The sequence below is a fragment of the Rousettus aegyptiacus genome, unplaced genomic scaffold (genome assembly GCF_014176215.1).
Source record: "Rousettus aegyptiacus isolate mRouAeg1 unplaced genomic scaffold, mRouAeg1.p scaffold_m13_p_3, whole genome shotgun sequence".
NCBI classification, from domain to species: Eukaryota; Metazoa; Chordata; class Mammalia; order Chiroptera; family Pteropodidae; genus Rousettus; species Rousettus aegyptiacus.
The window spans coordinates 41,755,733-41,899,911 of NW_023416306.1; the positions used below are offsets into that span (position 1 = coordinate 41,755,733).

General features: G+C 33.0%; 1 pseudogene; it reads right to left on the reverse strand.

Annotated features, from left to right (window-relative positions):
* Positions 1-690: 690 nt before the first annotated feature.
* LOC118600782 lies at positions 691-810 on the reverse strand (annotated as a pseudogene).
* Positions 811-144,179: the final 143,369 nt, after the last annotated feature.

A 144,179-nucleotide genomic window follows, 5' to 3' on the forward strand; every position in this document is an offset into this window, starting at 1 on the left:
CCTCTGTCTATCACCAAATTGTCCACTATATTTTTGAGCCTGTTTTTGATTAGTTTGCTCTTTTTGTCCCTGAGATTCAGCATGTAAGTGAAATCATATGGTATTTGTCTTTCTCTGCTTGGCTTATTTCACTCAGCATAATAGCCTCTAGGTCCATCCATGTCGTTGTAAATGATAGAATTTCAATGAGTAATATTCTATTGTATATATGAACCATAACTTCTTTATCCAGTCATCTGTTGATGGGCATTTAGGTTGATTCCATATCTTGGTTGTTGTAAATTGTGCTGCCATGAACACAGGGGTGCATGAATCTTTATGAATTATTGTTTTGATTTCCTTTGGATAAATACCCAGAAGTGCAATTGCTGAGTCAAAAGGAAGATCCATTTTTAATTTTTCGAGAAACTTCCAGACTGTTTTCCATAACAGCTGTACCAATTTGCAATTTTACCAACAGTGTATAAGGGTTCCCTTTTCTCAGCGTCCTACGCAACATTTGTTGTTCTTTGATTAATTGATGATAACCATTCTGACAGGTTTGAGGTGATATCTCACAGTGTTTTTTATTTTTTTAATTTTTAAAATCCATTTATTTATTTATTTATTTTTAGGCAAGGCAACTCTTGGTCGACTTCACAGATTGCAAGGACCTTGTCAGTTTACAATCCCTTATTTATTTATTTTTTATTGCTATAGCACCTGGTCTTCCTAGGTGGTCTCCCATCCAAGTACTAACCAGGCCCGACCCTGCTTAGCTTCTAGAGATCAGATGGGATCTGGCTTGTTCAGGGTGGCATGGCCATAGACTTCATTGGGGTTTTAACTTGCATTTCTCTGATGATTAGTGACCTTGAGCATTTTTTCATATGTCTATTAGCCATCTGTGTTTCCTCTTTGGAGAAGTATCTCTTCAGGTCTTCTGTCCATTTTTTAATTGGATTGCTTGTTTTTTGTTTGAGTTGTATGAGTTCTTTATAATTTTGGATATTAATCTCTTATCAGATGTACCATTAGCGAATATCTTCTTCTAAGCAGTCGGTTTTTTTGTTATTGCTGCTGTTGTTGATGGTTTCCTTTGCTGTACAGAGCCTTTTTATTTTGATGTAGTCCCATTTGTTTATTTTTATTTTTGTTTCCCTTGCCTGGGAAGATATATCTAAAAAGAAATTCCTCTTAGTAATATCAGAGAGTTTATTGCCTATATTTTCTTCTAGAAGTTTTATGGTTTCAGGGTCTTACATTTAAGTCTTTAGTCCATTTAAATCTATTCTTGTATATGGTTTAAGAAAGTGGTCCAATTTTTTCTCTTTTCTTTTTTTATTTGCACGTAGCTATCCAATTTTCCTAACACATTTATTGAAGAGACAGTCTTTACCCCATCATATATTCTTACCTTCTTTGTCATATATTAAGTGAGCGTATAAGCATGGATTTATTTCTGGGCTCTCCGTTCTGTTCCATTGAGCAATGTATCTGTTTTTATGTCAGTACCATGTAGTTTTGATTACTGTAGCCTTATGATATAGTTCGATATCACGTAGTGTGATAGCTCCAACTTTGTTCTTTCTCAAGATTGCTGTGGCTATTTGGGGTCTTTTATGGTTCCATATAATTTTAGGAATATTTGTTCTAGCTCTCTGAAAAATTCCATTGGTATTTTGATAGGGTTTGCATTGAATTTTTGATTGCTTTGGGTAGTATAGCCATTTTAATGATGTTAATTCTTCCTACCCATGAATACAGTATACGCTTCCATTTATTTGTATCTTCTTCAATTTATTTTTTTCAATGACTTATAATTTTCTGATTACAGATCTTTTATCTCCTTGGTTAATTTGATTCTTAGGTATTTTATAGTTTTTGATGCAATTGTAAATAGAATTGTTTTCTTAATTTTTCTTTCTGAAAGTTCATCATTGGTGTATAAAAATGCCACAGACTTCTGAGCATTTATTTTGTAATCTGCTACTTTACTGAATTCATTGATCAGTTCTAACATTTTTTTGGTGGAATCTTTAGGGTTCTCTCTATGTAATATCATGTCATTAGCAAATAACGAGAGTTTTGCTTCTTTGTTTTCAATTTGGATACCTTTTATTTCTCTTTCTTGTCTTATTGCTGTGGCTAATACTTCCAATACAATGTTGAACAGGAGTGGTCAAAGTGGGCATCCTTATCTTGTTCCTGATCTTAAGGAAAATGCTTTTAGCTTTTCCCATTGAGTATGATGTTAGCTGTAGGTTTTTTTATATATGACATTTATAATATTGAGGTATGTTCCCTCTAATCCCACTTTGTTGAGAGTTTTTATCATACATGGATGCTGGATTTTTTTGATCATTTTTTTTGCATCTATTGATATGATCATATGGTTTTTATTTTTGATTTGTTAATATGGTATATCACATTAATTGATTTGTGGATATTGTACCAACCTTACATCCCAGGAAAAATCCAAATTGGTCATGGTGTATGATATTTTTAATGTATTGCTGAATTTGGTTTGCTAATATTTTGTTGAAGATTTTTTCTTAAGTGTTCATAAGAGATATTGGCCTATAGTTTTCTTTTTTTGTAGTGTCTTCGTCTGGTTTTGGAATCAAAGTAATAGTGGCTTCATAAAAGGAGTTAGGGAGCCTTCCCTCTTCTTAAATTTTTTGCAATAGTTTGAGAAGAATAGGTGTTAATTCTTCTTTGAATGTTTGTTAAAATTTGCTTATGAAGCCATCTGGTCCAGGGCTTTTGTTATTTGGGAGGTTTTGATTACTGATTCTATTTCATTGGCGGTAGTTGGTTGGTTCAGATTTTCTGTTTCTTCTTGACTCAGTCTTGAGAAGTTGTATGTTTTGAGGAATGTACCCATTTCTTCCAGATTGCCCAATTTGTTGGCATATAATTGCTCATAGTATATTCTTATGATCCATTGTATTTCTATGGAGTTTTATGCCAGTACTTGCTGTTTTGATTACTGTAGCCCTGTAGTATAGAAATTATTTGAAGAAATATTGACAGAAAACTTCCCTAACCCAGCAAAGGAATTAAACATATGTTTATTTCTCTTCTTTCATTTTTGTGGTTATTTCTCTTCTTTCATTTCTAGTTTTATTTATTTGAGTCCTCTCTCTTTTTTTCTTGATGATTCTGGCTAAGAGTCTGTCAATTTTGTTTATCCTTTCAAAGAACCAGCTTTTGGTTTCATTAATCTTTTGTACTGTTTTTCTAGACTCTATTTAATTTATTTCTGTTTTAATCTAGTGTATCTTTTAGAAACATTGTTTCCTTGTTAATTCTTTGCCTGGATGATGTGTCCATTGGTTTCAGTGGGGATGTTAAAGTCTCCTACTGTGAGTGTATTACTGTTCTTTTCTTTTATATCTGTCAATAATTGCTTTATGTATGTGGGTGCTCCTATGTTTGGTGCATATATTTTCACTAGGTTTATGTCTTCTTGATTTTTTGATCCCTTTATCGTTATGTAATGTCCCCTTTTGTCTCTTATTAGAGCCTTTGTTTTAAAGTCTATCTATCTGATATAAGTATTACTACCCGGGCTTTTTTTTTTTTTTTATGCCCATTTGTGTGAAATATCTTTTTCCATCCCTTTACTTTCAGTCTGTGAGTGTGATTTGATCTGAAGTGGGTCTCTTGTAGACAGCATATACACGGGTCTTGTTTTCTTATCCATTCGGTTACCCGGTGTCTTTCGTTTGGAGCATTTAATCTGTTTACATTTACAGTGATTATAGATTGATAGATTCATAGTTACTGCTATTTTATTATTTGTATTCATTACTTTTATTTTCTTTTTTTACCCCTTCTCTTTTTACAGAAGTCCCTTTAACATTTCTTGTAATGCTGAGTTGTTGGTGATGAATTCCTTAAGCTTTTTCCTGTCTGGGAAGCTCTTTATCTCGCCTTCCATTTTAATTGAAAGCCTTGCTGGGTAGCATATTCATGGTTGTAAATTCTTGTTTTTCATAGCTCTGAATATTTCTTTCCAGTTCCTTTTGGCATGCAAAGTTTCCATTGGAAAATCAGCAGACATTTTTATGGGGGTACCCTTTAAGTAACTAGCTGCCTTTCTCTTGCTGTTTTTAATATTCTCTCTTTGTCTTTGACCTTTGGCATTTTAATTATGATGTGCCTTGGTGTAGGTCTGTTTAAATTCTTCTTGTTTGGGACTCTTTGTGCATCCTGAACTTATATGTTTAATTCCTTTGCCAGGTTAGGGAAGTTTTCTGTCATTATTTCTTCAAATAATTTCTCAATCTCTTTTCTCTCTCTTCCTCTTCAGTTACTCCTGTGATCAGGATATTTTTACTTTTAATGTTTTGCCAGAGGTCTCTTAAACTATCCTCATTTTTTAAAATTTTATTTTTGTTGTTGTTATTCCATTTGGGTGTATTCTGCTGCCTTGTCTTCCAATTAGCTGATTCGATTTTCTGCTTTTCCCATCTATTGTTGAATCCTTCTAGTGTATTCTTTATGTCAGTTAGTGTATTCTTCATTTCTGTCTGTTTTTTTTTTATGGTTTCTATGCTCTTTTTTATGTTTACTGTCTCTCTGTTGAGGTTGTCATTGTGTTCATCCATTCTCCCCCTAAGTTCATTGAGCATTCTTATAACAATTATTTTGAACTCCTTCTCCGGTAGGTTGCTTGCCTCCATTTCATTTAGCTTATTTTCTGGAGTTTTCTCCCATTGTTTCATTTGTGGCACATTTCTTCATTTTCTCATTTTATTCACCTCTCTATGTTCATTTCTATTTGTCAGCAATATTTGTTTTGTCTCTCAGCCTTGGCCAGATGGCCTAATGTGGAAGGTGTCCTGTGTGGCCCAGTGACACACTCTCCCTGATCCCCTATGCTGGGGCTCTGGATGTGACCTTTGTGTGGGTTGTGTGTGATCTTATGTTGTCAATAAGATTTTATTGTTGTTAGTAGATCAGTGGATGGGATTAACACTCAGGCTGAATAATTGTGGGAACTGGCTGCAGGGTAAGAGTTGCTGTGTGGGTATTGACCCCACTGAGTGGGATTCGCCCTAACAGGCTTGTGTACTTGTTGCAACCACTCTTTGTGTGTACCACTAATGAAACTAGTCAGAATTTGCTCTGTTATAGTCTGGTGCCAGCCTCCGAATATGTTGGTTTTGTGGCCCCTTGTGAGGGGCTCCCCTGTAGGCCAAGGCGAGCCATTGCTTTTGATTACTCTGAGCTACCTAGTGGGAACTACAAAGTGATCTGCAGATGGTTGTTGCTTATGCTGGATCTATAGATAAGTGGAAGAGACAATGCTGTAGGCAGCAGTCGGTCGTCCCCCATCCCTGACCTAGGACAGTTTAGAAGATGGACCAGTGATCCTCAAGGCCTGACACTGTCTCCGAAACTGGAAGAGCCTCTGGATGATATGCATGTTGTGTGGTGCAGGGACCCCGGGAATCTCCTGTATCTACTGAGTAAATTTCCTCCTGCCACTGCAGTGTCAGTTTACATGCCAACCTTTATCTGTATTACTGTATAATTTGCAATGTCAGCTGCTACCCACCTTAGGCCTGAATTTGCTAACCTAGGGCAGGGGCAGCTGCCTGTCAATGTACAGCGGGCCCTTTGTGTATTGGATGGGGCAGGAGCTCATGGAGTCAAGGGCCCTCAGATCAATACAGACCCCTGCAATTCCTTCAAGAGATATAGCAGCTTGTATAGGCAGCAGCGGTCTGCCCACAACTGTTTCGTGACTTTGCCCCTCCTACCAACTTCAGTGTGTCACCTTTATATTATCAGACGTAGGTGTTACAATCAGCTGGACTTCAGGTGATTCTCCACATTGATTATTTTATAATTTGGTTGTAATTTCAATGCAGACCTGAGATGAGATGAACTCTGCTTTTTCCTAGTCTGCTATCTTCCTTCCTCTTCTCAGATTTTAATTTTTTTTAATGGCCGAGTAATATTTCATTGTATATATGAACCATAACTTCTTTATCCAATCATCTGCTGATGGGCATTTAGATTGCTTCCATTTCTTGGCTATTGGAAATTGTGCTTCCATGAACATAGGGGTGCATGAATCTTTATGAATTATTGTTTTGGTTTTCTTTGGATAAATATTCAGAAGTGCAACTGCGGAGTATATCCATTTTTAATTTTTTGAGAAACCTCCAGACTGTTTTCCATAGTGGCTGTACTAATTTGCAATCCCACCAACAGAGCTCCCCTTCTTAAAGTTAAGTTACAGTAACATGAGCAGAAAAATAAGCAAAGTAAGTTGGTAAAAGGGCATCTGGGTGGTCTAATATTAAGCGTATTGTAAACTCAGGCAGGATTGTGGCAAGATCTGGAGTGGAGATGGGCAAGAGTTCCAGTCCAATATTTGGAGAACTATTCTAAGAACTTTCTAGCAGCTTTCTTACTTGACAGTCAAGCAGACCATTGGAAAGCAATCCTTAAAACCATACTTTCTTATCCCTAAACTCCTTAGAGGTTTTTGTTCATTTTCCCAAAATAGCTTCATTGTATTTCCTCTACTTAGTCTAGGTCTGGATGTTCTCTCTTTTAGCCTAGTTCATGTTCAACCTTTTTCTGATTAGGAGTCTTTCGTTCATTTTTTCATTCCTTTAAGAGTTAGCTCTTAGTGTATTTTTAGATACACACCAGAAACAGAGAAAAGCCTCACTCGCAAGGGGTTTAAATCTGGCAAGTGAAGAGAGACCAAACAGTGATAGAGGTGATAGAGACTAGGCAGAGGATTAAAATAAGGTGACATGATAGAGAATGTCCTGTTGTCTCTTGCCAGTTGGGAAGTCAGGGAAGGTAGCTCTAAACAGAATGAGTGAATTGAGATCTGAGTAACTAGAAGCAGCAGCTCTAGGAGCATTTAAATGGAAAACACTAATAAAGGCAGAAGCGGTGGCAAAGGGGCCCTAAGGCAAATATTAGCTTGGCAAGAGAAGAAAGACCAGTGTGGGTAAGGTAACACACAGTGGGCAAGCTGGCAATATGATGTAAGAATTAGATCAAATACCACTTTGCAAGCCAGGATAAGGAGTATGTGTTGTACTAGAAGTGTGCTGAGGAATTTAAAAGAAGATTTTCAGTAGGAGAATGATAAGATTTATGTCTTCTAGAGATCACTTGGATACTGTGCTAGAATGGAAGATATTCCATAGCTTCGAGGAGAGCCGATGTAGACTTGAGGTAAGTGGTAGTAATAGAGAAGGAAAGATATGGGCAAAAATGGGATGCAGTGAAGGTGTTAGAAATTGGAGGGCTTTCTTTCTCTGCTTTATTTCTGAGTAGGCTCTAGATGCTTACCTTATTTTATATGTGGCAGGTGAAACTGGAGAGAACAGAGAGAGGTTCAGATCAAGCGTTGTGCTTAGTTCCATATGTCAGAAAAATAAGATGTATCTAGAAATCTTTCAGCTCTAATTGAATTATAAAATGTCAGAGCCTCACAATAAGTGTGTAAAGACACAGAAGCGTTTTTTCCCTCCATGGATAAACATCAAAAGCTTTATTCTTTTGCACTCTCTCAATAAAAATCCTGCTTTATAAGGGGTGAGGGTTGTTATGGTGAAAAGCAGATAAGCTCAATTAAAAGATGTGAAATCAATAGATGTTCCAATAAAACATTTGTAAAAAGTTTTCTTCCCTGGCTTGGGTGTTAAATATCAATTGCCTGCCCCTACATGGCTAGTTAACATATTCCAACTTAATGATCCTATGAGCTTTTTTGGTTATTGTCTTAAGTTCAGTATTCTGGGGCTTTAGGGAGAATCCATCTATTAAAGATGGGAATAAAGGGCTTATAATAATGGTGACATACTTAATGTTAGTTCTAATTTGTGTATCTGTAAAATGGGAATGGCACATATTAATTATTTTAAGGAGAAAAGAAAATATAAAGCATCATGTAATATATGGCTTGTAGCATATACTTGATGAATGTTGGTAATTATTAGTCACTAATAGACTTTGGAACATTTCTTCAGATATGGGACCTCCGAACAATAAGAAAGAGAGATAGGGAAAAATCCAACCCAGGCACAGAGAGTGGACAGAAACTATGAAGGGTACTCAGAATTTAGTGAGAAGAAAATAGGGATGGAGAGCTAAACAATTAACACACATAGGAAGAAATAAGTGGGTATAAATAATTTTGAACTGGAAACTTTTCCCAGATGATATGTCTTTGGTATGTAGTGTCTGACTCTGATTAGCAGAGAGATTGACTGTGAAGCATAGCTGGTATTCCATGTGCAAAATTTACTGCTGAGACACCAGACCCTGCATCTGGAAAACATGATTTAGTTTTTAAAAAGCCTCTCATTCTTTCTTTTTGTCGAATAATGAAGCTTGAGGATGCTTGCTGTTCAATTGCTTAGGAACTGGGCAGGATTATACCTGCATGAGGTGGGGCATCAGAATCCCTAACTAAGAGGAAGATAGAGGCAGAAATAACCACGTTAGGCAGAGGATGCTGACTCTGAGACATGATCATGTATCTCTGTCTTGAATATTTCATTTTCTCAGTCTGAGAATTCTCTCTGAAGGGAAGGAAGTAGAGAAGAAATCTCTGCCCCATTAAGGTCCACTTGTTCTATATTTTTCCCCCATATCTACAGGAAAGGAGACTGCAGTTTAAGGTTTTAGAGAATCGCCTCAGCTTTTCTGCTGTGAGTTCAAGTTTACCATTTTATTTCAGAGCTTTGAAGGAAGAACTGGAGATTCCTGTAACAACTTGTTCTTTATATCCCTTCTCATACCTGCATAGATCTTATGGGAAAAAGGAATCTGCCTTCATTTACAGTTCAAGTTCAGGAATGAGAATCCTAGTAGGGTTAGAGTTCTTCAAGGAAACAACCATGACTATTGTGTCACCTTTCTCAAATTAGTTTTAGCATGGCTGTAATAGCTGCATTTCCCTTCATCTTCACTACCTTTTTCAGCTTAACAAAAAGACCAGATGTTACTAAATCATGATCTTCTATATAGTACAATGCTGCTGTCTCCAGGGTTTTAGGTTCATACGCACAGCATCTTCACAGTCACATGCCCAGGGAATGTAGCTGTGTTTGGGGTTAGTAACTCCAAAGACATTAATTTTATTTAGCATTTCCTCAGCAATAACTCTGCATTCACTAATGGCACCTTAGGTCTCTTGGGATAGTCACATATTAAACCAGAAATACACAAATTGTCACGACTGCAAAAGAGAGAGATTTTAACTCCCTAATAACCATCACATTTTCATGGGAAGGAATTATCTGGTGCACAATTTAAAACTATAACTATGAATTGGGGCGAAAGTTAATTTTATTTCTTTCAGAAATAGATGAGTACCCTTTACAAAGTGTTTAAGTATATCCTTTTTTATTAAGAGATTTTTAAAATCAAAATAATTAGATAAATTTTCAGTCTCTTGGCATCGTACTTGTAATTAGTCCCCAACTAAATGTCAGAAGTTATTGTTCATAATCCCATCATTTACCTTAGTGTACACTGAAATTATATCAAATAGAGAAAATTGATTCTTTAGAGTTGGAAAATATATTCGATGACATCTAATTTTTATATTATACAGAAAACTGAGTCCTGGAGAAGGCAAACAGCCAGGGAGATCATACAGTTAGGAATGGTGTATGTAGGAAGAATTAGCGGATACTGGAGTTAGAAGGTAACAGTTTGAATCTCTTTCTGCTTCATATTAGCTGTTTCATTTTAGGGATATTTGTGAGTTTCTTTGAGCTTTGGCGTGAAATGGGAATATTAACATATAATATGAATCGTTTGGAGGTAAAACGAAGTAAGTTTTGTACAATTATTTTGTAACTACAGAAAACTGTAAAGCATGCTTACTACTATTAAAGAAAGGACATGATAATATTGACAGTATTGTAATATATTCCAGGAGCTTTTTTCTAAGAGCCCTGCATAGTTGCACCATATTTTACAAAGATGCCATTATTTTCTTAGTTTTACAGTTGAGAAAACTAAGCTTAGAATGGTAAATGCCTGTCCCAAGGTCACACTTAGTGAATGATAGAATGCAACTTCAGGTCGGTTCTAGCTCTTGTCCCCTTTCACATTACACTTTCCCAGATGGTTTTCCTAAAGTAAACTCTTTATTTTGATCAATTTCACAGACATTTTAATAAAGCTGATGAAAATGAGAAATTTAGTGTTTAACTTGTGTTATCACTTAGAAAAAAAATATTCCTTTTTACAAGCAATATCACTGTGATAGAGAATGTGCCAAAGAAGACGATTCTCCCACATCGGACAGAGGCAGATCAAAGAATTAAGTGGTCCCATCTGTAGCACAGTGCAAAATGTGTCTGAAAGGGCCCACTTAAATATTTTTAATTTCAAACAGATATTCTTCTTTGGTGGGTCTTTGTTTACCATGTGTTTTTTTTTTAAATAAATTTATTTAAATTAGTTTCAAGTATACAGTACATTGGTTAGACATCAATATTGTTCATAAAATGATTCCCTCAGTTGCTCCCTCCCTACCCTAGCCTTCATCTTAGGACATCTTAATATAATGTCATATATTAATGCTAACTGCATTCCCTGTGCTGTGCTCCCTATCCTTGTGCCCAACTATCAACTACCAATTTGTACTTCTTTAATCCTTTACCTCATTCTCCCACATTCTCCCAGCCCTCCCCCCCACCAACCTTCCTACCCTCTATCTGGCACCAAATTGTCCACTATTTTTGTGAGTCTGTTTTAGATTAGTTTGTTCTTTTTGTTCCTTAGATTTCACATATAAGTGAAATCATATGGTATTTATCTTTCTCTGTCTGACTTATTTCACTCAGCATAATAACCTCTAGGTCCATCCATGTCGTTGCAAATGGTAGGATTTCATTTTTTTTTAATGACTGAGTAATATTCCATTATATATATATATGAACCATATTGACATCTATACACATTAATGTTTTATGGCCTTCTTTCTGAAATTCTTTCTCTGTGTGTGTGTGTGTGTATACACACACACACATATATATTACATGTATATTATATATTATTATATATGTTATTGTATTGTAATATGTATATATAAATAAAATATTCTCAAACAGCAGCACAATACTGTTCCTACCCTGTCAGAGGATATTAATTGAAATTTTGGTTGTTATAACCCAGAACATGGGTCTGCTACTGGCATCTAGTGGGTAGAGGCCAGTGATGCTGTTAAATATCTTGTAGTGCATGGGACAGCTCCCACGACAAAGAATAATTTGGCCAGAAATGTCAATAAAAAATAATAATTTTTATTAGAATAATGTAGCATCATTTCCAAAACAATTTCACATGCATTATCTTATTGATACCCACAAAGTAATTGTTAGGCAGAAATGTTCCTCTCATTATAGATGAGGAAATTGAGGTTTGATGGGGACAAAAGACTTTTTACCAAGGCCATGTTATGAAAATGAAGGTGTTAGAGCATGAAAATTCATCTACAGCTTCCTCAGATCCTACTTTTTCATATATTTTTAAAAATTTTAATGGCAAAGATGGACTCTACAGTCTCTTCCTCCTCAAGACCAGCATGATATCTCTATCTACTAGAACTTCAAAAATATGTCTTGATAGACTAATTTTACAAGACCTCAAGGATAATCACCGATATTATTCTATCTTAAATATTAAAAGGAATGTCAACTCAGACCCTTGGGCAATGTTTATGTGTGAATTTCACATGCATTTTCTGTTTTCTATAAATAAACATTGTTTTATTTCTGTTTTTATGATTTCACTCCCTTTCAAATCTTAGACCATGTCAAAGTGTAAAAGCCTGAAACTTACAATTATTAACAGCATGTAGCCACTTGGTATCTGCCTCTTTAGCTGAAATATTCATGTATGCTCAGGCAGAGAAGCCCAGGAGGAGGAACCAGCTTTTTGAGTGACAGCACATTTCAATGACAGGTAAAAGACAAACTGGATACTGAACTGGGGGCAATATACCCAACAACAACAACAATTATAACAAAAACAGTAACAGGTGTGGCTCTCTGCCAGGATTTCCACTCCAAAACTAATTTATTAAGGTGGTATGTTAACACTGCACAACAATAGTAAGGCTGGCTTAGTTTTATATTTAGCTCAAGAAGCAATTAAAGACAGAAAGAAAAAGAACACCCAAGCTGCACATGATGGACAAATTGCAAGATGTTCAACACATTTCTTTAGCAGACAGTAGAAACAATCCACCTGCAGGTTTGAAACTTTCTTCATTCTTGGGTTGAAATTTTATAAAGCTAAAGCAGTTAATTTGGTCAGTTCAGTAAGAAAAAAAAAACATACTCGTAGTTATTTGGCAATATGTCAAAATATATTCTGAGGGAGAAAAAAACACATACTCTCAAACTGATGATTTGGCTGAAATTTTCACTTTTTAATTGGTGCTTCTGTTCTAAGGCAGGCTTTTTTTTTTCTTCTTCCTTCTAAACTTTCTTTACCTTTTTCTATGTTTCATAGCTTCATTTTACTCTCACATTTTATCTCAAAAAATATTCTAGTTACTGGTATCAACCAGCACCTTTACTCATTTGCTTCCTTATTTTTAAGTGTTCATTAAAAAAAAAAGTTTTTGAGGACAAAATTAACTGTATATTTGCTTTGAGGGTTTGACATTTAACACTGAAATATTGAATAGAAGTTGAGAAGCAGATTGGAGTCAACATTGGAGATCAAGAATCCAGGTTTTGTTTAATCTGAAATTTAGTTTTGTATTTTTTAAATATTTACAAATATAAAGGAGAAACTAGGATTTTTTTGGAAAACTTTCTTCATTAAAACATCGTCTTATATAATTAAAAAAAATGTTAATGCTACTCTGGCATAAAGGGAATGAAAATATTTCTTTTCCCTGTTAGTCTTACCTTTTATAATCTAATTATTTTAAGAATCTCACCTTTGATTTAAGTAAATCAGTGACATTTGGTAAAAAATATTGGACATGGTCAAGTAATGCTGTCAGAAAGTAAATAAGCCATACTTTCTTCACCATTACTTTAAAGCTGATGACGTACTTGTCCATATGGAACATCTTAAGTCAAAACCAGTTTTTCTCTCAGTAATCTTTCCCCTTCTTCCTCTTCTTTCCTGTAGCGTACTCCAAGTAGAACTCCTAGAAAATAAGAAGCTTAACTCTCTTCAGGGATGGACCCTAATTTTTAACTCACATGTGGACTCACACAACCTTATTTCATAAAGGATCTCTTTCCATAAGGCTAATAAAAATCTAAGATCATACTGTACTTTCATTTTCCACACTCTACTACACTTTAAAGTATATTAAATAAAAAGACATGAGAATAATTTCAGAGAACAGAAGTGGGGGAAACATTTTTCAATTACTTGATCTCAAAGGATGGGACTGTTATTCTCTTCCCACCACGTTGAGAGTTACAGCAGTGTTGACACAATGCTGTCTTAATACCCAGTAAGAAGATAAGACCATTCGATTGTGTCTTGTAGCATCTTTTTCACACCCCATTTCACTCCTGCCTGCCTTCCAGCAGTTGAATGTATCATCGTCTCTTTTCCACACGGGTCAGGCCAGCTGATGTGCGCTGCTTAAGTGGCTGAGGAGCAGGGTAGCACATCTCCTGAGTAGTGACCTTGTCATGTGACATGCAGCACAGCTATATGATGTTAGGAAATAGCAGCAGCAGACCAACCAGCTTGCAGCCATCTAGGATGGCCTGATTCATTTTAATCAAGGAATCAAGATGACTTGTGGACTAAGAGAAAAAGCTCTAACCTGAAGGACAGTCTTTCTGTAACCATACTATAAAGTGACATATTCTATATTTCTTTATTTCCATGCATGTGGAAAAAAAGATAGTTGTCTTCTCACTGTCATTCTCAAATACAAAAGAAGGCAATACATGAATATCTGTACATAACAATGCCTTTTATTTTCCCTGAAGCATTTAAAGGATTTTGTAATTTATGGACTATTTATTCTTCTAAATTTTATGTATGTATAGTGTGGGAGATAGAACTATCAGCTCCTTTAGGGTGCTAGGAAAAATTAGGACTTTTTCCTGGATTAAAAAATAGATAAATCTTATGCTTCAAGTTACAACCATAATTCTAATTACGAGTCTTCAAGAAATAATTAGAGGGAAAAACTAAAGGAAAATAACTTCTTGTTAATGAAAGGATACACATAAACTTGAGAAAGTAAAAATCCTATAGAAGACACAATTTTACACTTTTGATTTATTTCCTGTCCCTTTTTTTTTTTTTGGTAATGGTATATATATATTTAGGTTTTATAGAATTTAACTGTTTCCCTTTAAGATATTTGAGTAAAGATCTTCCCTTTTTTTTCCTTTCCATCTATTTTGTCTTTCCTTCCTTCCTTCCTTCCTTCCTTCCTTCCTTCCTTCCTTCCTTCCTTCCTTCCTTCCTTCCTTCAATTTTGATGATCTTCTAAATTTATCTTAAACTGGAAATAAGGCAGCTCAATTTGCATATGTTCTTTCTGAGATAGTGAAGAGAACACAGAGGACATCACTAGTTTGTATGTCTTGAGTGTAAAGACTTCAATTTAACTTAAATGATACAACTGCAAATTCAAAGTATAATAATCATTTTTTTGGTGTTAAAAAATTAAGATTTTTTATATAGTGAATTACATATAATTTAGTTATATAGTGAATTAATTTATTATGTGAATTCTAACCCATCAGGTTAGATGCTCTATTTTTCAACCATTTTTACCAAGCGATAATTACCTACCTGTCTCATTTTTGCCATCTTTAGTATGTGGAACACATTCTCCTAAAACAACTCCAGCTTTCTTCCTATCTTCCAGGCACCACCATTTAAGAAAAAAAGTGTTATCCAAGTTGATAACATCTGTATTAGTCTTGAGATTCTTCCAGGTTTTATTTAAAATGCTTACTTTTAGGTGTTTTTGATATTTAATGTTTCATGGATCCACAGAAGTTAACTGAAAAGACGAATGCGGGTAGAGTGTATAGTGCTGTGGGTGAAAGGCTATGGCTTAATTTGGCAAAGTGACTTTAAATTAGGCCTCAGTCTCGGTTGGTTCCCCATTATTTTGTTCCATTAACGTGGTTTTAGAGAAAAGTTTCAAACACTGAACCTTGTAAAATCTTCTGTAGTCATTGGATTGTGTTCTTAACAAAAAATGATAGAAGAAAAATGTCAGGAAGAGCAAGAATTATCTTAACCTTGTACCACACTGATTAGAACCCCACTCTATTTCAATGATTATTAAACTTGCCAGACTAACCCTATGACTCATTTTTATAGAATGCTAATCTTCAGAATCAGGGTCAAGAACAGCAAGAGAATTAAAGACATGTTCTCATAATGAGAGTCAGCATCCTCATGAGAGTCAGCATTGAGGCTGTACGCATTTCACAAGTCATAGAAAACATTAAATTACTTTTAGAAGTCACATTAATACAGAAATTATGAAAAAGTTTTTCATCGTGATACTTTACTTCATTACTTCCATCCGCTTCTAATTTTTAACTGTATCAACTTATAAAGAGCTTCTTTTAATACAGGTACTTTGACCACTGTGTGTTTCTGTATGGAGAGTAAGTGTATTAATTGTACAAGCAATCAGTTTGCATAGATTTAGGTTATTCAGCAGATGCCTTTTTTTTTTTTGGTCAAATTATGTTGAGAAGGAGGAGAGTCATTCTAGAAAAAACATCGACTGTCAATAAAAAGTCATTTACCTAAAATAAATTAGAGTCAAACCAAAATTTTTGATATGGATATCGTTTAAAAATTAGCACTTTTGTCATCAATTAACAGAATGGTTAATTTATGTTGGGACGAGTAGGATGTAAAGTGATTAGCTTAATGTATGTATGCTCGATGCAAATACAGAGACAGCAGTACCAAATTATGCATGCTTCGTGTTCACTGGGTTGCGCAGGAAATACAGCCTGGAAGTGCACAGATTTCTACTGAGTCCGTCCTTTATTCTCTAGGGACTAATTCTCATATCAAACACACAGCATTTTATTTTTATCACTGAAACTGGGAAACAAGCTGGCAAATTTTTCCAAATTTTAATTAAGCTGTTTAAAAACATTTCCTCACAGCCCACTTTAAATGTATTAATATTAGAGCAATATTTACCTAAAATGTACAGTATATTTAAACAACATTAGCTTTGTGGCACTGTGATAATCCGTTTTTCCTTATATTAGAAAGTAAAAAACAGCAACAACAATACTACACATATGTAAGAGAAAAATACATTTCCTATTACTGAGGTGAGTCAAAAGGAAACATTGATGATATTTAAGAAAATAGGATTTTATGCACTCTACATTTTAAGTAGCATGATTAAATTAATTGGAAAGAAGTGCCAAGTTAGGAGCATAGCAGGAGCACAACAGTGTTTTTCTAGGAATTGAGGTACATTTTGGGTTAGGGATTGATAAACTAACAAAAGTATAGCCTGTTAATTCTAATTCTAATGTGTTTTAAGGCCTGACTCTACTCTGGTGTGTTACACCGCAATTCTGGATTTATTACTACTACATAATTGTAATTATAGTCATTTTGTACTATTACCTTTGCTTTCAGTCTCTCCTTTTCTCTCTGCCTCTCTCTTAAAACCTCCCTCAGAGGCATTAAAGCAAGGAAGCTAATAAAAAAAAATGACTGGATACTGTAACACAGATGCCACCTGACAGGTCTGAAAGCCTCGGTCACACATAGACCACTGGACAGTGTGGCTTTTCTGATATGCAATGGCTTTGACAATTTGTCCCGAGTTACCTTGAACTAGAAAATTTTAAATATATATGAGTTTTCTGACAGTATAAAGGAATGGAAAAAACAGTTCATTGTTTTGTGAACATTATATTTGTGGAACCCCATTTATAAGAAAGGAAATTCTTCCCTGATATCTTAAGAGATTTATCTACAAATAATTTATAAATATCAGTCAGGCAGTGTAAAGTCAAATGGAAAAGCTTATGATGATGGCCTCTGCCAAAATTTCTTAATGCAAAGCATAGGAGTCTTCCTGTAATGTCATAATTATCAGCTGGAAGCCCTCCATACAAAATGTAAAAATAACCATGTGCCATCTGGTAATTGGTTTTCCCGGCAAATACATATGCAAAAGAGAATCAAGAGCGACAACAAAATTGAAAATCCAGTGCACAGGAATGCTGTGTGATGGCCGGAGTTTTAATAAGCCACTTGCTGTGAAATCAGTTTTACAATCCCATAGCCTGATAATATAAAGCATCATAAGGTATATACATAAGCATGAAAGTGCTATTATATTTATGGATCTAGGCAAAGCTATTGCACTTAACATTTGGGCTTCCCATATTGAGAGACATCATTCTTAGGAGATTGTACCTGTTAAATAGTAGCTAATGATAGCGAGCTAAAATCATCATGACATTTAGCCACAACTGAAGTTTATTTCTCCAGGTTTATTTCTCATGAGTGAGTTTATGGCTACACTGTTTTCTCTCATGAAGAGGTGGAAGTCTCTTTACAATATATAGCACATAGATTTTCATAATACTGTTAATGGTTTAAAAAAATTATCAATGTAACTGTTCAATTCTATATGGAAGCCATTGGGTCAATACAGAAACGTGTTGTATAATTACTTTGACATAAAGGATTGGCTCAGTCTTTTTGTAACCTTGTATTTGGCTGTTCTTGCCCTTCGAATCATTCTCTATAAAACGTTTTGCTTCCTGCCATGGTAAGCAAGAGGAAGCTGTAGCAAAGGAAATATATAGGTAGCTCCAAATTCATCACTGGCATCATTCAGCCAAAAGCTTCATAATTTATAGCATTGGGAGCAATGACAGCGCTGGACTGTGGTATAAAGGTATTTTTCTTTACTATCTCATAGTACTTTTTGGTCACTGTTAATCAAATTCCATCCAAATCTTTTTGGGGAGCAAGGGGATTAAAGATACCTTATAAAATGCAGATTGTCCTCTCCTTCCCTGTTCCATCATCCGGAGGGAGTGAATCACTGGTGTTTGTCCTCACTGCAGGATCCAAGGTCTTTCATCCCAACTTCACATGTTCAGAGTTTGATTCTAGATGAATCAAAAGGAACTGGGCTATGGGTGCTGAATGAGCTCTAGTAGTGCTTTCAGATTCAAATTCTACTCAGAATAAGTGGGAAATATTCAAAACTAATTCTTGAGTCAACCTCATATTTTTAGTTATTTGGCGTGATCTTAAAACCAGTCTTTTTAACGTGACGGAACCAGGAGATGGTAAGAAATGGGCATTTTCTCAGTTTGATCTGTGTGAGGCCAGATTTATATTTGTGATGGCCATACAGTACTTTAATTTAGTGTTAATCCTATTGCTAAGACAGAGGACAGGACCTCTGATTTTATTCCCTGAGAGAATGAGGGAATGAAAGGCAAAATAAGTTGTCCATTGTCACCAAGGTAATACATTATATAACTTAGCAGCTATGAATAAATGAAACTTTAACCTTATGATGAGGAAAGGGGCATGTCGAATTTGTATTATGGTGTAATGTTTGACAGAGTGTCCTTTGGGTTCAATCTCAGCCCCACCACTGTTAACTTCATGACCTTAGGCAATTTCCCTTAACTTCTCTAAGCCTAGTGTCTTCATGTGTAAACAGTTGATAATAATAGTATAGTAGCACTGGAAAGAAGGCAGTGTAAGAAAATGATAAAAAGCATCGTGTTAGAAGTAATGTTTTATGGGTTTGCATCCCAGCTGCAAAATTTACCACTCCGTCATCTTGGAGAAATTATTCAGTAACCTGTGTCTTAGTTTCTTCACCTGTAAAATGGGGTATCAGATATTTGATCCTTTAGGAGATCTTGTGAGTTGTGTGTGGACTGCTCAGACTAATGTGTGACACTTCACTTGATCTTACAATGATGTGCTAAGGTGCTAAGATGAGTAAATAAAGTAAAAATTTAATAGTGCGAGATTACCTTTTTAAATGCTTTAAATTGTCTAAGAAGTGCTGTGTATATGCCTCTGTGCATACAGTTTTGTGCAGGAGTAAGCATATATAAATGTATACAGAAAATTTGATGTAAAAGATAGCATATATGTAAAGTATAGCTTTACTATATTTTAAATTCTATAAAAGAGAAAGGAAAAAGAAAAAAAAAAGCCCATATAGCTTTGGCTTAGATTTGAATTAGTGTAAGTCAAATGCATGAATGACACTAATCCACTGCTTCTACCACATAGAATTAATTTAAAAATTAAATGAAACAACGTAGTGGTTTTTTCTTAGTAGCCAGCACATTGAAAGGGTTAATGAAATGCTGATCGTTATTCATAGCATCCTTGTTATTTTTAGTTATATTGCAGTGTAGATAACTTTTCTTAGGCAAATTTCAATCGAGAGTCATATCCCACCACTAAAGCTGTCTCTAGGGAAGTACTCTGGGTGTCTTCTGTTGTTTTCTGCAGATGGCAATTGCCCTCTCTTTCCCTAAACAATCTGGTAGTAGCCATGGAAAAGGACGTGAAGTCAGGGTTAATGGAGGCACCTTTCCTGCTTGGGGAATTACTATCTTCATGTGAATGAGAAAATGTTGATGATCCACTGTGGGACAAGAAACTTTTTTTATTTTTTTTATTTCAGTGTCTTGCCATGGTACCACATTAAGTTTCAATAATAAGAGCCCCCAAAGTCACACTTTTGTCATGAACCTAAGACAGAAAGTGACAACTTATATTTGTCTCTTGAAGCTGGCTCTATTGTATCAGTGGAAATGCATTTGTATATTTTGATATGGACAAGGGAAAGTGACACACCTAATCCCTTGGCTGGTTTAAGCTCACACCAATGGGTAGAATTTATATTCCTGTGATTAAAAAAAAAAACCAAGAACTTCGTTATCACTGAATTTTTACTAAACTAGATCTTCTACCCCGTTTTATTATTTTATTATGCTTTTCTGCTTCCTAAGTGCTTCATTCAATACAAATTGTTTTTTCTTCAAATTGAACACATAGTATAACAAATTCAATATTTGTTTCTTGAGAAGAGCACAGTAAGTGGTGATATGTGGAAGCTGATTACCTCCCAGCCAGTTTAATGCATTTCTCCCAAGTCTCCTTAAAGGCAAGCACATCCTTCAGCAGTATTACAGCAGAAGTATCTGAACATGGTCACGGAGATTGATTTGTAGGGAAAATGAAGGGCACTTGTTGTTATAAAGTAAGAAAGTCTGGCTACTATTCAGTTTTTTTTATGCACCTCACACTGTTAGCCTTCTTGGTGGGAAATGATTCTAGTTCACCTGCTTAGCAATAGCAAAACGCCCAGTCACCCAATGGAAGAGGAATAATTGATAGATTTTTCAGCATTACAAAGCCATATGAAGCTCTGCCAGTACAGGCTTTAACTTACTTATGGTTCTGCCCTCCAAATAGGATCATTTAACTAGAATTTGTAAATAAAATGAATACACAGCATTTATAAATTTATTCTAAATGTTGCAAATTTTGTTTTAGAAAAGGAAACAGCAAGAATATTCATTCGTTATTATTTTGAGAAGAGAAAAATGTTAACCATTTTGTGTTGCAATAAAACAGTAATCCAATTTTGTTCATCGAACTTCATTTATGTATTAAACGAAAGAGCCAAATTAAATGGTCACCAAGAATTGTGACAGTTACATGAAAAAAATATTTTATGTGACAAAAATTTTAAGACGATGCAAAGATTGTTAGTCAAGAAAGAATTACTGTTTTGAAGAACTTTGAGGACTTTAAGCTCTTTTCTTTTGAACATCGAAAGAACAGTACAGGCAGATGATAGTATAACCATTAAGTGTATTTATTTTTCTAGAAGAAGTGGCCTTTTGTGGCAGAATGTAAGAATTTGTCTTCTTAATATTAATGAAAATTTGTTTTTCATAGGACATATCTAAACTCTAACCTCTGTTTTCACCATAAGGACCACATGCGGGTGTCATAATTATTTTTAGTAGGAGAGTTGTACTTCTGATTATTGATGTTCTTTGGGTATGCTAACTTTTACTACAGAAGTGATTACACTAACCATAATAATGAAAATAAAAGGATAGATTTTATTTATTGAATGATTATAATATTCTCAGCAGTATGGCTAGCTTCTTATAATTCTTGTTTTTATTTCTCAAAATGAAAAGAAGTGTTTTATTTTTCCATAAATAATTTTTCTGTTAAGGTATAATATACACTCATTTAGGTATTTAGTATATTTATTTAAAAAAATAATTCAATTAAGTGAATATTCTATTCTAAAATAAAACAAACACACACAAAAAAACCCATGATCCTTCACTCTACCATTCATTTATGTATTGGTAAATAAGTCAGAATATTGAATTGGGCAAATTGAGAACAGTGGCAAAATTGAAAGCTAAAGAAAATAAACAGTATTTTTTATTAATTAAAAGCAAGAGGACTGGTATTGCTTAAGGACTGGTATTTTCATTTTATCCAACCCAAATGAGGATATAGATTATTTGTATGGGTGAATATTGTGTAGAATGGTGAGCACTAGGATTGATGTTTTCAATTTCTTAAGTCATAAAAAGTATATAAATAGTAGGAATTGTCATATGAAAGCAGAAGAATTTTAGAATTATTTTAAATATACCATAAACAAGTCTACATATAGATTATAAACTTTTTTTTGGAAAAAAAGAGATAATTTTGGGAGTTTGATGTGTGTAACCAAGTGAATTGTGTTATTTTTAGGGATAGAACTGAAAAGGACACCACTTCTTAATATTGTTTCTTTTTTCCAATCCAACTTATCATCTGAAGTTCTTGCCTTTACATTTACTGAACTATGCCATAGATTGACGTACTAATGACTACTTTCTATTTAAACAACAGATAGAATGTTGGGACTGAAACCAGACTTGGGCATTCTGTTTTCATGTGACAATATCTAATATTCATAAAATATGACAATAAACTATTCTGGTAAGCTACGTGCAGGCATCATCTATTTTCAATTAAATCACCATGAGGGGATAGAGAGTCAGAAATGTAGGGTATATAATATTTAAACAATCAAAAACAAGAAAACAAGAAAAAACAAGGTTTACTCGACTAAAATAGTCAAGTAAATATGTCTATATTTAATTATATATAGTGGTTTTTCTAGTCATAGGAACTAGAAAATGAGCTCTTTAAAAGTAGCAAAAAAAAAAATTATTTCTGTTGAGATCTAATGCAGAATTTCAACTTGATTTGGTTTTTCATTAATGTGAAAAAGTAATCATAGTGTCTATTATAACATTTTTTGTAACATTCTTTGATGTATCTTTGAAGAGATTGTGATGAAAGTCAACATTTCATCATTTACCAGATTCAATAATCTAGAAGTGTTTCAAGTATAACTTCGACTTCCCACGTTACTATGAGTTTCCTGATATTCTTACTAAAATGATAATATGGTTTAACCAATATACCCTTAGGTAGTTTACTTAAATGAGACTTAGGAAATGAGAAAGGGTATGCAAGTGTAATGTCCTTTTTTCTCTATGAACAAGTGAGTAGAAGAGAATAAGGCTAAAGCAAGTTCTGTCTTCAAGATATTGTGGGTGGTCTGTATTTTCTTAATTTACTTTCAAGTAAATTTTAAAGACATAAGTCTATTTTTAGACATTTTAACCTAGTCTGTCAGTTTGCTTATCTTTCCGTTGCTCAGTATATGAAAAAAGTAGTATATGAGATTACTGGTTAGGTAACACAACTAATACACTAAAAACCGGAAAGTGTTATAGGGCATAAGTACAAACACCTGGGCCCTCTCTTCTTGGTTCACTAGATCTCTCAGGCCACACAACAACAGCCACAACAATAGTGTTATCTTACATTTATTGAACACTTTCTGTGCATCAGGTGGCATTAAAAGTATTATTTATGTACCATTGTATTCACTCCACAAAAATCTTAAAAGGAAGGACTGTTAGCGAAGGCAAAAGAGAGTCTCAGAAACTCGTCCAAGGTCACAGAGCTAGTAAGTAGTTGAGCCACAACTTGATTCCAGTCTGGCTCCAGGTCCCACGCTATTGATCATACCTACAAATAAACATTTAATTCAAGTTATTTACAATCCATCTTTTTTCCTCTACAAAAAACAAACAAACAAACAAAAAAACACACATGACTGGACATACACACAATCCTGATATAATTTATACAAATGAACAATAACAAGTGAAAGACTCCAACTTATAAATGCAGATTTTATTTTAGTAGGCAATATACAGATGATATATTAGAGAATTGTACACTTAAAACCTATACAATTTAGATGTGGTTTCATAGTGCAGCAGTTAGCATGTCTGCTTTACACACAGAAGGTCCTGGGTTCACACCCCAGTGGAGCCACAGTTCATGGTCTACAACCATGCTACCCTGAACAAGCCTGATGTCTGATCTCAGAAGCTAAGCAGGGTTGGACCTGGTTGGTATTTGGATGGGAGATCACCTAGGTGCTGTAGGCATAAAAAAAAAATCTATATAATTGTATTAACCATTGTCACCCCAATAATTTAATTAAAAAGAAAAAATTATACATGAATATTTATAGCAGCATTACTTATAAAAGCCACAATGTGAAAACAATTCAGATGTCTATCGACTTATGAATGGTCAAACAAAATGTGGAATATTCATACAGTAGAATATTATTCAGGCATGTAAAGGAATAAAGTACTGATGCATACTACAACATGGATGAACCTTGACATTACCAAGCTAGGTGAAAGGATTCTGATACAAAAAGCTTCATATTGTATGATGCTATTTATATGAAATGTTTAGAATTGGCAAATCTATAATAAAGACAGAAAGTAAACTAGTGGTTGCTAAGGTTTAGTCGGGGCAGAAGAATGGTGACTGCTAATTGGTATAGAGTTTCTTTTAGGGGCGATGAAAGTATTCTGTAATTAGATAGTGATGATGGTTTTACAACTTTCTCAATTATACACTTTAAAGGTCTGATTTTATGGTAAATTATATCTCAATAAAAAAATTTAAAAATTGAGCAACTACATAAGAATGCCTTGAAATTGTAAGAGATCCTATGTGTAAGCAACTTGACAGGTGCTTTCCGAAATTGGACAATATTCCTAAAAATTTATATGTTATTTCCAATAAAGAGTAGTAAAGCTGAAAAAAAGTGTTCTAAAGCATTAGTAAATACATTTCAATCAATCATGCTTAAAAATGTATTCTAAGAGTTTATGTACAAGTAAGTTATTTAAATCTTATTTTTCAGCTTAGCAACTGGAGTGGATTCCTAGCCAGATAGCAAAGGCTTATTCAGTATATATTATACCTAAAATACAGCACCCTTAATACTGTGCTAATGATATAGATCTTACCCACCATCTATCCCTGTGTTAACTGTAACAGCTTCAGAAATTCAAATATCCTCCCTGAATTTTGATGGGATTGGGATTTTCTTTCCTCTTCTACTGCTGTTCCTTGCCTCTATCTACTAGAAAAAGGCAGTGTGCCCTGAAAATGATATAATGATCTCTTTTATCATTGTATCTTGTGGGAAAATTATTTCTGACATACATAAGTTGCAAGAGAACTCATTCAAGAACTCATTCTAAAGTATTTAAAATTATTCTTAAATTATATATCAGGGTTTTGAGAGTTTTTGTTTTGTTTTGTTTTGTTTTGTTTTTGTTGTTGTTTTTTTGGTTATCATCCCAGAATCATGGGTAAGCACATAATTAAGAACAGGAAAGGCCAAGGTTTCTACCAATGAGACAGAAGATTCATTTATAAAGATTGATATATTCTTTACTGTTTGGACAGTGTTCTAAATAGTGGACCTCTGTGCATTTCAGAACAGAAGAAAAGAGAAAGGGATGATGGTGGGTCAAAAACAGGGAGTAGCAGTAGAATGGCCTGTACTCCCATGATTTGGTGTAATGAAAATAGTTGAATTCCCATTGACTAAATGGATACTTAAGGTGTGCTTGAAATGTCTTGCTAAATTCCATGCAAGAAAGCTTTCTAGCAGGAGAGGATGCCCCAGGAGTCAGAGGTCATAGCGCCGTCTGCTGGTGGAGGGAGGTAGGGAACTCTAGGCTAAGGAGAGGATAAATCGGAGTTAGATTTCCACAGTCAAGGAGCTGTTCACGATGCTACCAAGAATGACATATGGGCTTGACATGAGCCACACAGAGGTATTTTTGGCTAGCCAGAGGAGCATTGAGGCTAAAGAAGAAAAAGTTCCAGTTCTGGTTCCCCTCACTGTTTAGCGCACTGAAGACCTAGAGAGAACTTTGAATCTGATATGAGATTTGACATTTTTAGTCTGGTAGGATTACTTATCTTAATAATTGGAGCTGACAAGAAAGTTATGGATTCTGGCCTGACATACTGTTAAGGAATGGGAAAGAGGTATTCACATAGCATTGTTGATGAGGACAAATAAAAATCATTTTATATTTGTATACTCCTGAATTAAGATTTCTCAGTCAACCTGTCACTCTTCAAAACAGTGCGGAGATAAAAAGTAGGGTGTTAATGATAAAGGAAAGGAATAGTTCCTTGCTGTTTTTCTTTACTCAGAGCACAATGGAAGTATTACATGCAGTTCTGGGCATCATGTTTTAAGAGAAACCTGGATATCCAGAATGGTCAACATGTGGAAATCATGACAGAAAGAATATGAACAATCTGAAATTGTTTATTTTGAAGAAGATAAATTTAAAGAGGAAGCTATAAACATTGTTTTTAATTATTTAAAAAGGATCATCACATGAAGGAGACAGTCTATTTGCCTGTTTGTTTCTGAGGCCATAAATTAAACCATAATGAGTTGCTATGTAAAAATAGATTATAACTTTATATACAGAATAAATTTAATTAATTTAAAAATTAAAAGTAGCCATTTTTCCTGACTGTGATTTCAGTGCATGCATACATAGAACATTTGGAAAACATAAAATAATAAAAAGAGATAAATCAAAATTCACCTATAAGCACAGAGCCCAGAATGAGGAAGGAAATGTACGATACCTCTATTCTAGATTGAAATAAACTCTTCCCCTGCAATAAGGAAATTCATTTTCAGGGAGAATAAAAGACTAAATCTGTATGAGATATCAAAGATTTCTAATCAGTGGCAAGTTTGACAATATTAACTTTCAGAATCCTAAAGCATGTGATTATAAAATATGACATACTCTAGCTAATTTATGGCATGCTTTACATCCATATTTTTGTGTGGCTACTTGACATAGTTTTGGAATAAAGTGAAGAGAAATGAACACCTTTAGAAAAATACATGAATTTCAGAACAACATTATTTAAAGTGCCCATTGAATGTTCGGGGTTTCCCACTGAGAGTAAACACCTCATTTTTCTGTCACGTGACATACTATTTAATATTCTGGTGGTGCAAGATAAAACTCTGAATTCAAAATTTTTCTGAGTGTTTTTAAAGATTTTAGTGCAAAGCAAGAAAACTTCAGCTGACATAATAGAGAGGCCCCTGAAGAGGAAATAGTGGAAGAACTTTCAAGTCAAAATGGAGGTTATATGTAGGGTTGCCAGATAAAATTAGAATGCCAAGATAAATTTGAATCAGATAAGCAAGTAATAATAGTTGTATAAATATGTCCCAAATTTTCATGGAACATACTTATGCTGAAGATGTACTCATAGTTTATCTGAAATGCAAATTTCAGTGGGTATTCTGCGTTTTTAAATGCTAAATTTAGAAACCTTCATTGCCTTTGACAATGGCAAGATTACCAACATTGTCCCAAGCTTCTCCTATAAATCATAGTCAGAACAATATAACAATCTTACTAAGTGTGTTAGAAAGACTTCTTAGGTCAGTGTTTCTATAATGCTAAAGATGGAGAAAGAGGTAATTGATCATAATCCAAATCTTCGACGCCATCAAACATTGTCAGTGACCTTTTTGATTTATGAAATAAATATTTTGTTTCATTTTCTGTAGACTTTCATGTTTATAATACATGTAATATAACAAAGAAGATAGAAAAGTTATTTCCCCCCATTTATTAGAATGAAGGATGGTCTGCTTTTCTTCATTTTTAAAAGAGAGTTCATTTAAGTTTAAATTTATTTTGAATTACTAGCCATTTTCCAAGACCTAACCTCTCTCACTAAGATTTGCTCCTTTTAGGTCTCATAGAAGACACTTTCCCTTGGCCTGTAAAAGGAACATATGGTGAACCTTCTGGTTTATTTTTGTTATCCCCTGGACAGCTTTTTGCTCTCATGCTCACATAGCAGATGCTGTATAGCATTTGTTCGTCTGGGGGCAGAATCCTGCCTTCTGCCCCAAACAACTCATTGCATCCAGACTCCTCAACACTTACTGAAATCAAGGCCTTCTGATAAGTGGTTCCTATTGGACATGCAATTTATGGCATGGAAATTTGAATTAATTCAGAAAACTAGACATATGAGTTTGCTAGAGCTGTGTTAACAAAGTGCCACAGACCAGGTGGCTTAAATTTATCTTCTTACAGTTCTGGAGACTGGAAATCCAAAATCAAGGTGTCGACAGTGTTGGTCTCTTCTGAGAGCCACAGGGGAGGATATGTTCCTTTATTTGTGAATGGCCATCTTCTCCCTGAGTTTTCACATCTTTTTGTACATGTTTGTGTCAAAATTTCCTTTTCTTATGAGAATGCAGGTCATATTGGACTTATTTTAACTTAATTACTTCTTTAAAGACCTTATCTACTAACACAGTCACATTCTGAGGTATAGGGATTAGGACTTAAACATATGAACTTTGTGGAGACATAATTCAGTCCATACATCTGATAAGACCAAAACTTTATATAAAATTATTTTAAAATAATGAAGCAAGGGAAAGAGTCACAAGCTAAAGCCTAAAAAGTCAAAGATAAACAGGTAGAATGGCTCGGATAAGCAAAAATGTGGAGAGAACCATAATGTTTGATTAGTATCGAAAGCATTATTGGTTGTTTACATCTTTTTTTCTTTCTCCTGCAGATTATTTCTCATGTTAAAATCTAGCCTGCCCCCGGGGATATCTTTCACCAGAGTTATAGCTTCTTTTTTCTTCTGCTTATACCTTAGTCCTGCTTTTGCTTCCTCCTAAATGCTGAGAAATATATGCATTTACCAAGGGGTACCAAAAACCTTCCAAACATATCTGAGATAGTTCTGGGTCTCTTCTAAGAATGGAGAGGGCAGTCAGTATTCATCACTACTTTGATGAGGGAAGTAAGGATTGAATATTGTCATTTTTGAATCAGTGAAAATGAAACTCAGTTTTTCTATTGAAGAACCCATAGCACATAGTATTACATTTAAAGATGTATAAAATCTAACATTTCCTCCTACTTTAATTAATACATCTATCTTCATGTAAATAACTTTCGGTGGGCCCTATCTATGATCATTGTCTCCATTAAAATTAATTAATTTAAACCCATTAATAGGATATGCTTTTATTAGCTTTGAAGAATATATATTTTGCTTTGAGGAAAAATGGTAATATATTGAAAGTTAAAAGGTAAGACTACTTTGTTGGAAACTGGAAGATATTCCCTGTCATTTTTGTATCTTCTGCAGTCTAAGAGGAAGTTGAAATTTTGGATTAGCTTCCGATAAGCATAATATAGCGTTCTATGAGGGAGAAGTTCTCTGTGCTTTACAGTATTTTTCCGCTGTACCACATGTGGGTACACCTAAGTGAGCACATAGAAGTGTGTTTAGGAAACCACTTCTCTTGAAAGTGCTCCTGGTAAGATGGAGACACTTTCAAAAGTAATATATGTGGACTACAAAAGTACTGAATTAAGCAATGCTATTTCAGAGCAACCTGCTGCTGGGGAAAAAAAAAAAGTCATTCTGACAAATAAATGGCTTTTCAAAACAAAATGTAGGAAATATTTTTTTTTCCTATATGGAAACACACACATAATATACACATATACATAGGAATGTATTTTGTATATATATGATACACTCTATATCAGTATTACATTCTCAAAGGTAATTGGTTCAATTTTCCTACAGTCATGTGATGGTTAAGAAAACAAATATAAAATCTGATTTTATAGGCTCAGATCTGCACATCAACTTCCACCATTCTTCTAAAAATTGGCCGGAGTACACATTTGAAAAGACAGCATTAAAATAATTAGTTATATCGACATATAAATATCATTTGAAAAATCAATCTAGGATTTTTGACCAGTGATAAAAGTAACACATGCTCTATGTAGTGTAAAAAGTACATAAAAGAAAGAAAACAATCAGTCATTACTCAGATAACAATTTTGACATATTTTTTACTAGCGAAAATAATATTTTGGTGACCATATGGCCAAAATAGTTTGTATTTTATTGTTTGTACTAAAGGGAAAAAATAAAAGGAGCTGGGTCTATAAATAGGAAACAGCTATTTACAAATTAATTAATGTCCAGTGTCCTATTTGTTGTTTTATTATGGAGAGTTATTATTGGCTTAGTTTAGAATCTGGACTTTGATGAGAAATTTGTTATGTGAAATATTGAAAGTGTTGCTCTGTTTGCTTGTGCAATTATACTGGCCCATGGAATTCAAGTAGAGAATCATTACCAGTAGGTAGAAGTAATTAGAGAGGACTGGAGAAAACTGTAGTTTAAATAAGTAATGATAATCAAAGCAGAGGTAATCACTGCATTATTAATTTTCAGAGAAAGAGTTGAGCTCCTGCTAAATTATACAAGGGGTAATGGGAGTCAGAATACAAGTTAAGGAAAATAAAACAGAACTCTGAAAAAAGGGAACATGTAAGAATTGGAGTCAGATTATCAGGTGTTTGGAGTGGGAGAGAGTGAATAATTGGAGAAGAAGGTCAAAAGCATAGCAGGTCAGAAACACTTTCCTTATAAACGTCTGAGCAAACTAGGTCCCAAAGGAAAACCTGGAGAGCCTTAAAGACTGAGTTCCTCTTTGCATACCTCCTACCCAACTGGACTCTTTACTCACAGGCTTAATATACCTGTGCCTTACAGTTTTTTTTTTTTTTTTTTTTATTTTCTAACTGCTGCATAATACTCAGGAGTCACTCTTTCACATAGTTTAGTGACACCTCACTGTTCATCTCTACACTTAAATAGATTATTTATTTGTTTGTTTATTTATTTAATTTATTTATTATCTAATCTTTTCCACCTTTCTTCTTTCATCGCTGTATAGCAAAGGTAAATCTAAACATTTACAGGCTAACATTGGCCCAAATTATGTTAAATAGAGAAGATAGGGGTTTGTTTTAAACTTATGTAGGATACAGGAAGCTGAGACACCACTATAATTAAGATTCCAGGGATAAGGTATTAGGATTTGATTTGGATTTAGAGAAAAGGAAATGTTAAGGTAACTAATGAAGTGGTTTAAATTATTTCAGATCTTTTTTGAGGGGATTCTATTTCTTCTTAATGGGTCTATTTCTAAGATTCTTTAATTTATTATCTAGGTATGTATGTATGTATGTATGTATGTATGTATGTATGTATGTATGTATTTATTTATTTTTGTAGAGCAGCTTGTAGTGTTTTTGTTTTTGTTTTTTATTTTTAATATCCAGTGGTATGTTTCATCTGAGTAACAAAAATTGGAAACTTAATTTTTTGCCACTGCATTAGACAAGCAATACTAGATTCTTGCCTGGAATGCTATGAACTGAGAAAGAGTGCTTTCCTCTGTGATATTCTCCCAAGACCAAGAGTTGGCAAAGTACAGCCTGTAGCCTTGCTGCCTTTTATTTTTCAGAAGTAAAATTTCATTTTAACATAGCCATGTTAATTCATTTCTGTATGGCCTATAGCTGCTTTTATATTACAAGGGCAAAGTTTGCAAGTTGTAACAGAGACCAAAAGGCCTGCAAAACTAACAAATTTACTCTCTGATTCTTTTCAGAAAGTTCTCTGACCTCTGTTCTAGACCAGCACAGTTCAGTAGAACTTTCTCTGGTGGTAGAAATGTTCTATATCTGTGGTGTCCAACATAGGAGCTACTAGCCACATGTGGCTATTTAAGCTTAATTTTGAATTAATTTAAACTAAATTAAATTTAAAAATTTAGTTTCTCAGTCACTGATAGCTGGTGTGGTTAAGAAATCATATTTGAAATTTAATGTAATTCAAAATTAAATCTAAGCTGTATGTGGTTAGTGACTACTATATTCCCTAGCACATGCTTAGACATAGGTAAATTACTTACCAAAATTATTTATTAAAGAGCTTGGTGGTGTTTCAAAGCTGAACAGGTCCTTTGTATATTTATTTAGTGGTCAAATCAACATAATAGATTCTCTTAGCGTTAGCTTATTTCTCCTTACTATCATCTCTGGAAAGGGAATATCCTGAATAGGTAAAAATAAATTTCTTCCCACCTTTTTGTCCTTTGGTTTAGCTGACCAAGATTTAGTAAGTACTTATGTGTAAGAAGGCTCAAAGTGAAACTTGCCTGTTCTCTTACTTTCATTCTGAGTCAGCCTTTTCTACTGTATGTATTTAAATATATATTAGAGTGTAAAATTCCCTATACAATTATGTATAAACTTCATGTATATAAAGTATTTTTACTTTTGTTTAGTTTTAAATATTTACAATTTTTAATTATATTTTCCTTTGACTTTTGATTTGTTTGGAAGTATGTTTTATGAATTTCCAAATAGATTGTGTTTTCTAAGCTTCTCTTTTTATTTTTGATAAGTGCTCTTAATCGTCCTCTCTCAGAACCCAGTTTGACTAATCTCAAGTCTCTGGATTTTGATGAGGATAGGTTTAAGTGCTAGCATATGCTTAATTTTTGCAAATGTCTTATATGTACCTGAAGAGAATGTTTATTCTCCAAATGATAAGTCCAGTGGTCATTATCTCTATGTTACATCTTGTACTTCAAATCATATCATTGTAGGTTTTGGTTTACTTGATTTGTGCTTTACTTAGAGATAGATGTTTACAATTTTCTCAAGAATTATGGCTTTAGCCATTTATCTTTGTAGTAAAATTTTCATTATATATTTTGAAGCTGTGTTATTAGATAATTTATAAGCTCATAATTGTCACATTTTTTCTAGTGAATTTCAACTTCAATCTTTATGAGTCTTTTAATCTTCAATATTGTTTTTTCTTTCTTTCTTTTTTTTTTTTTTTTTTACCTTAAATTGACAGTAGTAGAACTGTAGTAGCATTCTTTTGGATAGATAATGTTTTCTGTATCTTTTTCAATCCTATGAACTTCAAGTTTTCCTCTTATATTTTAAGTATCAATAGCTTAAATAGCATAAAAGGATTTTTTAAAATTTCAGTCTGAAAATCTGTTCGTGAACAGGAATATTTAGTCTCATATTTGCTGTGATTGATAATAGGATTGATTGCTTCTATCTTATTACATACTTTCAACAAATCAAGTTTTTAAAAATTTCTTCTTTCACTAAATCTCTTGACTCACTTTTTATTTTCTTTTTTCTTCATTCCATTTTTTCTCTACTTGTTTGGAAGTACATGGCTGAATGCCATGAATTTGTGGTTTAGCTATCTTTTACATTTATACTCAAATAAACAAAAGCTAAAATTAAGCATGATGTTACACTCTTCTTGAAAACTAATGATCTTAGAATATTTTAAAATTCATCAGCCCCTCATATTAAATACTATTATAAACTATTATTTAAAGTGTATTTCATGTAAAGTTTTATCCTGATTTTTAATTCCAAATATATATTAAACATTATTCTTACTGTATTTTATTACAGTCGGTTTGTTTACATTATCCCATATTTACCAAAATCTTTGCTCAGTATTCTTTTCTATCAGTCATCATATTTCTGGTCTATTGTATATTCTTTAGTCTTTACTTTGTTCTTATTGAAATATCATTTCGCTGTGTTCAGAATTCTATATTCGCTAATAGTTTCTTCCAGCAATGGAAGCTGTTATTTCATTGTGTTCTGGTTATAATTATTGTTACTGAGAAGTCTGCCACCTGTCAGATTAATGTTCCTTTGTAGTTGACCTCTCATTTCTCTTTGGCAGGTCTGAAGACTTTTTATTTTGTGATCCATCATGTGTTTTCTTATTTCTTGGACATCTTTGACCTAAGGATTGTTTTCTTTTAACAATTCTAAAAATAGCTTAGCCTCTTTCTCTTTAAATAGAGCCTCTATCCTATTTTTTTCTCCTTTTTTTTCCTCTCTGAAATTTTACTTAAATATCTGGCATATCTTTTTTCCTTTCATTGTCTCTATCTCTTAAAATCCCTTTCACGCATATTCCATCTCTCTGTTGTATGCAGGGTAAATTGTTCAACTCTGTCTTCCAGTGAACTAATTCTTTCTTAAGCTGGGTTCAATTATTTGTTTAATTCAGGAGTCAGCAAACTTTTTCCAGGTTGTAAATCTTCCATGTTTCTGGGCCATAAGATCTCTGTTGCAGCTATTGTACTCTGGTGTTATAGCATGAAAACAGCTGGAGGTGATACATAAACAATTGGGCCTGTCTTCCAATAAAATGTATTTACAAAACCAAGCTTCTATGGGTCATAGTTGCTGATCCCTACTTTAATCTATCAATTGAGTTTTAAAAATTATTTTCCAGTTTTAGAAGTATCATTTACTTTTTTTCAAACCTACTTTTATATTTCTAATAGTCTTTTATACCTTGTATATATTTTCAATCATCTCTTTAATGTTTTAAGCATATTAATTATAATTATTACATATGCTGTTTTCTGATAATTTTAATATCTGAAGTTTTTCAATATTTTCTTCTACTGCTTCTAGTTTCTACTGACTTATGCTCATGGTTCCTTGCTCACTTATGTGCTTTGTGATTTTTACTGTTACTCATTTTTTTCCCCTAAAATCTAATGAGGACTTGAATCAAGTTCTTTCATTCTTGTTCATATCAGAGAAGATATAGATTTTCTTCTTGTAGATTCTCAAGAGACTACCAATCTACTTATAAGTTTATTTTACAGCATATGGGTAGTGTTAATTCAGACTGAATACATGTTACTTGTGGTCACTAAATCACAAGAAATAATATTCTTTCTACATATATGACAAACCTCTGGTGGCCAGGAAAATGTCCTACTCATATGTCCTGCTGCAGGAAGCAAAATAGACTGATGGCCTCTCTTCCTGTTCTTTTGAATCCGCATGTGTGTTTACAGTTCCCAAAAACTGCTCCCAAGCAGTGTCTGAACTAGAGAATACTAATACGAGCCTATTTCTGTAAGATATGAGAGCCCTTTCACTGGACTTGAGCTCTAGAATTCTCCATTGGCTTGGCCAAAACTCCAAAATCGCTTTGGACTGTGTTGTAATAGGAACTTTTCCTACCTATCCTCATGTTATTTCTCCTGTACCTGTGGTAGGTCTGTTTTGTTCTGATCTACCTTCCCTGGCCTCCACCACTTTATTCCTAGGAGGTGCTTCTTCCATTTAACCTCATGCACATCTGATCCTGCCTTGGCATCTGCTTGTCAGTGGACTCAAACTAATGCACCCCATATTTTTGTCTGGATTATTTATGAGTCCATGCACGTGTGTGTGTGTGTGTGTGTGTGTGTGTGTATAGCAGCTATATTTGGTTTACAGTTAGTTTTTTTCCTATTATTTTGCAACTTTAAAGTATTACCAAAAATAATCACTATGTTTCAATAATGGCTTAGTTACTCACTTGCTTAGGGATAAACTAGTATTAAATCCTGCTGTTTTCAAAAAAAGATGTTAATCTAACCTAACTCGTTATAGACAATGTAGAATAATATAGACAATATAGAACAGCTGTATCTCAGATACTTGTCAGGAAATAGACCTAAGTGATCTTATTATCCACCAAATCTGGTTGATTGCCCAATGTATATAAAATCTAAGCATTCCTCTAGGAGCATTAAAATGTGGTTTATACTAAACTACAACATTAGCCATCTGATACATATGTAGATCTCATTGTTTATATCTCTCCATTCATCAAATACCACTATATATCATTCCACCACTTTTAATTACTCTTTTTCTAAATTGTATTTTGGAATATGTTGAGGAATCTTTTTGAAAAAATTTAATGTAAAATATGTCTTTGTATCTAAGGAATATATGCTGTTAGAGATCTTTTGAAATTAATAGCATTGTATAAAATGTGACCCAAAAGAGATTTTTTTCTCTTGTCTCAATTTTAAAATTAACATTTTCCTTAAGAAACTAATTTGTTATATCCGACGCATACACTGATTTGTGGAACTGATTGCATTTCCAATTTTATACTAACTGCCAAAATTTGAGAGTTACCTGTAATTTTGTGTATTAATCTCACTTCTGGATTCATTTTGACATTTTACTTTACTTTTCCTATATTTCCTGTGCGTGTATATGTATGTATATATATGTATGTATTTATGTATTGCTGAGAAGTATTTCAGAATATGTGTGTAGCACATTGTGTTTATTCATTCACCTGCTAATGGACATTTTTTAAAACCCTAATACTATATGTATTCATTTATTTTATAATCTTGCCTGGTAAATTTTCTGCTCTAAAATCTGTCACTTTTTTTTTTAGTTGTTATAATGCCATAAATATTTATCTTCATGGCTCTCTAGTCTTCAAAGTTATTACCTTCATGGTTGGATTATAGTCCTTCAGTTAGGTACTGTGTATAATCAATAGCATAAAAAATATTAAACATAGTATCAGAAAGCTTTCCCTCATTTCTGCCTTCTTCAACTTATTTGATGACTTTTGAATCTTTCTGTGGTGATCTGAGTATATGGTAGAGATATAACAGGGAGGATGAGAGAGAAGTAGAGTTAGAAAGAGAAAGAGGAAGGAAAGTGGAGCAATTGTTCAAGGCTAGAGTTTTATCAAGGGAGAGAGGCAAAATACTGGGAGTAGCAAAGCTTTTGAAATCCAAACTGAATTTCATTAGGAAATGACAAAAATACCATGTGGATACACAGATACATTTGGTTTACACTTAGTGTTTTTTTTTATTCTACTATTTTGCAGCTTTAAGTAAAACTTTAAGAAATGTAATTATTATGTTTTAATATTTTTATTTTGCTTTAGGAAAAAGTTGAACATACCATCTTTAAGTTGAATATGGAGAAGGTTAGCAGAGTTTAAATAACCTGAAACAGAGAAATTAAAAATGACCTCATTAAGAACAGGATAGGGATAAATCCAACAGGAGTAAATTCAGTAAGTTCAGAAAGAGGAATGACTAAAGGAATCACTGAATAAAGGGTAGAGATACTGTTTAGACAAACTTACCATGAAAGATATCTGATATGCAATTAAAATACAATATGATTTTACAGGTAATAGCAAATATCATGGGATAGCAAATTTATATGCAACATTTTTACATTCTGTATGTTTTGAAATCTGCAGCTTAAAGGGAAGGAATGAGGGAAAAGGACACAAAATAGCAATCATTTGAAATACAACTATCAGAGAGCCAGACAAGTTTAAAGAATTTTCAGTGTTTATAGCTATGCGTCCTTTTAACTGGTGAGAAGTATTTTCGGAATTCTCTACTCCATACAAGGGCAGATGTAGACAAACATACTTAAATATTAGCAGGATATATTGGGGTTAAGAAGAGGAATCTATTTGGGGTCATTTGTGTGGCCAAGATGGGAATCAGCCTGAAAGAAGGATCATGGGCTATGCATACCTGTGGGTATTTTAAATGTAAGGAGCCATAGCTTCCTTGGGTGCATAAAGAGTTGCCTGCCTGCATAGAGAGGTCTGCAGTAGATGATCTTCGGAGGTCTCTACCAGTTTTAGAACTCTCCAACTCATGTCAGTGATTAGGTTAAAAATGAAATAATATTTACATGAATTCTGATTAAGCAATCAGCAGCAGGTTCAGGACAAGTATTTTTATGATCAGTGGAGATGGAGCCAATCAATATTCTTAGCACTTCCACTTTTTTAGCATTCTCAGAAGCAGAATTGGTACATGGGTATCTTGACCCTTCTTTTACTGTGGAATTAAGTAATCTAGAAATATAAAAAGTATTTCCAAATGTAGATATTTTATAGCATCTTCATTTGAAATCCTAGCCGGATTTGGTTATAAACTCATCTAGTACTAGTATTTTCCATCAAACCTTGATTACCGGAAAGGTGGTTACTAAGCTATTAACAATATAATAGTAGCTTACGAACTGTGAGAAAAGAGATTAGGGTGAAAAAATTTTACTTTTTACTGAATATACTGCTACCATTGTTGACTGATGCAATTATTGTTTAAAAGAACAGTAATGTTTTTAATGAAAATGAAATTAAACTGTAAAATAAAAACAAAGGCAGGCATTTAATAATATTACGTGACAGCCAATAAGTTTTTTCTATACTTACCTGACTAGAAGTGTATGGTTCTTTGTTGGCATTCAGTGTTTCTTACTCTGTAAATAAAGGCCATGTTTCTATACATCTTTAGTATAGTTATTTACACAGAAGAGGTGCTTACTAAATGTTTGATAAATGAAAAAAATTGGTTCTATTAAACATATACTTAACCAAATTAGCATAAAACATACAAACACACCTAAAATAAGTGCTTGCTCTGACAGTTGATAGCTGGAAATTAATCACATTTATTTTTGTTTTCATGGCTCCAGATCAATTTTCAATCTTCCTTTTTCTATTTTTTTTTAAATTTAAACTTTGACAATAGTTAAAACCTTTAACTGTAATTCTTCAATTTGAAGGCCCCATGACTTTTTAGCAGTCCTGAGATGCCTGGATTGGCAAAGTATAACAGCAGATTTTGGATTAATTCCAGAGTTTAAAAGCTAAACTAAGCATGGATCATTGTTTCCCACAAACAAGTGACACCCTTTTGCGACTCAGTTTTCCAACTGATTGGGAGTGACTATTGCAGATAATGTTTCTGCATTTAAACCCATAAGAATTATTGTGAAAGCAAGTGGAACTCATGAGAGACCAGGGGGTTAGAAAGAAGGAACCCTTGCAGTGAAAGGAATCAAGGATTGTCTTTAGAACCCATGCTACCTGAGCAACCAGGTCAAAAAAGCTTCCTCTAATGAAGATCCATCCATTACCATGACATGCAAGCTCTAGCTGTAGATCACTTTCATGGTCTCCAAAGAAGCTGAGCAGTTATCAGTAACATTCAAAAATCCACTGGAAAGTCATTCATTTCACTTTATGGTCCTAATTAGCCATTTGTATAGTTCTATAATTAAATATGTTCCTTTCTCATCAAGTTTTTCACTTTAGTAATGATACCACTGTGCCACAAACAGGCCCCATGCTGCTGGGTTTGGGACTTATTCATAGCATTTAATTGGTCACCCAGTGGTTAGCCAATAACCCCTTCTATGGGAAGCAACACTCTGAATGCTGTTAATGGGCTGGAGGCACAGTGATTGCCTCCTGGTACCCAGCAGTACTGGGAATAAAGCAATTTCCTCCACTGTGTTGTGTGCCCAATAGCTAATCCTCTCCACTCCTGAAATGCACACTATTTGGTTATAAGTATTTGTGCTGGCTTACTTACCGCTGGGTTGTTAATAGGCAGTGATTCTTCAATGCTCCTTCAGTGAAGTTACAGTCTGCTTGCTGACTGCTAATTAAAACAAGTTTGCTCTCTAAGACTGCAACTAAAAGGTAGCAAGGTCATCTTATTTAATGCAGTAACCTTTTATTTAACAATGTTGATACACTACTCATATGGACACATTTTGTAAACTGACAAGTCTATTATCGATTGCTTCAAAAGAACAAAACTGGGGCCACTGACTAGTCTGCTTTCCTTTGAAGTGAAATTGTTACAACTCCCCAGTCCAGGGCTCTCTTATACAGTTGAAACACAAGACTTGCTGCAGGATTCTATTTAGGATATTTGGGCTTCTGAAAACAAAAAGAAAAATGTTGACTGTACTAACCACTAACTGTAAATGTTCAAGCCATTGAAGTGATATTGGGTTTGTTTCCCATGTGTTTTATTTTAATTATAGTTTAATATACGGAAGGGCATTATAAAGTCTCCAATTTAGAAAGTAAAACAATCGGTAGATGGCGCTTCTTAACCGCCTGCTTGGTGTTAATGCACATAATGCAGTCTTAGAAATGGGGTTCTGGGCAATAAAATAAAAATTGAGGTGACTTGTAACAAGAAAGAGATAATCATATTTTTACTTATATAGTACCCAGGTATTTTTATGTCACATCTCATAGAGATCTGGGGAGGGGTGGGGGGAGCGGGGAATAATTCTAATTTGCAAAATTTTTGATGTGTACTTCTTTCTTAACATTCCTGGGATTCATCTCCAGTGATGACAAAAAAAAAAAAAAAAAAAAAAACAATGCAGTATACTCTATAAGACAATATGGTACCTCTTCTTGCCTTAGGCACTTTTTAGAGAGCCAGGAGTGTCAAAGTGAATTATTTAGGGCTTTCAAAGTTATTCTGCCTCAAAGTTAAACATTATTGCTTTAGAAAATATACTTCTGTCTCTCAACCATAAAAAATTAGAAACAATTTTAAAATTCTCTACTCACAACCAAAAAGAGAAGAGGCATTTTAAAAACAAAATATTGTAACCGTGGAAAAAGCAATGTTATCTCCTGGGGCAAGGTGACATCACAAGCAATTTGTCTCTAGTACGTAGAACAAAATATATTTTAGAGAGTTTTAATATCACAAATTTAAATGCCATTTGGAGTTAGAATATCCTGTACTATATACATTGTAAAATGTGCTCATCTGTGGCTGTTAATTATGCAGATACAAGGGCATATGGTCAACAAAAAAATTCACTTTAAAATTCATTTCATGTACACAGTGGTAAATCAATACTATTTTCCTATTGCTTCTGCAATAATAGACAAAATACTTGGCTATACATTTAAGTTGTGTAATAAATCATTTAAACTAAACTGTAACAAATATCTTTTAAGACCAACAGTCAATAAATTATTTTTTAAAATCTTGTCCTATTCTACATCTTAAGACCATTCATTGAAATATAGTATAAACAACTTATAATCAGTTCAAATTCGGTGAACCTATATGTATATATACACATGCATATATGTACACACGCACAAATCTTCATTAGCAGTAATGACTCATTGATAGAAAATTACAACAAAATATTTCTAAATTGGAAATCTCTTTCTGCCATTAATAAGTTTCCTGGCCTTAGGTATATTATTTTCTCGTTGGTCTTTGCTCATCTGGAAAATAATAGTAGATCTATATTATAAATAGGTAACTATTATCTCCTCAAATATTTTTGAAAAGATTATCTATATCCATACATATATCTTTACATTATAGACATAATATGTACATAAACTCCAACTTACTGAATATACTTACAAGGATAATTCTAAAGGTGTTATTTATCTAGTATTTTGTGCCGCTAGAGCCCTAAATGCTAGTGTTGGGTGGTAGTCTAGTATGGAGAGTAAGAGTAGAAGTTCCATAGTTAGACTTCATGATCTGTTACCCATAGTCTGTGTGACATTGGGCAGTCGACTTAACCTGTGTATACCATGGTTTCATTATTTGTATAACAGAGTAAATCATAAAACATACCTCATGGAGTTACTACCGGGAGGACTAAATGAGATAATGTACAAAGTACATATAATAGTGTCTGGAACATTGCAAACACTCAGTCGACATCATCCATCATCATCACTATCATTGTATGCAAAATCTAATTCTTGGTATAACCCTTGATTATTTATTCTCTCTATATAAATATATTTGGTACACACATATATACATGTACATGCATATTAGTATATAATTTTTTGGTATCATATGTATATTTGATACCATAAAATGTATTAGTCTTTATTGTCACAATGTTGTAAGCATCATTTCTGTCCTCATGGGCTTCAGAATCCTTTGAGGCCATTGAATTAGACTATATAAGCAAACAAACGCATTATGCTGAGTATGTAATTAGTGCTTATAAGGGAAAGGGATTATATTTTGCCTCTACTTGCGACAATCAGGAAAATCTCAAAGATCTAAATGGTGAGAAGCTAGCCATGGGCAAAGAGAAGAGAGTATATTGAAGAATAAAATGTCTCATGTTTGAACAAGTGAACTAGAATACATGAAAGTGATTGTCAGATAATAGAAATATATGAAACCAAAATTTTAGAGGTTTTATAGAGTCACGAATTAATACTATCCAAAGTGTGAGCATGGGAGTGGTGGACTGAAGAAAAATATATTTGAAGATAAGGATTATAAGAAAGTGAGGAAAAGGAAAAGCGGTTTTTTACACACAAATGTTGAAGCTACTAAGTGTGACAGATAGATAGGCATAGGGAAAGACCGAGGTAAAGTTTTTACTGAATGAGAAGGAATCAAATGATTGACAGGAGGTCAGGATATAGTAGTAACTAGGAGAGAGAGGTACAGATAGATACTGTGAGCCTTGGAAGAACAAAGGGTTTTGTAGCAGGAGTGGGAAGAAATGATCTGGGTCTGGCACTAGGAAACAAAGAGGACCATTCTTCCTTTCTGTAGGCTCTAACTCAGATGGGATGTTAGAAGTGATACATTCTTCTTGAGATATCTTCAGAATAAATTGTGTTCTCCAGTTCTGGGTTAGAATGAAATGGAGAGAGCACTTTGAATATATGGAGATTGAGGATATGTGAAAGAGTTTTCTGATGACATAGAGGATGCTAGAGGCAAAGTAATAGGAAGTGTCGAAAGACTCGTGTGGTAGTCTACTATAAGGGGAGCCACAATGAGTCACACCCTTGTATAATCCCCTCCTCTTGAGTGTAGGTGGAACCCGTGTCTTGCTTCTAACAGTAGAATATGGCAAACACAATGGGATGTCACTCCCATGACAGCATTGCATTATGTAAGACTCTTAGCTGACTGGAAAGAGAGATTCAATTACTGGCCTTGAAGAAGCAGACACTATTTTAATAGATTACCTAAGGAGAGGACCACATGGCAGGGAACTTTGGGCAGTCTCTAGGACCTGAGGGCAACCTTCAGCAAACAGCCAATAAGGATCCAGAGCCTTTACCCATACTGTAGTCATCAGTAAATGAAATGTACCAGTAACCTGAATGAGTTTGGATTCCTCCTAGGGTGAGTCTATGGATGAGAACTCAGCCTAGCCGAAATCTTGACACAGCCTGGTAAGACTCCAAGCAGAAGACCCAGATAGGCTCTGCTCAGGTCCTTGGCCCATGTAAACTATGAGATAACAATATGTCTTGCTTTAAGCCAATAGATGTGTGGTGATTTGTTATGTAGCAATAGAAAACTAATACATTAAGTGAGGGAAGGGTGATTGAGCCAGATAAGAGGAGGAATATACATTATTGGAGTGAAACACATTAAGAATGGATTTTTGACTAAGTTCTAGGTTAGGTAGAATTAATTTTCATAGTCTCTTAAAGGAGAATGGACACTTGTTTCTAGGATTAATGTCACAAATATCGAGCTCAAAGAAATAGTGACCTTAAGGAGGTTGATTTTCTTGTGTTGAGTCAGCTGTTCTTCAAGCTAGATAATGTTATGGTCTCCTTAAGTCTTCAAAGATAATGTACCAGAGAGCTCTAAGGTGGCATTGTAGGAAAAGGTGAAAATACAGAGGTTCAAAAAGCAGAAACAAGATGTCTTAGTACAATTACCCTTCTAGTTTCAAAAATAATAAAACTAAGGCTCAGAAAAAAAAATAGATATCTGATCAAAGCTCATACTGCTAATGAAATTCAGAGCTTGGTTTTGGACCTGACTGAGCTGTGTGTGTGTGTAAGATATTCTGTGTACTTAACTGCTGTGTTGTAAGCATGATCAGTGAGTGATGGATGCTGGACTGGATCAGCATGGATTTTAGGTGTAGAGTACTGTAAGGAGTTGGATCAGCTTCAGCAGGATATGGGCTGTTACTTCTAGTACACAGGTAAAGAATTAGCAGGAGAGAGAACGAGGAGCAATGCAGAACATGTAAGAGAAATAAAATAAGTAAATACAACTAGAGGAAGCATATTTTAGATAATCTGAGGCTAGATTTAGCCATAAGAGCCATTTGAAGTTCAAGGCAGCTGCAGCAAATGAGAATTAGATTAAGAAAGAATAGTAGAAGAATGAAGAAGAAAAGAGGGAGGGAATGAAGAGTGGGAAGAGAAGAGATGAGAAGAGAAGGAAAAGGAAAGCCTTTACAATGGGATTGGATAAAAGAGGGGAGTAAGAAAACAAGTGGGAGAATAATTAAGGAAAAATGCTTGTTATTCTCGAATATCTCATAACAACTATAGGAAGAAAAGGATGGGCAAAAAATAATAACAGTATAATTTGTAAGGATAAGATTTAATTTACTTTCATAGGGATAAGCAGTTTCCCAATAAGACATTATGTTGTAGGATTTCTGATTCAGGTGGGAAGATAAGTCAAAGGGATATATTAGAGTTTATTCAAATACCAAGAACTAAGGATCCCAAGCTGAGTCTAAGGTCAGCAGAAAGACTGGCTTTATTTGGTGATTGCATGAGAGATTAAAAATCAAACTGCTTGGAGAATTTAGAGTCTTTACAGGCCAAATGATCTGTGAATTTTATCCAAGAATGATATGGTTCCTAAAGATGCTTTGAGTTTACAATACCAGGAACAGACATACTGTAATTTAAATGAGTATAATACACTGGAGAGACACGTGAGGCAAGAGGGAACGAGTGTGCTATAATCCTAGAATTTTCCCACTTATGGTCAAAAAAGATTAAGATGGGTGTCTGGGACAAAGTCATTCCATTGAAGATTTAAGAAATAATGTATAATGTGTATATAAAGTGTGTATAATATATCTCTAGAAGCAGGGTTCTAGATGTGAAGAAATAATATTAAAAATAATAAGTTTTATTATGATATCTCACTTTTTTAGGATTCTATTCTATATAAAGGAAATATTCATTTACTTCTTTAGTACTTACTTATAAGCATTAAACAAACATTTGTTTATTTTTGTATTCAATTATTCACAATTTAAAATTTATGTTTTTAATGCTTCTTGGTGGATTCAGGTGCCCAAGGAATGAACACATTTGATATTTTGATGAGATACACATTTTACCCTAGGGTTACTGCGGGCCATTGTGTGGAGAGTCACTGGACTAGGAGTGAATACTCCTATTTGGCTGCCTTAAATGTACACTTCAAAATGACATAACCGTGGGTTGCTATCTTTGCCACTATAATGCTGCAATTTTTTTTTTTACAGATAAAATACTGTTTTCTTTTGTAAATTGGCTCTGGAATGAAAGTTGACACCTAACATGATAAGAGTATTCACAGACTTGTGCAATAGTCCAATAGGTCTCTGACATAGGCATCGGGAAAACTATGGATTTACTGGAAGAAAAATGCACTCCAGTGTTCTTGAGAAGAGAGTGGTTACTCTAGACTATTTGAGCATGGAGAAATGCTCCACTAAACATGACCAGAGGAGTCAGTGAGAACTTCATTAAAAATATAACTTTTAAACTGAAATATGAGGGTTGAGTAGTAGAAAGTGCTGTATCTTCTGGCTGGAATGCATTTGCCTGCCCCTTTTCTACTCATGTATGGTGGTCTATACTGGAAAAGTAACAGTGGCAATTGAAATGTATGGGCAGACATGAGCTATTTCAGAGATGGAAATGGCAGTGTTTGATGATTGAATATGGGGGCAGTGGGAAATGAAGGAGTTTGAGAGGACACACCAATTTTAAGTTTGGGCAATTGGTTCAATAGAGATATAAGAAACAAAGCATAGAGAATGAAGTAGGGAAGGCAAGTTATATGTAAAGTCAATACATTTAAAATGGGGATTATGATAATTCTTATAGAGTTGCCATGAACATTAAATGACTTTAAATGTAAAGTGCACAGAACAATATCTGTATATTGTAATCACTTAATAAATGTGAAAAGTTATCATTAAGAGACATCTTAAGTAAATTAATGTGTAACAAATGGATAGACTATCATAGTAAATAACATGCCACACATTAAAAAGTATCCAAACTAACATAAAGAAATAAAAGCATACTACTTGAGTACTGACTATGATTAATATTATGTGAAATATTGAGTTACAGTTGGCAAAGAGATGCACAAAACTCAGATTTGTTGAGTTAGGATGGTGGGAATACAGACAAATTTGTTTTCACATTGAAAATATTTCTCTGAAAACAGTAGAAATTGAATTTTCCCAAAAAGTTTGAGATGTAAAGGGACACTATATGCAAATTGCTCTTGAGCATGTTCTATGAAAAGGGTGCTAAATTAAAGAAACAAGAGGGGAGCAACTAAGTTTGTAATCTTGATTCAAAAATATTCTATGAAATCCTCTGTGACTGTAAGGGCGGAATACAGCGGGAAATGGTTTTATAGAGATAGTACCAGGGATTGAGATGTGAGATAGGAGGAAAGCTAGGAAAAGAACAAGAAACCAGAGAATAAATAATGGAGAAGGTGGGCTGGTACAGAGGTAAGGAGTCGAACATACCTAGAGAAAAGAAAGCTTTGCTTAAGAAGATAAAAGAAAAATGGAGTTCCACAACTCCTGGAGAACATGGGACCAATGTTTGTAAACAAATACCAAAAAAAAAAAAAAAAAAAAGGAGGGCAAGATGTGGAAAAATGGACTCAACAGAGAACTTCATGAGAGGAAAAGGGAAAGAAGTAACTTATGAAAGCATTGATAAATTAATTGAAATCACACAAATATTGAAATAACAAGTTAAAATGAAAAATTTTAAAGACTACCGAAGAAAAAGTTTTTTTTTTTTTTTATTTATGGTACATTCTGAAACATGAAGTTCGTCATATTTTAGCACTAAAATTTTTAGCTGGTTTTAGATATTATGGGAACACTTCTACACATTTTAGGACTGAGATAGGGAGTTTTTTTGCATTGGCTAACAGTGGACAAGAGCCATGCAAATATGAGATTTATATTAATATATATGACGAGTTTCTGAAACATTCAGAGTATGTTGGAACGCATATGATTATACATAAGACTTTCAAAAAGTTTAAAAACAAAATGTATAATAATCTCAAAAATCTCCAAAAATAATGTAAAAAATAAAAGCATTTAAATTTATGGCAATACTTTTCATACAGCATGAAAGATAATATTGGAAAAAGATTTTAGCATTCTTAGAAAACATGCAAGTAAATGAAAATTATAACTAAAACTGATCTCTGAAACCAGACATTAAAATAGCATATAGAAATGGAGATATAAAAATCACTTATTTAAATATGTGTGCTTGGTGACAGAAATCTAACTATGGGCGGTGAACACGCAATGCAACATATGTATGACTTACTGTTGAATTGCACACTTGAAATTTATTGGATTTTGTTAATTAATGTCACCATAATAAAAAAATTCTATAAAAAATACATGTGTTAACAGTTTTGATATTCAAAAAAGATAGAAATAGCAAAACATTAAAAAGGTAGACATAATGTAGCAGGTGCAAATAAAGATCACTTTTAAGTCGTCTTCTCATGATTCTCTCATGTTAGATGAGTCACCCCAAAGTGGATAATTTTGCAGCTGTGTGTGGAGTATGAGTAAATCCCTGTTAGAATAGAAATAAATGAAATCTAAGGTGGGACTGATTAAGGATATGAGAGCCTTTTCAAGATGTCAGAGAAAGGTGAGGGATTGTTAATAATGATGTAAAGAAAGCTCTTGAGAGAAGTAAATTTGGAGGATTTAAAGACTAAATTAAACATTCCCAGTTGCAAAATCATTAACGGAGTGCTTAGGTAAAGTAAAAGGGAAATAAGGTACAAAAGGAATAATAGTAAAACATAGCAAATTTAATAATTTTATTTAGAAAGTATAGGGATGATAATGGAAGGGGGAAATGTCAGAATCAAAGCATTGCTGACTTAATTTATAGAGCTTTTCAGAAGAATAATAGATAATGGACATAGACTTACAAGATTAAGAGATTTAAGATGGTTTGGAAGGAGAAACTTAGATAATAAACAAGTTGTTTGCATAACTACCTTAAAAGCAAGGAAAAAAACATGATATTCCAAGAAACTTAAAAATGAGTGATTTAAGGGCAGGCATCAAGATTTTAAAAATGATCTATGATTTCCTTGATCTGTTCACTGCAGAATGTCAGTGCTTTGGAGCTAACAGTTCTACTGCTGCATTTCCAAGACTTCTGAGGTGTGACCTGGCATCCTCTGACTATTTTCATAAGCATGAGAGAGAAAGGTGAAATGATTACCACAATGAAACAGAGAAGGTTAACAATGACATATTAAAAAATGAATAGAGAGAATATTAGAAACTGGGGGCCACTGATGTCACAGACACTAGTTGTAAGAATATTAAAGGAATTTTGCTGCAGGGGGTGGTGAACAATAGCACAGGGCAAAAATGTCTAAGACAGCGACTGGATTACAAAAAGGTAGAAAGTAGCTGCTTTAGTTTTGGTAAACATAAGAGACCTCACACAGAACTTTTAGGGAAGAAATGAAACATTCTACATGTGAACAAAGAAAAAAGCTGTTATTCAAGCAAATCGTGGTTTTCTCTTTCCAAGTTGTTGGTTTCCAGAGAAGGTCTAGAAATAAGTAAGGATAAAAATAACTGCATCCCCAAAGAGTGTCAAGAAAATTTAACTTTGGACGGCCTAAGCAGGGCTCACCGAATAGCTTGTTACTGGAGAAATGGACTTCAGACCCTTTAAAAAGAAAATAGTTACCAAATTTGAATGAAGTAAAGATGAAAAAATAAAATACAGTAATCTGTACTTATAACCTGTTCACTTATATCTTATATGAGTATTATCGATCTGTAAATAATAGCTTACATAAAGAGTATGGCAGTAAAATTAATAGCCACCAAAGCTAAATATAAAGCAATACAAAGGCTATCAGAGGTAGACATAATGTAGCAGATGAAAAATTATGAATATCTGTGAAGAATTTTGGGAAGAATCTACAAAATGCAATAAAAATGAAAATAAAATGAATGTCTGGAGATTTGGAATTTTAGAAACACATTGTAAACTTGCCAAGTAATTTTTGGTGGTTTATTTTCTACCTCTTAGTTATGTAAGAGTCACAACACCAAAGTGCACTGTCTTGCAGATGGTATGCTCTCTGACCTCAATGGAGAGAGTAAACATAGAAGGTAGTTCATATGTTTGACACAATCACAAAATGTTATCGTGATTTCCTGTATTTTATTTCTATGATTTAACTTCAGTAAGGCAACAGAATATAATGGCATAGAGGTCAAAGTTCACATTCTACATGCTGATGGAATACTTGGATATGAGTCATTTATTCAATACATGTTTATTGAATATTTGATAAATTCTAATTACCATGCCAGATAATGGGAATTTACATGGGAAAGCAAAGTATTCTCATAGTAGGAATTTGTGTCTCATTTGTTAACCACTGACCCACCTAAACAAAATCTGGTATATCGTAGATGCATAGTGAACATTCATTGACTAAGTGAATTAAGCTAGTAAATTAGTTTGGGAACCAGATAATTTAATAAGCATGGAAATATGTAGTATGATATAAGATATATAGAGCATTGTTATATATAGCAGAAAGCCCGGGATTTTAAAAAGTTATATTCTCAAATAAAGAGTGAACAACAATAATTCTACCTATCGGCACAGGGAAAAGACAATGTAGTTTGATGCTCCCTAGTTGAAGTGAAGAAGTACCAAAATGTTTCCTAAAAATTCTAAGTCTCATTCTGTTTTTCTATTTGTGTGGGGCCCAATTTTTTATACTGCTCGTGTGGTTCAGACAGTATTAAAACTGAAGACAATAACAGTCTTGGTCTTAGAGTTGTGATTCATTCGGATTCTGTCAGTGAGAGCAAATACAAAACTTCTTTAGGAAAATATTCCAAAAACCCATGACCCACATGATACATATTATAGCTCATATTAGCAAAATTTAAAAATATTCAAATTACATTCCACCAAAAGCAAGATTTGGCAGGGAAAATTATAATCTGGAAAGCTACAGAAAGTAAGAATGCTAAAAGAAAAAGTTATAAAATAAATATCTAAAATGGTAATTGAAGTAATTGAACTCAAAGAAAAAATATAATATGGAAAGAAAAGTAATGGCATGTTGAGATAATTTAAATATAACTTTAAAACTTAAAAATATAGTAACATAAATCAATATAGTAAAAGAGTCACATGGAAGTTTAGATGCAGATGAAGAGAGAATGAATAAATAGAAATATTGATGTGGAGAAATTGTCCAAAATGAGTACAGAAACAAAGACATGAAAATTATAAAATGGAGATTATGAGAAAACAAGACTTTTTAAACTACGAAAGTCTAATGCCCATCTATTAGCAGTAATCATCAGAAGAATAGAGAAAATATTTTCAGAGAAAACGGCTAAAATTTCATCAGAACTTATGAAAGCCTTCATATTTCAGGAAATAGAATTAATTGAGGGGAGAAAAACAAAACCATTTGACACCTGGACACATGGTAATGAAATTGTAGACCTCCAAAAATAGATTCTTAAAAGGTACTACAAAGCAAAGCCAGCTACAATTAAAATGGAAGAATAATTACCCTGAAAATGACCTTCTCAAGGTAAAAATAGGAATCAGATAACAATAGATTATCTTCATAGTACTGAGGGAAATATTATTGAACTAAAACAGTGCACCTATCTCAAAATAATCTACCACAAGTAAAAACAAATGTATTTTTATTGAAGGCTAAGAAAACTTACCATTAAAAGATCTTCAAGGGAAAAATAAAAAAGTTGTGTTTTAGGAAGAAGTAAATTAAACTCAAAAGAAGAATTAATATGCAAGATAAAATGGCAAATTTGTGGACAAAGTAAAATTCTTATGTAAAATAATTAAGGTAATATAATAATAGTTATAAACTCTGAAGTAGAAATAAAGATGGAACAAATATTGTAGACAACAGTAGTATGCTTACTGAGAATTGCCAGATTTGGGGAGGAAGATATGAGAAATTGAGGGTTTTAGATTTTGTATATAAAATATTTTGTTAACATTTTAAGGGCAATACTTAAAAATATAGAAATATTATATACAACCTTCAAAATAATAGTTTAGGAAAAGAGAAAAAAAAGAATAACTTCATATAATCAATAGAAGGCAATAAAGAAGAAAATAACCAAAGAAAACGCATTATAATGAGCAAGCCCCCTCCCCAAAAAAGAATAAGAATAAAATTAAATGTATTAGTAAACAAGAAATTTTAAAGCATTAAATTTATCAGTTAAAAGAGAGACTATTCTGATGGTTAAAAAATAACAACATTTGGCTACATGCTCTTACTAAAAACATGTAAAAGTTGACAAGGTAGATAGAAATATTGTAGAAGCAAGATATTACAGTTAAAATTTTAGGGGTTCACCCTCTCTGATTCTATCACTTCTAATGTCTTGAATTTCCAGATAACTTCCATATTGCTGCATTTTGGTCTCTGACACCTCAAGCCATTAGAATTTCCATTCTCTGCTGACTGAGTTTTGTGCAGTTTTGGGAAGACACTGATTCAAAAACAGCAAACATGCAAATTTTACTAGGAACAGATCTGTCTTTGAAGGGTAGTGTCCCAACTGCAGCCTCTGATTTTTTTTTTTTTTTTTTTTTTTTTTTTTTTTTTTTTTTTTAGTCTCCCTTGAATCTACAATGTTTAGCAATCAGTTGGTGGTTGGGGGGAAAAAATACACTAAATATTTGTATTACAGTCCTTTTTTGGCTCTCTTACCTCCAGCGTTCCATTTTTTATACTTTCAGCTGCTTTGTTGCTTCTTAAATTCTTATATCTACCAACTAGTAATATCGCATTTCTCTACTCCTAGAACTAAGGAGAGTAGGGTGTTTCCCCAAGCAATCAACATGTTTCAGTTTTTAACTCAGTGAATTAGGAATTTTTAAAGAATAAACTCTACTTCAATTTCTGACTGCCTTTAGTGTTTCCCATTGCTTCCAAATAGTTGTGTCTTAAGCTTCTTTTTCAGTTTTATAAGTATTTTCTGGAGAAAGAATTACTCAAAATCTTCACATCATTTCCAGAATGTCAACCTCATTTTGTTTTTGCATATCTTTAGTTCCTTTAAAAATTGTGAAAATGAATACATATAAACTTTGTTTTAAGACAAGGTCCGTTTTCGAGATTTCAAATTAGGGCCTAGGGTTTTTGGTGTGAGGTGTTTTCACAGATTCATACCCAGAGTATTCTCAAAGTCCAAGAGTCCTATCTAGGTGAATGGTGGCAGATGAGTAGATAGATGGAGGAATTCTTACAAATCTTTTTTTATGGAGCAGTAAGTTCATTTCATTTTCTTCTTGGATTTTATAAGACAGACCACATTGCTGTAGAGCTGTCATGATACGCTAATAACTTGGGCATTAATGGATGAGCCATACATTTCCTTGAATAAATGCAGCCCATTTATTTTTCAGATTGTGAATACATTTTGCACAAATATAGTAATAGCATTGAAATCAACTCTTTTGAGTTCGTATCAAAAGATATTTTTAAATCCAAGTCACTTAAATATAGGCTGTGGGGTGTGTAATGAGGTCACATTTCTTCTGGAATTCAGACTTATTATTAAAATAGTATCAACAAGAAAAATAGTTGAAAATTGATTGAAAATTATATGGTTAATTTATTTGTTCACTGTCATATTATTACTGGAAGGAATCTATCATGATAGTCATCTTTATTCAAAATGCATTGAAATATATAGCGTTTTCATCTTGTAATAGAGTTGCTTTCAATGAATATCAAAATAAATATTCTTAAAGTCTTTGAAAATAGTGTGTAAACATGATAAGTTTTACTCTGTCCAGTATTTTTTTAATCGATACTTCCTAATTATAGAGTATTTATAAATTGTGTTGTGTTTAGAGAGTTAAAGTACATCGAAAACCTATTTTTCTCCTAAAATTCATCTTAAATTCTTACCATAACCGTATAAAAAATTTTAAGTGATCTAATAAAATTTTAATGCAAAACTATTGCTTAGAAATGAATGATTAACTACATGGTATTACAGCATACTAAAAATTAGTGAAGAAAAGCAGAAAACCAAAATTGGCAGAGAGATATTATAGGAAGTTGGTGAAATTAGTAAGATACTTATTTTTTTTTTCTACTTGTGGCTTCACATAATATTTTAGCAAAAAATAGTTGCGGTCAAAATGATTAAATTTACAGTTCAAAATAACTTAAATGGTATATTCAGAGAAGACTAGTTTAGGCAACTGACTTGTTTGCTCCCTTATTATGGCTTTTCTGAAACTCCATTCATTTCTCAAGTTCATAATCAAAATACAATAAATTATTGAAGCAAAGTCTTCATTACAGAATGTATATATTCTGCAGGATTCTTAAGTAATCTCAGGATTGCTTAATAAACTTAAACACCATTTCTCATACCTCATTATTTTCACTTGGCTCTGATTCCTTTACAAAGAGGTAAAGTTGAGGCATGTTTCAACAAAAGATATAGATCAAGGTCAAAGAAATCTAGAGGAATAAGGATGTGGCTTTAGGAAGGAGAATGAGGCTAAAATAGATAGATTCCAAAAATAGGTGAGAACGGAGAGATGGCAACATTAATAGAGATATAAAGAAAGAAAATGAAAAGTAAAAGGTAAAAATATAAAAGGAAGTGGCAAGAGTAAGCAGGAATGTAGTTTTAGGAAAAAAGCAATATAAAGGTTTGTTCATGAGTTTGACAGATATAAATATCTTATTGAAATTTTCTTCTCAAACTCTAAAAAGAAATGTATTACCTAGCATTTAAAACAACAAAATTTCTTTGACCTTTTGTTGATAGAAATACATTCACCTATAAGAAACATAAAAAAAAAATCTGTTGATTTTTATAGATTTCTCACATCTAGGAGTTAAATATTTCTGGAATTATATGTGAAGTATTATATATATTAATCTTAAAAAATTAATATACCTTGAAACAATGGTAATATATAAAAATTCTTCCCCTAAATTATTCAGGATTACAATATAGGTTGAGTATAGTTGAGTATATTATTCCAGAAACCATTGACTTTTTTCAAAATTATGTCCACAAGTACCTCCCAAGTAATACAACATCAAATGTATACTTCAATTCAGTCTATCTTCATATTACAGGCAATTAGCACTTATTCCCTAAGGCATAACTCTTAAAAGAGCTGTTCTTCGATTTATGTCCCTCTATTTATATATACTGATATTGTCACCAATTATATATTTTTTAGGTTTATTAGAGGTCTAACTGACAAAACTGTAAGACATTTAAAGTAGACAACATGATGATTTGATAAATGTATATTATACATTATGAAAGGATTCCCCTCATTAGGTTAATACATCCATCACCTCACATATTTACCTTTTTTATTTTTGTTGGTGAGAACGTTTATCTTAGCAAATATCAATTATACAGTACAGTGTTATCAGTTATAATCACCAAGTTTTACATCAGATCCTCAGAAAGTTTGTAGCCTTTACCACACGTCCCCTATTTTCCCCACTCCCAACCCCCTGGCAACCACTTTACTACTCTCTACTTCTGTGAATTCAGTTTTTTAAATTTATTTTTTAAGATTCTACATTTAAGTAATACCATACAGTATTTGTTTTTCTCTGGTTAGCTTATTATTTCACTTAGCATAATGTCCTCCAGGTTCATCCTTGTTGTCACAAGGATTGCCTTCTTTTTAAGGCTGAATAATATTCTAATACACACATACACATACACACACACCATTTATTTTTTATCCATTCATTCATCGACCAATATTTAGTTTGTTTTCATACTTTGGCTATTCCGAATAATGATTCCGTAAACATGGCAATGCAAATATCTTTTCAATATGCTGTTTTTCCCCCCTTTGGATATAAACTCCAAAGTAGAATTGTTGGATCATATGGTAATTATATTTTTGTTTTATGAGGTACTTTCATAACGTGTTCCATAGTGGTTGGACCTGTTTATATTTCCATCAACAGCATATATAGGTTCCTTGTCAGTGTTTGTTATCTTTTGTCTTTTTGATTATGGACAGTCTAAAAGGTATGAAGTGATGTATCATTGTGGTTCGATTTACATTTCCCTGATGATTGGTGTTATTGAGCACCTGTTTATCTTGTCTATTCAGGTTCTTTGCCCGTTTTTTAATTGGGTTGTATGTTTTTATTTTTTATTTTTTTGCTATTGAGTTGTAGATATCCTCTGCGTATTTTAGATATTAACCACTTATCAGTTATGTGGTTTTCAAATATTTGTTCCAGTTCCATAGGTTGTCTTTTCATTTTGTTGATGGTTTCCTTTGTTATGAAGAAGCTTTTTAGTTTAATATAGTCTTACTTGTTTATTTTTTTGTTCCCTGTATTTTGGTATCAGGTCCAAAATATTATTGCTAAGACCAGTTCAGAGAGCTGACTCTCTATATTTTCTTCTAGGAGTCTTATGGTTTCAGGTCTATGTTCAAGTATTTAATCTGTTTTGAGTTGATTTTTATGTATGAGTTAAGGTAGGGGTTTATTTTTATTCTTTTGCATGTGGCCATCCAGTTTTTCCAGAACCATTTATTGAGGAGGCTATTTTTTCCCCCATTGTATATTCTTAGCTTCTTTGTTGTAAATTAATTGACTATATAGGCACAGATTTATTTCTAGGCCCTTTATTCTATGCCATTTGTCTGCATGTCCAAAGAATGTTTAATAACTAATTTTAAAAAGTTTACGAGTTTAACTCAGGACAAATGAAAAATAATTGTATGAAGTAGTTGAACATGGTAGATATTAATAAATTTGATGTAATATTTAGAATGAGCCAGAAAATGATGTAATTTTACTGGTATGACTCATTATATTAGCAATTATTTAAGGGAAATCGACATCCCTAATTATAAAATAATTTTAATATCATATGATATTGTAATAATATTTACAAGTTCATGAATGAACAGAATAGTTGACACATTCCTGAATCTCCCACCTGGACTGACTGTTGACAAACATCACCACAAAGCTCTAGCAAGTCAGAGGTTTACTGAGTTTCATTGCATTCTCTGAGCTTACTATCTTTTTCTAAATGAAAGCACTTATCTTAAAGTCTCATCAGGCACATGTGTTCATCCTCTCAGTTTCCCCTGCCGTCCTCTTTCAGGGCATGGTGCATGTATGAGCATGCTTCTAACTCCTTACTGCACATCTTGACCTTGACTTGCTATCATATCTTATGTGACACACAGTCGTGGAGCTGGAAGAGTCCAGTGGTAGCCAACAATTAAGAGCGATGCCAAGCGGAGGAGTGGTTAAGGTTGTTAAATATTCCATTAGTGGGGACCACATTTTTTCAAAACATTTTCATCAGAGTCCTTAGCCTTTTATACTACAAATACATTTAGTTTTATTATACATAGACCATTTTTAGACATAAAATAATTATAATTCTGTTTATAAAAAATTAGAAGAAAATGCACATAATGGCTCAGAATTATTTTTATATTTTTCTCTTCATAGTGATCTCACATTCACCTGTCAAAATTATAACTAAAATGATGTTAAGATGCCATGAAATTGGTTAATATAATGTCTTTTCAAAAAATAACAGCAATCAGTGTCCTTGGCAGAGATATGCTTTCTTAACTCAGGCATGGGGAAACATTGGTGTAGTTGAATATCTGTGAGATGACATGCTGTAGGAAAACAGAGCTGGTTTTGGCCTCTCATCATGTTGCACACTCCCCCCAAGAGCATGGGTACCTTCGGATCTCAGCTGCTGTAAAAGAGAATGAGAAGATAGGGACCCAATTTCATGTTTCAAACTAATCGTCTGTGGATTTATTTTGGGTTTACTTGCTTACAACTCTTTCAGATGAATTTCATCTTCTCAGACATGAAATATTAATTCTTCATAAAAGCAGACAAATTACTTATTCACTTTTATTTTTAAGCAGCTTGGAAGAACATCATAGGAAAACAACACCCCCTCCCACCTCACCCACACAAACACCATCAGCAGGATTCTCACATGCTCATTTGGGCTAAGGTCCATTTACACAAAGCCTGTTGTTGACTAAAGTAGTTGTGAGTATTTAACTTCTGAAAGCTTTACCTACACAGTTTCAGAATGAATGTTTACTGTGATCAACACACTGTTCTACAAGGAACATTCATGGGTCAGTCATGTTGGCACAACCTTAAGCCAGAGATTGTGCTTTATATGGAAAAACTGAAAGGACATTTTGATGTAAATATTTTTTCTCTGAATATATCCCTCATAAAACTATATCATCAACTATGCCCCTGACTTGGAAATTATTTCTGAAATATAGAGTGGTGATGATACTGGTGAAATCAAAGTTTTATAATGACAAGATTCTTCTATGCATATGAATGAGATATTCACCTTCAAAATACTGTGAAAGCATGATTCCATTCGCTGAAGAATTTGCAATCTGATTTGGCCTAGAGAGAAAATCACAGTTAATGCTAAAAAAGGAAGCATCAAAATTAAATGTTTCTTTTTTGTTCTCAGGAGCAAATAGAACATACATATATACATTTGTACCTGCATACACAAATAAATATACACAACATACACACAAATACATACAAACCCCAGATGTATCTGTATATGTATCTAGATGTACACACAAACACATACACACAAAAACCTTGATTCACTGTAATTGAAAAAGGAAGGCATTAAGCTAAAGACTATCACATAATAGTTTTCTTATTTTATCGAATGACTCAACTGGGAATGCTCTGAATTCTGGCTTTGGTTGTGATATATGTCTAAAGTCTGTTTTTTTTTTTTTTTTTTTCTTTTGGCTTTGGCCTTAGCTGTTTGAAGTCTGTACAGCTGAATTCCTTTTTATCCAGTTCACTTCTGATATCCTTGTACTAGTGAGTGATGAATAATTACAAAATCATATAGATTATTATCATATCTAATCAGTATAATCACATCTGTAATAAAAATTTGTAGGTCATTAGGATTTAGGGCTAAAACTGGAATATTTACTGCTATGGACTTAATATTTGTGTCTTCCCCAAATTTATAGGTTGAAACCATAATCCCTGTGTGATGGTATTTGGAGGTGGGGCCTCTGGGAAGAAATTAGTTCATGAGGTAGAGCCCTCAAGCATGGGATTAGTGCCCTTAGATGAAGAAGTCAGAAAGCTAGCCAGCTCTTATTCTGCCTTGTGAGGACACAGCAAAAAGATAGCTCTTTGTATACCAGGAAAAGGACACTCACTAACAATCTGACCAGTATGATACCTTGATCTCAGACCTCCAACCTCTGGAACTGTAGAAAAACAAATGTCTGTTGTTTAAGCCATCTGGTTTATGGTAAGTTATTCTAGCAGCCCAAACTGACTAAGACATTCATTTTGAAATATAGATAAACATTCTGTATACTTACGTGGTCTATATTTTGAAATTCTGTCCTTATTTGGAATTTTAATACTTCAGTAATTAATGATGATTGTGAAAGCTTTTCCCTTACAAATTATTTAGTAACTTTTAAATAGTTAAGCAGAAAAATAGATTTTTGCATTAATATATCAACTATTTTAACATAAATAAGCTATTCAAACAATGAAATAGTTACAGTAATTAGAATTATAGCACTATAAATTCATTTTTTTTCCATCAAAATTTTGTCCTATGATGGTGATATTTGGTTTTGGTACCTGGTTCAGCCAAGTATTTATTTTACTAATATGCATGCATGCATGTGTGCACACTTGCACACACACACCCACACACACACACACACACCCCTTCTTTGATGAATCATAGAGGTTTCTAATCATAAGGTGCAAGATTTGCACCCTAAATCCTAAACTCACTGAGAAAATCTTTTGAGAAGTGTCAATGCTGAAACATTTTAAGAATCAGAGTGCATGTGGGTATTAGCATTCACAGGGTTGAGGCTAGAGAGTTAGATTAAGTTTTATTTGCCTGTCAGTTCACAACAAACAGTCAAACGACTAAGCTAAACAAAATGCCAAGTGGAGAAAAATTGTCATATATGCCAGGATGCTTGAAGTTTTCAGAGCATTGTTCTAAATTGCACTCTAAAAGCCTCAGTATAGAGTAAAATGCAGCCATGGTAGAAAATTTTTGTACTTGGCTCATGAAATGATGGGAACTTCACATATTTCACAAGTGTGACCTTGATATTATTCTTTGTGGACCAAATATGTGCCCAGTGAATACTTCTAAAAGGAAAGAAGAAAGAAATGTTATTGTCATATCAAAATATTGATGTCAGTGATCAATGCTCAGACCTGCCTTTCCGGATTCTAACATTGTTATGTTGTTATGGTCTTGACACCTAGGTTAAAGTGTGGGCAACCCAATACCCTACCAGTTTTATTGCATTTTCTTCATGCCCATGGAAAAAAGTTGGGTTGAAAAAAATAGCGAATGCCTGGCACACTCTCATTTGAGAAGAGCTATAAGGAGAAGGGAGCTGAATGTTCTGTAGAAAGGAATTTCCTTCTTGGTCCTTCAGTTTGGAGAAAATCAGCGTTAGCATTTCCTGCTCATGAATGTGGTACAGTTGAACACAAGTGGGAAATCTAATGACATTATAAAGTGCCTTCAAAGGAAATTGTTTTGCCTAAAGAAATTTACAAATGGGGGAAGCACTAATTAGTAAGGAGGCAGGGCAATGTAGCACAAGGCCTCAGGAGACCTTCTCACCCCATGAGCCAAGGAACACATCACCTGGTTGCTTTTATTTCAGGAAAAGATGGCTGAATTTTCATTGCTGAAGGGTAGTAATGCTAAAGGGTCTATGGTTGAGTAGCTATGCATGAAATGCCTTTGAGTTAAATTCTTAAATTCTAGAAAATGAGATTGCAGTATATATACACAAGCTACATATACAAACATGCACATGAATACTATGGGTACATATGTGTATACAAAATTATTCTTGAAGAGAACCAGCATATCTGATCGAGACTAACGTTTTTTAATGATATATTTTATTTATTTTTTCATGTGTAGAATATAAGGTTTTTTGAGATTTACCTCCTTAGTTTGGTCCTACCTTTTATACTGTAGCCAGGTAGACAGCCCCCATTACCTACAGAATAAAATAAAATTTCTTGATCTGACTTTAACTGTTCATGATAGTGTCATCCCCCTCCCCCTTATCTTGCAAATTTTATCTAGATATATCTTAATGCTTTTGTTCTTACCTCTTTCTTAGACCTGATTATCTACTTCATCCTTTCTACCTATGGACTGTCTGTATAAATCCTTAAAGATTCAGGACAAAAGACTCTTCTTGCAAGAAACATTCCAGATACCTCCATTCATTAGAATGCTTTTCCTTTCCCCAGATCAACTGTGTGTGTGTGTGTGTGTGTGTGTGTGTGTGTGTGTGTGTGTGTGTGTGTGTTTCTGCCTCATGCTGTAGTGGGACAGAAATCGTCTGTGTTTCAAAGTCAAATGACACTGTTGCAATAACCCTAGTTAAGAAAGCTACCATCTATTCCTGGACTTACTGAATATTTATTTCTAACTAGTTCTCTTTGCTGAAATCTTGTTCTTTCTAACAATTCATTTTCTACCTCAGTTGTTCTCAACTGCTAGGCTGCAGCATAGAGTATAATTCAGACTATCCATAGGCTATGCCACCAGATTTAATGAACGTGTGATTTTTATTTTAACTAGAGCTTTAGAAATAAACTGCTATAATAGTTCGACAGACACTAAATTTTATTCTTAGTATCTCTTCATTGCAGGGCAGGCTACATAAAACTGTGGGGTGCAATTTGCTATAAGCCATAATGTAATGTAGAATTTATACTGGAAAAAAGATCTAATGTACTAGTACATGTCAGCAATTTGATTTTAGTGAAGTAGGAGAACAAAGTTTATTCAACAGTGATACAGATGTAAAAGACAGTGAGGAATCAAATTCAATCCGTGGATGCTTTTCTGGTCACTATAAATTATATTATACTGCTCTAATGTCAGCATCATAATTGTAAATTGTTTGTTTTGGTTTTCAAACTTATACAGCCTTCGTGTATGTCTAACATTTTTAATATATGTCCACGATCCCTCATCCTCAAATCTAAAATCAAAATGCTTTGACAACCAAACCTTTTATCTTTATTCATTTAGTGACAAATCTGATCTAAACTGGTTAGTGTCATTTAAGATGAAAATTTATACATTCGAATGGGGATATTTTCATGTATTTGATTGTTGAATGTTGCTTCAGATCACTCTGGGATATTATGTGATATCCAGTGCATTTACCTTATTACTTTTCCAGAAGTCCTCCATCTTCTGAATTCTAAATTATATCTAGTCCCAAGGGTTTTAAAATGAGATTGTGGCTTTGTATTTTAAGTATCTCTCCCAAAACAAATGTTCAAACTGAGTATTATGCACTGACATTTTCCAAAAGGCAAATCTGACCCCACTTGTCTGCTCCTCTAAACTCTTAGTGCTTCTTTACTACCATCGAGACCCAAGCCCCTTAGCCCAGTGATTTTGCTTTTGTTAACATCTTAGTGATTTTGCCTTTGTTAGCATCTGCATCTTCTGCCCATGCTCCACTCAAAAACAAACTTCTCAGAAATTACGCATACTCTTTTATAGCCTACTGGCTTTCCATGTATGTAGTTCTCAGCCTGATACATTTCCCCCTTCTAGCCAAGTTATTAATTTCTATTAGGTTTTACGTTATCAGTTTATTTTATTTGCTTTTTATCACTTGGATTGCTGCTACTCTCCTGAGCTCCCATTCTATCTCGCATGTTCTCCAACTTAGCATTATTCTATGTCATATCCTCTAATTTACTATTAACTATGCTCAACTTATTCCCATATGGTTATATCGTTAAAGGCTGAGACTCTCTTGCTGACCTCATTGTCTTTTAAGTTCTTAGTAAAATGGACCTACAGTAAATATTCGTTTAACACATGTATTCAGGAATGAATGAAACATAGTATTCAGTAGTCGAATGTAGCTCTGAGGGAAATGATATTTGTTGATTTTTGATGATGTAGGTTGGGTTATATGTAAAGCTTTTATAATCTGGAATAATCAATGAGTAGGATCTTTTCAGCTGTTCCTCTTAAACTTCAAATGCTTCAGCCTAGTTTGTAATGAATGTATTCTAAACATCTCAATGTAAAAATCACTGATGAGCACCTGAAATGAAAGCATCAGATATTGTTAATGAAAAAAAAGCTCAGGTACTTTATAAATCAGGAATGTGAATGATGACAGTAACATTTGATTAGGAAAACCAATGTCTGGTAATTTTTTTCATAGTCATAGTTTAATCACTTCATATTTTAATCAAAAATGTAATTTTGAAATTAGTTCATTATTTATTAGTTATTATTAGTTTATGAGTTAATCTGTAAGGTTTTAGGGGAGTATAAAAGAAAAACAGTACTGATTAGAATCCTCTTTTATTATGGTTTGAAGGACGTGGTGCAAAGGAAAGAGACATATTTTAGAGATGCAAATAATTTTTTCAGTTAATCTCTTAATTTGATAGATTTCAGACTTCAGGACAATCTGTAAGACTGGTAAATAGTAAAAGGAACTATACTATACTTTTAATCCAGAGTCAGCAGTTGTCTCTCTCTCTCTCTCTCTCTCACACACACACACACTCATTTTTCTGAACTATTTGAAAGTATGTTGGAGAGACCATGCCATTTAACCCTAAACAGTTTTAAGTGAAATTTCTAAGAATAAAGATATTCTCTCACATAACCACAGTTCGATTAATAAAAATCAGGAAATTTGATATTGATACAGTATGATTATCTAATCCAAAGTTGTTATTTAAATGTTAAAATTATTCTAATACTGCTTTATAGCTAATTTTTCTAGGTCTGTGATCAAATTGAGGATTACGTGCAATATTTAGTTGTCCTATCTATTTATTCTCCTTTAATCTTGGTCAATTCCTCAGCTTTTCTTTCTTTTTGGACCTCAACATTTTGAAGAGGAAAAGCCATTTATTTTGTAGAATGTCCTGCAATTTGAGACATTCTAGTCTGATGTTTCTTCATGATTATATTTATGGTATGCATTTTTGGAACAGAAATAATGTGTCCTTCTCAGTGCATCATATCCAGAGACACATGGCATGGGCTTTATTTTTGCAATGTTGATAAACTTTTACTTATTACTTAAGTAATTTCTTTAGTAAACATTTTTATATACATATCAAGTTCCAGAATATGCAAACTCTTATCTTAAATATAGTCAATATGTGGTCTAATCAAATTTCAATAGTGATTACAAATAATTGGGAATAAGTGAAGACATAGACCCTTTAAGGAGTTACATATATCAATACAAAGAGACAGATATAAAAGCAAATAATTTTAATACAATTTAATAACTATTTTAAGCCTCTATTTTTAAAGCTTTTCTAATAACTCTTTAAAAAGAGTTTACTTCCTGCTCTGCCTATCCATGACAGCATAATGTCAAAGTTAATGTCTGAAGTCCTGGGTTTTAGTGTGTACACTCTAACCTGTTAGCAATGAGAACTTAAAACTCATTCTCTCTCTCTCTCTCTCTCTCTCTCTCTCTCTCTCTCTCTCTCTCTCTTTCTCTCTCTCTCTCTCTCTCTCTCTCTCTTTCACACACACACACACACACACACACACACACACACACATTCTTGACATTCCTGTTAAATGAGAATGAAAATAGAGTCCTTACTAAGTCCTTACTTGTAGATCAAATGAAAACCTATCTGTGAAAACATTCAGATCTATAACTCCACGCAAGGGTCAGATAGTATTATTTATTTTGATAAATATACTAGAAAACTCACAAGATTTGCAGTCCGTAGTTAAACAAAATGGAAATAATAGTACTAAATTCTTCGTAGGACTATGATGAGAATTAAGTTTCATAGTTTTTGTGAAAATAAGTTTAAACTGATACACACATACACCTACTTATGATAATTTTGTTGATTTATGAGTATACAATCTTCAATTTTGTTATTTTTATACAATTCTTCCTTCATTTTTGAGAAGAAATTATGTAATTTTTTTATCTGTCCTTCAAGGCCCTTTTCAGGGTATTGGCAGTAAGTAACTATGTTGATGTTGTTGATTAACATGTTTCAAATATTATGAGCTGTAGTTGGAATCTTTATTGTATGCATTGAATTTCATCTTAACAAAATACTTTTTAAATATTTCTAGCACTCAGCTTATGTCAGTTTAATACTTATTAATATATAAAGCACAAAATGGTTGAATGAATGGAGTGGAGGATCAATGAGTGAGTGGAATACCTGAATTCCTACCTTTTATGGTCTTAACAGACAGCATCTATCCTCTTAAGATCTCAGTTTTCCATTCTTCACGTTACTTTATACATTTCCTAAAAAAAAATTCTCAAATATTCCCCTTTGTCTCATTTTTTGTCTCTGCTTTAAATGAATTAAACAAAAGAATATCATGAAAATATGTTTAAAATATATGATATTAACTTAGAAATAAAACAAATGAAAGCAGGTAAACTAACATATGACTTTTTTAGCTTTTATACAAATTCATAAGCAGTAATAGAAATGAAAAAGTTGCATTCTCTAGCCTGTTTGCGTTACTCATCTTTTCATCTTTTCCCACTTACTTTTCTTTTTTTCTTTTGGCACTCTCAAATAATAGTTACCCATGTGTCACTGGAAAGGTCTGAAATGTTCATAAATGATAGTAAATGGTCTTTGCTAACTGTGACCACATCCAATTTAGCCTTGAGTAAGAGCATTTTAACCTTGGCACACACTGAACATCATTTCCTGTCAGCTTCAAAGAGCACACTTAAACCCAGTTCCTTCATATAGTTTCCTCAGCTTTCTTGGCTTCTAAAAAAGTACAATTTATTGATGACTCTGCCCATGACTAGACATCCAGTGTCTGTGTTCTCAGAGACAGCATTATAGCTGCCTGGGTTTTTGGTAATAACACATAATAATCCTGTTTGAGTAATTTCTCAATAGCATTAAAGTACAATCTATCCGATCTGTAGCTCCTTATTATGATTAATTTCTCTACTCAGTGCCCTCTAGGCTAGTAGTGCATGGTAAGGGTTATTAAACCACTATTAATATGACTGTAAGATGATTTAACAAAGTGATCAACAGGATAAAAAGCCAAATAATTTTATTCCAGGGAAGAGTGAAGGGTGGGACATAGTAAAAGCAGTTTTTTTTCTGAGAGGTATCTTATCCAGGGCTAAAAGAATGAATGACTTGAGATGAATTTGGCTTATTTAGTAGAAATCTATACTTAACTCTAAAGAACATGCTAGCAAATTAAGCACGTGCACGCGCGCACGCACACACACACACACACACTGGCACATACAAGTAGGCACATAAAAACAACAAAATAAAATAAGAAGTATTGACCTAACCAATTAGAAATGTAAAACTAAAAAAAAAAAAAAACAGGTATGTGGAAGAAAATTGAGATGAATTTCTGTAGAGTTCTACAGTTTAGTAAGAGGCAGTATATGTGTAAAGGAAAAACACATTGTTTTTTAAGAAAGAAAGACCTGTTATATAAACTATAGCTCTGCCATTTACTATACATGCAAGATGTGAAATGGGAAAATAATACTGCTTCTGAAAGGTTATTGTGAGAATTAAATTAGAAGTCATATAGTAGTCCCAAGTGTCTAGGACATAGGCCCTCAATAAATGTTATAGTTGATTTGTTAAAGCGCTTTCATAGAAAAAGTCATTGCATGGTATATGCAGTTATTGTTAGCCTTAATACTTTAGTAAAGTGAAAACTTTTTTCCTCTAGTGTCTCTTTCATTTTTTTTATTTCATGAGTTGTTAGCACTGTCACTGTAAAGTAGGTAAAGAAATAAGATAAAATACATGTAATCTACTTTGCATTGTGTTAACAGAGCTTGGAAAATAATTGGATCTCCAGTAGTGTAAAAATAAGGACTAAAATAAAATCTAATAATTATATCCTTTATTTTATTTTTTGGGGGAGTTAGAGATATTATTTAGCTAATAAGAATGTTCTTTTTTTTGTTTTTCATTTTTGTTTTTGTTTTTTTTTACTTTACAAATAATGGCTAACGGGTGGAAGAAGTTGTCAGGTATTTAACTGTGAAGACTGATAAGTTAGAATTTTCAAAGAAATAAAAACCTGGCTCCTGAAAATTCATGGAGAAGATGAACTTTTTATGTATAAATCAGTATAAAAGTAAAATAAGTAAATAATAAATGGACAACATAAGTATAAGAAGTCCAGCTATAACTTGAGGAGTTATCTCTCAGATACAAGTATACCTATAAATAACAATGTAATTGTAATTTCCTTTCAGAGCGTGGTGGAGATTTTGTAGATATAGGAACACACTAGTACTAAATTGATACCTTTCAGTGCCTCCAGAAATGATCTAAAATCTAGAAGGGTAATAGTGATAAGTACAGTTGTCTTCAGTTTTACCCAGAAATCATAATACCTTTCCACATGTCAAATAGTCAACTGTTTCCTTCATGGTTCTAGGCAGAGTTAATGGTGCATGAAAATAAAAAGCTAAATCCCTTAAAAGGCAGAAACAATGTTTTTCTTTTCATATCAGTCAAAAAATGGTTACTAAAAAACTCTATTAAATAAGATTCACATATTTGATGGATGGTATTATGGGGAATCTTTAGAAAAATTCCCAATCGGGTCATGTAATAATTTATCCTTCTCTTGGAAATGCTCAAAACTCATAGGTTAATAGTCCTGTTCTTATGTGAAGTGGAAAAAGATGGTTGTGCCCTTTATCTGAAAGATAATCTCTTGCTGTGTTCCAGGGTCGGGGACGGGAGGTGGTGGTGGTGGAAGAACAGCAGCTACTAATCCTCCACTTGAAGCTACATTTTATTTGACTGTATGCTGACTGGCTCTTTGATATGCCTGTCTTGGAAAAAGATCAGAAAAAAATGTGCTTCCTTGTAAATTCCAATAAAACAAAAGGAAATTCAATGGGACTTCTTTATTTGTTTACATTTGTACCTCTGAGAAAGTAATAGAAAACTAAAAAACTAACCTACCCATGTGATTAAAAATAATTGGACATTCAACACCAGGCTCTTAGAAAAAGGTGAGTGGGAGTTGGGAGGAGAAGACACTTATTTATCAAATGCAGTGAACAGAGAAAGAAGCCTTGGCCCATAATCTCATCTCTTCCTGGACCATGGCTAAACTGTATCAGATCCTATCTAAAGGTACTGATCCTCCAGAAAGCTATGGAGAATGTTTGGGTCTCAGTGTTAACTGAAAAGAAGATACACACTGACTCCTGTAGGAGGGTTCTGTCCTCTAGTAATGGTCTTTCCTTGACTACTGCTCTAATAGGCAGAACCCAAGTTTATCAGCGGTCAGGTCTCCAGAGAAATAGAAATAGGATATAGATATGGATACTAATATTGATATGGATACAGATATATAAATATATGATATATATATATACACATGTGCATACACATGTACATATATACATACACATATATATACATATATGTATATATACATAAACATGTGCATATATATGGGGATTTATTACGAGGAATTGTCTCATTCAATTATGGAAGCTGAGAAATCCCATAATCTGCTATCTGCAAGCTGGAGACCCAAGAAAGCTGATGATATAATGTTAGTTCCAGTCCAAAGGTATGAGAACCAGAAGAACTGATGTTGCAGATCCCAGTTGAAGGGCAGAAAAAAGATGACTGCCCAAGGTCAAGTAGGCAGGCAGGAAGAAAACGGGTGAATCCCTCCTTTTTCCACCTGTTTTTCTTTCAACAGAATTGATGATGCCCACCTTCATTTGGGAAGGAAATTTGCTTTCCTTAGTCCGTAGATTCAAATACTAATCTACTTAGAAACATTCTCTCAGACATGCTCAGAAATAATGTTTAGTATGGGCACCCCATGGCCAGTCAAGTTGACACATAAAATTAACGATCACACTGAGGTTGGGCCTCCGGGATGTCTAGGCCAAACTCATCAGAAGTAGCAGCTAGTTGCTCATTGGTACATTTTCTGTTAAGACTCATGCTTTAGAAGCACTATCCCAGTTATTATTGGCTCAATTATTTTCATTTGCTTAGGAGAAAATGTTAATTACTGCTAGGAATTAAAATATAAAAGAGCTTATTGTGGGATACTAGTAGATGAGGTTTACACAAAGGCTGATACTTGCTAACATTTTCTCAACTCCTAACGCCATATAGCAAAGAGAACATTAAGATGTCTCTTCTATTTCCAGCAAGTCCAGTCAATCCAACAAATATTTATTGGATATGTACTTTTAAAATAGTTTTTAAAACTATCATTGTAATAATAAAGACCATTTATTGAGTACCATGCACTCTGTTAATTGCTTTATATTTAACATTTCACAGTAATCTCACAGAATACATAAAATGATTGGTTCTACTTGTTTGGGAAGTAAAGCCATTTTGCTATGTGATAAATATGCCAAGAGGTCTAAAGTGAGTGATATTCTCTTTCTAAATTCAAGAAACCTACGTTTATATATAAATATATACATAATATAATAATAACAACATAGCCTATAGTCAGAATTGGGATTATACTTTTTATAAATGTAAAGAGATGATGCCTGCATAGAAGGGTAAGAATGGTTTCATGGCCTGCATGGCATCTGAGATGTGTCTGGAAGAATAATGTTATCGATTCCATTTATTGAGCAATTAACATGTACTAGGCTCTGCATAAACCTTGGCTCTAATCATTATAATTGTACTTATAAGAAATATGTTATTATTTATATTTTATAGATAAAGAAACCTATTCAGATAGTTCTGGTTAGTGGTTCTCAAACTTGAACATGAATCAGAATCACATGGAGTGCTTATTGAAACATGAATTCTAGGATCAGCCCCCAAAGATTTTTAATTTGGTAGATCTGAAGTGCAGCTGGAGATTTTGCATTTCTTCATCTTTTCTTGGTGATGTTGATGTTACTAGTCTGGGATCATGCTTTGAGAAGTAGTGGCATAAATGATTTGACTTCAGTCTCACATGGTGAGTATGCATCAGTGTTAGGACTCGAATCACAGTCCTGTCTACCTGGATCAAAGGCTCATTCATTCTTGTCTCTGAGCCTATACTTCTTCTAAGTCTACTTAGTGAATGAATGGATTTAGTAATTCAGTTCACTTTGTCCATTATTCTTCTCCTACCCTCTTTAGCCCATTAATTTCCCTAAATCTTAGGGAAATCATTTACTTGTTTGTAGTTCTATACATGTTCTATAATACTTCAAGAGAGATACTCAGAGGAAAACAGTAATGATCTCAAATGGGAATTAATGATTACTATTTAAACCATAAATTAATTTTTGAAAACTTCATTTGGTATGAATGAAAAGCCATTTTAATCCTACTGTACACTCTACATTTATACAGTGCTATATTAAAATTTTTAAACTCCTATACATTTGCACTAATGTCTTTGGTTTTCATACCAACTCTGTGTCCATTGACAGGCTAAGTTTTATGTAATACAGGAAGCACAGGGTCAGAGGGTAAAGTGACTTCTTCAAAGCCCATTGGCTGATATGTCTTCTGAATTTACACATAGTACATAATTTTACCAGTAAAGGACTCAAATGTATATTTAAGAAGGATTTAAAGAAATAAGGCTGTCTGAATACAGATTGAGTTTTATTTAAAATAAAGTTATTCTCCATTGCTAAAATAATGATTCTCTAATCAAATTTTCTCAACTGGAGTTTTTGGTAGCAAAAGCAGAGGGAGTAAAATTTTCAGTTCTATTCATATTGCTAACATTAATACATAGGATTAAATATGATTACTAAATAATGATAAAGAAAAGCAAAGGAAATTGAGTATTGATTTCACTTTCTGAATATACATATATTTATAACTATTCAACTTATAAAACAGATTCACTGGATCTGCTGCCCAGAATGATTGAGATGACCCTATTATAAAACAGTCTAGAACATGAGTATTCTGAAAGTTGGTTCTTTCACTTGTACTGGGCAGGGAAACATTCTGCTTCATTCAGAGCTTCAGCCAAGAGGAGCTGTTAGTGAAGTGATATTCCTTCCTTTTTATAATAATTATAAAAATTCTCATATCGAAACTTCTTAGATTCAACTAGATTACTGTAGGGCACTTAGAAAAAGAAGTCCCTAATGGAGCAGAGATCCTAAAAGTAGAACAAAAATTTCACAGTCTTTTACATCAAGAGGGACCTCTGTTTTGTGCCTGAGGTCCATTCAAATTAAAATCCATGTAGCCCCTCTTTTACACGTATAAAAACCAAGCTTTTTGAACATACTTCTCATAAACTGTCTCTGAGGAACTACCTCAGAATGAACCAAATGTTTAACATGGCAAATTATGTTACTTATATAATAGTGCTCCTGAAAACCTGAAGCGCTGGATATTGAAAGAAACCAAAGAGGGGAAACCTTGTGGTGGAATCCATTATCTAAGGTTTTTAGCTGGAGCTCTGGGGAAGCAACAGTCGTGGGAAATCTAGTCCTTACTGCTCTGCAGCATAGTAAGTTTACTTAGTGTAGGAAAAGAGGTCAAGCTTTTCCTGTAGCAAACAGACAAAGTTGAAAACAACAAAGGCCTTGCAAATGGTGGTCACGAGTGTAACCAAAGAACAGACCCCTTGTGTACTCTGCAGAGAGGTCTGGGGTCGCACGTTGATTCTTTTAGCAACCACCTGCATGGAGGAAAAAGCCTGGTCACAGACTTCATCTTCAAATACAGGGATGATGACACACATTGCCAGGGTCCTGCTCCTCACACTTGAACAGATGACAGGATTTACATGTTTCCGTTCACCAAGTTGTTGACCTCTTATGAGTAGCTCAGCCAGAGGCATCCTTTTGTTCTATACTGGGCGAAAAATGCACTGTTTCTAAGCTTAAAGCACCCCAAAGCTAAATTTCAACTTACTTTTTATCTAGAATCAAGGTGTTTAAATAATGCAGACACACACTCATACAAAGATTCATTCTACTGGTGTTCAAATGAGACTCTAATGACAGCAGTTTCACATCCTAATAACAGCAGTTGCACAGCACAGAAGCTTACTATTTCATTTTCCCTCAATTAGCCTTCCCAAAAGATGCTGAATACTCAGCATAATTATTTTAGGGCCCAAAAAATTGCCTTCAGTGCAAACAGTAATGGTACCCTATGGCTAAACCACTTGTGGTGATAAGTCCGGAAAGAGTTTGGTGTTTTCTGCTTTATATTTTTCATTTACTGTACACTTAGGAAACTAGAGCAAATAAAGCAAAGTGCACATAAGATAGTTAAAGGATTATGTCAGAAATCCAGAGTAAAAGTTTGCATGGTTTTTATTTAAAAATGTGATTATTCTAAAGAAGCAATGGTTTAATTTTGCTTTATTCGTTAAATATTTGTTGCATATTGTCTGTATAAGTCACTATTAGATAAAACTTTGTGATCTCTGACATGAAGGAGCTTACCATTTAGTTAGACATTCCAGCAATTATTTTTCTGGTATAGTGCCTCTGTCCAGGTGAATGTCTGACACACTATAAGATCATAGCAAATCTGTGTTGAATGAATGAAAGAATGAATGAATGAATATTAAAAAATAACTTAGAGATATAAAAGAGTAAATACAATCATTGGCAAAAGGTTGTACCAATAAACATTGCAATATGAACTCAAATGATCAGGGTAGACCTCTTTGAGCCTCAGATTTCTTATCTTTAAAATGCCTATTTACATCAACTCAACTAAAATGAATTAAAGGAAATTATGAAAATACTTTGTAAACCATAAAATCTATGCTCAATAGTAGGACATTGTATTTCAAGGAAGCAGTGGAACTTGGCTTCAAATGATGTGTATAGTTTGGCTGGCTATATTACTATGACTGTAGAAAAGAAGAAAGCATGCCAAGGAGATAGCAAAAGATCAGTGTACCAAACTATATGGAGTCTAGAATTGGAATTTGAAAGGTAAATTGGAGCTAGATAGACAGAATTTTTGGATTTTATCGTACAGAAAATGGAAAGTCAATGAAGGGTCAAATTGGCAGATAGCATGATGAACGTGGTACTTTAACAGCATACTGTGGAGGAAGGTCAATAGGCAGAGTTACACATAAGGAGAGTTTAAAGTCTGGGAAGACACTAGCAGTGTATTAGTTCAATGTAGATGACATTCACCTAGACAATGTAGACCACAAAATATAATAGAAATTATAAAAGCTCATCTCAATAATGTTTCTTAATAATTAAGTAATAATTTTTTTTTTGTATAAATATAATTCTCAAGACTCCAGTCCACTTATCTACAGATAGGCACACCTCGTAGATTATTTATTCTCTCCCCATTAGAGCCAACCTAAATGACCATAATTTAACATTAAAAAAACTGGATATTATTAAGTATTATTTTATAAAGAGGGTTAATATTGATTGTTTAAAATATCGCAAGTCAACTGTTGATCAGGCATAATTGAAAAAAAATGGTGCAAAGACTTCACTGGATTGTCTCTGATAATATTTTATAGAAATATTTTAAAGAAGTTTTCAATAAAATGCAAGATATGGAAAATAAAATGAACTTACCCTCTTAGCATGCAAATTTTACTACGTGATAGATGATGTATCTTTAATTAACAACAGAAAACAATTTTTTCTAGCAATTTAAAAATTTTCCTTCTGGTTTTTATTCAGGAAAATTAATCACATGCAAATTCAGTTATCAACACCCTTTGTGTGAGGAAAAATCCTTGAAAATGTGACCTCTGTCAGACCTTAGTTGTATTTGTGTTTCTGAGAACTTAGAGGAATAATATAGAATTATATATATGAAAGGTGTCTGACTAAGTTACAGAAAAGCACATGATTTAAAATGTATTTTTGGTATCATTGAGCATTATGTGTGATAGGCCTTACAGAAATGAGAACATAATAGAATATAATAGAAATTATAAAAGCTCATCTCAATAATGTTTCTTAATAATTAAGTAATAATTTTTGTATAAATATAAAATAATTACATTATATTATATAATTATAAAAATATATATAATTTTATATAATTATATAAAATATAATATAATATAATTTCTTGAATATGGATGACTTTAATACAGATTATAAAATGGGAAAAGTATAAATGTATAAAAGTTATAAGGAGCAGGAGAACAGTGGGCTTTATGCTTAGACATCTGTTGGAGGTCTTACTTTTTATAGTTATGAAACGAGAACAGGCAGTGTTCATTGATTGCCTTCTGACACTTTTAAAAATGTTTAGGCAACAAATGAGAGCCTATACTTAATTATTTCGAAATAAAGGAATTTGTTGATGATTAAAACTGCTAGAAATACTACAAGAAATATGCCACACCTTTTTAGAGTTTAATGAGCCAAAGATATTGTGCAGCTGTAGTCATCTGCTAACTGCTAGAAAGTGCTACAACGAATTATCTATTTGGCTGGTGGGTACCTTCTGAGAGATTGTATCTTATCTAGAAAATGTTGATAATAGTAATTACTGTATAACTTCTGTACCTACTTCCTTATATCTGAACTCATGCACTTTGGAGTGTCTTCCTTGAAATTTTCTAAATTTCTGAAACATGGGACCATATTTTGGTGCATGGGACCAGTCAGCAGTACCACCCATGGAGGATTCTCTGAGTCTAGACTCAATCCGCTGTGGGTCATGGTCACTGGAAATGCCATCTTCGAAATTTTCTAAGTTATCCTTTGTTACTTGGCATTAGCTAGGGATGACAATACTGTCATGACAGGGTGCCTTGGACCTGATCTGGTCTCTCTTCCTTCCTCTCTTCATATGTTCACTTCATCACCCTACCTAGCTTAGTCCATTCGGGCTACTATAACAAGGTACCACAGTCTGGGTGGCTTAGAAACAGCAGAAATTTATTTCTCACAGTTCTGGAGACTGGAAATCCTAGATCAGGGTGCCAGTATGATCGCTGAGACCTCTCTTCTGGGTTGCAGACTTTTTATTGTATCCTCCCAGCAGAAGAGGCTAGGGATCTGTCTAGAGCCTTTTTTAATAAGAGCACTAGTTCCATGCATAAAGGCTCCACCCTCATGACCTAACCACCTCTAAAAGGCCTACCTACTCATACCATCACCTTTGAGGGTTAGGATTTCAACATATGAATTTGGGGTACATGAACATTTTCAACAAAAAACACAATACATACTTTTTTTCACAGGTCATAACAATAGAAAACAGCTCTATCGAATTGTGAGAATCTGAGTGCTCCAAGTGTATAATAATATATCTGGCCTATTCTACATTGAAACAAGTCAAAAACTGAGTACTGATTTCAGTAGAGGAAATTATTTCTATTGTACTGAAAATGGGTCACATTTGAAAAAGAAAGAATGGTTAAAAATCAATATACTAGCTAATTATTATAATTAAATTAGTAATAAAACAGCAAGGAGACTTTGTCCATAGAATTTCCTGAAAAACATACCCAAATCAAAACTAGGTATATTACTATTAAATCTCAGATTCCTCAATTTTCTATCTCATTAATATGACCATGGTAAATGGGTTATTGGATTTTATTTTTCTATTTGTCATTAGAGTTCCAGTTTTCCAAAGTATTTGAAATGTGTTGAAAGGAAAAGATACTTAGTAAAAGACATATGAAATAGGCAGATTGGTGTTCGCAAATGCTGATCAATCAGTTTATCCAGTGCTATCAATGAAGGGAGAACTGCAGACAAGATTAACAAAACTATGAATATCTTTATATTTATCAGAAAGTTTAGAGAAAAAGGATGGACAGGTCTATATTTAAAATAGCACCAGTCTAAAGCTCTGGGAACTATAAAGGATGACCAGAAATGTGATATTTGATAACACATAAGTCCCTCTGTGCCCCAATACCATCATTTATAGAATAAAGTAATTAAAATTACCTCTTGGATCACTTCTAGTTGTAACATTTTATGCTGTCAGGTCTTAATTTATATCATTATATTTGGTAAGATTCGATAGTTAAAGAAAAATAATAAATTTAGGGAGATAAATTATATACATGTGCCAAGTTTAGCAATACTTTTTCACTGTATTTAAACTGAACTTATAATTAATGAGTACTTTTTTAAAGAAAGAATATACAAAACAGCTTTGAGACATAAAGGTTTCTTTCAATGTACTTTACTTAGTTTCTCATAGTTAAAAAGCTATATCTTATAAGATACATTGTATATCTTATATATCTTATGCTTACTATATTTTCTAATTACTATGCATACACACGCATACACATACTGATTAATAGTCTCATCTGGTTTGTTAGTATTTGGAATAATATGTCTACTGTTGCTTTAAATTTTTAAAAATGTGAACTATGAAGGCAGACTCATCAGTTCAAAAACATACATTATTTTTAAGAAGAATAATATCTCTCGAAGAATTGGTTAAGGCATAGAAAGAAAAATCTTAATGTTATGGGGCATTAAATGTAAAAAATGGAGTGAAAAATCAGTGGAATAGGCTACTTGACTCCACTGATACTATATCAAAAGGAGCTAAGTTAGAGATAATGTAATTTAAAATTCTACAGAGTTTATTGGATGCTTTCCAAATTGCACAGGTGTGATCTTTTGGAATCAGAGAGATACTATGCTGGCAATGCAGAGAAACAGGTGGAAGAAATAACCCATCTTAGGATAATGTGTGAAGACTAGAAAATATTGATGGCATATTGATATGATTAATAGGATGTAGGATTATTAGAAGGAAAACAAAATTGGCAGCATTAGTACTTAAAATAGGAACAGCTGAAAGAACTATTGAAGGAGCAGTTGGTGAGAAGAGAGAATAGACAGTGTCTCAGAAACCTGGGTTGGAAAGAATCTGTTGGAAAATTTGGAAATTTACTTTTTCAGTGTCTTCTTAGAAAAGAATAAAACTTACATTACTATAGTCAACAATTTACATTTTCCAAAACATATTCATTAATCTTATTTATTTAGCAAGTATAAATGTTAACATTTTAAGATAAGGAAGCCAGTATATAAAATAATTCAGTGGCTTTCTAAATTGGTAGAAGATATTATAAAACTGAGATGACAATGTGGGTAACCTTATTTCATTGTTGGCTCATTGTACCATTGTTTTTAGTAGAAAGACATTGGAAAATCTTTGTAAATTAAAGATATAAGATAGACTTGGAAAGTTAGAGTTTAGTTATAATGTTGGTAGACTGGTATATTTAAGAAAGTTAAAAAAGGAGATCAATAGGAAGTATAGGAAGGGAAGAAAATAAAAAAGAATATATTTAAGAAGAAACTTATATGTATGTGATTGGACTGGATGTAGAAAAAATGCTTAGAAAAGATCCAAAAGGCTCTTAAAAGATAAGAGGGAATCAACATCAAAGACATCTCATTTGTTTAAAAATTCCTAGGACTCCTGTACCTCACATTAGGGTCCTTTGTGATCTGTCTCCTTTGTATCCTATATCCTTTCTCCTGTTTTTCTTCATAAATCCACTGTCCCTTTCTTCTAAATCCATAATATTTTGTGAAACCTGGATGCTTTACTCCAGAGCCTCATCATCATAGACAAATTTCATTCTTTAATTCTTTTACCTCTTGTATATAATCACCTCGCAGTAATTTCATCATTCTCTGATCTTCCATAAAATGTGTATAAATTTTCTTTGACACACTACCCTTTTTAATTTACTAAAATTTAGTTCATGTTAATTCTGTGTTACTTTTCTAGTCAGGAAGCAATGAGAGACTTCCTTTTTTCCTTTTTTAAAAAATTTGTTTTTAATATCTATATCTAGCAATGTATCATCATTAGTCCTGAATATCTATTGTGGAATAAATAAATAAACGAGTGATCTTTTGGCTCTATAGTGAACCACTACTTCATGTGCTACAACATATTTCATGGTAAAGCATTTATTTTAAAAAATATTTGAAACAACTGTTGGAGTGAAAAAATCTTAGTTTAAATTATTATTTACAAGAAAGAACAAGGCTAGCTGTGTGTGTATCTGTGTTTCCACTCTTTCTCACAAACTTTTTCCTTGTCAAAGCAGCAACAGAACTGTTGGTGAAACCTAAAATGCATATGAGAATTCTCCAGAGATGTCTGGAGAAAGAGAAGATTATGGGCTTCACTCTGGGCAAGAGATGATGTAAAATATCTTGAGGAATAGCCATGATCACTATTCAAAATTAATATAAAAATAAAAACATTTGAGCTGAAGTATGACACTTAATAGTGAGGTAGAGAATGAAAGAGAACACAAAGAATTTTGATGAATTCAGAAAAATAGAATGAGATAAAGGGGAAATAAATACAAATATATAAATTAGTAAATTTATTTAAGATGGGAGGGGAAAAAAATCAACTATATGAGACGTCAGAATAATTTCCTCTGGGCTGAATTCTCCTACAGAGAGCCAGCAACAAAATGGTGGTAAGAAAGTAAAAAAGTCAACTATAATTTATTTACAAGAAGAATGTCTAAAATAAATTGACAAAGAAAAGTCAAAAATAAAGGGCAGGAAAAGCTATTTCTGATATATGTAAATTTAAAAAGGAGCGAATATATTAATGTTAAAGTGTAACTCGATACAAAAAGATTTAAAGAGAATAAAAATAGATTTAATAAAAATTTCAAAACATGTTTAAGTCATATTTCTGTTCTGAATGTATTTAGAGAACATACAAATTCATGAAACAAAAATAAGAACTTGATTAATACAATGAAGGTTAAGAATATATGTATTAATAACTTCAAAAATATTTCTTGAGAAAGAGTACTACACAGGACTTTTTTAAAAATTAAATAATTTATTTTTTATGGTGACATTGGTTAATGAAATCCAGTAAATTTAAGCCTTATGTTTTAACAATAAGGCATATATATTTACATTGTGTGTTCACTGCTCGTTGTTAGATTTCTTTCTGTTATCACATATTTGACTCCTTTTATCCCATCTACCTCCCCCCTCTCGCCTACCTCCTTACCCTCTGGTAAGGACTTTGTAGTCAATGGGAAAATAGTAATGGATACACAACAATAACAACAAAAACATATAGAAATTTATATCTTTCCAAGAAAAACTGTACATTCTTAGTATGGCCAAGGAAATTTTTAAAAGAATTGATCTCGTAAAGAGCCAAAAGATTGCTAAAAGTTATAAATTATTTTTTAAAAGAAAGACAACCATATTATTGAATTTCCCATAAGCAGGCACATACAAGTAACACACATAAGAAGAAATCAAAATAATTAATTAACATATACTCTAGTTGTTATGAAAAAGGAACTAAAATAATAGTGCAACTAAATAATGATACCATCTTCACCTTCTCATTACACTGGCAAATATTTAATTAAAGGGTCCAAATTAAGTGTTGGAAAAGAGGTAGAGGTATTGGTACTCCAATACGTTATTGTATAAAGGCTGAATAGTTGCAAGATTTTGTGTAAGTAATCTGGCAGTTTCATTTAATTAATATTTCACATAATCTTTGACCCAGAATCCCATTAAAGAAGCTATTCTACCATGTTAATAGCATCAGAATGTTTGTCTGTTGTAGCAAAGATGTAGAATTATATGACTTTTTTTTTTCAATAGAAGATTGAATAATTATGGTAATAGGATATAAAAGAAAAAAGTGATATATATGTATTATGACCTGAAAGATGTTGTCATTAATATTCTATTAATGTATTGCATTTGTTTTAAAAAACAAACGATGTGACAACTCCTTTGATTTTTGATATCTTTCCAAAAAATGCTCTAAAACTTCAATACTTATTTATATATGTCAGTACCTTTGAGATATAATACTCCTGTGTCTAATTTGTACAATGAAAAGGACATGACCTTCCTACTGGACTCACCACCCTCAAATAATAGAAACAGAATGAAAGATTGATTTTGATGATAAACCCGAGAGCTATTTTCATAGAAACAAATGTTTGGTTCTGTACATAGTTTGTATAGAGAACATTATTTAGGATAAACTGCTAACCTTCTCCCTTCATTGATGATTGTGATCTATGAACTATTTTGTTGCATTTAAAATTTATTTATGAACATAATATTATTTCATTTTTTTTCTGATAGTATTGTGTAATTCACCATCTTTAAGTATCAATTACATTCTAATAAACTCAGGTCTGTATCACTAGTCTGGGCCTTACTCTGTAGCACCAGACTAATTAATATCCAACTGTATACAATACATCTCTAATGACTTACAGACCTTAATTTCAGCATTATCAAACCTGAATTAATGTGGGGGTGGAAATTCAATGAAGGGCCAAGGCTACACTTTAACTTCATATCTGATATTTGGAAGCTTGTGATGTTGGGCAATTTATTTAATCTCTTTGTTAGTTTTCTTAATTTACAAAATGTAGGTATTAATAGCTATCTCATAGAGAGATTTGAATTATTAGTTTAGCTTTGACCTAGTGATTAAAATATCTCTTCTTGGTTTTATGGTCTTCTGGTGTAGCATGATTTTTAAAGTACCAAAACATGAACATTTTTGTAGATATAATATCGTTATTAAAGATATCGCTCAGCGGCTTCTCCATCTGCAATACCAATCCTGTGTCTCTGATAACTTCAAACACTCACAAGCCCTCTACTTCTTAGTTCTTAGGACTCATTGTCCTATCTTCCATTAATTTTCTGTTCATGTAGCTTGACCCCTACCTGCCATAACAGAGACAAGAAGAACCCTTACTTTTGTCTTTACTAGGGAAAGGCATTTGTTTCATTATGGGAGAACTATTCTTCCTGGACTGGTGAAGAGAAAAATCAAAATTGCTATTTGCAGATGTGATAGTCTTAGAAGCTTCATTCAAGGTCACCGAATAGAACAGAAAGTTATTGAAGCAAATAACAGTGTCTCCATCAGAGATCATGGCAGTGAGAATGACCTGGTTGCAGACAGGATCAAAGTCAAAGCACCAAAGCCAGGGAGTAGAAAATATTTTATAATTGTAAAGAAGCCTTAATATTTGTATTTTCTTATAAATTTACATTTTCTTTATGTTTTGGTATATACACATATAGTTTTATCTAAAATATATAAAATATTTAGTAGCACTATTTAATGTGTTCTCAATAATGAGAATAAGAAGAACCCAAGTATTATTACTTGAAATAATTACTAAAAGAAGAGTACTATAATTCTACACTGAAATTGTAGTCATTAATTTGATTTGCAAAATAATTGGGCACCAGGAATTAAAAGTCAGTGTAGCAGAGTACCATGGCCAAACCAGGAGAGCAATGGAAATGAATGTATCAGTAACTCAGAAAATTTGGTGTGTCAAGCTCAACGGAAAATAGATTTTTCTCTTTCATGGCTAGATTGTTGAGGATTCAAGCAAGAGATTTAGTAATGAGAAAGAAAATAAGCCTATCTTAATAGTTCTGTGTTGGGGGAGATGATGCAACTAGGGAAGCAAACAGATCAGAACTTAACCTTGAAATTTGGCTTAGGAGAAAGAGATCTTGATATTGCCTCTGATAAAAATAATATTTGAGCAGCTGTAAAAGATTTCTTGGAAAAAGACCTAGATTTCTGTGTTTGTCCTACTGAATTTGTACATTTAGAATCTATAAAGTGAAATGCCTAAGTTGGTTAGGGATATCAAAAAAATTAGAGGCAAAAAATTAGCACAAAGCAAGATCTGAAATCTTTTTATATTAGGTGATCAGAGGAATTGTGAGAGAGACGAAAGTAGCTGCCAGCCTTGTGTCAATGGCAGTGCAAAGGAGTTTATCTTTTATAGGGGCGAGTATCCATCACAATTGTACATATGCATCAGGAAGAGACCCGGAGGTTTTGATCTAAAATGTGAATCTTTACTGCTACATTTCAATACATTCTAAGTAGGACCTTGCAGGCCCTGAAGGGTTAACATTCATCCCAAAGCATCTTACAACCAGAGAGCCTGCCTGACTGGTACAGGGGGGAATAAAGCTCAATTTCTAATATGATTCAGTCTAAAGATAATTAGAAGGCTTAGTTCAGTTTCTAAAACCCTTCCAGAATTCACATGAGTTTGCTGTAGCAGTAATGGACTTTGCCTCATCATAAATTCCAGCTTGAACTTGCTTATTCTGAGTTAGTTCAGTATTCACCAAAGAGAAGTTAAGTGTAAATTTTTACTGCTTCGATTTCTTCTGTTTCAGGGACACAGGGAGTGACTGATGATCTAGTCAGTGATTCTGCCCTCAGTTAGTTACACTGGGGTCAGTCCCCATGGATTGTCCTGAGGAGCAGCAAAATATTAATGAAAATAAGACTTGAAAATAGGACAAGAGAGAAAATAAAAAGAAACCCAATTAAATATTGATAGTTTAATTACTTTTTTATAGAGAGCTGAGGGATAAATAACTAAGAGTAAAAACTTATCCTTCTTTTAATTTTATAAATGTTAGCATAGGAAAAACTTTTAGTTTGTTTTACTCTTCTTCTTTTACAGAGGAGATCCTAACAAGCGAAGTTTAATACTGATAGCAGAGAGAAGCAAAAGTATAAAATAGGGTTTTTCTTTCTCCTCTCTCCTCTCCTCCCCTCTTTTCTCTTCTCTCATCCCTTCCTTCCCTTCCTCTTCTTTTCTATTCTCTCCCCTTTTATTTTCTTTTTGTCTGATCGCTATGTTGAGTATTATACACTGGTAACACAATATTCAACTCCATTTAGCCTTCTCAATTTAAAGAGATACATAGATAACATTCTACTTGGGGAAACCATTTTTCCTTACAGAGCCTCAGTTTTCTCATAACTAAAATGGGCATAAGAACATTGCCTGCCTTACTTACGGACCAAGATTATTATGTACATCTGTAGTTGGTCTACATTAGAGTTGTTATAATCTTTAAGTTCTTACAAAATAATTTTTAATATTTAAGGGACAGATAAAAATATGATTTAATTTTCTTTCTCAAGGATTAACCTCATTATTGTAATGTATTTGCACTGAAGAGAAAGGGAAAACTGAGTTATTTTTTTTTTCATGTTAGAAATGTGGGCTGGTCTGGGAACTACAATAACTTTGGGCAGCAATTCTCAAAGAGTGGGTTTCTAAAATACTTTCAGGAGTTCATGAGATCAAAATAATTTTCATAATAATGGTGAGCCATTATTTATTCTTTTCATTTTATTCTCTCATGAACATGTAGTATAGTTTTCCAAGACCATATGACATGTCATATCACAACAGAACGAATACAGAAGATTTATGAATCCAGCTGTCTTCTATTAAGTAGCTTTTTAAAATGTAAAGTAGTTGCTATTCTTTTTAAATTGTTATAGGATACTGGAAAACAATTATTCTTCCTAAAAGAATATTGCTTATGTTAATAGGCAATGGACTCATTATTGTCATTTTAAACTAAACTGATAAATAAACAAATTTTAAATTTCTGTTTTAATTTACAATGCAGTAAATTTTGACATATATAGTCAATATAACCAAAAGCTCTTAGGGACTCTCACTAATTTCCAGAGTTTAAAAGTTTCCTGAGGCCAAAACATTAAGACCCACTGACTTTGAAATTTGCAGAGGCTGGGCCATGGATCATTAAGATGCACTGATAATGAGTAATAATATTAATAAAATGTTTACAACATTTTATAATTTAAAAAGTACTTTTCACCTCTCCCATAATTTGAATCCATGCTCTTTTGTTGTTTTAGATAATAGTCCTACCTGTCATTTTACTAATCATCCATGTCAGTTCTCAGTTCTATGTAATGTTGAAAGCATTGGGAAGGGCCATTTCCCTCGCCAAGTTCTTAACACCAGAAGGATGGAATAGCAAAGTCCAATTCTAAAAATGAGAGCTAAGAGAAATGTGGAGAGTAGGTCTCGACTTTAGGCTCAGGTACCTTTCGTGATTACCATAGTAGCCTCCTCCAGGTGAAATCTGGAGGGTTCATGGATCCAATCCCTTCCTCACCTGCTCCTCTGTAGATACTGCAGGTACTTTGTTTGTTTGTTTGCTTGTTTTTTTTTTTTTTTGAGGCCATTCATAGAGTTCTCCTGACAAATCTCTAATACCCTCATCACCCTGAGGAGTCCATTTCTTTTATTCATTTCATGATTTCTAGACCTTTTAAAATCCCTTTGTTGTGAACTGCACCCCCACTTCTTGTCTTTTCTGTTCTTCTGAGTTATTGGTATTTCTTTTCCATTGCCTATCCTGAGTTTTATTTTATTTTGTTTTGTTTTATTTTATTTCATTTTATTTGTGTTGGTTAGAGGTATGGAGAAGTTATTTGTGTGAAGGAGGGATAGGTAAGAGAGGGAGAAAAATTTCTCTTGCTTTTCTGTATGAATGTATTTATGTATGTATTTACATTTGTATGTATGTACTCAGACCCAATAAGAGAGAAATGAGCATGTACTATGCATAATGAGAAGGAAAAAAAATATCACTCAGGGAAAGTTTAGTTTGGATGGGAAGATTTGGTTGAAGCTGGATGTGCTTTTTCTCTTGATTACCCAAACTAAAACTCTAAATTCAGATGAGACATTATTATATTTGAAATTATATCTCTTAGAAAGCTCAAAAGTCTATGGAAACCATTTCATAGGAGGTTTGGGCTGATTATTTGGCAGGACGGCTTACTCAAAAAACACAAAAGCAGTCATTTGTGAGGGTCATTGTAAAATTGCTAAAAACTTAGGAAAAAAGAAAAAACAAATACTTCCCCATGGGACAGAGGCTACAGAGAAATAAGGAAAAAAAAACTAAGAATTTTTCTATTAAGCTGGTGAGATAAAACAGGTTTTCTCTTTCCTTCTTTCAGCATTTTTACTGATTTTTACTTGTTACACTGTCTTTTAAATAGCATTTTACAACCTGATCCTTAGGAACCAGTGATTAAAGAAATGATTAATTTGTCAGTTCTAAAACATGGTTATAAAAGCGCTATCAAGCTTGAGAGGGAAAAACAAAACAAAACAAAACAAAACAAAACACCTAGCAGTTAAATAAACAATTAGGTTGCAAATTGAAGTCTCAACACAGGTACTAACTATTCTGATGAGGTCACATTTTTATGGATTTGAAATAGATTTCATTCAATAGTGTTCATTTATATTCTAAAGAAAAAAAGGTGTCGTTTCCTATTCTCCAGTTCAGAACCATTTCCCCTGAGAATTGGTCAGTCCAGCCAAATTAACTCCTAGTTGCCTGCAAATGCTAACAATTGCTTTTACATGTGTGATTCAACAAAACAAAACAAAAACAGAATAAACAATTTATCCAAAGACATTACAGTTTTTGAAAGTCCTAGGCTCTGACAGACAAATGGTTTAAAGTTTTATGTGTCTTTATAGAAAATTTGGTTCTATTGACTTTTATTTTGAGCACTTTGAGATGCAAGACTAATACAGTGGGCTTTGGCAAGAAAATACATAGTTTTCAATTTGGGAAGCCGGGTGGGGGAAGTATAGCCATATTCTCTGAGTATCACTGGAAGAGTCCGGAGCAGAGAAGCTAAACACCTGTAGTGAGTCAGCCAGGGAAGATGTTTAAAAAGAAACAATACAAAATATATGAAGCTTCCTTTAATTTTGGCCTATTCCTTGCCTTACACTTCTCCCATTGAAAAAACAATGGCAAGTTTTTACATTTCAAAAGCGAAATTTTAGACTTTGGATTAGCATGTGATGAAATGGAAAGAAACTTCCTAAACTCTCATTGTTCTGTATCTATAATTTATTTATGATACTGGTCCGTACTCTTAATGATTATTCTTTACACACATGCCTTGTGTTCATCAGCATATAATGAATTCTTTGGGGTCAAGATACAAGATCTGTTCATTCTTATACCCTACAGTGATTATAGTGATATTTTTCTAAAAGCCGGTAGTTACATTTTCTCAGTGAATGAATTAAAGGTTCTCATTTGTACTTGTGCTTTTAATCGAGTAGAACGAGAAAATATTAAATGCATGTTCTTCATTCAATGCTATTTATTAAGTATCTACTATATACCAAAGCAAAAATTGACCTAGACATTGAGGATATGACAGTGAAGAGATCAAAGCAGTGCTTCTGTTGCTGTTCTCAATGAAAGCACCAAAATCCATCCAGCTGCTTGGTGATTATATATGTGTGTGAGTTTATGAAGTATGAGGGCTTTCAGGTGATGCCCAAGTTTTTGAATAAGTTGATGCATCGTAGTGTCTTTTGTTAAACAGAGGATGAAAATTATCATTATTTAAAGCAAAATCTTTATTTCTATTATCATTTTATCTATAGTGCCTAGCATAGTAACTATGCATAACAAGAACCCAGTAAATATTTGCTGACTCGCTCACAAAGCATTTATTTGATGAATAAATGCTTAGTGTTAGATGAAAACTTAGAGGTCACTGTATCTTTAATTTACTAAGAAAGAAGTTGAAGCCCAGAGATTTGAAGACTCCCGTCAGTTCAAATAACTAATTTATGGCAGTGGGATCTAGAACCTTATTACCTTAACTTCCAGTTCAGTGTTGAGTCTCTGGAGCGTGCGGCAGCGCCACTTGTTAAGTCATCTTCTGAGTAAATTGAAAGTTAGAGAGGATAATGGTACATTGCAATTTTTAAGGTCAGTTTTAATACTTCTCCTAAAAAATAAGCTATGGAATAGCTAAGTTTTGAGTCTTTTTATAGACCTGCGTGTACTGGAATGATTATCGCCTTCACAAAATTAAATTGTTTAGTTTAATCAAAGTCAGCCAGTGTTCTATTATTTACTTTGTCACCTGCTTTGATGCTAAATACTCTTTTGGAGGGTTTTAAATATAATCTGTGGTCATCATGTTTTGTGTAAAGTAAACATATGCTAAGAACTCACACCTCTATTTATGATTCAATTTCTACTTTGTTTATTAATATAAAACATTTTCTTGTTTTTGAAGTAAATGACTTTTCTGTTAGAATCTTAATATAATTATAACCAGCATCTATTAATTATGTTTGGCTATATAACAGATATTTTATTAGCTATTATGCAATAGTAGGACATTATTACTTAAATACTTCTTTCCATAACTAGTAACCATGAACAATTTGTATTTGATTGAATAACAAATTTCTTATGAAGACATCTGAAATAATTGGCTTTCAGGATTAGTATGCAGACAATGTTGATTGATAAAGTTCCAGAACAGTTTAGGATCTTTATCTAGAGATAATCTAGGATAATATAATGGTCTTGAATTATTTTAGGACCATCATCTGGTATCCAAAGATCCTTGAAACTCCTTTCCAAAACTCTTGGAAAGATTTATTTGTTTTGAGTTTTCCGTTTCTGTTGAAAATTCACCTTCCTAATAAGATAAGGCTGCAAGTTCAAAGATTTTTACTGTAGAATCAATTATAATAGAGAAAACTTGGAAATTGTTTAAACGTCTCAACAGGAGAATGAGAAAGTGCATTAATTAAAAGGAAACAAAATTAGTTAAAGCTCTATGTTACTATCCTAAAACCTCATGTGGAAATAAAGACAATATCATTGCAGAAATAGTAAGTTATGATGTAGAGATTATGTAAAAATATGCAAAGATATAGAAAATATTTATGGGCTTTTTTTTTTTTGCCATTTAAAGACTATTTTTTTTGAAGAACAGTTTTAGGTTCATAGCAAATTGAGAGGAAAACACAGAGATTTCCTATATACTCCTTTTCCCCACACACGCTTAGCCTCCTCAACAACACTCACCTGTTACACTGGTTACAACATAATCGGTGAACCTGTATTGACACATAATTACCCAAAGTTCATAGTTTACATTACTGTTCACTCTTTGTTTGTGTATTCTTGGGTTTGGACATACATATAATGACTATCCATCATTATGATATCATATAGAATATTTTCGTGGCCCTTAAAATCCTCTATGTTTCACTTGTTCATCTCTCCATACCAAACCCCCACAACCCCATCACATGGCAACCAATGATCTTTTTACTGTTTCCATAGTTTTGCCTGTCATATAGTTGGAATCATATAATATGTAGCTTTTCCACATTGGCTTCCGTCACTTAGTAATGTGCGTTTAAGGTTCCTCCATGTCTGGGACATTTTTATGAATATACATATATAGAAAAAATGTCTAAATGGAAAAACATCAAATTGGTGACAATGATAACTTCTGGGAAGAGAATAGAGTAGTAGGAGAAAGAAGGTCAACAGAGAATTTGTTTTACTTTTAACATTTATTTACTCATAAAGAGAATATATTCTGTTATGTGTGTAATTTCAAATTATTTTAAAAGTAAATGAAGAGGGGTCTCTTGTTTCCACTTTGATATGTAAATGGTTAGGAAGTAATCATACCTATTCTCATAATGAGAAAAATGCTGAGAAACTGGAAATCAAGAACTCTTTTAAGATTCATCAGAGAAATGAGGTAAGAAGTTGCAGAAAGGGTAGATATTAATCCAACAGTATTGATAATTGTTGTAAATGTGAAGAGTCTTAATAAACCAGTAAAAAGACAGTGAATGTCAAAGTGGATAATAAAACGAGACCCAACTATAGTTTTTCTACAAGAAAAGAATAATTATGGAGAAAGATATATCATGTTAACACTAGTTAAAAGAAAGCTGAAGAAACTGTTAATTTCAGCCAATACAAAATTCAGAACAAGGGAATTTATCAAGGACAAAAAGAGGCATTACATAATTCCAAAGTGGTCCATTTGCCAAGAAGACATAGCGATCCTAAATGTGTATGCAGAGCATTACAACACATGAGGTAAAATATGTAGAGCCACAAGGAGAAATAAACAAATCCGCAGTTATAAATGGAAGGTATCAACATCCCCCCGTCAGGAACTGATATATCAAACAGGCAGAAAATCGACCTGGATATAGATGACTTGAACAGAGCTATCAATCAACTGATCTGATTCTTTATAGAATACTCCTTCCAACAACAGCAGAATACACATTCTTCTCAAACTTATATGGAACATACTGCTTACATCTTTTCTTTTGGTTTCTGTTTCTTCAGAAACAGAACATTTTCAACCTTTAGTTTTCAATCATTTTATATATTTTATTTTTTGTATTGCTCATAAATATTCTACAGTCAAATTTGTATTTTGTTTTATCATAGATTGAAAGGCAATGATTTTTTAAGCAGTTCATTTAGCCCATTTATATTTATTGTAATTTATAATATTCGTGTTGTTATTTCTACCATTTTATTTATTTATTTTCTTTTTCTTTTCTAGCTGTTGGATTGATGAAGTTTTCATTAGATATTTTTGTTTTCATTTTATTTCATAAGTTTGGAATATATACTTTCAATTCTTATGTTTTAAATATAACTGGTATTTACAGTTGTTATAAAGCTCAGATTTATTTAATTTATTTTCCTGGATAAATGTTTCCTTTTTCTGATTATTTTTAAAGTTTTTTTTTTCTTTGTAGTATATATAATATCACAATGAAATACTACAGTGCATCTACATTGCCTTAATTTTATTTATCCATTTTAGGAATTATGTTTCTTTACTATGAATATTCAGGCTTTCATTAAATTCTGGTTTTCAGTTGCCTCTTAATTTCTGACACCTGGGATTCTTCTAAATATGCTCAAAAGTGCATGTAAAAGAGAATTTTATTATATGTTTTCTGTCATTCCTAAGTGTTTGCATGTATCGGGAGGGTTATCATTATCAAGTTATTTTAAGCCATTAAGTGGAATAAAGTGGAAGATTTTGTAACTAAGCTGTTGATTTATTTCGTTTGTATGTGAATAAACCCACTTTGCACTGATTCAGTCATCACAGGGAGGTGCAGAATTTCCATATGACATTGTGAGCTGCTTTATGTAGCTGTCTTTGTTACAAGGAGATGCATTTGTTCTGTATAATAGACAATCTCTAGGAGATCTCAGAATTCACCACCTTTGCTTCAGTTCTCTGGCTTTTTCTTCCCCACACCATGACTGATGCCCCAATTTCACTTGTTGTTAAGTCCTTTTGTTGTCTTACTCATTCTGCTCACTAGGTTTTTCCTGACCTCAAAATGGGTCTCTATTCTGGCTGTATTTTTCGGATACATGTTATAACATGAGTGAACCTCTAAACATTACATTAAGCGAATGAAGCCCAATACAATAAACAAAATGCTGTATAATTTCACATATTTAAAATATTCAGAAAAAGCAAATCTATAGATATAGAAAGCATCTGATTAGTGGTTGCCTGAGGCAGGGGGTGGTAATCTTTCTGTAATGAAAAACATATTCTAAAATGATCGTGGTGATGATTGCACAGTGTTTCTCATAAATCCATCAGAAATACTGAATTGTACAGTTGTGATGGGGGAGTTTTATGGAATGTAAATTTTACTTCAAAAAGCTTTTTAATAAAAACAGAGATAAGACTTCTGAACTTTTTATTCCAACCATGAAAAGGAAACCTACATGCTACATGTAGTGAGAGAGAAGAGAAGGAGCCTGGTTTCCTACTAGCATAGTGAGACAGCCTGGCCTCTCTCCATCTGGACTCTTTTCATGGGAAAACAAGTATAAATTTTTATTTTCATTTTGTTTTTAATACATATTATGTGTATATCTATTTTCTTTTAAAAAAATCTGGTAGTGCTTCATTGCTTGGATGTACCAAATTATATTAATTAACCAGTCGAACAACAAGTTGGGTTGTTTCCTGTTTGGCAGTTATGGATAAAGGCACTATGAATATTTGGGAACATATTTTGTGCGGATGTAAATTTTAATTTCTCTTGGAGTGGGATTCCTGGTAAGTGTATATTTAGTTTTGCAAGAAATTGCCCAACTGTCTTCCAAAGTGTTTGTTTCATTTTCCATTTCTCCAGCAGTTCCAGTTCTGCATCCTCTCCACAACTTTTTTGTAAGCCACTTTATTAGATATGTAATGATATTTTAATGTTTTAATTTCTAATTTCCTAGCATTAAATGATGTCAGATATCATTTCTTGTCTTTAGTTTCTATAAATAATATTGAAATATTGAGGTAATTTTCAAAATCCTAAAAACGACTGGTATGGTTTGGCTACCAACCAATAATAACAGACACAGAGCAGGGTAATCAAAGCAGATTTAAGTGTAAACAGTTTGGACATATTCGGATGTACTGGTCAGTGTCAGCCCAGCATATACCATTTCACGTGGATGTGAAAATAATTGCAGGATAATTTCTAGATGTAGAATCTAAGGGATGGGGATGACAACCTTACTTATAATTTAGGTACTTCATTTTGCTAAATTTCCTGTTATCATTGATAGGCCAGTTAACACTACTGCTACAGAGGAGGAGACTGCCTGCTCCTCACCTACATGCTGCCACAATATCAGACTTTTTGTTCTCTCACAATCTGCCAGATGAAAACCGATCAGGGAAGATCAATTTGTATTTTTCTTGTTATGATTGAAATTACCTTTTCATATGTTTAGAGTCACTTGTATTGTCTTTTCTAAAAATTATCAGCTCATATATTTTTAATCTATTTTTTCTAATGCATTCATAGTATTTTTCTTATGAGACTTTAACAACTATTTATATGTGTAAAAATTAGCTCATAGCAATGATTTATAAGTAACTTTTTTTACTTTTCTATATGTCTTTTGGCTTTGTTTATTGTGACTTTTCGCATGAAAACTTTTCAAAATGTAGTCAAATTCGTCAATCCCTTTTATGGCTTCTGGAATTATGCCATATTTCGAAAGGTCTTCCACATTCTAAGATTAATTTTTAAATTCCTCCAGATTCTTTTAGCGATATTAGTGTTTCTATTACTTTCATTTTTAACATTTGATTCGTGTAGAGATTGTCCTTGTTAAATGTGAAGTATGGATTAAACTATTTTGCCTATAGAGTTATTTATTTTTCCAACTACCATTATTTGAAAAAAAAAAACCCTACCCTTATTGCATTGAAATATCACCATCATAATTATAAGCATAATTATCACATGCATTTAAGTCAGTTGGACTTCTGATTTTGTTCCTTTTCTCTGTCATCTATATGCGTGGCAATAATATACATTTTAGCTATTGTAGCTTTAAAATATATTTGACAGATAGAAAAATTTTAATCTTATTTCTCTCTCTCTCTCTCTCTCTCTCTCTCTCTCTCTCTCTCTCTCTCTCACTCACTCACTCACAGAATTTTCTGGCTATTCTTGCATCCCTTTATAATCAGCTTTTCTACCTTTAGACCTAAACATGGATTTGCATCAGGATTACATTAAATTTTTTGATTAAATTGTGGATAATCGACATCTTTATAATGTTGAAATTTTCTGCCTAGGAACATCATATTCTTTTCTTTCTGTTCCAGGTTTCTTTTGTCTCTTAGATACTTTATCTGTCTATCTCTATTTTTCTATTTATGTAGATTTTTTAAAAAGTTTATTCTTAAGAATTTTATTTATTATTGCTTTTCTATTATAAATTGGGTCATTACATATATTGTTACTTCTATGTGGTTGGTGGTTTTATATACATGAAGTTTATTATTTTCTGTGTACTGGTTTTATATCCAGCCATCTCACTGAATTACATTTTTGCTTATGATTCTTTTGGAGTAGGCTTCTTGGGTTTCCTAAGCAGTTGGAAATTTATAAGTAAGCATTTTTCTCTTTTTTCAACTAATTTTATCTATTATTTTTTCCTTTTCTAACTGCATTGGTTAGATTAGTCAGAGAAATATTAAACAGTGGTGATTTTAGTGGAAATTCTTGTGTTTTCTTGACTATAAATTAGTATATGTCTAGTGTTTTCCTATTTATGAATGATGCTATTTTGGAATTGTAACAGAAGTTACATAAGTTAGATAAATATCCATCTGTTTCTTTTTTATTAAGAACTTACTGTTTAATAAAGACAGACGTGGAAGTGGACTTTATATCAAGTAATTCTGTAACATCGATAGACATGATTAACAAGTTTTTTATTAGATATATTCGTATTGTAATGTGTATTACATATTCTAATATGGAACCATGTTTGATTTGTGGAATAGACTCCTATTAATCATAGAGGATTATTATTGTTTTAATGTGCTCTGAATTCTCTTTACCAATATTTTTAGTTTTTGTCTTCATTTATATTCATGTAGTATCAGTTAGTAGTTTTGTATTTTTAGAATTTTTATGAGTGTTCCATGGGCATTTGCACTTAGGGTAGTGAGTGATCAATGGTTGTATCTAAATCTATAGCTACAGCGTATCTCTCTATATCTGTCTCTCAGTTAAATACACTTTTCTAATTATTTCGTAGTTTTTAACATAGTTCACAGAATATTTCTTGTTTGTCTCACTTCTGGACATACTGTAAAATTCCATCTTTCTGCCCCCATCTTGTGATTGGGTGGGGCAAGGGAATGAATTGTAAGCAAAAATGATATGCCTCATTTTTATTGCTGGTGAAACGCTCCAAAATATGCTTTTCTCATTAAGCATAACAATTGGCAATGTTATGGCTTATATGCCATGTTGGGTTCTTGGATGAATATTCTGAGCAGAGGTCCCCTTCTTATCTTTGAAGATATGTGGCAAAAGCAAGAAATAAACATTTATTGTTTTAGGCCATTGGGATTGGGGTACTGTTTGTTACTGCAGCTAAACCAAGCCAATATTAATTGAACTATCTTTCATAATTTTTCTTAATTTTGTTTACTTGATTTGTCATTGCTGAGAGAATTACAGTCTTTGTCTTACTGTTTGCTATGTTTCTGTCATTTTCTACTTGAATCTCCTATAGTTTTAGTTTATGAAGATTGATGCTAAATTAACAAACACCTAAGTCTTAATAACTGCTGAATTGTCTTAGTTAATTGCATTATTTAGCTTTATGAAATCACCTCTTTTGTTTTGCTTAATGACTCTTTGCAGGAGTTTAAACTCAATTAAGATAACAACACATGATTTATTTTTGTTTTTATTTGCTAGATTACTTTGGCCATCATTTTATTTTCAACATTTCTAGGTCACAAAGTTTTTAGGTATGTTTATTCCCGAAAGAACAGGGTTTGAGGAGTTTAGATCATTTTTTTATAAATGCCCAAAAGATCTATAATTACTTTTAGTTCAGTGTTGCTGTGTTTTAAGACTTCTATTTTTTTGAATAGATTTAAAAATATTATTCTATGTGTGGTCACTTCGTTTTGTCCTGATAGAATAAGTTTTTATTAAAGTCTTCTAGTGGTTAATTTTATATTATAATCTTAAGAACATACAAATGCAAACACAATGTATATGTTTGTATATAGTTTTGTTTTTTACTTTTCCCCTAGAAACAGTGATGAAATTAGTATATATCTAACTTTTACCTTCTTTTTCTCCTCTACCATCCATTTCTGTTATATTTTTATCACAATATTTTACTGTTTAACTTTACACTGATCTGAAAGTATAATTCCGTTAACCAATTTGTAGGTTTGTATTTTTTTTTATTTCACTTTTAACAGTATACTCTCATTACTTTCATGTTCATTCTTCCTTTAGCTCCCAATTCTTCTTAGTTTTATTATTTCTTACCAAATTTCTCTCTTTATTAGTACTAAACTTAAACAGATGTTCACTAACATTGACTTAGAAAAGTTTTGAGTTCTTGGCCGGCTCTCTTCTATTCCTTAAGAAGAGTACATGGGAACATTGTTCCTTCACTTCTTGCATGTACGTACTCAAGACTGATTGTTGCTTTTGTGTTAGAATGAGAATTTGGCCAACTAGGAAATTTTCTCTTTTTTTCTTTAAAATTATAAAGAATACCTATAATTTTCCTTATTTTTAAACTCTTTATTTCATTTTTAAAACCTGATTTCTTTATTGTGTTCTATATCATTCATTGCAGTGCTAGTACTCCTTTTGCTTTCCTTGATTTAATCTTCAAATCTGAAGTTTTATTTTTTTAGTTATTTCTCAATATCTACTAAATTACGCTTTGAATTATTACATTATCTTCTACCTCCTTTTTGATTTTGAGCTCTAATTTATATTCTGCTTTCTGTTCTGGCCCCACAGAGAGTATTATTATTGTTATTGTTATTACTTTAATTCATAATGTTTTTTTTTTCATTTCTTGTTAACATTTCTCTGTGAGAATTCTTTACAAAGCATTTGTTTTTACTTTTCTCTCTTTTTCTTTTTACAAACATCTTGCTGAAGGAGGTAAGATTTCATACTAGCCATCTTGAGGTACATTTATGTAGAAAGAAGCTAGGGGCAAATTCTAACTGAAAATTTGGGGGGACCTGGGTAGATGTACTGGTACTTTTAGTTTTTCCTTTTTAGCAAACCATGGAGATGGGAAGTTTGAGAATTTTATACAAAACATTTTTCTTAAGTTAATTACTTTTGCAGTAGTTTTAGGTTCACAACAAAATGAAGCAGAAAGTATAAGGAGTTCTACATACTCTCGGTCTACCTAACCTCCTAACCCCCCACACAGCCTCTCCTACCGTCAACATCCTTACCAGAGTAGTGCACTAACTCTTCACTTAGCATCGTTGATAGGTTCCATGATTTTAAGCAAAATGACATATAATGAAACTGATTTACCATAGACTATCAATGTAAACAAGAATTAAGTTCCTATAACATCCCATCATTATAACAGAATGGCATTAAATGAATCTTTGTTATTCAACAACCTGCTGTTTTACAATTGCTGAACCTATGTTGGCACATCCTCATCCAAAGTCCATTGTTTACATTAGAGTTCACTCTTGGTGTTGTACATTCTGTGGGTTTTGACAAATATATGATGATACATATCCATTATTATAGTATCACACAGGATAGTTTTAACACTCTAAAAATCCTCTTTGCTCTACCAATTCATCTCTCCCTCTCTCTAACCTCTGGCAAACACTGACTGATCCTTTCACTGACTCTACATTTTCATCCTTTCTGGAATGTCATATAGTTGGAATCATACAGTATGTAGCCTTTTTATATCGGCTCTTTTAGTAATTCACATTTCATATTTCTCCATGTCTTTTTATGATTTGATTTCTTTTTAGCATTGGATAATATTCTATTTTCTGGTTGTATCATTTATAAATTTATAAGTTTATAAATTTATAAAAATTTATGAATTTATAAATTCACCTACTGAAGGACATCTTGATTGCCTCTCCAAGTTTGGCAGTTATGAATAAAACTGCTGTATACATCCATATGCAGGTTTTTTTGTGGTCATAATTTCCCAACTCCTTTGGATAAAGACCAAGGAGCACAATTGCTGGATTGTATAGGAAGAATATGTTGTTTTCTAAGGAACTCTCTTCCAAAGTGGCTGAAAAATTACGTTTAATCAAGAAAAATAAAACCTAGTAAAATGTATTTGTAAACTATAGAAAAAAGTATTTATTATTGAAAGAAGAATAATATACCTATTCATATTTAGTCCTATTTTCTTCAAACACTCAGAAAGGTAATTTTTTTATACAACCTACTTAATTTCTGGAAAGAATTTGAAAATTGAATAACATAAGGACACAAACATCTAGTTCCATTTTGAAGACAAATTTATTTTTTGAGATTTAGCTTTTCATAGCAGTAGTATTAATTAATCTTTTTTATTTGAAAAGTACTTCATCATTTTTTATAACTTATTTTTCATCTAAAACATATGGACCACCCAGCAAAAAAGAAAAATGGAAAAAAAAAAAAAAAACCTGACTCACTTTCCTTATTTTAGGCTCTATCTATGCTGGTTCTCAAATAACTTTGTAAAACTAATAAACTTCCTATATTTCTATTAGGTGTATAATATTTGTACTAAACCTCTCCACATTTAATTGTGTCAAAATTCCATTGAAATCTTTAATTTTTGCTTATTCTTATGGCACCAAGCCATCAGAAAATATACAGCCTTAAATAGATGGAGAGAAATGAGACTAACATTTGAAAACACTTTTTATATGCCAGGCATTCTTCTTGCCTACAAATATTATATTTCCTTCAACAATTCTGCAAGGTAACAATTGTAACTTTATTTTGTGAGAAAATAGAAGTTCAGAGTATTTGGTAAAACTAAAACTGATTCCAGTGGGTGATCTGGTCTACTTCAATATACTGTGTTCCAACAGCAGTAAAATACATTCCAAATTCCTTCACTAACTAGGAGCATTAAAAACAAAATTACCCTGGAATGTGTGTCTGAAACATTTTGTTTTTACTGATGAGCAATAGCATGGAGCAATGGATGAAACATGGTCTCTTGAAGTAGGTAAACACTAGTTAAGAGACTGGCTCTGCCTCTTAGAAGATGTATGATCTTAGGCAAATTATATATCTTTGTGCTTCATTTCCATCATTTGACAAATGTAGGCAGTAATAACTACATTGCAGTGTTTTTATGAGATTTATAAACAATCTAATCATATAACACTTTTCCTGAAACACTATGGTTTCAATAAATGATCTTTTAATATATTGGAACAAATTATACCAGTTTCAATTGTACAAATTGTTGTTTCTCCTGTGCTACTAATCTAATTTCTCTGGCTGCTGAAATGCAACCAATTTGTGAAAATATATGTAGAATTAGACTTTATTAATATCTAGGAAGTAATGTACGGGGTCTTTTTCCTAAGAATAATTTTTTTTTTTTTTTTTGCATTTTTTCCTGCTTATTATTTGAAATCGGATGGAGGGAAAATTGGTGAACAGCCATGCTTTGTGTCCCTTATTTAGAATTTATTAATTTCCATTAGCTATTTTGTATAATGAAATTTCATGAGCTTTGTTTGAAGAAATAGTTCGTTTAAAAAAAAAAAAAGAAAGAAACATGCTTTTTCCCCAACCTTTTTAGTTTATGGATATATACAATGAGGCTCAAAGAAAACAGCACACAAATACATATAATATGGCCCAAAGTCATAAAGAATCAGGACTAGGACATCCTCATGTCTAGGATATTTCATTTGTATGTGAGTCCAAATTTATACTATAGAGTTAGATCAGTTACCAGATAATAGATTTCAGTGGAAAATTAGTTGCATTTCCTGTTTTCCCCTCTCCAATTTTCCCTATAATAATTAAAATTACTGAAATTTGAGATTTATCTACATTACCAACCACTCTTTGAAAAGTCATATCCTCTATAAGGATAACTAAAGAAATAATCATCATAAAATTAATATCAAATTATTCTTCTCCTACAACCACTAAAAAAAGAGATGGATCTTCAGTTGAATAAGGTCAGAAGACATAAAGGTAAATCTAAAGTGTATAGAACTAGAATAGAAGAAAAGTTTCGGTGATGCCTTAGGTTGAGAGGCACTAAATACATCAGAGATTAGCAAGTGATACTGGGGCATTTGTGAAGGTTTGGGGAAATATGCTGAATAGCAGAGGAAAAGTTAAAGGTGAGATTCTTTCACTTGCAGTTCTGCTTTAGAAATGCATTGGTTGTAGTGAATTGGAGAAGTACTTCCTTGGGAAGTGTGTTAGATGTAATTTCCTGAGCTGCACTTATGGAGAGTTTGATTTGTATATACGGAATGGGCTAGGAAGTTTACATTTTTAACAATCTCCTAAGGGATGCAGATGATGTAATTGAGTACCAGGGAATTAGAGGGTATACATACAGGATAGAATTTTGGTTCTGAAAACTGGATGCACATTAGAATCACCCAGGAAGCTTAAAAACATCCCCTTATCACTTCCTCAGAGTATAGGATTTAATTGTTCATACTGGATAAAGGAAATCAATACTTTTAAAAGTCCTACCGGATGATTAGCATGTGCAAGTTTGAAAACCACTATGAAGACAACACTAGAAGGGCCACCAGTTTTGTAATATAAATAACTGAGGTTGACTCTGTTACAGTGAGACTAACTACTGAGAGCTAACAAGCAAGCAATTAATTCCCCATTCCAGCAGATTGTTTATATGGGGGTTGGCAGACCCTGTGCTGACCTTCACATTGTTTTGAAAGAAGATGGAGATCAATTATTTTGAGAAATCTCTATAAGCATTCAAATATTGACAGCCATTTCAAATAAATATTAAACTACCATGTGGATGAAAGATTAAAATTTTAAGGCCAAATATAGCCCAAGTACACAGTATAAGCTTTTGCTTCAGAGAACTTCTAAGAAAATGGCATATTGGTTATAATCAATGTGCAAATATAATATGGATTTTTTCTTGTAGTTCTTAAAAATAAGTCTGAGTTACAACTAGGTTGAGAGAATGGCCTTTCTGTATTTGATTGAAGGCAACACAGAGGGAAATGGCTCGACAACTTTAAATAGCTACCCAAGTATGGTGGGTCATTACTATTTTGAAACAATAAGCTGCAAGATTTTAATAGAAAAATACTTAATTGTCCTAATGATTTGGTTCCATCAATTTTGCCTCATTAAATAAGATCATCCATATCTAATTTTGCCTTTTTATCTATCCAGAACTTAAGATTGTACTCTTAACTGTCCTCCAACAAATCAATTCGTGGATAACTATGCCTTGAAATACTATATATTTCATAAGTATAAAAATTTCATGCTGTATATATTTAAAACTAAATTTACAGTGCTATAAATGATGATAACTCAACTAAAATATTATTAAAATTAAATATGTAAAGTTAAAAAGAACTCAAAACAAAACATTTTGTTTATACTGTTAGAGCATCTGTTAGTCTAACAGACCCTTCTGTGTAATTATTGATGAGGTCTATATAACAGCTCTCTTACTACTAAATTAACTGAATTAAAAAAAAATCCGTGAGCCTGTAATCGAAATATGTTTCAGAATTTTCACACACATGTGATGCAAAATGAGTGTATCATTCAAAATTAAAGCAAAAAATGAAGATGAGTCGAGTCATTCTATATCATAATGAATACATAAGAAAATATCTTTTTTCCTTTCATCCATCATCACATTGTGATTCTAATACTGCAGGTGAAACGAAGACTCAAATATTTCCAACATGCAAGAGCATTATGATTTTGCATAACACTAACTCATACTTTATATTAAGTGTCTTCCTCTAGATCCTTTGGTTTTAATAGGGATGCAATAAAAGAGACTCCAGTTTTTAAACAGCTGTCATATGACCTTGATAGCTAGTTACAGTATTTTTGTCTATATCCCAAAATGCAAATCAGAACAAAAAGAAAGCTACAACTACCAAAAGTTACTTAGAGCAAAGGTCAAAAAGTCAAATGCCCCCAGGGGACAAGCAGGGAACAGGGGTCATAAATGAGGGAAGAAGGCCAGAAATACATATTCTATCTACTGGTAGAGCAGCTCTTCAGATACAGCTAATGGCTGTCATTAAAAATGGTAGGTCCTGTGTTGTAATATCAGATTGTTCAACAGAAGCCAGATATCTGGATTTTTCAGGGAAAATATTCTGCTTCTTAAATGTTTCCAATCTCTTGATATACTTTGTTTAATATTATTTAAGCCAAATAAAATATCTGTGCACAATATCAACTTCTGGCATAAAATAGCAGAGATAACAACTGAGGAACCTGAGATAAAATTCTTACAGTGGCTGTGTAAGAAATACATGTCGAAGAAGTGTTATACAAATGCCTGTGTGCTTAGAAACAAGTTTCTTACTAAAAATGTGTCAGCAATAGGTTGGTTAAATATAAATGTGTTGTAAGGATAGCGTGCTGTGAATGAGGAACTTGCCATTCATTCATTTATTCATTCAGTAAATGTTTATCATGCCCCTGTTCTAGGCACTAGGAATATGGTGTTAAAAAAAAAAAAAGTCTTTCTTCCTTGGATTTTACACCCAAGTGAAGATAGAGCCAAACAAATAAATGTATGACATGCATTAAAACCAAACTGTAATGTATAAAATGGTATCAAAAATACTCAGTTACATAAATTGCAGGACTATCATATTATAAGGTTCATGAAAAAGGATATTGTTTATTTCTTCCAGTCATTCTACAAAGAAAAGATAAAAAGAGTTTGTACTTAATGTAGTTTGTTTTCTAGGTAAAACAAAAAATAGACTCATTAAATCATAGAGACAGAAAGTAGAATGGCAGTTTCCCGACACTGGGAAGAAGGGGAGGAGAGTTAGTATTTAATGGGTATATGATTTCAATTTTCAAAGATTGAAAAGAGTCTGGAAATGGATGGTGGTGATGGTTACACAACATATACATGTACTCAAAAACACTGAACTATATGTATACTTAAAAATGGTTAAGATGGTAAATTTTATGTTATGTGTATTTTATCATAATAAAAAAATTTGAAGAAAAAAACAAAACAAAAATCAAGTGAGGGCCAGAATTTGGTCTGTGGGCTGTACTTTGCCGAACCTTTGTTTACTGAATACCCTTCTGGGCTATTCGATTCTGCTCTGACATTGCTTTTGTGCTCCTTTATAATCTGTAAGTTGTAGATAACTGATAGCAATACAAAATAATTATTATCTAGACACAAGAAAAAATTCTGCCCAGTAGAGAGCCAGTTGATTAACCTTCTTCCTTATGGATAAAGTCTTTTTCATGTCCATTTGTAAATCATTAAATATTTCTTTACTGCACATAAATTTGTATTTCTTTAATTTTTCCTTTGAACTGCTTATAACATCTTAACCAGGTCCCTAATTTAGTCAGTTAAATAAAATCTTTAATATGTGTTTGTTTTACAGTTGTATGAGACTTATATCTTTTTTGAAAAAAAAATTTAACACCAAGCATATTATCGAAACCTGTTTCTTTGAAGCAGAAGAATTTGTATTGCTATAAAATTGTAGCATTATGTGACCGTTATAATTTCTTTTCATGGGCCATTTCAATCAAAACAAAACAAAACAACACAACACAAAACAAAACAAAACATTGTGTTTCACTTTAAAAAGTAGACTAATTATTACAGACAAAATACATGTTGTATACAGAAGTGAAAAAGTCCTAAATAAGGTATTCCAATCTAGTCATTTCCTATCTCCCACAGGTCAGAACTTAAGTCTTTCCCTTTTCAAAGATGGAATCCAATCAGCAATTACTTTATACCTAAGATCTATGTTATTTGTGTGATTGCCAGTTGATGTAACATCAAGTATTGAAAATTGCTCTGAAGAAACTGAAATAGAGTAAGGGAAGGTGGATAGTGAGAATCTGGGGTAGCATTGTTATCATTCATGGATGCCTTCTTGTTAACCAGCAAAAAGCATCCATCATGTTGCCACCTAGCAATAACGTTATACATTATTGAACCTTATAAAATAAACAAAAACATGATTAAGGGAAGAGAAGCTTTTTAAAATTATATCACAAAAGAGAGCAAGGTTTCTTTCAAAGACAGTTATACAGTTTTCCATCTCTATCAGTCTAGGTTCAAGTTAGGAGAGGACACACTTCACCTTAGCTAGTTGATACAGAAAATAATTTATTAAATGGAAATAAATGGCTTTCAGATTTGCTTGGAAGACTGAAGAAATAAGCTTTAGACTCAATGTGGAGATTGGTTTCTCAAAGCCATCCCACAGGGCTCAAGGGAGTTAATGATCTTGCCAACATCAGGAAGCCACCCGCCTGATTTGGAAACCTAAGCTATAGCTGTTGGCTTTGGACCAGTTAGCATCTGCTAAAACCTGATCAGTAAGATGGAAGCCGTAAGCCCTGCTTCTCTTTCTACTTAATTCAACTCATGTCGTATGCAAGTGCATCTGATTGTTGTAACCTCAACCACAAAGCTAGTTCTAAGGGATTTTCAGAAATGTATTTTATGACTCGCCATCTCTCTTGTACAGGAAATCAGTAGGAGGAGGTCAAAATATATGCTATCGGTTTATCTATCCACTACACCAGTTTTCTCTTGAATTATTGTTTTAGAGTGGTGCTCATTCCAACTCCTCCCAATCCTCTAACTGATCTGAAAACCTAAGGCGAGGATAATGAGAGCTGGGAGACATCCACTCTCATGTGCCACTGATTCCTGGCTCTTTTAAAGTAACAATGTATTGTTTGTAGTTGGACATTTGTTCAGCAATGGTGATTAAAGGTAGTATAAACATTCCCATACATGATTTTGTGAGACATCAGGTTTATTTCTCTCAAATAAATACTTAAGAGTGGCATGTTGAGATGGGTGGAAAGTATGTGTTTAACTTTATTAGAAATTGCCAAACTTTTCTAAAGTGGCCTCACTATATTGTTTTCCAACCAGCAGATTAGTGAAAAAGAGTATTGCTTAGTTTTTATTATAGCTATTTTTCAGTGATTGAAAGTTCCAGCTATTCCATACTATCACTAGTACTTAATATTGCTAAAATATTTTTGGTTTTGTTTTCGCCTTTCTAGTAGGTGTGTAATGGTTACTGATTTGGGTTTTAATTTGTACTTGGCTTTTAAATAATGAGGAAGGATGTTGGTCATATTTTCATGTGCTTTTTTGCCATCTGGATATCTATTTTGGTGAAAGGCTCAAACATTTTGCACATATAATATTGGGTTATTTGTTTTTTTATTAGTGAGTTGTGAGTATCCTTGGTAGAGCCTGAATACAAGTGTTTTATAAGACATATGTTTTGCAAATACTTCTCCCAATCTGTGGCCTGCTTCTCTCCTTCCCTCCCTTCCTTCCTCCCTCCATCCCCCCTCTATATAAAAGCATGGTAAAGTACAAAACTATAAGAATTTTGGAGAATAACGTAGGAGAAAGTACCATATATCTATAGTCTCTCTATCTGTTGATCAATCGACCTATCTGCATACATACATATACATACACTTTATTTTTTAAAACAGTCGTAAATTTACAGAAAAATTAGTAGTCAGATATTAAGATAATACTATATGCAAATGCACATAATTCCTCTATTAACATCCTATATCATTAGTGTGGTATATTTGGTACAATTAATGAACCAACCTTGCATTATTATTAAACAAATTCCGTACTTTATGTTAAGGTTTGCTCTTTGTGTTGTATAGTTCCGTGAGTTTTGACAAGTGTATGATATCATATATTTATCATCACAGCGCCATACAGAATAGTATCACCATTCTAAAAATCCTGTTGCATCTACTTATCCCATCCCAATATCCCTGAACCCTTGACAAACGCTATTTTATTTTTCCCAGATACATACAGACTTAATCAAAACAGGTAAAATAGGCTACTAGCAGCTATAGTATAGCCTTTCATATTGACTTGTTTCACTTAACACCGTGCATCAGGGTCAGATGGATCGGCATAGATGTGGGGGTCCTCTCAGGGTCAAGGGAGCCCTGAATGAAAGGGTCCTTAGTTTAATGGACCTTGGGGGCTGGTGGGGATCGAGAGGCAGGAAGGCTAGGAGTGGAAAAGTACTGAGTACTAAGTTAGTGGAAAAAAATGTCTTGAAGGTACCAGCTCTTTCCCCATAAGGAGGCTTTGACTGAGGTAACTCAGAGGGCTGGGGCCCAAGGCCAGGATAAAGAGATCTCAGAAAGAAGGCACCTGGGCTAAGAATGCAAATATCCATAAAAACATGGCTCACCAGGGGAGCTTGAAACCTTGACTGCAGCTCCCTTCAAAGATGGAAATGACTGATGGGAAGAGAGCAGTTCTCCATGAGGCCTATCAGGTGAAGCCTTTAACATTGCTTATCATTGAGCCTGAAAAATTACACCTAGGTTTTTTTATGGTCAAGAGCCAGAGTCCTCAGTAGATTTTATTGTTGTTTCAATATGCAGCTCCCTTCTGACATATGATGCTGAGCATCTTTTCATATGCTTATTAGCCATCTGTAAATCTTCTTTGGTGAAGTGTCTATTTAGGTCTTTTGTCCTTTTCATTTATTTATTATTATTATTATTATTATTATTATTATTGAGTTAGAAGATTCATGGTATATTTTGGGTACAAGTATTTTATCAGATAGTGTTTTGCAAACCATCTCATCCAGTCTGTAGCTTGTCTTTTCATTCTCTTAACTGTTTTTGGCTGAACAGAAATTTTTAATTTTAATAAAGTCCAACTATAATTTTTTTCTTTCATGGAGTGTCTTTAGATATTGTAACTAAAAGCTTTTCTCCAAACCTGAGGTCACATATATTTCCTCTTATAACATTCTCCAAAATTCTTATGGTTTTGTACTTTACCATTATGTAGGTATATGGTCCATTTCGGTTAATTTTTGTCAACGGTGTAAGGTCTTTGCCTAGATTCATTCTTTTTCTCATCTAAATATCCAGTTGTTATAGCATCATTTGATGAAAAAACTGCTGAGTTGCATTTGCTCCTTTAGCAAAGATCAATTTCATATGCTTATGTTTCTAGCTCTTTGTTCTTTTTCATTAATATTTTTTCTATTCTTTCACCAGTACCATGGTATCTTGATTACTGTAGCTTTATAGCAAATCTTGAAAGTGGTTAGTCTTACTACTTTGACTTCATTTTTTTTCAGTACTATGTGTTGGGTATTCTGTTTTTTAGGCTTTTGTTTTTTTTTCTTTTGTTATTTTTCTGACATAAATTCTAGAATCAGCTTCTTGATATACACAAAACATCTGGGATTTTGGTTGGGGTTTCCTTGAATCAGCTCAAGCTGGGAAGAAATAACATTTTAACAATATTGAGTCTTCCCATCCACAAACATGGAATACATCTCAATTTCCTTAGAACTTTTTTGATCTCTTTAGAAGAAATTTGTAGTTTTCCTCATATTGACCTTATATACACCTTGTAAAATTTATAACTAAGTATTTTATTTTTGGAAGCCGCTAATGGAATTATTCCTTTTTTTCACAAGTTTTATTTCTGGGCAGAGTTGTTCCTAATATTCCCTTATAATGTTTTTAATGTCCCTGGGATTAGTAGTGATGATCCCTCATTTTAATTCTGGTATTAGTAATTCGTTTCTTCTCTCTTCTTCTCTTGGTTACCTTGGCTAGAGTTTTATCAATCTATTGATCTTTTCAAAGGGAAGTTTTTTGGTTTCATTGGTTTTCCGAGTTCCTGTTTTTTATTTCATTTATTTCTGTGCTAATTTTATTATTATTTTTCTTCTGTTTGCTTTAGCTTTAAATGAATTTTTCCCCCCCTAGATCCTAAGGTGGAAGCTTGAGCTAATTGATTTTCATATGTATGCATTCATTGCTATAGATTTTTTTTTTTTACGTGCTGCTTTTGCTCCTTCCACAAATTTTGGTATATTGTATTTTTGTTTTATTTTATTTCAAAATGTTTTGAACTAAATGCCACATGATTTCCATGTGGTATTTAAAAGCGCGTTGATTAATGTTCAAGTATTTGGGGATTTTTCTGACTATCTTTCTATGATTAGTTTCTAGTTAAATCCATTGTGATCTGAAAGTATACTTTGTATGGTTTCATTGTTTTAAATTTGTTAAGGTATATTTTATGGCTGATCTTCATTACCTTTTTCTTTGAAGGATAATTCAATGTACACAGAATTCTAAGTTTGTGGACTTTACCTTGGTGAATATTCCATGTGAGCCTCAGAAAAATGTGTGTAATTTGCTACTGTTGTATGATGTGTTCTATAAATGTTAATTAGATCTAGTTGATTGATGGTGTTGTCCAGTTCAAATATATCTCTACTGATTTTGAAACCTGCTGGATTTGTCAGTTACTGATAAAGGAGTGCTGAAGTCTCTAACTATGGTGTTAGGTATGTCTGTTCTTTTAGTATTATTAGTTTTTCCCTCAGGTATTTGATGATTTATTGTTATGTCCATACACATTCAAATTTGTTATGTATTCTTAAAGAATTAACTCCTTTGTGTAATGCCTCAATTTATCCCTTATAGATTTTCTTATTCTGAAGTCTGCTTTCTCCGAATTAATGTAGCTTTTTATTTTTTGGATTTAGTGTTCGCATGGTATATGTTTATCCATTATAATCTATACGTTTTTATATTTAAAGTGGCTTTCTTGTAAACAAACCTGTAGTTTGGTCCTTTTTTTTTTTTTTTTTTTTAAATTTTTTATCCACTCTTAACAGTCTCTATCTTTTAATTGGTTTATTTGGACCATTCATATTTATGATGATTATTGTTATGAATGGATTAATAACTGCTATTTTAAAGATATTTTCTACTTGTTTTAGTCTTTCTTTGTCTCTTTTCTTCTTTAATATTCTATCCTTTTTCTGCCTTCTTGGATTTCATTGGGTATTTTATATAATTTTTTTTCTTTATTTGTCAGTTACACTTAAAATATAGTGATCGAGTTAGAATTTATAATGTACGTTTACAGCTAATTTAAACTCATCTACAAATAACACTCTACCAGTGCACAGGTGGTGAAGGTACCTGTGATCACAGTATTCCTAACTCCTCTGTCCTTCCCATTAAAATATCTCTGTCATTCATTCAGTTCAATTATCCCTGAAAAACTTTTATTGCAAGGTAGGTCTATTGGTGAAAAATTACCTTTTTGTCTGTCTGAGAAATCTTTATTACACCTTCACCTTTGAAAGATAATTCACTAAATACACAATTACAGGTTTTTTTTTTCTCGCAATACTAAATTTTTCATTTCATTCTTTTTTTGCTTGCGTGGTTTCTGAGAAGTTCAATATAATTTATGCTCATCCTTTTATAAGTCAGTTGGTCTTTCTTTTCTCTCTGACTTTTTAAAAGATTTTCCCTTTGTCATGGTTTTCTGAAGTTTGAATATGATATACATAGATTTTTTTTGGGGGGGGGGATTTATCCTGCCTCATGTTCTCTGAGCTTTGAATCTATGGTTTGGTATTCATCAGTAATTTGGGGAAATTTTCATCAATATTTTTTCAATATTTCTTTTCTCTTTTTCTCCTTCTGGTATTTGTATTATGTATGTGTTAAGTAATGAAATTTCTTAAATGTTTCATTTCTTTTTTTTTAAATTTTGATGTTCTGTTTGCATTTCAGTTTGGGAAGTTTTTATTGACCTATATTCAAAGTCATTGATTCTTTTATTGGTCATGTCTTATGAGCCCATCAAAGGCATTCTTCATTTCTGTAACGGTGGTGTGATTTCTAGCATTTCCTTTTGATTCTTAGAGTTTACATCTCGCTGCTTACATTATTTGTTATTGCATGTTGTCTTCTTTTTCCATTAGAGTAGAACATACTAATCATAGTTATTTTGAATTTTTTTAATCTGATAATCCAAATTCTTTGACATATCTGAGTCTTGTTCTGATGCTTTGTTTCTTCAGACCATGTTTTTTCTTGCCTTTCAGCATGCTTTTTTTTTTTTTTTAATGAAATCTGAACATGATGTTTCTAGTACTATAATCAGGCTTTTAGTGTGAGGTCTATGTTAATCTGGCTAGGAGTTTTGGCTATATTTAATGTTTTCTATAGCTATAGGTGTCCCTTCCTTCCTTCCTTCCTTCCTTCCTTCCTTCCTTCCTTCCTTCCTTCCTTCCTTCCTTCCTTCTTACTTTCCTTCCTTCTTTTTTATCTCTCTCTCTTCTCTCGACTGTAGTGTTGGTGTTTTCTTATGAATGTATTCTTTAATAAGGTCTATGTCTTGCTGCCACCTTAGTTATAATGCACCATTGTTACACTGTAGTCCTGCTGATGTGGTACAAGATGTTGGGGAAGAGAAGCATTCTGTGATCTTATAATTAAATCTCATATCTTTTTTAGTAGGTGAGGCCATGAGCTGTGACCTAATAAAGTATTTCTTAGCCTTTTTTTCCCCTTCTATTTCTATAAAAGAGGACAGCTACAGCAGCATGGTATTTTCTGAATGTCCTTCCTCCAGGTCCAGTAAGGCTTTCGTAAAGTAGTTTTTCCTGGAGGGCATGCCTTCAGTGTGATTACCCCGGGCATATCTTAAAATGGTTATTTTTCACCTCCCATACCTGATTAAAGAGGAGATTTTTCTCTGAATTTCACCATGAGGGACCTAGTGTGGTTCCTATAGGTAAAACCCACAGAGTGGGGGCAGATCTCTTAGGACTGGATCCCCAGGAGTTTTTAACTCTCAAGCTAATTTACTTTTAGCCTTAAGCAATTCATAATTACCATTTAAGTGTTCTTATTACTGATTCCAGCAGCTTCTCTCTGGTAAGCTGATGTCAGCTATGATTCTCTGTATTTGTCTGTCTCTATAATCTTGAAGTGGCAGTTTGCTTTGTATTCTCAATTACCTGATGTATCGAATAAATCATTTCTTTTTCAGTTTGTTTGTTTGTTTGTTTATTTATTTATTTATTTATTTATTTCTTATTTTGAGTATAAAAGTATAGTCAAGTTCTTTGCATGTCTCAGTTGGAGTCCCCTGTATTGGCTTTTTAATTTTTTATGTTTTTCAAAGTCTTTCAGGTTTTTTTTTGACAATTAATTTTGATGAAATAGAATATTTATTATGCTTTTGATATCTATCTGAGAAATCTTTACCTACCCCAGGGTCACAAGAATTTTCTCTTAATTTCTTCTAAAGTGTCAGCTTTAGGCTTTGCAGTTAGGTTTATTATCCATTAATATTAAGTTTAATATGGCATGAGGTAGTAATTGAGGTTACTTTTTTCTTTGTATATGGGTTTCTAATTACTCCAGTACCATTTGTTGAAAAAGCTATATAATTTCTTTTTTGAAGTGCCTTTTCAGCTATTGAGACTCTCCCAGGCTTTTCTATTCTGTTCCATTTACTTATATCTTATGCTTTTGTGATACCACACTGTCTTGATTATTGTAGATTTATAATCTTAAATAAGGCAATGTGAATCTTGTAATTTTATCTTTTTAAACTGATTTTGACTATCCTGATTTTCTTGACCTTTAGGAAAAGACATAGAGAACTCCATTCTGCTGTAGCCTTTCTTTTTCATGTAAGGGCGAAGTGGAGGGCAAGGCTAAGAAATGCTTCTGAAGGTCACAGCCCAAGTACTCACTAACTTAAAAGAAAAAAACATAGAAATTTAATCATCAGATTACAGAATGCTTTAATAGGAATGAAAGTGTATATCCTTTCCTGTTTCCAGTTTTAGAGAATAGTATTTAATCTTTCACTGTTCACTATGATGCTAGCTGAAAGTTTTTTTTGTAGGCTCTTTATCAAGTTAAGGGAAATTTTTTTTTATTTCTAGTTTTTTAAACCTTTTATCTTGAATAGACATTGAATTTTTTCAGAAGCTTTTTCTGCAATGATTGAGACAATATTTTTTGTTTTCTATAATCTGTTGATATGGAGAATTACATAAATTAATCGATTTCTGAACATAAACCAGTGTTGTATTCTAAAGGTAAATGATTCTTGGTCTGGGTATATTATCTGCTTTACATATTACTGAATTTGATTTGTTCATACTTGGTTGGTAACTTTTGTGTCTATGTTCATGAGAAATATTTGTCTATAATTTTCTTTACTAATAATATCCTTGATGTATTTTGACATCAGGATAATGCTGGCCTCATAAATGGCTTGATAATGCTCCCTTCTTTTCTGTTTTCAGGAGAACTTTGTGAAGAATTGGTGATATTATTTTTTAAATATCTTGCAGATTCAGGAATGAAATGATCTAGACCTTAAGTTTCAAGTTTTATGAAAGGTCTGAGATTCTGCACTACTTACAAGTTAATAAATTATATTGAGTTTCGTGGATGCTAGTAGAAGGCTTGAGAATCTTGGCTCATGGATGAAGCATAGTTTTTTCTCAAAATAACAATGGCACATTATCATCATTTTTGCCTCAGTGTGCTGAACCCCATTTCCCAGAAGGTGACATAAAAAGATCCAGATGATGCCTGTACTTGAAGGATTTCATTACAAAAGACAGGTATTGAGTTTAGAGAATTTAAATCTTTATAATAGGCAGTAAACATGGTTATCCTTCTGATACTATTTGCTATACAAAGATACTTGAGAAGATTATGCAAATAAAGAGAGTAATCAGTGTCTCACTCCAACTCATGAAGAAATTCAAGAAATCCAAATTCAACAATCACAAATGCGATTTCTTTAATAGATAGAGTGCTATTCAGGTTAGCTATTTCATTTTGAATGAGTTTTAGTAGTTTAATTTTTTTTAAAGAAAATTGTCCATTTTGTATAATTGAATAATTCAATTACATAAACTTGTTTTTGAATTACTGGGCATAGAATTTTTTGTTAATATTTCTTTTTTATTCTTTAAAGTCTATAGAATTTGTAATGGTTTCCTCTTTTTTTTCCTGTTATCAGTAATTTGTATTTTCTCTTTTATTTCTTAGTCAATCTGGTTTAAGAATATTCAATTATATTGATCATTTCAAAGAACTAATTTTTAGTTTTATTGATATTATTTATTAATTTTGACTTTCTAACCTCATTGACTTCTGTTTCTGTTTTTGTTATTCCCTTCCTTATGCTTGCTTTGTGTTTAATTTGCTCTTCTTTTTATATATTCTTAAAATGAATTATTGATTTGAGACCTTTATACTTTTCTAATATGAGCATTTAATTCCATAAATTTCTAAGCATGGCTTTATCTGCATTCAACAAATTTTGTTATATTTTCTTTTCATTTTATTTGTTCAAAATATATTCTAATATCCTTTGACCCATAAATTTTTTCCTCTTTAACCCATGGATAATTTATGTATTCTGCACAGTTCTATGATAAGCCTTCCTATTTTATGTTCCATTTCTTTAAACTGTCATTTTTATTTTTGATTTCATTACTTTTTGGTAGATTGTTTGGATATATCTTCCAAGTCACTAGTTCTCTCTTTAGCTAATCTATTGGGTTTTAAATTGCACCAGTTATATTTTTTAATTATGCAAAATAATTTTTCTGAAGTATATTTATCCCAGTTAACTAGTCTCATTATATCTATATATTATTCCATTATTTCTTTAAACATTTCATATAATTCTATTTTCTGTATTGGATAATAATAATATTAGCAAGTCTTTTGTTATCAAATATTATGCTGTTTCTCTATATTGACTTTAAGTATTTGCTGTATTTATTGATGCTTTGTCTATGTGCATGTGTGTGAGTGTTGTATGTGTGTGTATATATGCAATCATGCAAATTTTTAATCATTGGCATGGCAGTTCTGTTACTTAACTTTTTGCTTCAAGACCCTAAGTCCTAACTCCTTTTACTTACTCATTCATTCATTCATTCATTTTGAGGCTCAACTCCTGCAGGCCTATTTCTATTCCTGGTGCTTCTACTTTGCCTTTAGCTCACAGACGTTTGGGTTTCTAGCCAACATTATTTCCCTACCCCCACCTATATAAAGCAAGAGGTACTTATTTGTTGTTTCAGAAGGTGTGAGGAGACCAGCAGTGCCACTGAGAATGTGTCCAATCTGGGAATCTAGTTGTGGATCAGGAACAGTTATTCTAAACTTGCAAGTTAGTATAGTCTTTATGTACTAATTGCTAAAGCACAAAATATGATCTGATTTTATTTTTAAGAAATTTCTTCACTAGTCTTCTTGCCACTAGTATATATCTTTCACATGACTGCAAATGAGAAAATTGATTTTGTTCTATTCCTAATTAAAATCTATATTGATCTCTCCCTTCCTCACAGAATAAAATTCAAGCTCTTCAGCAGAGCATTCAGGTCTTTTCATCATCTCTTTTCAGTCTGTCTTTTTAAATATTGTCTTCTTTCCTATATTCCACAGAATATGTTATAATCTTTCAACAACTATTATTTTTGGTGTTTCTGCTATAGAGCCCTTCTTTGTTGAAAATCAGATACATTTGTTTCATCTTTCAAAATCCTACATAAATATTTGCATTACTACGAAAGCTCATCTAAGTTTCCCTCTATAAGAAAAATAAGTGCTATCCTTCCTTCTTCTTCTGAACACTCAGAGCTATTTTTATGCCCTATTATATATAGTTCATGACTTTATAGCAAATTTTTTATGTGCCTATTTTGCCTTACTTGTAGCGATATTCTTAAGAATGGAGAGAGTATTCCCTGTATCCCTGAGATAAAGCAATCAGTATATGCAAGTGGGTAAAAAAATGCTATGGCACAGTCATTGATTATGTATATACGGACAAAACAGCACATTGTATGGAAATATTATGTAACTGAGGTGAAACAAAACATCTTGAGTTCTTTATATTACCATTTACTTTCTAAGTTTGGCCAAATAAAAATGTTGACTACCTTAAGGTTTACATTTGCCATCTACAGAAAACAGCATTCACTTCCACTGAAATATATGTGTATAGTACCTTCCAAAATTGAGGAGCATTATGATAAATAGCTCAAAGAAAACCAATTTGTATCTATTGAAAGATATCTTTTGAGATTGTTGTTGACTGCTTTAGTCGGTGTCCTATTTGAGGACAAAAAAAAAATCTGTTTTTTAATCAAGAATAATGAGTTGATTTTGAATAACTTGCTTATCTTTTATGTCCTCTGAATCATATATTGATTGTGTTTCCTCTTTTTTTTTTTTTAAATTCCTTTTGTAAAATGTGTGACTGATTTCTAAGAGGTGTGTTGGGCTTTCTGTTTGCTAACTTTACCCTTGTATTAGTATATTTTTCTTAATTTTTGCCTTGACTATACTTACAATAATCCTGGCCATCATTATATATTATATGTTATTAGAAGTTTCTCTAAATATTTTTTTGAATTATGAGACTTTAATCAATCATTAAATTAATCTTTTTGGCTTACTCATAGAGTTGTTATGAGAAGCAAATGAGTAGGTGTAAGTGAAAATGTATTGTTAATTATTAAGCATTATGTTTATAAAAGCAATTATTATTTTATCCCATAGTAAATGGTGATACACCATTGTCAATGATTTATAAGCAAATTAGAGTCAAACAGGGACCTATCGAACCAATAATTCGTATGTACACTGTCTTTCAGAAACTAATAAATTATTGAATAATTTTTAATTAGGAAAAATTTCAGAATGCTGAACATTATATTATTTTTTTTAAATAAAAATGTATGTTTATCTAACACTAAGTTTTTGATTCTAATAAAAATCAGTGGATACATTTTTAAAAACCTTCCACCTTCCTGAAAGAGCTATGTTGAATTTTTACATGGTATTCTTAACTACTGTGGTATAGTGTAAGTAGCATAGATTATCATCTTGCTCAAATTAGTTGAAGTTGAAATTATAGTTCCCTCAACTATAAAATTCAGAAAATGTACCAACAAATAGATTGCAGGAAGGATTAAATTACATAATGCATTCATACTACACATTCATTAAATATTAGTTCTATTTTCTTCTTTCTTAGCTAAATTAAGACATATATGAATAAAATTTACAGCAGCACATTCTTAACTTCTGTTTGTTTTCTGTAGTATCTCAAACATTTGGCTTGAAAATCTGTCATTTCATTGATTTGCCCAAGTGTTCCAGCCCCAACATGCCTAATCCTCAAAAAACTCTCTTCCTCTGTGCTCTTCCAACTTCTCCTACCTTAGAGAAAATAAAGTGGTTGACTTAATTTATATTTTTATGTAAAAGACTGTTTCTCTCCCTACATGGAAATTTCATACTTTTTTAAGGGAAGATTTCATTTAAAAAAAATTTTCAGTGCTTAAATCCTGAAATGGGTTTGCAGACTCTGAGTCAGTGAATTATCTGGATCTAGAGGGACAGCATACACACACACACACACACACACACACACACACACACACACGCATACACACACAGACAGACATGCACACACATTCAGATGTAAGACTACAGAAAGATCAATGTATTTATTTTAAAAAGTTAATACAGAAAATTTTTTCTTCTAATTTTAAGGACGCATTTTATACTCAGTATAGATAAAAGGGGTAAAATTAGAAAAAAAATCCCTTTATACGAGGATATAAAACTTTTTTCTAGATGTACCAATTAAAATAATTGCACATTTATCTAAATTGCGGATATGTTCAGTAGCCACTACTATTGTAGAATGTTCACTTTTAATCTTTGACATGGACACACATTGGTTCAATAAAACTGCATAATTTATTTTATCAGAGATTTCCTATCTTTGCCTTTTGGCTAAATAGAAGCTAAATTAGAAATTTTCAAATTATACAATGGATCTTCTCACTTAACAATGATATTTAATTTTTTTGGCTATTTAAAAATCAGTTACTAGCCTAGAGAATTTACATGAAATCATTCTGTGGCTGCTTTCTCAATATTATAGAATGGTATACAATCATTTCTAAATTAGTTCTTTTCTATTTTAGTTATGCTACTTAAATATTATGTCTTCAGCTTTCAGTGTCGATTAAACATTTCTATATGTGCTCATAAATTTTAATGTCTAATTAAACTTCGATGTTCCAAACTTCATTATTCAATTCTGAGATCTATGAATCAACAAGAACTTGCTAACAGTGCCAAAAAAGAAAATAGTATTAGTGAAATCACTAATATAGATGTAAATGCTTTTTTGTACATATTCAATTCAACTAACATTTGTTCTTTTTTTTTTTTCCATGTAAGCCTCTTAGATCCACAGTATTGTCTTTCTTCCTTTGATGAATTAGAGTATTTGTTCTCATCTGGGAGGAAATTTGTCCCTGGGGGTACATTTGGCAAAGTCTGGAGACCATTTTTGGTTTTCACAGCTGAGGTGGAGGTATTACTGGCATGTGGAGGGTATCAGACAGAGATGTTGCTGAATATTTTAGAATATAAGGACACTTCCTTCCTTCCCCAGCAAAGACGTATCCAGTCCAAACTGTTAATATTGTATTTATTTAAGATTATAAAACACCGCCTTCTAGTCTATTAGGGAAGATGAAATATAACTACAGTTAAATTAACAGTAATAACTAGCTGATTCTAGGCATAGAGTTATTCTGTTTGCTTCTCCTAATTTAAAATTCACATAACCAAGTAAGTACTATTATAATTATTTTATACACATATGAAGAAATCTGTCACATCTCATATAGAAAATATTAATAATCAGTCACTTCATTCAAAACCCATATTACACTAATTACAAACTATTGGAATTTCAGCCACATGCCACAAGGGATGGTACTATCACACTTATCTTCTGCTACAACCAGATATAAATAATGTAAGAGAGCAAACAATTTAACAACTAGCTATGTTTCTAGACAGGGAATGAAAGGACTATACTATACCCCAGTAACTTCCTGAGGATCATTATCAGACTATAAAACAATTAATTTTTTTGAGCATTTACTTTGTTCTATGTACATTTTTATGCATTTTAAAATATCCCATTCAATTCTAGGTATTTTATGGTCAGGGCCAGCAGAGAATTACCCATATTAGTAATGATTGCAAACTTAAAACAATGTGTAAGTAACCCCCAAGGACTTGTATATAAATTATAAGCTTTGAAGACTAAATATCATCATAATTAAAATGTTATGCCTGTTGGAAATGGATTTGGCTGCAATTAATAGAATTACCAAGAGTGACCTAACCAATGGGGGATTCCTCCCATAATGAGAAGAAAACAAGGTTGGTCTTCTTATTATAGTAAGAATGTTTCAGCCATTCAGTGAAGTCAGAGTCTTTGGTCATTATCTTTCTTTATTCTCTTGGCCTTTTTCTTGTGGTCACAAGTTGTTTGGAGCAACTTCAGCATTATTTTGTCACATTAAAGAGAGTAAGGAAGAGAGAAGCAGAAAGGGCTTTATTCTCATTGTATTTTGAGGGGGTATAAGGAAAAAAAAGCTTTTCCAGAACCCCTAAGTAGATTTGCTTTACATTTTATTGATCAGTTGTAGGTTACACAATCATTTCTAGTTGCAAAGGAGGCTAATTTTTCTTTCCATTCTTCCAAGAACAAGGTAGGAAAATCTCTGAATGAGCTAATGAAAAGTGACACTACAAATTTTATAGTTAAAGCAATTTCTCATATTTCATCTCATTTGCTATATCTATAATAAACATAATAGTTATGTAAATATCCTAAATAGTAATGTATTTATCAGTTAAAAAGAATAGCTAATTTTTATTATTTTTTATAATTAATTATTTACTTATTTGTATTAATGATCTTTTCCAAATACCTTCTGTGTAATTCTGTCAATACTATAAACTAGGTAAACTTATTATGATTATTTAATATACATATGTTTTATAGGTGAAGGAAGTTAGATATGGAGAGATTAAGTAATTTTCTAAGGTTGTATAGCTGATGAGAGAAAGAATGAAATGCAAAGGAAAATCCATGCTTGACCAACTCCAAAGTTGAAATATTAATGATCATTTTATTATTATGAATTTTATACAGCTCATCTTTTTCCTTTCTTCATTTATTAGATCTATAGACACAGATCAATCTTATATGGAATGTGTCCCTTAATATCATTAATGCTTTATTTTTCATTATCATTACTATTATCAGCATTTTCACCATCATGGACTCATGCTGACATTACATTTAAAGTCGGAGATTTTGGACTTTGCTTCCCAACATTGCCATTCTTTTGCCCTAACTCCCTTATTTCCCTATTCACATTTCTATTCCTCTTCTCTACCATCTCCAATGGCTACCTACCTATGTGGCCAACTCTGCAACTGTCTATTCCATGTCCCTGTTTCAAGCCCTTCAGACCAAAACAAGCAGACATTCTCTTACAGAATCCTTGAATTTCCCAGGCAGCCAGAGATTTGAACATATGGTCCACTCTTTTGTTTCTGTCCTAAGAGAGAAAGCCTGTATAGGTGGTTTCCTCTTACTGCATCGTACTGTGTTGCATAGGGCAAGGGCCATGGAAAGGCAAACAGATGCCACAGATTTTCCCATTTTGTTCCACTAGAACTTGTCTTGGTTTTATAGTGGCTTGATTCTGAAGCTTTTCGACTTGTTTCTAGAGTTTCACAGAGGTATTCACAAATTGTTGTTAATTTGGTGTCTCGATGGCAGAAGGATGGCCTGCAGCTTCCTAGTCTACCATCTTGCATACCTAAACTGGATTCTACATTTTTTAATGAAAATTCTACTTCAAGTGATGAAGTTCATTTACATTTCTTGCTCATTTTTAGCCTGTTCAATTTCACCATTGTCTTCTAAGATAAAATATCTGAGGGTGAAGATGACTTTCCCTTGGGATTAAATTCTAGGACAGTCCATTCAAGATCATAGTCTCTTAATTTAGGAACCAAAAAGGACCTTCTCACTTCATGATACCTTTTTGTGACTGTATTTCTTCATTTCGCTCATCAAGTAACATTCCACAAACAACCAATTAAAAGGAATAATAAATAAGTCCACATGATCTAGTGTATTTTCAGGCCATCCTGATTACTACTGCCATTTGAAAGACATTATACTCCCTCACCATGTTTCACTTCCTCTTATACCAATATAGAGATTCTTATGTAAAAGATGCATATGGCCAATCCTTCTACAGGTCAATCATACTTTTATAGTAATAAAAGGAAGAATTCTAATTAAGTAAATGTACTCTAAAGGAAAGCAAATGTTAAATTGCTCTGAGAAAATGTGGGTGTGGTTGATAATCAGACTCTAAATTTCAAAGGATATTAAAAAATATAAATACAGTAAATTTTAATCAAGAATATTTCTAAAAAAAAAACAAAGCATTGAAACTGTGAAAATAATTCCTTGAAAAGCTCAGATTATAGCATGGCATAGGTGGATGAAAGGGAGAGAGACATATTCTTTGGGGATCTTTAGAAAGAACGGCAAAAGTCTGTTAAAATCTAGTAACAAGAAGTCTGTTATCACTTGAACACTATAAATATGAATGGACATAATAGCAACAGTTTTAGAGCTCTACCTATAGAAAGAAAAAGAGAAAAACAAACAGGAGATGTAATCCGGCTCCTGACAAAGAGGTATTGTAACGATTGTAGAAGATGAGAGGCAGAACTACTTGCTCCTACTTTGGTTCTGTACATTCTATAGAAGATCTTCACACTGCAAAGCTAAAGCCAATATCACTAATCAGCACATGTGGACCAAATAGAAGAGGAAATATTTTCATAGTAATTACCATTTATTGAGTGCCTATGATGTGTCAGGAACTGTCCTCAGCCATTTTCATATATCCTCTCTAGCTTTCCTAAGGATCCTATGAGATAGATATTACCCTTCTGGTTTTATACCTGAAGAAACTAATGCTAAAGAGGTAAAATAAACTGTTCATGGTCATGCAGAAGTCACCTGTAGAACCAAGAAATTAGTCTGATTAAAAATTTATGCCTGTCCATTTTAAGACAACTATAATATAATTGTAAAAGTACTTTATGTGGTGGATCAGATAACATAAAGAATGAAAGATTCACTAGCTTATTAGATATGGGGAGAATAACATTCAATTTTAAAGAGATGGCAAAAGTTGATTCTGGAAACCAATGATTGGTAAGTTTAATGTCTGTCCATGACACAAATAGATGATTTTGAACAATTTGAGGATAGCGGGGAGTTAGTAATAATCACTGGGTACAACCATGAGTTTACTTAGAATAATTAAGATCAAGTTTACCTGTGTTTCATTTGTTTTATTTTGGACCAGGCAGTGAGTATCATAAAATCATAGTCTAAGTAACGTACAAAACTTTACTGTAAAAGCAATGGATAAACATCAATTATAGATATCTCTCCATGGGAAAATATAAAGGTTTACCACATCCATTATAATAATTTTAAGGTATTCATTTATGTAAGCAAATCTTATTTTACATAGTAAAAGTATATTGATGAAAATTGTTTTCATGTTTTGTTTTACATATAAATGATTATATTAATATCCTTTTAACTATAAATTTATTCAGTCTGTTTTTCTTTTTGGATGATTTACTAGATGTAGAATTTCTGGTCAAAGTGCATGAATATTTAAAACAAAACTATACTAGGAGTATATGAACATTCAAAGCCCTAACAAAAACTGTTAGCCTATTTATCATAATGATTTACTCTTAGCACAAGTATTTAATGAGTTTCTGATTTCCCACCCTTTGTTAACTTTGGGCTCTTTTACCTTTTGTCAATCAATATTGGACAATTTATACCTCAATTTTTTTTTATTAGTAGTACAACTAATTTTTTTTGTATTTATTATCAACCTTTATAATTTTAAACTGTACATTCATGTTCTTAGTCTATTTTTCTAGTAAAATAAATGTTCATTTTCTATTCTTTGCTATTGCTTTTTATATATGAAAAGTATTAAAACTCGATGTACAATTTTTCAAATATTACATCTGTTATTGAATTTTTGAATTATTATTCCCAAATAATGTATTTTCCATGTCTGTTTCTCCACTTTACTCAGCAAGCACTTGCACTGATTTAGGAACAGCAGTTCTTAACATCTATCAGTTTGCCTCTTCTGCTTTATTTATTTTTTCACCAAATATATTTCTTTGCTTCCAAATATTACTATATATTTTTCTCAGATTACTAGGGAAATTTTACTTACATTTTGGAAAGCAGGAGAGACAAATAGACATGTTCAAAACACCATCTTGAAATTAAAAAGTTCCTATCAGTAGATTTTTACCAGTGCTTTAAAATAGTATTTAGTGGTGTACATGGCATTGTCATGTGAGAAAGGAAAAAAACAGGAGATATTGCTTACATGACTGAATCATGGTTCAAAACCATATCTCAAAAGATTGAAACCATGACACAAGATGTAATTGATCAATTTAACAGAAAGTATTATGATTTTTTTCTTATAGACTCAAAATTTTGCTCAATCTTTTCACAAATGCATATTTTGGGTGACAGATTAGCAACAATTATGGAAAAAATAGAACTTCCATTTGCCGTAATGGTGTGTGATGCTTTCTAAAGAAAATAAGGCATTTGAAGGTGCCTTTTAAAAAGTAAGATATATATTGATCAAGGAGATAACACCTATCCTACACGTTTGCAAGACCACATCAGGACTATTTCATTCAGTTCTGAGACTTGTATTTTTTTAAAAAAACCACGAGAAACTAAAGACCATGGAAAATCTTCTTGAGTGCATTTTTCAGAGTTGAGAACAGGAAAGGATAAAAGGAATGGGAGGTATAAAATTCATATCATATAATTAATGGTAAACACGTAAATCATATTAAGTAAAGCAAACACAAATGAGCTATCCTCCACTGTGCAAATAGTCTAAGCTTTAATGACTTTGAAGAAGTTCCTGAGTTGAAGTTCATATTGTACTAGATCAGCTCTCACTAATCAATGTCATTTACTTTCTTAAGAAATCAAGTGGACAAAATAGGATAAAACATTTTCATCATATAATGAAATAATTGTTTTAAATATATTACTATTTCAAAATGTGATAAAATATATTCATCACCTTTCACAGAGCTAAGAAGACCTCCAAGAAAATTAAGAAAGAGAACAATATAATTGTAGAGATAAGAAAGTGATTTGAAAACTTGGAATCATAAAACTGAAGAATTATGTAAAAATATAGATTAAAAAAGGAAGAAAAAATATAACTCAGGAGAAAACATAGCCTGTAAAATTTAGAGTCAAAGAAATCAATTCTGAGAGTATTGCCTCTGAACTTGAAAGACAAATGTGATAAATTGGCAATTTACAATTATATTTATAAAATATAACTTTTACAGTATAAAACTTAAAAATGATAGAATCTATATTATAATTTAGTTTATTTTTGCTTTATTCATATTTACAATTATATTCTTGTTCTAGGTATATTGAAATGTATTTTACTTTAATATGTCTCACATATTAATATCTTAAAGTTATTAGGTGTGCTACATCAAAATTTGTATTTGGGTTTTAAAAAACACAATGATCCTGTGACTATTGGAAGTTTATTTTCATTTCTGGAAATGTATGGAAAGACCACTCTGAGCTTTGTAGACATAGATAGGAAAGAGACCAAAAGTGGTATGTGTCTGTGTGTGTGTGCACACACATTTTTTATTTCTCTCATCAGTAGTTACCCAGCATCACTTTGATTCTTTCTTCTTCATGTTGGAGCACAGCTCAAAGCACCAAACCCATTCTCCAGTGATTGGGACAAAAGTAGGTTAGTAGAGTGGGTTGCTAGGAGACCAATGTCAGCGTCATCTATGACCTTGCAGGATGTGAAAAATAACTATAGATTTATCGAACTCAGTGGCACATTGTTTGAGTCCTCTGCTCTGGCTGTCTCATTTCATTTCTGTCTACCTCAGTGTTTTCCTCTTTCTCTTTTTTCTCCTTTTCTCATACAAATATGAGTACATATGGCCATACAACTCCCTTTCTTGATACCTTCTAATTCCTCAAAGTTATTACTATGCTGCATTTAACCACAGCATTGTCTCTTAGCTAACAAGGCCTTCCAACAGCAGCGTCAGCAAATCCTGATCCTTTTAAAAGGCTGTTTCTTCATACCATCGCTGTAAGAAATATAGAAATCAGTTCTACTGGGAACAACATTATGAAAAATGTATAAACATCGCAAAGTAATTTTGCTGTCACATTCAAAATGTTTTCTCAAAGTTGCATCCACAGTTTTTACAGTTGAGGTGGCTTAGGTTAAATAATCTTATGCAGGAAAGAACTCTTATTCTTGTCATCTTCTTGGCATATCTTTTTATAAAATTGTTTACAATATGAGTTCATAGAAAAAAGGTAACAACGGAGAGAAAAATACAATTTTCTCACATCCCAAACCATTTTCATTTTTGTATTTATAGATTTGCTTCTTTCTAAACAGATTACATATACTATAAATTAATGGTTTGTGCGTATGTGCGCACACGCATGCATGATTCTTTTCTCCCTAAGTTGGAATCTTAATTGGCAGGTGTATGAGAATGCAGTCCCCATTCCTTTTATAGCAAAAAGTTCTATAGTTTATTTTTGCTATTGTCTTTGTATAGTTTAATTATAAAAAATGGAAATTGATTTGGATATATCTTACCAATATAAACATTTAGACTTTTGTTTACTATTGAATAGGAAAAATATTATTTCATTTAAGCTAAATTCTAACTTCTTTCCAAAATCAACTGAATAGCTATTAGAAAAATGAACTTGAGTTATTTATATAAATTGTAAAGCATTACATCAGAGTGGGAATATTTTGTGATTGAACAAGAGAATTTTATGTAAAGCTTAATATCTGTGATGGACCAGATAATGGAATTCAAAATAATTTTTTTTTGTATTTTCTTATAAAAAATGTTTTAAAGTAATAATCTGGAAAATAGAAAATAGTTACTAAAAGTTATTTTATACATGCTTATTGAACTCAGAAAGAAAATATAATTTACCAAATTTCTAAAACTTCATAGCACTGTAAAATATTCATGGAGAATTAACTCTACCAATATATAAACTGGCCCTAGAAAATGGATCTGTCTTATTTTCTCTGTACTTAATGCAACAATAATTTTTATAATCATGGATATATTATTTAGAACAGTAAAGTCCTACTGTTATATAAAAAAATATAGTGATTTCCCATGAATTTGGCAAGAGGTATTTGGAGATTTATGGAAGGAATTGATAGTTAAAGAATATTAATACATTAACTAAAATGATGAGCTATAAGAGTTAACACAGAAACTTTTGTATAGTATATATTAAAATTCAAATGAGAGAAGTAAGAATGAATTTTCTGAAAAGATATGGCAGTAGCTCTTGGAAATTTTTTAAGCGTAATCACTGAGTTGTTATTTGTGAAAGATATGAATCTGAAAATGTTCTCTAAGGCTACTCAGAAACTGTGAGAGCAAGTTCTAGGGCAAAGAGCAAATGTGTCATCAGACCGAGGATGAAGTAGAAAAGTGAAGAGTCAAGTATTGGATGAAATATCAGAGGGAAAGAATCTTGCCTCATAATCTTATCATCTCTGAGAGTAAATATGCTTTCTTTACTTCCAGAAGGTACTAGTTTATATATTTCAATGTGAACTAAATGAAATGTAAATACCATATACAGTACATACACATTTTATTTATTTAAATATGAAATAAAATGGTATATATATTTGATATTCATTTATTTATTTGCCAAAGAAAGTCTTGAAAGCCTATTATGTGCTAAACATTTTTACATCTGATCTCTGAGTTTAATGGGTGTGACAGTATGTAAAAAGATAATTACAACACAAAGTAACAAAAAAGTGCTAACAAATATGGAAAAGATTGCTGTGGTGGCAGGGTGGATTTGCTCATAAGTGGCATATACATTATTATTATAGTGGTCCCAGGACATCTTTTGAGATATTCCATAGAAACTAATATTGTACTTGGGATTTTACTCATTGCAAAACTGCAAAATAGTGATTTGTTTCTAGTGACTAATTCCGCTTATAAAAAGAAACCTGAGCAAGTAATCCTACCATTTCATTAAAATGACCTACCGTTTCATTAAAAATCATATCTGTTCCAAAAATCTTTTGTCGCTGCCCTCCCCTCCTCATAATTCTCTTATGGAAACTTCAACATAATTAAAATCATTATAAAATTGATTGTGTCCCATTGCCAGTTATGGGACACATACAAAATTAGTCAGAGGTAATACCAAGAAAAAGAAATTTCACAGATGTAAAGTTATATCAACCAGAAACATTCATAATCACTTAGAATGGCAAAACTCTTACCTCGAATACATGTACATGCTTTACACATTAATTCAATGAGTCCTAAAAGTCTCAAAGGGTATACAGAACATAAAACATGACTGCTGTGTTTCAGATTTTATCTCTCTAAACTAATATGCAAGTTCAAGTAAAATCATGTAAATAATGATTTAACGTTACTTTTGTTTTCTTGAAGTTTGGAAAAATTTTTGAAAAAGTGCCGTGTTGTCACTAGGTGCAGAGAGGTAAATGGAGCGTTTTCTCCTGAATATATTTTCACTAGCAACTAATCATTCAAATATATTTTTCTGACATAAGTTATGAGTATGAAGTATCATAGAGAATGCTCTCTTCTCATGATGTTTTCTCTGTAGAAAATTATTTATAAAAGAAAAATCTGAGAGTAATAATTTTCCCCTTCATTTTGTCTGACTCACAGGTGCAGCTTCTTCCACTCAGAGCAAAAAAAAATACATTAGGAAGAAATATATGCAATTAAACGCATTCTCCCATCATTCTGTGCTTCAGGACTAACTTAATACTTTACAATTATTAGAGTTTTTTATACTTCTCAGGAAAGTCATAAAAAATACAGAATCAATAGGATGGGCATTTAAATGAAGCTTCAGAATTTTTCTGACAAAGTGGCAGAATCTTTTTGTAAATGTGTAAATTCTAAGGTTATTTTTTGGTCCATGATATTTATTAAGTCATAAATTAATGCTTAGAAAACTGACATACGCCATTAAATTAAGAATGTCTAGGTAAGTGCAAAGGTGTAATTCAAGGCAATGGAGGGAGTTGAACAGCATTTAAAGAGAATATCTTCCAGTTTTATACAGTTGTTTGTTGCTGAATTAGCAGACCCACAACTATTATTTTCCATGACTTCCTGATTGGACAAAACATATGTCAGCTCTTGGAAAGGCTGATAGACCTGCAATCTCAGAGTTAAAGTGGGTCTTCTACGTAATTGAAACAATTAAGGATGCCTTAAATAGTTGCCTTTAGGTCTACAGGAAAGGTATAGCAACTATAGGGAGGATGTGGGTGAGCCCCAGTGGTCTGGTTAATAAAATACAGGACGTCGCAGAAAGTTATTTATCAGACTTGGATTACTATGAAATCTGGCTACTAGTGTTAACTTCACATATAATTTAAATAACATAATAATTAACAAGGAAATCATTGGGAAAAAATGTCTTGATTTTTATGTACATGCCAGTTTAAATGAAAATATCGTATTGCCTTATGATATTTTGTTCCACTCTTTCAGACTTACATATGTTATAGTGGAGCAAGCCCCTTGTTCTTAGGTATGACTTTATAAGAACAAAAGAAAAATGAATAAAATTTAACAAGTTATATAATAATAATATATAAACTTGAAAATTGCCACAGAGTAGGTACCAGCTAATGTTGGTTAAAATCAACTTTATGTAACCATGTGTAAATACATTTATCTGTTTAAGTAACCTGAGAGGGACCATTAGAAAATTACCAGGATATCTCTGAGTCTTCTGGTTAGGGGCTGAAAGAGATAGAACTTAGAAAATAAAACAATTGACTGGTGGAAATATAGGAAATAGATGCTAAGAGAATTATTACTACTTACAACAAATAGTCTTAGAGGTAGTTTAGGAGCATGTAATATCTATCCAAAATACAAGACCAGGGTGCAATGAATAAGATGCAAGTATAGGACAAGAAAAAGCAATTCTTGCTAATTAAAAATATGGTTGCCAAAGCAAGTAAAAAATACGTAGTAAGTCTGACTGATATAATAGACACTGAGGTCTGTTGTAGAACAAATGAAGAAAGGCATCAGTGAATACATGAAGAAAACTCCACAATTAGATACATTATACTGAAATTTATGACCTTCGAGTGTAAAGAGATATTCCAAAATCTTCTAGAGAAGAAATCCAGATACTTAGAAAGACAAATTTTCACATTAACATCAGACTTCTAAATTCCAGAAACTAATGAAGCTAGGTGAGTAAATATGGAAACTATAAATCATATACGAGGCCCAATATACAAGGACAGAATATTTAGTCCTGCATAGATTTTTAAAACATTATTTAAGGTTTTGGTTCTGCAAAACAACAGTGAAAGAAACCCAAGAAAAAGGAAAATATCAGATCCAAAACAATAGAAGGAACCCAGAATTATATTTGAAAAAAATTCCCAAAAGATAGCTCTGCAACTGACAGCGACTTCTATCTGTTCAATTTAGACCAGGAAGTAGAAAGGGCTTTTAAAAGGATACTATTTTTGACCCTAGTGGCAGGGGTGTGGGGAGAAGGAATAAGGATACTGAGAAGCCCTTAATAATAAGATGACGCTGTAGTCCAGAGGAAATGAAAAAGTAATTGGGTCTTCTAGGAAAAGAAAAACAAAAACATCATGATTCAAATATGAAGCAAACTAAAATGTGACATGTGAGGACATATAATGAAAAGGAATCTATTTGATCTTAATGCTTGACAGAGTCTGTGTTAAGTGGCATAGAATTATGAATTTAGAATTATGTCTCAATTTCTGAATGGATTCATTCTAATTAACTGTTTAGAGATCAACATTTATATCATCAAAATGTAAATGACTAATGCTTTTCAGCGTTTTCAAATTACTTTAGAAAAATTCCAGAAGAGTTATTTTCAAAGTTATTTTGAACTTTGACAAGATAAAAATTAGAGTCACAGAAATTAGGAGTGAGGGGAGAAGTGATAATAGAAAAATATAGTCATTTTTTTTTCATCTAATATACTGGGAAATCAAAATATACTATTTAAATTTGGATCAAAACTAGAGAATAAACTTCACTAGTTAAATGGTAAAGTTAACTAATATTAAAACAACTAAAATTATAATGTAATTTAAAATCTAGAGGTAGATAAGTCAAGGAAAAATTGAAAATGTATGAGAGGATACTTATAATTTATAGCTGGAAATCAAAAGATACCTGAATTTAGTCAATCAATAAATGCTAAGAATAATACTTAGAATTATTATAATTACCATCAAACAAATTAAAATAGAAGGAGTTAAAGGTGGTTACATTTCAAGAATAGTACAAGAAGTAGGGCGAAAGAGTTTGCTTTTTACTTTTTAAAAAAATATGTATTTACTTCTGTTATGATGTGTAAGTATGGGGTATAAACAGATATTAAGGAGTGGTGATAGGACAGTGTTAAAAGTCCTGTGTCAAGAATGTTTTCAATTTTAAGTAACAGGAACTTTGACTCATGTCTTAAACTGTAAAGACATTTACTATTGGAGATAACTCAAATCCCTAGGGAGGGTGGACAGCAGGAAAGGGACTATATATATATATATATATATATATATATATATATATATACACACACACACACACACACACACACACACACATACACACATACATGCATATATATATACATATATATACACATATACATATATATGCGTGTATATATATGTGTGTATATATATATAGCAGATTGTTTCAGCAGTTCACTGATATCATGGATGTTATAATTTCTTTACATTTAATTATTGTAAAATTCTCAGTATTTTGGATTTGTCTTCAGGACCTATCAGAATGGCTGTAAGATACAAAACGACTGTAAGAGTCCTAGACATCCTATCTAAAAATGGCAATACTATAAGAAGAGATACTAAATCTTCTTATAATTTCTTCTCAGGAGTGAGAAAAATTTTTCCTCAATTTTTTATATCTCATTCGAGAGAATTTGGCCACATATCTTTTTTTGTATCCCCATCAATAGCAAAGACAATATAAACATGATTTTTAAGAAACATTATGAGCTGCCACAGAAGCTAAGAGTAAGTTCATTTTTCTTTGATACATGTAATATAGAGTGGATCTTTTAACATAACCATTGGTCTGATAGAAATAAAAACAAGTAAATAAAGGCTGGGCAGGCAAACAAATGTGTCTATGAAAGGGCTCCAAGAGAAATTATTCACATGCTGATAGCTAGCAAACCTTAGTTTTAATTCATACACCCAAATCATCTCCCCAAGTTCCTCAGCTGAGAATTTCAAATGATGAGCTAAGTCATTGGTGTTCATACACTGGAATCACCGGAAGATTCATTGTACCACAGATTACTAGGTACCATTCTCAGACTTTCTCTATTCGGTAAATCAGGATGTTGCTTAAAAATGTGCATTTCTAACTATTTTCCCCAGGTGATGCTGATCTGCTGGTCTGGGAACTGTACACTGAGCGCTATTGACCTTGGTGATGGTCAGGAAAGCTCATCTTGGTATCCCTGATGCCTGGCACAGTGAATGAAAAATAAGTGGAAATTAAAAACTATATATTAAGTAAATTTATTTACATAAATAACATCCAGGAAATCTTAGCTTTTCTCTAGATCTAAATTTATCACAATTACAAATTCCATTCTTCATTGCAATTAAGAATTTACTATTGCCTATACCTCAAATGCATATATATTAAAAAATAATATAACATTTATTAATTCCTTGGTTTGAATATCTCCATTCATCTCTCTGTGTGCACCATGCAAGCGTATTGCAATATGTCAGATTTGGTTTTTAAAGCTTTGGAAATTAAGCACTCAGTACTAACAAAATTCTGTATCTTAGTTATTTGAATGCTGTTTTGTGGTGACCAAACATGTAGTCAGAATCCCATAGCCATGCCCCAGGCTTCATGCTGTGGGGAATCATTTCCTAAGCTTGTTTGACTACAGAACATACTTAAACGTTGGCAGACAATCAAACAAAGCTCATGAGATGTAATGTCCATTTTGATTAAAATGGACAATGTAAATGATCTCACAGATGAATTATTTTGCTATAAGAAATAACTGAACTCTGATTTATATGCTTTTTAAGAAACATTATAAAAATGATTAGAACCATTAAATCATTTTTATTATAAATAAAAAGGACAAAATAAAGTAAAATAATTCACTTTATATATTGATATAAAACATAGCACAAAGAACACTTTAATGAGATCAGTACATTTCCTTTATAGTTAATATGAATAATTTTACTGAATTAAGTTTTACGTTAGGTAGAATATTGAATCTTGAGATATAATTTCCTTCCATTTTAATGTTATATGGCAATCCTGTTTGCACAAGTTTACTGCATTAAAATAATACTTTGAGCCATTTTTCAACAATTAAGGACTCTTGAATTAGAGTATTCTAAAAACTATTTATTGATTTCTTTTAGATCGCTCATCATCTGATATGTTAAAAACCAAGGGCTTCAATTGTTGATATTTCCTTTGATTTATTATGACTATCCCCAAGAAACTGTTTTGTATTTAAAACTTCCTTTTTTGTACTTGAATAATATTGAATAACAAATATAAATTAAAGTTATAAACTAGGACATTCTAAACACTGATATACATATAACTTGTTAACCATATCAAATTAGAACAAGCTTGATATGGAAGCTTGGAAATTTGATGGAACTGTTCAGACTTTTATCTGGAAATTAACAATCTGCTTGAAAAACCTGCAGCCAGGTTGTACTTGAAAAGCACTCACTCCCTGCTTTTATTCCTTTCTTCTTCCTCTGAAACTTTTCTGTGTGTGATGTCTGCTATTCTCAAATTGGCTATCTCTGTTTCCTTATTCTTACTTTTGTGCTTGTGTATAAACACTTCCCTTGGAATGCTCCTCCCAAACCTCCCTCCATGAAAATTATTCTATCTACTCCTAAAATACTTAGAACTTCATTGTTTACTACGGCATCCACTAGCCATATGTGACTATTTAAATATAAGTAAAATAAAATTTTAGTTCTTCTATTGCATTGACTACATTTTAAGTGCTCCATAGCTACATGTGATTAATATATAGCACTGGACAGTTCAAATATCAAATATTTTCAGTGGAAAACAGTAACTTACAGACTATGTAATTTAGCATCTCTTTTCTTTTTTGTTACATTTCTCAATATTTCTCTTCTACATCTTTAAGAATTCAGAACAGCATTCTTCACCTCATAGGTGTTCAATACTTGGGAGCTCATTATATTTTTTCAAGTGCAATTGAATACGATCTATCTTCCAAATTATAATTACTCAGTAAATATGCATTTTTTTTGTTCCTTCCTTTTGGAAAAGAAATTAGAGAATCTCTAATTTCCATATGCCAAGAAATTTTGCCATGTCAGATAGGAGTCAAATATAATAAGTTAATTAAATGGCAATCCTATTCTTGTCTAATTAATCAATCCAACATTGAATAAAGTCAATCTTCTTTTGCTCTAATAAAGTTAGGTGTATTCCGTTAATTTGGAAAAGTTATTTGCCTCTTCAGTGCTCTCTTTACCATGGTGGATTGGCTTACACACTTAGGGAGCCATAATATGCTAAATTTATAAGGTGCCAAGTAAGACAATTAAGCTTGCTTATGTTTGCATTCTACTTGTCTAGGGAAATATAAGGCTGACCATTAGGGAGAAAATAAACCCCAAATGACATCCTTTGGTCTTGAAGCTACTTTCATGTGATTACTTCTTCCCTCTATGCTTAGCTTCTAAGATGTTGAAAAGACAGGAAAAAAAATTGATTTGAATGGCATATGTTGCTTTTGAAAGATATTTTATATCACAATGAGTATCTAGTGAGTATACTAGAGTGTTTTTTAGATATTTATTTCAGAAACAAATTATTTGTAGGAGGACAGCATTAAAACATAGAATTTTCTAAGTGTGAATACTGGAAAGGAAACTGTAGCCTCACTGATGACAAATATTCAAAATGACAAATCGAGGTAAGAAAGTGACAACGTGAGTTTGCTAAGTGAGTTTCAACCAGAATGAAAGATATTTACAATTCGAGCAGATAACTATATGAAGTAATGTGAAGTTTTGAAAAGATCAAGTGCATACCCTTGTTCCCACTTATAGTGCAAGATATACCTGTACAAAGAATTTTCCCCTTTTCCTATTAATCCTGCCATTATTTTGCATTGTAGAAATGTCTGCCTTTTAATAACCTTCCTTAAGAGTAATAGCTATGTTTCAGTGAGTTTTAAAGAGGAATTGCAATCAAATTGTACAATCACAAACTAGCCTACACACCATCACATTGTCGAAAAAAGCACTTTGGGTAAAGACTCTCAAAATTTATATTAACTATTATGTGGAAACAGAAAGACACAGAAATTTCACCGTCACTCATGATTTCTTCCTAAAATGACAGAGAAGTATTAACATACCTACTGCTTATATCTGCCCATGAAGAATTCTAGTCTAACTACATATGGTATCCTCCATAACTTAGCATAATGTATAGAAGTTATTACTTTCAAGCAGCTGATATTATGAGAAACAATTAAATAAAGCACTATTGTACTATCTCTGTGGGTAGAAAACAACTCAGGAATTCACATATCTGCCTCACCCAGAGGGGCAGCCAGAACCTGCCTGTCCATCCTCATGGCTGAGTTTTTAGGGTTTATTTTTTAAATTGTAAATTCTATTTGAAATGGGATGAATGCGAAAGCAATGACTTAGCCCTCTTCTCATCGATAAAGATTTTTCTGCACCTTTCTGTAACTGAAATGTTATTCATATGGTTTGTATTTTCATACGAATCAACTCTGTAAATCTCTGGAACCATGACAGACACAGCGGGGACATTTCTTTCTTTGTGTGCCTCCATTTTTGAAGTTGATGCTAAATAACACTACCTTGAATAATGAGGGAGGCTGCATTGGCTTTATGGCAAAGAAAAGCGGCACTGTTAAGGGAAAATCCAAAGCATTATGATCACAGCGAATTTAGAAAAACAAACAAACAAACAAACAATAGTAATTAAGAATAATGAGATATAATGTGATGTTTATTGAAGGGTGCTATTTTAATCAACATGAGGAATATTTTGCCAGTCACTTTGGGTTTCAACTTCATAGTATTTTTACTGGGTGGAATTTGCCAGCCATCATTCTCATGCAAGTGTTTTGTTATTATCTCTTTGTATAGGATTTTGTTCTTAAAGGAACCTGTGCAGAATCATCTGACCTGTGCATATAGAAGAAGTTTAAGTCAAATTCCTTCTGCACCTCATACCATTTCTTATTATGAGGGTCATTCAGATGTTATCACTGCATCCTTAAAGTCCACCTATGTTGGAGTTTCTCTTAGCCCAGTCCTCTACAGAACAATAAGCATCACAGGCAATTTGAAGTATTTGAACTATTATTTGAGAAATTTAGTTCAGCCCTGGAATCTGGGCCAGTGCATTTAATTGAGACCACATTTAAATTTCTTTGATATTTCTTCATAGAAAAGTATAATGCCCCAAAGGGAAACATATTTCATCTTAGTTACATTAGCTTTGTTAAATAAGCAAATAACCATTTACCTGTAAGCAAAAGAAATGGACAAGCTATAACCTACTGGCTTTATCCTTTGCTTTCCAGAATAAGCAATTGCTTTTACGTAGAATTATTTTCAATCAGCACTTTTATAAAGAAGCTATAAGAGACAATTCAGCTTTCCTATAAAAGTAATTGACTCCTGTCTGTTTGCAACTTTTGAAAAATTTTTCTTGGCTTCCCTTGATTGGGTAGGGTGGGTAAAGACAAGAACAGCATGACTGCCACCATTTTCCTTTTTCCCAAGTTAGAGACATGCATGGTCTGTAAAGAGTTATAATTGTCATCAAGTTCATTACATTATTTTCAGAGTGTGGAGGACCTGTGAATTCTGTAGCTGGATTTGCTGAGCTTAGCGTTTTCAGGGACTGAATTTAAAGGGCCCTTTCCGTCTCTCTTTGACAGTATAATTTGCATAGTAATATATGCATATACACATGAAGACTACTTCATAGGAGAACATAGCTCCACAGAGTCTAAGTAAGAGAGAAGCATGTTTGTCTTCACAGTCAGATATTTATCAGTGTTGAAGGAGGGGGAAGGTGAGTCATGAAACAAAGTGACCATGATCAAAAAGATGAATATAGAAAACTACTACTCTAGGTTCTGAAGAAATGCTAATATTGAAATTTTATTTTAGATTCTATGGTAGGCTTATATAATGTTTCCATAGTATTGGAGAGTTGAGAATGACACATTCATTTGACAAGCTGTTTGTTTGTTTGTTTATTTATTTAGTTAGTTAGTTAAGTTATTGCCTAACTTTTTCAAAGAATATTTGTTACAATAAAACCAAATCTAACAGAATTTTTTGGGGAAAGTGAAAATATTAGCAAATGGAAGAATAAGCACCAAAAAAGGGTAAGATGAAAACAGAGTAAAATAATATTTAAAATGGAAGCTATGAGTAGGAGATCACCAATTTATCCCTGGTATATTTGGTAGTCAATGAAAAGGGATAGATATGAACCAAACATTATTATAATCCATACATTATAAAAACATATTACCAATAATGAAGTACAATCATGTTGTGAAGATTGAGACCTGAGAGATATTTATCCCATCGATCATCATAAAGATAATCCTTTATGATATAAATATTGATGTCTTCAATGGGGATTCTTACAACAAATATAATAAATTACATCAGGCTTCGACTTACCAGTCTCTGGGGCTGTGATGTCATTCCCAAAACACAATTTTTGAAACTTAGTTTTATCATCAGCCAAACAAAAGAGGACAGAAGAAGAAGAGGAGGGGGGAAGTGATAGTCCACGGAATGCCATCTGCACATTTCCTTCCACACGCTTTGAAAGGATTCAAGCATGCACATGCTGTGTACACACACAATTCATCATGAATTTAAAATTCATAATCATACGAGAAGTTCTACTTAGGAAAAGACATATGTCAGACTCCCATATGTAGTAATGGTATTCAACCAATTTTTATTATGGCATGATAGGGCATGGCCAAGAATAAAATATAATTAGTGGGGATGTAATTCTCCAGATGTCATTGGCAGAGAGCAGAGAATTTTAACACCCAATGGAGCCCATGGAAGGCTGCACTGAGTTGTTTTCTACTACTGTGGTTCTTGTCTATATAGCCTAGGATCTTTGTGGTTGGTTCATGGATACTTTAGGAGATTTAGTACATCTTCTAACTCAATACTATATTGAAATCTTCAACAATGTCTTCTTGAGCCCATTCACTTCACTGTTTTTTTTTTTTTTGGTACAAATACATATTTATTCATTGTATTTTCCTTGGGAAAAGAGAGAGGAAGGGTAAAGAGTCAGCAGATATGTTACAAAATGATGACAGATGGTAAAGAAGTACCCATCACAGCAAAGTCAACCATGAAATAGGGTCACCAGAGCCCAATGGGGCTCAATCTCCTCGTTTAGGAGTGAGGGGAAGGGATTAGACAAGTACATGTTTCTCTACTCTCCCTCCCTCCCTTGCCATAAATTCAAGAGTTTGCACAAAGTTTTGTTTTTTCAGCAGTAAACATGGAGCTACATTCATCTGTCTCCTATTAAACAATCTTGTGGCCACTTTGAGATAAGTTTCTTGCACCTACATAAAAGTTTCTGAATGACAGGTATATATTTATTTTCCCTTTCTTGGTCTCCCAATTCCACTTTCAACATGGAAGTTTTGCTCATTGTTTCTCTCTACTCTGCGATTAGAGATTAAGGTAGGTTTAATCCGTCCAAATACAACAGTGATAATGTTTAGTACGAATCACAGCAAGGAATTTTCTTGACTCAGGAGGTTGAGAATAAGAGAATGGAGTGTTTTTAGCTTTTTCAGGATTTTACACAAATTATTTAAGAGTTGCAGAGACACCACACAAATTAAATGTGTATGGGCATGTGGGCTTTTATTTGGGGAGGAATGGAGGAAGGACTAGGATAGGAGTCAAGTGTTTAGGGCAGAGGATCTGGTTCAAAATAAGAAGTAGGGGAAGGGGAAGACAAATGAAAGAATGGGTCAAGGTCCTCACTTTGAAAAGAGGGGCTCTTAAGCTTATGTTTCAGATGCCTTCTCTTGGTGCAGGACCTTTTGTCAAAGATGCTTTGGCTATTTTTCTCTCAGTACAAAAAGATGTTTATAAACAATAAATGCCCAAAAGAACATGGAGAAAGAACAATACATTATGTTTACACAAACTATGTCACCTAGCAATGTCCAAATCAGTGAATCATGAAGTCCCACAAAACCAAGACAGATACTATAACCAGAAGGGGGCAGCAGGTGGGGGAGACAAGAACCCAGGATCATACATCATCCAATGCATTCTAGTGCATTAGATCTGTTTTGACACAGTGTGGTAGGTTTTCTGTGATCTCACAGTATGCAAACAAAGGGCGCTCTTCTTCTTTAGCCATCAGACACTACTTTTACATTTTAAACAAATATATTTTATTTAATCCATGCTATCAAAAATATTATCATTTCAACATTTAATAAAGAAATTTTTAATAAATTTTTAATTTTTCAATTACAGCGGTATACAATATTATATTAGTTTCAGGTGTCCAACAGTCATTAGACATTTATATAACTTATTAGGTAATCACCCCATTCAATCTAGCACTCATCTGACACCATACATAGTTATTACAGTATTATTGACTATATTCCTTATGCTATACTTTACATCCCTATAACTATTTTTTAGCTACCAATTGTACTTCTTAATCCTTTCCCTCTTTTCATCTCATCTGGAAACCATTCACATGTTCTTTTTATGACTTTGTTTCTGTTTTGTTTGGTTATTTATTTTATGTTTTGGATTCCTTATGTGAAATCATATGGTATTTGTCTTTCTCTTTCTGACTTACTCCACTCAGTTCAGTACCTTCCAGGTTCATCCATGTTGTTGCAGATGGTAAGATTTTTTTATGGCTGAGTTATATTCCACTGTATATATGTACCGTTTCTTCTTTCTCCATTCATCCGCTGATGGACACCAGGTTGCCTCATATCTTGACTAGTGTAAATAATACTGCAATGACCATATGAATACATATGTCCTTTTGAAGCAGTGTTTTGTGTTTCTTCAGATAAATAAATATACATAACTATGATTATTGGATTTTTTTTGTTTCTTGTTATAACCTTTCTTTTAAAGTCTACTTTGTCTAGTATAAGTATTGCTACCCCAGCTTTTTGTTTGTTTGTTTCCATTTTCATGAAATATCTTTTTCCATTCCTTTACTTTCAGCCTGTGTGTCTTTTGATCTGAAGTCTCTTGTACTGTTAACCACTGCTTCAGGGCAGGACACTAGCTTCAGGCACCGCAAAGGAAGCCCTTGCTTATGGGTCTATCTGAAAACCCGGTACAAAAAGCCTGAAACTTTTAAAGGTTAAGGATTTTAGTCCTTGCTTGTATATTCATCTTTGGGCAGCAGAAAAGCTGGATATAGAGGTATTATTCTTAAAATCTATCCTTACCAATTCACATTTTTTTTTTACCAACTCACATATGTACTTCCTGTTATGTGTGGTAGGCCTAGACCAATCTAGTGAAGGATGGATTTGGTATGGGGAGGAAATCCTGTCCCTGGGGTTAAAGAACAGGAATTCTTTGTCACTCATGTAGACAACCCTCACCTCATTTTGGCTTCCTCTTGGAACCTTTCACCTGGTCTTCCACTTCTAACCTCTCTGTACTACCTTTTCCTGTTTAGACAAATTCTCAATCTTCTGGTAGGTGATCAAGTCATGGGGTCACCCAGTGAAAACCTAGTCTCCCCAAAATATTTAATGCGGCAGGTTTCAGGAGGACACTATAGCAGAAAAGTTAGTCCGAACTGGCAAAAAGGGGTTATTCAATAGGCTATATACTTCAAATAATTGTTCTCTGTGGTGATAAAACAACAGCAAAAAGTATTCCTGCTGAGTAGAGCAGGAGCTGCTGCCCACTTATCTCTGAGATTGCTCATGTACCTAAGAACACAGGAGCGAATGAGGCCTTAGATCAAAATACACAATAAAATGAAATGAGAATATTTATATTAAGAAAATAAAGTTAAAATGTATAAGCTACATCATCTGCACACAGCTAGTGCAGTGGGCATCCTTGAAAAAGTGGGATTCCTTCTCACGGAAGTAAGGTCTTGTAAGGTTGAGTCCATCAGTGTGGTCTCATGCTTAATCTTTTCACTCTGACCTTTGAAAAATTACTATCATCTATTCTTCTTTAAACGGGAAACAACTTCCTAAGTAGGACACTTTAAAGAGATTTTGGTGGTAGAGAATCAAATAAAACAGGCAGTCTCTAGAGGAATTTACCTCGAAGCTGTCATGTGCATTTGGATAGAAAGAACATGGTTGGTGTTCCTTTGCCTCACTTCTTCCCCGCAATCTTCTGCACCAAGAGGGAAGAGGGGATAATGCTGTGGCACCCCCTCCTGGCCTGAGATACATGGCAGTGTCAGCTTATCCTACACACCCTGTCCCCACTGTCTTCACTCTGACTACTGATAACTCCTTCTTGAAACTTTCTGATGACAAAAGGATAGCCCCCACCCACTGTGGCTTACTTTGACGCCTCTGGGAGCAGGGCAGGGCTGTGGATCTCTTTTTCTTCCCCAGCGCAGGCTGGCTTTCCCTGTGTGCTGGGGGCTTGCTGGGCCTTTGGTGGACACAAGCCTACCATGTGGCTGATGTTCTTGTAGAAATGGCATTTTTGGGGCTGGAGTGGCAGCTCATATTCTTTGGGGTGATAGTCTAGACTTCCACAGTTATAGCACCTGTCTCCCTTTGATCTTCCTTCTGTGTCCAGATGCCAGCATTGCGTGTATTCTCTGCCACCTGGGCTGCATGCTCCCATGCCTCCTCTGGTGCCTTGCCACTGCCACTTGTAAACTGCTGACTGGACACAAAGCCTGTGGCTGTGAAGTCTTGAGGCAAAGAGGTGGCTCCCACGTCAATGCTTTTTAATGTGGTCCTGTCTTTGTTCTTTTTATTTTACTATTTTCTTTCCCTTTTAGAAATTTCATCCCTATATTTGGCACAAAATCTACTTTATTCCCATGTCCACCCATTGATCTGGCCTTATAGAAGTTTCATAGATTGATACGAATTCTTATTCTATTCGCCAGTTTTTTAAATGTTTTAAACACTGAACACAACACTCTTCCCTGTATTTTTGTTTTAGAGGTTAAGTTTCTACAGGAATATCAACCATTTTTCAATAAACATAGGTTTTAGATTCTGTAGCACCCATTCACCTTACTTAGAATGAATTCTTGCTTGTCAATATTATACTTACAATTTTGTACCAAGAACTGGAAAAGAGGCCCGTTAAAACCTCTGGGGAAGTGGAGCATGGGACAGAGAATGACCGAGCTTGGGAGGTTTGGCTCAAGATTGTGCTTGGTAAAAGCACCAATGTATAGAAAAGTACACTTTTCAGTGAACTCAGCAAGTTGAATGATCTTGCTTCACATTGATTTCTCTAACACCTTTATCCCATAATACCATCAGCCAACATGTCATCACATAACCTTGAAATTTTTTGAGAAATTGCTTTATTGGGAAAATGTGCTCCCTACTACTCTGAGTTCCAGCTGATCCCCTTCCATCTTCTCTCAACTACTACTTAGAACTAATTTTGTTAAGCAAAAAGCATATTGGAGTGATTGCTACTATTCCTTTAGAGAATATTATTTTATTAGTGATTACTAACAATGAAGTGACTATTAAAATAGTCATAGTATCACTGTTGATTAATACATGCTTGGTTCTACTAAAAGACTTTCGTGTTATTTACATTAACCATGCTTAAGTTCAGTCTTCATGAAGTTCTTAAACGGTGGATTATTAAAATCAATATGGTGATATACATATATCCCTTTTAGATTAACACTTAGTTTCATCATATATTTCCATGTAGCATGATCTTTTAAAATCCTGTCTGTACTAGGTTGTCTTTTAGTTTGAAAATCATGCATTCATTCATGTTTTTTGATTGAAATATGCTCTAGAGAGGACAGAGCATGTGCCTAGGAAAATCTCTCTCAGCTGAAATCTTATCTTTAAATAATTCTTTTTACATACAGTTATTCTAAATATACATCAACTCATTGTCATCTTTTTTGCTTAAAATATTTCTGTAAGAAATCTGTCCTTGATATAGATTACTCTCTCTATTATAAAAGTAATTGAACGTGACAACCACCTATTTAAATGACAAAAAAAGAGCATCTCTAAAATTCTGTGTCATAAGTATGCAAGGGAATAAGTTGAAATCTCTTTATCTGAAGTCCACATTTTCTATTCTAAAAATTGGATATTTGTTCAGATGTTTCTTTTGCATTTTGCCATTCTCCATGATTTTTTTCAAATATTGGGATTTTTAAAAATCATACCATTGAAAAAGTGTTCCTTCCTACTATGAATAGTTTTTCTGACTCTAGAGATTTGCCAGTTTGAAAGGGGATGAGTTGCTCTACCTATATCTGCCAAACTATCTTTGGTTTTATTTCTCTTTGAGGCTTATTATAATTTTGTCAGTTTGAAGATCATTAACTTTCATGATGACTTCTTTTGACTAGCAAAATTGTGCAGAATATTTAAGTGAAAAAGAAAAAGACTTCAAGTTTCAATTCTAACATACATTTGCTAAATACATGTGTCTGTATTAATTTAAATTGATTTCCTTATGTGAAAATGTAAGAGCATAACTTACATGATGAACTTTGTTTGCTTTGGTCAATCAATTAGATAGCATATTTAAGTTCTACAATACAAAGTAGAGTGCAATGTGGTGTATTGAGCAGAACAAGAAATAATCCCCCAGCATCTTCCCTCACACATAATCACAGACTGTAATTTCAAATGATACTTTAGATACTCATTTTTCTGTGAGGTATCTCATGATAAGGTAAGATTTCATTTATCTCTAAAAATAAAGTAACCGAATTTTAGAAAAATCAAGAAAGTTAAAGCAAGTTGACCAGTTTATGATCTTTTGCAATAAGGGAAACATTAAACTAAGGGTTGGCATCTCTGATTCAGTGATATTTGTGTAACTCATGGACCTTGGGCTGCGATTGTTTAAAGATGAACAGAAAGATTATCACACATCCAAGTTGACTGACTAATCCGTGTTCACACCTGGGATATACTAAAATCCCAATCTGACATACTTTACTGAGTTTCAAAATGTTCCGATTATATTCATTTAGTAGCCAGAGCCTCAGCCCTCAGAAATCCGTATAAAGTGAAGTGGCAGCATGTGCTGATTATTCCAAAACAAAAACTCAGCATAATTATGTCTCACTGTCTGAAGAATCCATACATAGTATTTTGGTAATCACTCAGTTCTCCATCTTACTTGAGCAACAAAGCTCAAAATTTAAAAATTGTATAATAAAACCTTATAAAAGCTTTGTTAGGTCGGAATGGAGGTCTATAATAGATTTAATGAGAAAGAGTTTTTAAGGGTCGTGCCCTTTTATAGAAGATACCAACAGAACCTTGGTCTAAGATTTGAGAGAAGAAATGTTGAACATTGCATTGGGGAAGGAAGAGTTGCAATAACCCCTGAGCAGCCTCCTTACACCTCAATGGAAGTGAAACATCGTTAAGCACTGAAAAAGAGGAAATGTAAAACTGGGGGAAAAAATAGCAAATTGGCTAACAGAACAAGTCAAAAATAAGATATTTTACCAGGAAACTGAAGATAAGGAATGTTTTATCTCTGATATCAGGTAACAAGCATCTATGTCCCTCCCCACCCCACTAGGCTGGTAGATTTGCAGTTAGGTTACTTTAAAATGTTATTCTGTTAAGAGGGATCCTGTATTGACTAAGCCTGTGAAAGATCCAAGAATAAAGTGAATTTTTCTCTTTAATCCTCAAAGTGAGTATCCACACAGTTAGTGTCACTTTTACTTGAGCAAAGAAATACTGGATTAAAAGCAAATTATGTTGTACACTGAACTAATACATGACAGGAAGGAGTTCAGAACTGTTTAGCGGAAATAAGAAAAAGTTAGGCATTGGGATCCCTTTGACTTTAATCTTATTGAAGGAGTTCTTCTTCTTTTTAATGGTTTACAATTAAATTATTGTAGCTCTTCTTGATCTATTCTCCCAGCCTATGTGACTTCAAAAGCCATTGGAATAAAATAATAAGCATTTAAAATCTCCAAGCAGCTTATCTAAATTATCCTTGCAAAAAAGTCTATGCTTAGAGATTTTATTCCATCTTCCTGAAAAAGTCAAAGTGACTTCTCCAGATGCTTAACTAACTTTGAGAAAATAGCTTCACTGGTAGGGCACTTTGGCTGAGAATGTTTTAGCTAAGAACTACTTTTTGACCCTGCTCAGGTGAGGACACGTAGAGATATTTTACAAGGCATGCTGTTTAAGTAGGATTGCAGTTGACAAAAGAAAAATATAGAATTTACTAAGATATGCAATACGATGATGTTTGCATACATTCTGACACTGTGGCATATTCTCTGAAAGCTTAGAGTTGCACGAGGAATATTTTGTGAAGGGAAAACTAAGTAATTTTAACCAATTCACATAAAGTCTTCAAGTATGTGTATATTATCATTAAAGCTATTGACGAGGAGGTGCAAAATAATGTTTTTATAAATAACTTAATGTATCTTTGCATCTTAAAAGCAACTATGTGGGTATAAAAAACATGGATAAATACAAAATAATAACCACTGCCTTGGTTTCAATATTTCTGAGTTTTGCTTATAGAAAAGATGTGATTGGCCTGAAAGTTCTGTGAAGGTAAATGGAAAAGGAAAGGCAGCTAAATAGAGAAAATTTTAGCTATTTGGGGTTTACACATAATGGTTGGCAGCATGGATGATATTGATTTTGGAAGAAGAAATTGATATAATGAATATTTTCTTAAAGTGAGATTTTCATTCAAATTGTCATCATAAGTGAGTTTCGCAGAACTGGAAAAAATAATATTTATTCCTTAGTGTGGACCTTCCTGGTAAGGTTTTTGCTTATTTTTTATATGCAATATTGCATTTTGCTATTAGTTTAACATTTTAAATATGTGTTTTTGAAACCAATAAAAATTCTAAGAATCACACCTTTGAGCAATCAAGATCTTAGTTCAACAATCCATCTTTGTTTTACAAAATATGAGGGACATACAGGTAAATATAAATTTAGGCTTTAGTAAACCCAAGTTTTATTTTTAAGGAATGAAATAATTCTCAAAATTGAACAGCTGTACATCCCTCACTTGGCACCGAATTTTGTTATCAATTATTCCAAGGCACATGGTCTCCTCAGCCTTTCTCTTTTATTTCTATTTTATCAGCTTTTGCCCTGGAAATGTGGCTACTCAAGCCATAGGGTGAGTACTTGGAAGTTTGAGGACTCAGGTGGCTTTTTAGGCATCCCCCACAATGCACATTAAGTGGCACCTGGGTCCTTCTGTCACCAAGCTCTTGTCTTCTTTTCCCTGTTTGAGTGACCAGAGAGGGGACTTGGCAGCCATTGTCCTCTTTGCCCTTTTGGATTGTCCTTCAGCAGAAACATCTGCGACTGGATCTGACTCCTGCTGGCTCTGATACAATCTGTTTTATAACCAGAACTGTTCTAAAGTTATCAGACTCATCTGATGCTAAGTCATCAAAGGACAAGAAATGTGAGTCCGTGCTTAAATTCCTCCTTTTAGATATGAATTCACTAAAAGGTACAAGTCATCCTTCTTCAATGTCATCTTTCCTTTTAGTATTTATTATTTACATTCCAAATCACACTGCTGTATTTCAGGCACTGTGCTGGGCACTTATGGATATCATTCCTAATCCTCAGAAAACATTCACATTAGGCGTGTTTCTTCCTATTTTACAGAAATGGCAGCAGTTAAGTGATTATTCAAGGACACACCATAAACAGAGTCTTGTCTTAAACACAGGCCTCTCTTACTCTGTTAGCCCATGCTACTTCTAACTGCTCATGTAGAGGCCATATTGCTGGGATGGCATGTCTCTGTCTGCCAACTCACAGCCGGAAAGGCACACAGTGTTCTCAGCATCGAGAACGTGCAAAACTACTGCTAGCTCTAGCCTAGCATTTTAATAAGTGTGATTCTGCCATTCGTTACAGTGGATTTGTTCTACTGCCATGCACAGGAAATCATACATTCTTCATTTCACCTATTTCTTGTTATTTATTTCATTTTTCTCCCTCATATCTTTTGTGCCACTATTAACATACATTGTACATCTACATATTTTGTAAGCTTCACAAAATATTACTTTTTGCTTTTAGTGAACAAATGTGTTTAAGAAATCAAGAAAAGAAAAGTCATGTAAATATTAACATATTTATTATATATCATATATTTAATATATATTTATAATATATTAATATTTATTTAACATTTATAATTAATATATTTAATAATTATGTGTGTATATATTTTTTCTTCATTTTTTATAAAAAATGTTGCTGGTTGTAGAATCGTAGGTGAGATATGTTTGTCCTTCAGCACTTTAAAATTACTATTTCATTGCTTTCCGGCTTCCATTGTGTCTGTTGACAAGTCACTCAAAATTCACATCAATATTACCCTGTGAATAATGTGTCACTTTTCTCTATCTGCCTTAAGACCTTCTTTCTGTCTTTGGTTCTCAGCAGTTTGACTAAGTATGATGTGGCAAGGTGTAGTTATACCATGTTTTTTATTGCTACTTTTAGAAAATTTACCAAATGACTTTTTAAAAGTCTCTCTACCTGTTCTATTTTGCACTGCCATTCTCCATCTTTCTTGTTCTTTTGTCTTCATGCCACATATCCTGACATAACTTCCTTTTTCCATTTTATACGATCTCCTCTCAGTAAACATACATTTTTGTGTTACATTCCTTGGCTTGATATCTCTCAGCTGTACTCCTTGTTGGCAGATTTTACCTCTACACCATTATGCAATCTGAAGACCTTCTGGCAATGAAGACTTTGCACATTAGTTGTACTAATTGTGAAGATTAGTAATATGTGGCCACATTTGTTTCTGAAGTTGGGCAAGTGGTTTTCCTATCAGACACTTTGCAGTACCACAAATAATTGCTTTAACTTGATATTTATTATTATTATTATTATTTAGTCTATTTCTTGATAGATAGAGGTACTCTGGAACACAAGGATGAGTAGTTCAATCTCTTGAGAATCTTACGTTGCTTTTGGAAAGACGAGGAAACAAACATTATAATCCAGTGCTATAAATTTCTAAAAGACTTAAAGCAAAGCAATATGATAAGGAGCACCTTACTTGTGACTGAGACTTCCATATGGGAGTATATAATTTTCCAAAGAGATACCATTTATGCTAGGTCTTGAAAAACATAGTTGGAGTTCAGCAGATGGAGAAGTGGGAGAGCATTTCAGAGGCAAAAGAAACAGAATGTTAAAAGAAACATGACTTAAACAATAGTGTTGTTATTTGACAAAGTCAGTGGTTCCATGTGTTGACTGGATCCTGGGGTGACAACTGGTGGTAGGCAGAGGTAGGAGATGAGTTAGGAAACAGAGGAGTTCAAAAGTTAATGAAGTGATTCGTCTGGCATGCTGAAGCATTTCCACTTATTCCTTGTGGTAGGCAGATAATGTCCCATCCCCCGAATGTTGTCAATATCCTAACCCCCAGAACCTGTGAGTCTGTTATCTTCCGTGGCAAAGTGCTTTTTCAGATGTGATTAAGTTAAGGATGTTGAGATGGAAATATCCTGGATTATCCAGATGGACCTGATCTAATCGTAAGGACCTCTCCTTATAAGAGAAAAGCAGTAAGAGAAGTATCAAATATGTGTATACACATACACAAATACACACATATATGTCCACCCCATAGACATAAACAACCCAGACACATATATCCAGAGGGAGGGAAGAAGGATGGGGGTTGGGAGTGCGTGAGGAGAGAGGGAGTAGGAGAGGGAGAGGGAGATTAGATTATATGTTGTTAGTTTTTAAGATGGAGGAAGGGGCTATAAGCCAAGAAATGTAGGTAGCGTGTAAAAGGTGGACAAGGCTAAGGAGTGGATTCTTTCCTAAAACCTAATAATAGTAAATTTATGTTTAGGAAAATAAATTTCTGATAATTTTCGGACACAGTAAGAAACCAATACAATCCTCTATGCATTGGTAACAATTTTATGGAGGTTTTAAAAAGCTTGAAGTGACCTCACCTTGGTTAACAGCAATGTGAATGATAACTTAACCTGAAATTAGAGACAATGAACAGAGACAAGGAAACTCATTATTTTGCAGGAAGCGACACCCAAAGGAGGAATTTGGATACTCAAACAACTTTGTTAGAGGAAGGAGAATTTATTGGCCGGTGGAGCGCATGAGCTCACTTTGGGTAGATTTATTACAGTTTATATACCTCTGCTGTGTCCACGCAAGGGGTGCGTGATTCCTTCGTCTGAGGTTTCATGTGTGTCTCATGACTCAGGATGGGGAGAGGAAGCTTCGGGTAGGAGGGCTAAAAAGGGGAGGAATTTCCAGACCACTGGCCTTGTAGGTCGTTTGTCTTGTAGAACGCATGATCTTGGCATCATCAGCACTGTTACAGGATTCTCAAACAGGGAGACGGGACACTGAATCTATAA